Here is a 108,642-nt window from a genome sequence, read left to right on the forward strand (position 1 = left end):
GCTTACCTCATTTCTACTACAGTACCATTGCCCTGTAATTGAGAAGCTCAGGGCTATATTCCCATGTCATGGTCACAGAGGGTGGTCCTCAGTTTGCGTCATAGGAGTTGCACACTGTGCCAAAGTTTGACTTCAAACACATGATTTGCAGCCCCCGCTATCCTCAAGGAAATTCAGAAGCGAAAGCTGTGGGAACAGTCAACTCTCTCCTGAGGAAGGGAAACGATCTATTCAAGGCCCTCATGGCTTTTGGCGCAAGGCGCTTCTCATGCACCGCTCCTAATTGGTCAAAACATTGGAATACCTCTGCGTGTCAGTCAAGATAACTACAAGCTTTCAGGTAGAAAGATTAGCAATTGAAGGAGAAGCATTCATTCTGTTTCAACAAAAAACACCACACACAGCAGAGACAGGAGCTCTAACCAGGACACAGAGTTTTCCCAGCCCAGACACCATGGTCCTACAACATGGTCTCCAGATGTCTTAGGAGAAATCGATCCTATATCAGGGTCATTCCAGAGACTCCTACTGTGACTCCATCAGGGCGGATGATCAGAAAACCAGTGCAAATGGACATGTCTTTTTTCAAAAGCAGGTGTTGATTACTGATGTTGTTAAAATAAATGTGGGTAAATCACTTGAAGGGGGAGATGTGGGGATATTGGTAAGAACTAAAAGGCGGAACTAATGTGCCTGTGTTAGACGTTGACAAGGGACATTACAGGTGAGAAATGCCATTGAGCTGGATGTATGATTAAAACAGAATGAAAAGATACTCTCCTCTCCAGAGGCGATTTAATTTTCAGAGCTTTGAAGGTACTGAGCACCTAGAGTTTCTGGCTAACTTTTTCAAAACATTTTTAGTTTTAGTTTTTTACTATTATTACTCTGTGCCCAGTTTTTTACTCATTTATTTCTAACACAAACATACACATACAGTAGAAGAAACTTGGAATTTAATAGACAATGAATCATTCCATTTAACAATTTATACTTCCACACTACACTTTACGGATTAAGCTGTGTCGTCTGACTTTAAGGGTTGCAAACCTGTCAATATCTTATTGGTGTTGCACTTCGTCTAGCACACATTTTTCAATCGCTATCACAGCCAGGCGCTGGACTTTCTTTTGACCAACGGCCCTTCCAAGCCAATTATGGAGCCAGCCTAATGAACTGAAAGACCTTTAGCAGTTGCTCATTGGAATTGTTAAGCAAATCTGAATAACTGCTTTCAGATTTGGAAACACTGTAATATCCAGCAGGGTGTACACTGACAATGTTTCTTCAATGGCAGCGGACTACCTCCTACTCTTCTGAAGGTTTTTTTGCAACTTCTACTTCTGCTGACTCAAATTAATTACCATAATGCAATAATGCTGCCAATGTTGACAATGAAGGCACAGACAAAAAAAATATCAGAAGTAGAACTGCATACATGAATCCCATTAAGCAAGTCCTGATTCACACCAGAAAACCGACTCTCTGTTCTCAAACACAAACATTTTTATTCCCAACCAGAGAGGAATTCAGTATTATAATCAAATAATAATATAAAGATAATAATTGTTATCAATTCAGAACTTTTTAGAAATAGTAAATGGTTTCTAGATTCCGCACATCAAAATGTGTTGATAATGTGGTCAACTCATGAGGAGAAAACACATAATTATCAGAATGCAACTTAAATGTTTTTGACTTTAGCCACCGTTCATATTTTGCTCCTCCATGAGTGTGCGTGCAACAGACTCTCACCTAAACATGGTGCTTTTTTTTTTAAAAAGAAAAAAAACCCTCCTAGTCCATATTGTTGTTGTGAGTATGACCACAGACCACAGATAGCTTACACACACACAACAATTAAGCAAGGCTGATCAATGTTGCATTCCATTCAATGCAAATAAAATACGACCTAATACATGTTGTTGATAACAAAGTCCTTATATTGGGTGGTAGTGTCGTTCAACATAAGCACTGTATAAAATACTCCAAGCGTAATTCACCGAAGGTATGCCACAAATGACAAGAGAAAGAGGAGCCCCCTGATCGTGGGTTGAGGAGCTGTGCTAGGAAACAAATGGACGTCACCATTTAAGGCAGTGGAGTATTTCCAAGCTGAATTGTTTACATTTTTGTTTTGTTTAAATTTTTCATTTTTAATCTTACGTTTTAAATCTTATTTTAGCACATGTTGCTCTTTATTAGGGAAAAATACTTTTTAAAATGACATTATTTTGAGTCCTAGTCATACAGACAAAGTATAGAACTTTGTTACTGTCATGATGACTGATTACATTCACCTGTGCCCGCTCGTTTGGCACCAGCTGCGGCTGGCTTCCCGATTGGTCCCCTGTCCTTCCTAAGCTCCGTCCTTTCACTCGTCTGTTGTCAGTCCGTCAGCGAACCTGTTTTCACAAGGCAAGCACTTTTGGAAAGGCAAGCAGCTTTTTCACCCGTTTTCAACCCGTCCGTTCCTGATTTACTTGTTTGTCCCCGGCTACGACCCGTTTTTTTGTCCCCGACCACGTTCTGATCTCCCTTCCCGGCTTCAACATTCGGAACATGTTCCGATTCCGTGAGCAGCTTGCTTCCCGCGTGCATCAAGCACCAGATCGCAGGCGCTGCCTTTCTTCTATATCTCCATAAACTTGTGATTAACGTTGCGCATCTGGGTCCTACTTCCGTTCTGGTCGTGACAGTTACATAGCCTATGAATTATTTTAAAATAATTTTATCGCAATTTGTTTCTTAATTAGTAGCAATTTGGTATTAGCCACAGCCAGACGACCCCCCACCCCCCAGTCAATCAGTAGAAGGTTTTTCTTCCAAAATGACATGACATATCGAACTGACACAATTTCCTTTTTACACATTGATCTGACAAGACACAAGACAATTGTCTTTTGCTCTTGCGAACTGAGATGCTCCATTTTCAGTTGTGGTCTAGTCCAGCTTATTCAAATTAAATCAAATCATTCTCTTTTCCTCTTCAACTCTCAAACTTTTATTTATATTTTTGTACTCTGTTTATCAAAACCTTGGGGAGTTGTTTACAGCCCCACTACCTACCTCTCCTCTGGCTGTGTCAAAACCATCGAGTCTGCTCAATTCAGAGTTGTTTAATATACCACCAGGCGTACTTTCATACAGTATGTTCCTCTAACTCAGAGATTTCAAACCCTGGGTCCGGATCTAGACTTTCTGTTCTGAAACGGGCTGGAGCAGTAAAAGAATGGCAACTCCACAGGTATAGCTTTGTTTTTCAATATCATGCTTCATCATTCAGCCTACATTAGTAACCTACCCTGCATATTATAATCACGGATGACATGGGATATTTTACAAACACAACACTAAAGCTGGAACTTAGGACTGGAACTTTTTACCCAGTGAAATAAAAGAAGAGTCGAACGTGGTCCTTTTTAAACATAAACTTCAAGTATTTTTAATCAGAGGTCAGATATGTGACACCCTGTAGCTTCTGCAATTGGGCTGTTTTATAATATTGTGTATTTTATGTATGCTTTTTTTCTGTAAAAGCATTTCTGGGGACAGACATTGAGAATTAGCCTTGGCTAAAATGTTATAGTATGTGACATGAGTTTATGGAGCATACTTGTCCCTTTTCAAATTAACGAAACTTGAAACCTGATTGTCGGCGGAGCACATTTTCTCTGGTACCCACAGACGGTCTAGAAATGTGTCTGTTTTTTTTCACTCATTGGAAATTACCAGGAAAAGAACAGTGTTTAGCTTCAGTCAATCTTTGGCCCTTCTATTGGAGCTCATTGGGGCGTATTTTATCCAACAACGACACACTCTAAAACATAATTCAATCGTTTCTCCTACAAACTGATTCTGTCCTCATGGGCAAAGCCTAAAGAGGGTGTGTAAAAATATCCCAAATTTTCAGGATTATCATGATGGTTATATATTAATACTTTAATCCCAGATAATTAAAAACAGCTTAATTGTTCACATTGTGTATAGCAACAATAAACAAATCCAGAGCAGTTCTAAGCATTGATACTTTCTCTTTCTAAATGGCGATAGTTGAGAGGCACGAAAATGGTCTCTTTATGTGTCAATAAATTAAAGCGAATCAATAAAACCATGCTCCAAGAAAATCTCGCGAGACATGCAAAGGTTGGTGAAGTCTCCCCAAGAGACACAAGATGGCAGCATTATCATTGAGTAATTATTCCACACCTCTCTTAGCAAAATATTGAAAATGTTTGACATTTTTTTTACATAGGAACTCAACGTGTTTGTTATTTTACCCATGGCATGTAGCATGTAAAGTGGACACAGATAAAATCGAGGCTTTGCAATTTTATGTACTTCTGAAATCTGGTTGGATATGTCACATTTTGTCCGTTGAGACTTATTCAAACATGCATAGTTGGGATCGTGGGAATTCGAGAAGCTAATTATTAATGTGTCATTTGATAATAAATACATTTTGTTAAAAGGGCACTCCTGGTGCTTATCGAATTGACCAAATGTTGCCCCCCAATGTCTGCAGAAAGATACACTTCTTATTCCACCATTCATTCCTCGCCGGACAACCGACGCTTTGAACTCAGCGCTCACGAGCGGCCACAACGCCGGGAGCTTTTGAAGATCTCGACAAAGACTACAAAGAGTTCAGCTAAGTCAAATGATTCAGCAAAGCTGAAATTTGGTCTGTTAAATATTAGATCGCTTGCTCCAAAAGCTTTACTTGTTGATAACATTATTCGTGATTATAAACTTAACTGTATGGGTCTTTGTGAAACGTGGTTACGCCCGGATGAGCACTTAGCGCTAAATTATGCCTCTCCCCCAGACTACGAGAGTAGTCATATAGCACGCACACTGAAAAGGGGTGGTGGTGTTGCGCTAATCTCTGAAAAATCGCTCAAATTTAATACACGTACCTCTAATAATTACAAAACGTTTGAGGCTCTTGTGATGCGGTCCCCTCAATTGTCAATTGATGTAATAACTATCTATCGTGCACCTGGGCCATACACAACTTTCTTAGACGAATTTGCTGAACTTTTGTCTGAACTAGTAACCTATGCAGACAAAATTATAATTATGGGAGACTTTAACATTCATATGAACTCCCCACACAGTTCACTTACTATTGCGTTTAGTTCTCTAATTGATGCATTTGGTTTTACTCAACTGGTTGACTTGCCAACCCATAAAAATGGGAACACGCTAGACTTGATTCTGACTCGAGGAGTTTTAACCTCAAACATTATGGTGCTTCCGTGTACTACTGTTATCTCTGATCATTATTTAGTGACATTTGAGGTGCTAACTAAATGTAGAGTTAATAAAGCTGAGGGATCTAGCGGACGCAATATAAGCACTGGCACAGTTTCGGAGCTCTTTGAACTCCTTCCTGGAGCAGTTGCGTCCTTTCCTAAATACAATGGCTCGATTGACTCACTCATGAATGAGTTCAATACCACCCTGACTAGTGTGCTGGATTCAATAGCGCCCATAAAACTAAAATCACGTCCTAAAAGACGCACACCTTGGTTTACTGATGAAACTAGAACCCTTAAAAAAGAATGCAGGAAATGGGAGAGAAAATGGCGCGCTACCAAGCTTGAGGTTTTCCATCAAACCTGGTGTGACAGCTTGTTAAAGTATAAAGCGGCCCTTGCCTCTGCAAAATCGGCCTACCTTTCGAAGGTGATTGCGTCTCAAAAGAACAACCCCAAAGCCCTTTTTGACACTGTAGCATCGCTTACAAGGCAACAGCCTATCGCAGACAGTTCGACACACTCTGCTCAGGACTTAATGGTCTTCTTCACTAAGAAGATTCAATGCATACAGGAAGAAATTGCAAAAGATATTGTTAGTACCACACGTATTAAAGGACTGAAATTTACAGATGCACGACAGGGTGGCTGCCCTGGGAAAATGGCCGGTTTTAGTGAACTGTCACTTGATGATCTCAAACAAGTGGTGAATGCGGCCAAACCGACAACTTGCCAGTTCGACCCGCTCCCAGGTTCACTTATTAAAAGTCTTTTTAGCGTCCTTGGGCCTTCAGTTCTAAATATTATAAATACATCACTCTCCTCAGGTGTAGTTCCAGCAGCTTTTAAGTCCGCCGTTATTAAACCCACACTGAAACGACCCAACCTTGATCCAGAAATATTAAGTAATTACAGACCTGTGTCAAACCTACCTTTCCTCTCTAAAGTACTCGAAAGAGTAGTGGCACAGCAGCTGAATGCTTTCATATCGGAGAATAACCTTTTTGAATCCATGCAATCAGGATTCAGGGCTAACCACTCTACTGAGACAGCTCTGATCAAGGTAACAAATGATCTCCTAATGTCAATGGATTCTGGCGCTTCATCACTTTTGCTGCTGCTGGATCTTAGTGCTGCTTTTGACACAGTGCGCCACAATATCCTACTAGAACGGTTGGAAAAATGGATTGGTCTCTCAGGAGCTGTCCTCTCGTGGTTCAAATCCTACCTCTCAGATAGGACACACTGTGTTAAATATGGTGAAACGACATCTGAGCCCTTTAATGTTACCTGCGGTGTTCCGCAGGGTTCAGTGCTCGGCCCCCTACTTTTCAACATTTACATGCTTCCGTTAGGTGATATTATTCGCAAGTACAATATCAGCTTCCATTGCTATGCAGACGACACTCAACTATATCTTCCGTTGGAGGAATCTTCCACACTAAACTGTGGAAATTTGGAGGCCTGTCTCACTGAGATAAAAGAGTGGATGTCACTCAACTTCTTGCGTCTTAACTCTGAAAAGACTGAAATGTTAGTCATTGGTCCTTCTAAATGCCGGGACTTATTCTCAAAAACTGCTGTGAACATTGACAAATGTCACATCACACAGAGTGACTCAGTTAAAAATTTAGGTGTCATATTTGACCCTGAACTATCCTTTGAGATGCATGTAAAACAAATTACTAGAACTGCCTTCTTCCATCTTCGCAACATTGCTAAAATCCGTTCAATACTGTCTCAGTCTGATGCGGAAACAATAATTCATGCATTTGTTACCTCCCGTCTCGATTACTGCAATGCACTACTCTCCGATCTCCCGAAGTCCAGAATCAAGTCTCTTCAGCTAGTACAAAATGCCGCAGCGAGGCTCTTAACCAGGACAAAAAAGTACGATCACATAACACCGATTTTGGCTAACCTGCATTGGCTCCCAGTTAGCCAAAGATGTGACTTCAAAGTTCTCTTAGTATTGTACAAAATCATACATGGACTTGCTCCCTCTTATCTTTCAGATCTGATCTGCCACTATGTCCCGGGCCGAAGCCTACGATCTGAGAGTGCTGGTCTTCTGATGATCCCGAGAGCAAAGAAGTCTTCTGCTGGTTCGAGAGCGTTCTCCATCCGGGCACCGGTGCTGTGGAATGCTCTTCCCCCTGAGATTCGATCTGCAACCTCAGTGGAAATGTTTAAATCTAAACTTAAAACTCACTTCTACTCCATTGCATACGAATAACCTACTCCTCTTGTCGGTTGAAAATAGTTTGTGTAATATAGTGTAACAATCTGTGAAGCCCTTTGAGACTCTTCGTGATTTAGGGCTATACAAATAAAAATGACTTGACTTGACTTGACTTATACTATCCACTAAAACAGTGTTTTTCAACCTCGCCACACAAGTGTGCTGTGAGACCCTTTCTAGCCTTTTCCAATTTTATCTTGAACGCCATTGCATACCTGTCAAGCTGTACGTTTTTGCCGTACCAAGTACGTTTATTATGCATTTTAAGACGTGTGCAACGTACGACAAAATCTGTACGGAAAAACGCAAATTTGTCAATTATGGGTACCATCCGGTATACAGTACTATGACGTAACGGCAAATCAATGAAGTCAGACGAGTTCGCCGCGGAAGCCTCTATCTCGGGTTTTTTTCCGTTGCAGACGAAGCGAGCGGTTTTATGTAGTGAAAGGAAGTCCGTCTCTTTTTAGAGAACCGGCTTTTTTGACTCAACTCATTAAAGAGAGCCGGCTCTCAAACGGATCACTTGCTTTGATGCATTATATTACGAATTATTATGTTGTATAAAGAAGTTAAGGAAAGAATGAAGTATAAAAGGAGAAAATGAAAAAAGAATAATTTAATGCGGAAAATGAATTCATAATTTGAATAATAAAATGTATTATTCCACTTAATATTTGCATGTATTTTTTCCCTCTACAGTGAACGTCCAAGCTACTTCATTTTTGAACTTTTTTTATAATAAACCTCATTCATGTCGAGCAACTCAGGATCTCACAACAAAATGTTAATTAACCATATATATGATATAACGAAACACATGTACAATATAACATGTTAAACTACATAAATAAACACGTTTGAAAAAAAAAATATGGTGTAAGATTATTTTGTATTTTGTAAGGGAAAATACGACAGTTTGTAAGGGCATGGAGCCGTGGCGGTTGACAGGTATGCCATCGTTAAGTATTTTTGCTTTCTTCTTGCCATCAGCCGAATAACATACACCCATGTCTTTAACAATAACAATATGAATAGAATGGGGTTCAAAATCCAACATTTGCTGGCGCTTTGCTAACTAATATTTTCTGCTCGTATAATCAAAGTAGACACTTGATGCCTGGTCTCGGACCAAGGAGGAGACAAACCTCGTGCTTCTGAACAAACAGAACAACTTTCTGACAATGAGAGCTCATTAACTGCAGCATTCACACTCAATCCATGCGACGCAGGGAATGTGCACGAAAACCAGTGTGTGTTAGTGTCAGTGTGCTCCATGCAGAATAGAAGCGGTGAGATGTGAGGTCTATAATGATCTCCACAGCCGGAGCTTACACACCAGTCAACTAATGGATGTCACTTGTCAGTGAGAAAATCAGAGGCTTTTTGTCCGCGTGGCAGGCCAGTTTTTTGTTGTAATTAAGAGGCCCTACGGTCAGGTCACAAATTATTCTGCCATAATGACCTGATGGTTCTGAATACGGAAATTATAATATCAAGCTTTCCTTTATCCACACCAGGACTCCATTATGCGAATGTTGTGGCAATCTGATCACCATTCTAGTATTGTAATGGTTTTCTTCATGAAAACAAGCGGCGCTTTTTAAAGAATGCATATGTTTAGACCTAGGGGCGGCAACCTATGACACTCGTGCCAGCAGTGGCACGCGAGGGGTTAACCAGTGGCACGCGAGCGCACGGCAAAATAATGATTTTTTTTAAAAGCGCATTTACCTGAAATGTAGACATTTTCAGTTGTGCGCCGTGTTGTTTAGAGGCTTTACGGTCGTGTCCCTCCTCCTCTGCTCCGTTTGTGAGCGTGTGTCTGCGCGGCGCCGAGAAGAGGAGGCGATCCATGTTTTAACCCAGCCAATGAAACACAGGCCCGCAATAAACAAATGACTCATGACGGCTTCTCTAGCGAAAAAATGTTGTTCTTTTCAGCCAGTGATGGCAAATGACCGTGGTGTTTGTGCATTATGCCTGGAGGGCGTTGTATCTCGCACATCAAGGGTTAAACATCAATATGTAACAAATCATGAACATGAATTCAAGGACGAGTCTGACAAGGCGAAGACATTAAAATGCTCTGTGTCCAGGGACGGCAAACAAACACAGACCCTGAAAACCATTGTCACTGCTAAAACGCCATTGCTCACTGCATTGCAAAGCACGGAAAATCTTTTACTTAATGCGAATATATTAAAAAAGCGTTCTTTTCGAGCTCGGAGGTTTTGTTTGGTGACTTGCCTAACAAATAGACAATCAAAAACAAGAATAAAACACATCCCCATGTCAGCCAGAAGTGTTGAACGTCAAGAGGAGGGGCTGGCAGAATGCGTGTGTGTTTCAATTTGATATTTTCTATTATACGATTTAATTGGTGAATAGTATGGTAGCGGTCCATATCACTTGTTTTTTGATTATAGTTGACTGTTGATGAAGAATGGTTGATTCTTGTGGTCAAAAGTTGAAGTCATGGATGTCTACAGGCCTTTCCATGTGTTGCTCACAGTCATTTTTTAGTTTATTGATGAACAAGAACAGTGCTAGATAAATAGGTCAGTTATACAATTTCAATGTCTATCTATGTTGTATATTTGGACTAGTGTAAGACGACAGCTCATTTGGATATAAAAAAAAAGGTTGTGCGAGTCATTATTCTTGGTGTGGCACACTGATTTACAAGGAAATTTGAAAGTGGCACTCCTCACCGAAAAGGTTGCTGACCCCTGGCTTAGACCATTGAACTGCTGTACGCCAATGCTACACTGTTGGCATTGGTACCAATGGTGTGTGGTTTTAAACAACAGTCAATGTAAGAAATGGCTACATTCGCTTTCCAAATGTATTCAACAGCTTTTTGGAGAGGATCACGACGGAAGCCAAGGAGCAACATGAAAGTACAGTCAACATTGGATGACATTACATCACTGACAGACTCTCACAGCTAATCTGGAAAATAAAATCCAGGCCATGGAGATGCGATACAACTGGAAACTGCAGCATATCTTAGCTCATTTGACAAACAAAACAGTGCGCAACACCATCAGAGGGTACATTGGACCCTAGGAAGGTCCAATGTTCGGCTGTTTGGCGCACTTACTTTTACTCAAGTAATTATTGGGATGACTACTTTTTACTTCTAAAGTAACAGTTCTTTTACTTGAATAACACACTTCAGTGTCGAAATGCGCAAATCGGCGCAGAAGTATGCACTCCGGCGCTGCACACTTGATTTGAAGGACAGGATCCGAAAGAAACCCAAAGCTGCACTTCGGGGCTGTGCGTACTTCAACCAAAACGCATACTTGCAGCTACGGGTTTACTTCGGATCCTGTCCCTCAAATCAAGTTATTCGGTCGGGCTGGTTCGGGCTTTTATGTCCGCTGACTGGGTTGGGTCAGGTTGGATTTTTTTCAGGCCCCGATCTTACTGTACCTTCATGCATTTTTTTGGCTTATATGTGTCTTGCGTTGATGAGAGAGGTCTGTCTGGCAACCTGCGAATAAGCCCTGTTCGGTGAAGGGCTGCAGAGATAGTTGACTTTGTGAAACCTTCACCACACTGCATCTGTGGAGCTCAGCCGCAGGGATATTTGGTTTCTTCTTTACCTCTCTCACCAAGGTCCTTTTCTCATAATAGCTGACTTTGGCTGGACTGCCAGGTCTAGGCAAGGTTTTGGCTGTCCCAACTTCTTCCATTTGAGGATTTTGAAGGCCACTGTGATCTGTGGCACCTTGAATGCTGTATAAGGCATTTTGTAACCTTGGCTGAAACCATGTTTTGCCGTAATTGTGTATCAGAGCTTCTTACCTTGCATTTAACATTTTATCTGGCATTCACTTTGAGTCGTAAAGTCTTAGATTGGTGTGTACCTTTCCTTATCAATTCCAATAAGTTGAATTTAACATAGCTGGACCCTAAATAATAAGCAGAACCATTGCAAGGAGGATCAGAAAGAAAGAGGAAGCATGTGAGTTAAAGATGGATGGGGCTGCAAAGGGTATGAATACGTAATACCATGTTTTTAATAAATTAGCCAGATGTCTCAATGACTGATTCTGTTGCGTGGATGGCAACAGATGAATGAACTACAATTTTGTAGCTCAGATATCTAATAAAAGGCAACTCAACACCCAACAAAACTTCTCAGGAGTAAATTAAGTAGGGTGTGTATATCACATGCGCCCCCATGGTATACTAATAAGGTAGCAAAATTTTACCCTTTTTTGGCAATTTTAAGGTGTGACCATTTCACAAATTGCTGTTCAATGCAAATGAGATCCCAGTTTCTATAGAGTTAGGCTAACAACCAATCATGGCGAAGCTTCAGTAACCAGGTCGTCACAACTAGTTTCACAATGACGAAGCCCATAAATAGTATATTTATCAGAATATTGTTTTGGGACTAGTTGAGGTTCATTAAACCTGTTGGCTTCCTCTACAAATTAAAGTGAACTCAAAGGATTTCTTTTGTGCTATATGTGCCTTCACTTGTCTAAAAAGCATTTTGTGTTTGTAGAAACATACATCATGAAAATGTACAGGTGTTTTATCCATCTCTATGAATTGCCATTTTGAGAATGCTGCTAATCGAAAGTATAAATGTCTGCTTCAGTTACATCCTTATCAATGTTTAGAAATAATCCGCACATATTTTTTTCCCAAATTGAGACTTTGTTAAAATACTGAAAATTTTGAATAAATCATTTGGAAACCTAAACTCCATAGAGAAAAGACACACTTGTTCATTTGCGTTCAACCTAGATTCATTATTCATCTCTAGGAATTGAATAACTTGTCTCTGCCAGCCTGTGATTGAACTTGCGAAAATGTGCACAATGCCGCTGCACCCAAGTGAGCAGCAATGTGTTGAAAAGTACAAAGACAGTAGAACCGACTGAGGAGGTAACGATTGCATTTGGGTTTTCTGGAAATATGAGAGATAATGAGGAAAACTTTGTCTGAATGTGAAGTTTTATGCTTTAATATGAATGTAAGAAGGATTCATTTGTCCTACTTTAGCAAAACCTGTAAATAGAAAATGAGACCAAGGCAGGGGCATCAGGTTGGCACGGATTGAGGGGAGGTGTCTCCACCAGGATCCAGCAATAGGACTGCACGATTAATCGAAATCTAATCAATATCGCGATGCGACGTAGTGCGATTGTGTATTCGCAAGACACTGCAGTTTGAACGTGGTGTGGGCAGACAACAACCGTAACAAGGCTCCCCAGAAGAGGGTGCTGTTTTCTTAAGGTTAAAGTAGGTCATCATGATTAACCTTCTTGAGATTTCATTTCAAGGACTATTTTTGTAATTTTTTATACAGCTTTCATGGAAATGTAAACAACACCGATATCTCATTTTTCTAGCATTGGGACCAATCTAAGAAACGCCGTAATATATCAAGTTAAATAACATATCACTCTAGGGGATTTTTTAATGTTTTTAAACAACACAGTGGCAGGTTATTTTAACCTGAGGACAACAGTATAGTTAAGTACTCACAAAAAAACAAAACCAGAATAGAAAATAAACTTTCGCAACGAAATTGCAATACTGGTCTGAAAAAACACAATTAGTTTTTTTCCCCCCAAAATCATGCAGCCCTATAGAGCAATCATCTTCTTTTCCCTACCAATATTATGTGATCACTTAGGAAATGCGCTATGCCCCCACTATAGCCAACACCAAACCTACGCTCTTAGTCAAGGGTGTAAATATTAGAACTCCTACTCAACATTCATGAGTGTACTTGACACTGAGGATGTCACACAACACGTCAGCAGATATTTTCAAAACCTCAAGCCACAATAAGGCGCAGCGCATTATAAGGCGCACCCTATAAGGCACATGGATTTAAAATAATAGTGAAGGCTAGGGTTACACGATAGTTTGGTAATTGTGCATTGATTCATCAGTTGGAATATATCACTGATCACAATTGCATAAGATTGGGTTCAACGAGAATCAAATCGAGATTGGGCGATAGAATGCGCTGCATATTATCCAGAAGACCACTAAGCATACAGACGAAACATGAAAAGGCATTCTGTCTTATCTCATCATCACATAATTTCTAATGTTATTTTTGGGCCGGGCTGCTAGAATATTGATAGACATTGAACCGTTCCAGCCGACCCCCAAAAGTCAATACAAAGCGCAATGAATTGGATGCCAATTGGGGCATTGTGGGAATTAATTCAGTCGTTCTGAACTGAATGAAGAGTACAGCATTGTGGGAAGTTTTTCTGTTATCTGAAATATATAAATAAACACATTGCTGCACTTATTCAAAACATTTTTCTCTACAATGCTTAGTTTGAGCTAAGAAAAAGTAAAACTACATTCTTTCTACTTTAACATATCTGGTCAAATATTGTGATGATGAGATAAGACCTGGTGTCTTTAAATGTGTTGTCTGTATTAGGCATGGGTGATACTGATTTTTGGTAGCGATTCGATCCAAGTTAATACAGGTTAGTATTGATTGATATCTATCTTATATTATATTGTTTCTTATATTGATTCTTTTTTAACAGAAATATCATGATCATCTGACAATTATATCCTTCTTTGCTTGAGCTAGTTAGTTTACATTTTTTATAAACACAAATATTTTAGGCACTTCTATGTGTCATCTTTTATTTGAAAACTACATTGCAAACTTTAAAAGTATTCAAATAAATCAATTGTTCTTCATTATAACTGTTTTAGAACAACATAGTCAAACCCAAAAAAGTAGCAGTGTCATGAAAATACAAATAATGTCAACAAGTCTAACTAAAGTACCTTCTATTGAACAATATTTTCAAAATAACTCAGTGGTGCAAATTCAGTATCATTTGTCTCTCATTGACTCTGTTGCCTAGTGGCAAGGGGTTTGTTCTGGAACAGCAACATGTTTATGTTTTGGGTTGCACCTCAATGCTCATTGCAGGGTGAGCTTTTTCCAGGTATTTATGTCAATCTGTAGTGTTGCCAGAGCAGCAGACCACTTTACCACACAAATGAAACATGGAATTCTCTTTTTCTGTAGTTGGGAAAAGAAAAAACACACTGTGCTGCGCTTCCTATATGTCTCTGTCATTTTTAGCCCCTGGTAGAGGTGGTTGCATAGATTTTTCTGTCTTCTGCCTTGCAGGCAGGATCCAGCAATAGGCCAGGTTGGGAAAGGTGCTAAACGTGTGCCTTTCAAACACACACTCAGGCTTGAACTTAGAGTAGCCAAAGACGCTGATTGATGCTGAGTTAGAGAGAAAAGTGCTGCACTATCTACATAGGATGGTCTAAGAAAATTAAGAAGTATCGATCCCAGGATAAATATATCGATACGATCAAGTACTTAGTATCGATAGTATTGATATCTGAATCAATCTATTCACCTCTAGTCTGTATCCCTAATGGTCTATTTTAGGGGTCAGGAATCTATGGTTTGCGAGCCAGACATGGCTCATTTTATGAGTAGATATGGCTCGCAGATAAAATCATCCTCACCCCCAATTTTGTTTAGAGGGTTAAAATTCTAATCTAAAAAAATCTATGTTCCTGTTCACTTTATGATGAAAACTAGGGCTGCACGTTTAAGAAAAAAAAAACCCTAATTGCGATTTTTCAGACCTAAATTACAATCTCGATTTTAAAAGAAAAGTGAATTTTCTGTGCTAGTTTTTTTCCCGGGAGAACATAAACATAGTGACATGCAAACATAATTTGATATGATGTACTAAGAGATTGAGAGTATACAACTGTAAGAAAATATCAACTATAGATGTACAAATAAAAACAGGATTGCAGTTGAATGAATGTTCTTTATTGTTGTTTATTGTTGTTGTATACAAAAGGTCAACGAAATTGGAGGGCTATTCCTTTCAGTGCAAGAAAACGATCAATAGGCTGGGCAAAAGTCTTTGTGATGATTAAAATACTAAAGTAAAAAATGTAGCAGTTTTCCACGAGTAGTAGTTCCGAGTCCAATTTAAGTGATGAAATCATTTTTAATGTAAAGAGCTAGAAAAGCTACAGGATGTCGCGTTCGTTTTTGTGGCCAGTTGTGCGCCCGGCTGTTTGACTGAGCGCTTACACAAGCCTATCAAAGTTGAGCACACACGTCTTGCAAACTTTGCCCCGCCTTTATTAACTGGTGTCTTTAAAACCTGCTTCTGATTGGTCCGCGCTGTAAAACCACGAAACGTGACAATTCTTGTTGGCTAAACACTTCATCACTCAAATAACAAACTGGAACTACGAATTCTTGAAAAAAAAAACGCAGTGATTTGCGGTTACACTATTGCACTTCATTACATCACTATATTGATTCGATTTTGCTTAATCGTGCAGCACTAATGAAAACCCACAGAAGAAAAAGTAAACTCCCAGAAACACCAGCCAAGCACGCAGAGCAATTTGATTGGGTGAGCTCTAGGGGTGGGCGGAGCTATGAGCAGAGCACACTTCCATACCTGTCAACCTCCACGGCTCCATGCCCGTAGAAACTGTCGTATTTTCCCGTACAAAATACAAAATAATCGTACACCATATTTTTTAGGAATGATGCATTGTGGGACATCCCCAGGCGGCAAACGCATGCGCACATTAGCATCAAACCGTTCGCTTCGTTTGCAACGAAAAAAACAATACCGAGATATAGGCTTCTGCGGCAAACTCCTTTGACTTGATTGATTTGCCGTTTCGTGATAGTTGGTGTATACCGGATGGTACCCATCATTGACAAATTTGCGTTTTCCCATACAGATTTCCTTGTACGTCGTACTCGAAAAACTGTACAGGTTGACAGGTATGCACTTCTCCCTGCCCAGCACCGTCGGCACCAAAGGTAAATATGTCAGTATTCCCGTTTGCAGCATTTGTGACATTTGTACAAAATAACTCTTGCTTGCACCTGGTTTTGAAACCATTATTTGAAAAGAAATTGCAGGAGGAAAAAGGGTTTAAAGTGGTTTATTTGTTGATATGGGACACAGGCTATCTCATTATTCTTCTTACATAAAATTTTTTTAAATCATCCAACCCCACACAGTGAAACAAAATGCTGTGAAAATTTGGATTTTGTCTGGAGAGTGGGATTGGCCGTTGTGCTGAAAAATATTTTAAAAGACATGAAATGGCTGGCTCAAAAAATAAAATAAATATATTTTTCTATATGGCTGTTTGGGTAAAAAACGTTTCCTTAGCCCTTATCTAAAATGCAGTTTTCCATCCCGCTGCCATCCGGGTTTGATTCCCGTTGTATTCTCTGTTTTGCAATTTTGAACAACTATCCATGTCCCTAGTGGCCTTGTGGTAATGATTCAGTGCTCTAACCATTGCTCCCGTTTCGATCCCCACAACTGTTCAATAATTGCACTAATATGTGTCCAATTTTGTCCGCACACCGGTTTATAAGGCGCACATTCAAATTTCTCGCCAATTTGGGGTTTTTGGGTGTGCCCTACCATCTGGAGAATATTGGATATTTTAGGGGGGATATATCTTCTTTCAGGGGTTTTGTCTTTATTTAATTTAAAGTTTGAGAATAACAGAGAAAATAAAGAACAAAATCGATATAGAGAATCATTTTGAATATTTTTCCTTAGTGCAGTAACTGTGTGTTATGTCTGGAGAGGTGGGTGCGGTGAGTGTAAATGAGTGTTTTTTTAAGAGAGAAAGAGAGAGCGCAGCAAGAGAGTGAGAGAGAGAGGGGGGAGAGAGAGAGAGAGAGAGAGAGAGAGAGAGAGAGAGAGAGAGAGAGAGAGAGAGAGCAGCAAGTGAGATAGAGCGCATTCAGAATCAGAGAGGAGCAAGGATGAGAGACGGAGCTAAAAAGAGCTGTCAAGCTGCTTGGAGGCAGTATTGAAACCACTGGTATTTTTTACCTCTTCTTCCCCGGAATACGTTCTCACCACATCTTTGATGCACATGGAAAACTCAAAGACAAAGGACCACAGATGGTGTTTCTACATGCTTACAAACCCTTGAATAAGTTTCACAATTTGGACTCATGCCTAGCATACTGGGATTATTTTAAAGCCCTACCTTTGAAATTTGGACGAACATAGCAGTTGGATAAATACTGTATTGTATTTGTAAGAGGTCTTTATGAATCATACATGTATTGATTTTAACAGTGCACCACTTTTGCTGCGGTGTATGCACCTGAACACACCGCAACTTACACCAGGAGAGTTTGGACATTTGTGACCTGGCTGGTACCAAGACCGAGGTGCCGGAAGATGCGTGGACTAGCAACAGTGGTTTTTGTACTCCACTTTGGAGCCACTTTCTGTGGGGCATGGAAAGCATCTCAGCCTCGACTGCAGTTCACGCACTCCGGTAAGAAAAAACAAATGTAATTGAATTATCCTTATTGTCATTGACATTATCGTTGTGAAACATTGTATGCAATGAGATTAGACATGGCCCTCCTGGGTGAACATGTATGAAATAGTTACAAGAGAAATATAAGATAAAAGATTGCCAGCATAAATAAGCAAACAATGTTGTGCTTAGTGACTGGTCTAAGTTTTAAAGTCAGTGTTGGGCACGTAACTTTAAAAAAATAATTAGTAATAGCTACTCACTACTTCTACCAAAAATAGCCGAGTCAGTGACTGAATTACTGTATAGTAAAAGTAAATAGTTACAAGGTAAAGTAACTTTTTCCGTTCCTTCAAAAAGAAGTTGTATGTCAAAGAATTTGACATTTTCTGAGCACAAATAAAAGACCGCGGTTACATCTACGACCAGGGGGAAAATAAACAAAAAAGACAAAAATGGGAAAAAGAAACAAAAGAAAAATTACAATAACTAAAGGAAAATAGGAGATAAAAGAAGAAAAAAGAATGAACTTTACATTTTTATATAAACACGTTGACACTGAAAAACACAGGAAATATAACTAAAATATTTATAAATCTACAAAGAAAGATAAAATACAAATAATTGTAACCTTTTCAATGCCGAACGAATATACAGTATATTCAATGACACAGAATCTCCATAAAGTGCATATTGACCAATCATAAGAAAAAAAGGTTTCTCTGAGGGAACCAGCTGATGATTAGTGGGGAACCGGCTCCTTTCGTTCACATCCAAGAGGCAGCTCATCAAGAGTTTTTTTTTATAACAACACGAGTCAGGGTGCTCTAATTTTTTGCAAATCCGTCCTCATTCGCTATTTCTTTCGGAACGGTAGTAAATACTATATCCCTAAGCACCATCTAACTATATTGACCCTTTGCACGTGATGCCACGTGGCCGTCCCCAGCAGAATTGAAACTCTTTGTGGTTAAGGGCTATACAAATAAAAATGACTTGACTTGACTTGAATTAAATCTATGCTGGATGGCAGAAACACCCTAGCGGCCAGCACTTGAACTAGGATTTGAATTGTAACAAATAACAATAACAAAGGCAGAAAAATAGAACCATCACTCTTTGCGATGGTGATTTACTGCTGTGCAGTGGGCAAGGTTGTAAGCCTGATTTGGAATTGTTTCTCTGTTGATGAAGACAGAAAAAGGCGATGTTTATGTGCAAATAGAGGAGAGGGACTTGTGTGGTGCAGAGGTGCGACCCTGGCAGCCCTGAAGTTTTCCAGGGTTTGCAGCAAACATTTTTTTTTTGCAAGCAATTTTATGTTGAGTAGGTACAAGTCACGTCAAAGATACTCAAAATTAGCTAGTGCTAACTAGCAAGTTTAGTGTCTTACAGTTTCCATTTGTGAATATGTCAGGAGAAAGACTGTATAGATCGCTAGCTATCTTTGTTAATGCTATCCTCCGTTTGTCTAAATTGCGGCCATTGTGCTTTTTTTTCAAGTTGAGCCACTTCATCTGTCAGCTGCGCAATATTCGTTTGACCAGTCATAGCCATAGTATAGCTTTTTTAGTTGTTGTCATCGACTGTTTACTGCCTTTGTCCACTGTTTACAACAGGCAACTGCCGTCCGTTATGGTGTCGTCACGTGGTTGGATCACGTGTGTGCAAAGGGTCAATATGGTAGTCGCTATTTTGAATGGTGACATGATCCGAAAAGTCAACAAAGCGCCGCTGAGCGTCAGGTGTGCGGGTGTTCTGCAACCCAAGTAACTCACTGCTTAAGACTGTCAGTAATGGAAACGGCGTTAAAGGTAAAAGATTGAGTGCCTGTGTTACCTAACGGCAGGAAAAAATAATTTGATCACACAGTTACTGAGAAAAATATTGCCATTACATACTGGCATTATTCCCAACAATGATGATAGTGCAATGAAAGAAGGGTGCATTGTAACAGTAGCGCAATAAAAGTAGTGCAATAACATTTATCAGCGACAAAAACAATTTAGCACCAACCAAAATAATTTCCAAATGAGTCCCAAATAAATATTCTCACAGTTTTGCGCACTTGTTTAGGGTGGTGATGTCCCTGGGGAAAGGACTGTCTCTGAGCCAGTTAATCCTTGTTTCGCCTGCAAGAGGGAAACAGGAAGTGGTGGCTTTGGTGACAAGAAACACTTTTTGATCTGTTCCGGTTTCACCTGTTAATCAGTCCATCACTCGACACCCACAAAATCCGACAATATGTGGTGTGATTGACGTAGTAGTTCAGCAAGTCAAATTTTTTTCACCGAGGGCCACATCAGCGTAATGGCTTTCCTCAAAGGGTCTGATGTAACTATAAATGTCGCTAAACATAATTGGTATGTAAAATAATTGTAACTACTTCATGTAAAATAACCTATTTAGTGATTCAAGTCACAAACCTTTCAGTTGTATTGAAAAAAATGTCACTACAAACATATAATCTTATGAATTAGATACAGCAATAACTCTACATTCGACCTGCTTGAGCTACGATAAATTCAAAACCATTTTTGCCCGCTACACAAGAGAAATTCCAAGGCCTGAGAATCTCCAGACGTCAACACTAGAGACCGGGCTTTAAGTAATTTTATAATCATCATATTCCAGAAATTTTATTTTCAATTATGATTTGAATGTTTTTATAATGATCAGGAAGATGTGTTTTATACTTATTCAGGGTTAACTTTTGGGAGGCTGGGAATAAATTATTTGGTTTCGAGTCATTTCGTATCTGGAAATTATTTATAACAAAATACTCCACAAGCTCTTTTACTTATGAACACATATTAAACCGAGAATTTGTTGACGCACAGGAAAAAAAGTGGAGAGGCTGGTAAACATCAGAATGGACTATGCAAATCAGTGTTGGGGCACGGTAAGTAATAGTATGATAATGGGATAAACTCTAATGCAATTTTGTATGTCATCTGTACCCCTAGTAGTTATGTATTAGCCCTCTCACCGCCACTATTCAGGTTTGAGTCCCATTGCATACAATGTTTTGCAAGTTTGGTCAGCGGCACACATTTAAGTATTGCAATAATATGTACCCATACACATGGAAGCTCTTACTGTAGTCTCGGCTTCATGCACCTAATAGTACGGTGCACATTATGTATCAGAAATATATGATAAAAGACTTTTTTGGGGGGTGCGCCCTATAATCCAGTATTCTTATTTGTGCAGAGAATACGGGACTTCTTTGTCCTGTGCCTATTCTTTATAGGAAGAGTTTAGATTTCCCAGTTTTTTGCCACAGTTTGTATCATCCCCATGTGCCAGCATGTGTCACAATGCACAACCACTTTGAATCATCATGCGGGTGTTCCACATGAGCAAGGTCTGCACGAGTGGAATGAATAGCTCAATTGTCATGGAGTCTTCACTGGAATATGTGCGCAGCCCCTGCCCACAGTCCTCTGAACTCGAGGGATCAGAGAATTTTTGGGTTGGGCCTCGCTGAAGATAAGATCCGAGGATGACATTTATGACACTGCAGTGAATCAATCTTCACGGGGAGGCTTTACCCCCCCAAATGCTTTAAAGGTGGGTTGTATTGTTTCAGGTGTCTTTAGATAATTAAAAGTAGAATATATTGTTCTATTAAATGTGTGTTAACAGCGCCCAACTGAGTTCAAAGAGCCTTTATATTTTTCCCACCGTGTGTCACGGTTTCCATGGCGCCCAATTGGCGCCAGCTGCAGCTTGTTGACAGATTGGCTTCCCTTCTATTTAAGCTCAGTGCTCTCACTCACCCTTTGTCAGCCCGTCAACGAACTTCTGCACCCGCTAGACGTGGGTTCTGACTCTGTCCGGTTTCCCGTTTGTGTATCCTGTCCGGTTTTAATCCCGTCTGTTTAGTCCTGTTTTGATTTCAGTCTCCAGTCTCCAACTGGTATCGTGCCCGTCATTCTCGTCCTGGCTGATATCTGTCACCAGTCTCCTATATCTGTTAGCAATCCTTTCAATCCTGTTCTGTCCGGTATCGGCTCATGTAACTTGTATCGATCTCGTTGGTCTCTTGCTTTCTGGTTTTCCACGACAGACTTCTGTCTTTCTTCTTTCACCCAGCGATCGCCGAATCACTGGCGTTTTGTGTTTACGTGCATAACTGCCCCATTTCCCGTAAAATAAAAGCTTGTGTGAGAAACGTCACGCAATTGGGTTCTTCTCCTGTTCTGGTTCTTGACACCGTGCCTGATTTCATCTTACTTTTAACAAAGCTGTTCGGGACACGCACATTTGGTTGAAGGTAGAGGGGCATAAGGGAGGGGGAGAAGTTGGAGAGTGATTTTATGCCCATCATCAGTTTTTTGTTAGTCTAACTTGAAAATGGTAAAAAAACAAAAGGGCTGTTACAAATACAGTCCAAACACCCACCTAAAACTAATAAAAAAAGAAAAAAAGAAGAGTTTATTCGTGCACGTCTAAAAAAGTGCCATACTAGCACGTGCCACGCAAGAACCTTAAGATGCTTCAATGATGACACAAGCCAGAAGATGGCGTTAGCGATTTGAAAAGTTCTGTGCAGCACTTTTAACATTTTTGAATCCTCCACATGAAAGATTTGGCATCGTTTGCATACATTTTTGTTTTTTTGGGGTTTGTGGTAGAATTTTCAATATTGATAAGCCCTTTCAGGTCCTTACACTATCACAAAGATCACAAATGCTTCGTGTAAGTCAGGAAAAATTCAAATTTCAATGGTTTTACAACGATGTTTTTGGATATGTAAAAACCAATTTTTCCCAGTTGCGAGGTTCTGCTCTTTTTTTGCACTAGGCAAACTCTGTGACTCAGCTTTAATTATGACCTAAAATGTCCTAATGTTAGAAATGAAATTAGTTTAAAAAACACAAGAAAACCGTTCACTAAGAGCAAATTTTTTGATCTGCAAGGGGCTATGCATTCATTTTCTAAACAGTAGGAACAGAAAAATGTTGTCATTTAAATATGATAACGTTTTTTTTCCATGTTTTGGGAAAAAAAACAGTTTATTTAAGTAGTGTTATCTTATTAGTCTCATTCTACAGCAAGTTTTATATTAGTTGGCCGTTTAAGTTCCACTCCTCGTTCCAACTAAGCGATCATCTAAAAGCTTTAAGGACACATAGGGATGGCAGAATGGCTTTCATTTACTCCGTAAAATGAGGCATTCGGTGTACTTATAAAAAAGAGGGAACTCATAACCCAAGTTACAATCCTTTGACAATCTGAAGTTTTATTTTAACACGCCCAAGGTCCACCGCCGTCCGTCCTCTGCAAACATACTCCTAACTTGTTGCATCCCACTGCACCCATACATTTTTGACACTGCACAGTTACTTATCAGTGACAGCTTTAAAACAGGGGGATGCATGGTTTTTTTTTGAAGACGGAGAGGAGGGGGCTTCTGTACAGATTATTCTATTCTATTCACAACAATATTTGATGCCTCTGAGCAGGTATCAATCCAGTTTGTCTCGTCCTGTCCGGTATCTTGCTCCAGTACCTGGTATTGACTCTGTCTCTCCTGCTCTGTAGGGTATATTGCTCGTGTATCCAGTATCCTGTATCGATCCTGTCTTTCCCGTCCTGTCTGGTATCTTGCTCCAGTATCCGGTATCGATCCCGTTTGTCCCGTCCTGTCTGGTATCTTGCTCCGGTATCGATCTCGTCTGTCCAGTCCTGTCCGGTATCTTGCTCTAGTATCCGGTATCAATCCCGTCTGTCTTGTCCTGTCCGTTTTCCTGCTCGTGTAACCAGTATCCGGTATCGATCCCGTCCATCCCGTCCTGTCTGGTATTCTGCCTGTGTACCTGGTATCGATCCCGTCTGTCCCGCCCTGTCCGGTATCTGCTCGTGTATCCTGTATCTGGTATCGATCCCGTCTGTCCGGTCCGGTTTCGATCTCTTCTGCACAGCGATCGCCGAATCGCTGGCGTTTGTGTTCCCGCGCATGACTGCCCCTTTCCCGTAAAATAAGATTGTGTGAAAACATTACGCGTCTGGGTCCACCGTGTGTCCGGGTTCTGACACATGTGACTCTAAAAGTAACTGTCTAGTTACAAATTATCATCTCATCTCATCATCATAATATATATATATATATATATATATATATATATATATATATATATATATATATATATATATATATATATATATATATATATATATATATATATATATTAGGGTGGAGCTTATGTGAGCAATTTTTTTTTTCATGCATTCTTTTATCTTACCCCGCGAAAATGTTCCACCTCCCCCAAAAACTACTCAGCAGAAGTTTCATTAATGTAAGTTGCTAATTAACAGGTAGCTCAATCACTGTATACATTTGAATTAGCGCCCATTCAAGCCGGTTACACACACAAAATAATGAAGACTTAGGTAGAGAATACAAACAAGAAGAAAAACTCAGTCCTTTATAAGAGTCTCTTTATGGCTGTCAGGAATAGTTTTTCAGTGTTTTTCAGCAATTTGCAGCAGATGCTGCAGATCAGTTTCATCTTTTGTGATATGACCACAATATTCCTGAATCAGCGCCACACCTCGTTCTGCAAGATTATTAACCACACTGAAAGCTTGTTTGAAGTCATCCCGTGATTCCCATTCCTGTGGTTCAACATCAAGATAGCCAACAGAAAGGTCTATGATTTTGAAGAAAGTGCTAGATCTAGAGGACACAAAGTTTTCTAGACATTCGCTAGTAACTGTCTAAATCTACAAATATCCTCTTTTGAAAATCCTGTTCAGCGGTTTCATCTATGTTGTCCTTATTTTTCATTGCAGCCACCATGAGTTGTTTCGTTGATGTACTGACTTGATTGTCAAACAAAGCGAGTGTAACCATTTCTGGTGTTGGAATTGGAAAATTTCTGAAGAGCAGCCTTAGATATAGCAGCATTTATGTTTAAATATTCCACCTAAGCCCCGCGACCCTAATGAGGATAAGCGGTACGGATGATGAGATGAGATGAGATGAGATGAGATGAGATGAGATGAGATTCCACCTAAGACTTTAAAAGCTGCAGATCAGTGCGAGGGGTACTTGCAGCAAGAGGTGCCATGATCCAGGCCTTCACGTAGATCATTACTGTGACACACACGCCTAGGAGTGCTAGTTTTTCCCTTCTAGTCAAACGGAACTGGGATGGAAACATCCATATTTCTAAAGAATAAATCTGATATGTCATGACTTGTTCCTGGTTTATCATCTTCCGAACTACTACTGCTTCATGATTAGTGAACTGACTCAGTCGCAATTCTTTGCTCAGCTTGAGGTTCTAGGCGTTGTTTAAGTCTTTTTCTTTCTCTGCTAATTTTTTGTCAACACTTGTCATTGACCCCTTTCTTCTCTTTGCTATTTGAGCCAACAAAAACTCTTTGTCTTCTGGAATTGTCATAATGTTGAGAGCATTAGCACGAGCAATGTCAAATAGGTCATCAAGTTCTTCTTCGAACTCACTTTACTTGGCTTTTTGTGTTGCTGTTTGTTGTCCTTTGTTCTTTTTTAGCAAACACCATGCTTGAAAATGTTTTTAAAGTTTAGTTTGATAATTTTGTGGATCTCAAATTGGAATTGTTTGAATATACTGAATATTTACCTGATGCTGATCTTTGAATGTCAATCGCTTCTTGGAGGACAAAGAAGGTCTGCCTGCCTTCCTTGTCTTCAAAAGTAGGTCAACGGAAATTATGCTAGCTGAATTAGAGTGATCTTGCTGAGCAATGACTTGTGGTTAATAATTGCTTGAGATATAAACTTACACTAATGTGGCTTATCCCAGCCTCTCTAGAACTCCCAATTAGGAAAACTGATAGAAAACAGCAAACTTCTCAGCAATTGAGCTACCTCTAAAATGTATTTTATTTAGACCAAACTGCACGGCGATTGTTCTTTTGTGTAATGGAACACAATTAGGAGGTAAGACAGTGATTTTTTGCAACTTTGAAAATAAGCTCCACCCTAATATACTGTATATCTCATCTCATCTCATTAGCCGTACCGCTTATCCTCATTAGGGTCGCGCGGGGCCTGGAGCCCATCCCAGCCATCTCCGGGCAGTGGGCAGGGGACACCCTGAACTGGTTGCCAGCCAATCGCAGGGCACACAGGGACAGACAACTCATTCGCTCATTCACACCTAAGGACAATTTGGACCGGCCAATTCACCTGTTTTTGGAATGTGGGAGGAAACCGGAGTGCCCGGAGGAAACCCACGCAAGCACGGGGAGAACATACAAACTCCGCACAGGAAGTCTGGAGCTGGATTTGAACCCACGACAGGTTCCCATGACATGAACTGTGCCGCACAGGCGCTAACCACTGCTCAGCCGTGCTGCCCCCAAATATATATATACATATATATATATATATATAAACATTTTTAATTATGGTCATGTGGTAATAACAATTGAGTTACAAAATTGTATTAGAACGTGTTAAAGTACTCGTTACTGATAAAAGTAATGGTATTGCAGGAATGTGTCCTTTTGTAACACGTTACTCTCAAACCGGCAAGAAAATGAAATGAAAAGAAGTCAATTGAGAAATTTGGGGTCAAAATCAAGCTTTAAAAATGGTTCAGGATGTTGATATGTGTACAGAGTCCCAGAACACCTACCGGTAGTTGCTTTTCTATGAATAAGTTTGCATGGATTCGATTTAATGTTTCCACATACGTGTGTGTGTGTGTGTTTGTGTGAGAGAGAGAGAAGTGTATTTTAATCTATGGATGATAATGTGTTTATTTTTGCCAAGATTAGAAAGAGAAAGTCCATGTTGTATTGTGATTTACTTTGGCACAGTGGTCTGTGTGGACGTGGGCGAGGACGTGTGCTGTGTCTCTCTGTGGGAGTTCCATGCTGTGGTTATTTCCCTTTTCACCACTTTCATTTAACAGATGGAACACATTTTCTGGTATTGTGTTTTTTCTGTAATACAACCTGTTATGTTATAGGTTTTTTTCTTTTATGTAATTTGCGATATACATTTGAATTAGGCTTTCAATTTTTTGTTAAAGTAATAAATCAATCGAATCAATTATTAATCACATCAACCAATCTCTGGATACAGTATATTTTATGCAATAGCAAAGTACTTATATAATGCATTATTGCCACATGTAGGCAGAAACATAAAAGTTTTTGCAGGGCTATTGATCTCTTTAACATTTCATTTCGGACCCAATAATGGCGTTCACTCAACCAGAAAAAGTGTTGTCTTTGCTTGAAGCATTGACTATTGTTCAATGTGCAATTTACAGTAAATTAGGAAAGGAGCCACCAAAGAGGAAGTCAATAGTGAGATAGAATGGTAAATTCATAACAAGTGGGGGCTTATGCCCAGCTAAAAAATGGGACACCCCACAACTTCAGAATATGTCATTGAACAAGAATGAACTGTCTTCCAGCGGTGTCCCTGAAAATCATCCAGAAGAGCCAATAGGGAACGTCGGTGTCCTACAAATACTGCTTGCAGTGTTTTAAGAAAACGACTGTACATGATGCCCTACAAACTAGTTAGCACACTGATGAATCAGCTCGTCCCGACTTCTGTGCTGCAACGTAACAGAAGATGGAACATTACCATCTTGATGACCGGCTTGTTTTTAGTGATGAGGTGACTTTCCACCTACTCTAAATGGCATAGTTGACAAGCATAACAATCTGCAAATCCACATAAACGGCTTGAGCATCAGCAAGATTCCCCAAAGGTGACTGTGTTTTGTGATATGTCGAAGAAGGTGTTTACAGACCATTCTTCCTTGAAAGAGCAACAGCTAATGGTGCGTTGCAATGCTGGAAAACTGGTTAATGGATAAATTGAGTGAAAATAAGTCTGGTGACTTCATTTTCCAACAGGACGGAATGCCATCACATTGTAGCTTCAGTGTTTCTGAACACAACACTGACAGACAGATAGATTGGATGGTCTGTGTAGAGTAATCACAATCTCATCTTTGAACATTCTATGTAAAAAAAATAATAATGACAAGCTTCATGAATTTACCGTATGTGTTCTTAGGTCCGTAATGGTTTCTGAGATAGTCAATGTCAAAATGAACCAGAGACTTTTGGAACACCCTGTATATATGGAGCCCCCTTTAATCATGGAGCTTCCTGTTTGTCAAGTCAAGTCGTGTTTATTTATGTAGCCCTTTGCTGACATAAATGTATTTTTCCCCAAAATAGTAACTTTGTTGCTGCCATGGCTGACCAGTTAGTTACATCATAGCAATGTGTCATCCCTCTTTAGTCATCAAACTTACTGAGACTGAACTACAGCCCTAACCTCTCTTTGTTAATATGAATGCTGCATCGGCAAAATTCCGCACAATTGAGGAGAGACAATCAAATGATTATTCACTTCTGTGCACATGTTCTCACAAGTATGCTAGTTAGAAAGGAGACTTATTTAATCTAATTTGCTTCTTCATTGTTTTTGTAGTCTTTTGTTACTCATGGAAAGAATGTTGTTAAGAAATGGAACGAACGATGCAATTCAGTTTAGTTGTTAGAAACTGTAGCTTCATTGTGGTGCCGAAAAGATGATGCAACTTGAGGGAAACCGGCAACAAACATTTGTATTTAATTGTTATTTATATTTTGGTATAGTAATGCGGTGTCAGGCCCATCTTAAGCAAAGATCAATATGTACATTTTTAGCACTAAGAACCCATCAGTTTTAGGCTATATTTTGTCTTTAGCCATATTGTTTTTGTGGCAGAACGTTAATTTCATGGATATCTTCTACAAATGTGTAGATTGTCTGCCAAAAATACATCTTTCTCAAGACTAGAACTTAACCGCGGTGGGAATACATTTGAAAAGACTAACAAAAAATTGTCGTCTTCCATCAAAGCTGTTATTATAACACAAGATGTAAATTAGCTATCACAGCAAAGCAAGCACTGCAATTAGCATTAAATTACACACTTATAGATTGCATCTTATTAGGTTTTAAAGTGTCATTTTAGGTCATTTTAGATTTTAAGACAATCAATCTCAAAGGTACAGCAAGACTTAAAATGCTATATACTCCTCATACGCACATCATAAACACATTGCGCCACAAACAACGCTTGTTTTCCATGCCTCTTCACAAAAACCAGAAGCCTTCTAAATGCACAGCCACACAACATTCTCATTGGAGACTCCAAGCGAAATATGATGACACTGTGAACACTCCTATGATAATTCAGGCAGGCAGATGAGCATGATTACTTAATTTGTATGCATTTTGCAAGGGAGTTGCAAATTAATCTCTGCCTTTGGGGAAACGAGTGCAAGAAGTTCACGTTTCACCTGAATTCTTCTGAGATGCCGCTTATTCTAATCCCAATGTCCTTCCCTGAACAAATGCAAGTATTCCAGTTTAATTGTTAAAAGTTATTGCCTGCATTCATATTTGAGGGGTCTTTGTGTTCAAGAATTAAAAAATAATAAAACGGTGATTCAATATATCATTAGATGTATATAATTTACTTTATACATACAAAGTAGACATAATGAAGAGGTTTCCTTGCTTTGGAAAACCTGCAATGAAAGAATACCAAAACAGCTGTTTCCATGCATCCTTTACACCCTTGCAAATTTGGCTGTTTGGATTAAGTAGAAGGACATCAAGAAGCTTCCTTATCCCTGAAACAAAAGCTAACAGACATCCAACCCAGCTGTTGTCTGTGCACTTACATCGGCCTCAACGGACAGACTTAAAGTCAGCAAGCGCATCAAATTTTAATTTGTTTTAACGAATATTAGTCATCGTTATTACAAGTGAAGTATTTCTCATGGAAACCAAAAATTATTTATTAATCTATTATAATGATATTCTTATTTTACTCGGCATATATTGGTGACTGGGCAGCACGGCGGCGCAGTGGTTAGCGCTTGTGCGGCACAGTTCATGTCATGGGAACCTGTTGTGGGTTCAAATCCAGCTCCAGACTTCCTGTGCGGAGTTTGTATGTTCTCCCCGTGCTTGCGTGGGTTTCCTCCGGGCACTCCGGTTTCCTCCCACGTTCCAAAAACATGCATTTCAGGTGAATTGGCCGGTCCAAATTGTCCCTAGGTGTGAATGAGCGAATGAGTTGTCTGTCCCTGTGTGCCCTGCGATTGGCTGGCAACCAGTTCAGGGTGTCCCCTGCCCACTGCCCGGAGATGGCTGGGATGGGCTCCAGCCCCCCCGCGACCCTGATGAGGATAAGCGGTACGGCTGATGAGATGAGATGAGATGAGGAATTGGTGACTGATATAATTTTCTAAACTTTGCACAATACAGTTAATATAATAGTATAAATGCATCTATAACGATTTTAGGATTTGTAGTAATTTAATTATTCATAAAGTTGTGTTTCTATGTTGGCCAATACTTTGCAGCATCTGTGCTTTAAATTCCCATGGCTTAGATATACATTCTTTCTACGTTATTTATTTGAAAGTCCAAAATTGCAACACAACTGTTGCTTGATTCCTAATGTTCAAGTGTCCATTCAAGTCAAACACATCGTCTAACACATACAAACACATTTTTTTGGGGGATGTCCCATTCTTATTCAGCTGAACAAGAAAACTTAACTTAAAGATTTCATTCGAGACTTGGGAGGGCTCTATTTAGGGCTTTGGGTGTACCCCATTTGTCTTATGGTGTTATAGTCAGTTGTACAAAAGTATTCAGGAACAGAACATGTTGATTTTTTTTCATTTCCATCAGAAAATGATCGGTATAACCAAACCTTAACACATACAACAAGAGTGATTTGAACTGGAGAGACTTTCAGTGTCAGGAGTTAATCTATAGTTTAGCCTAAAGGACACAATTAAGAAAGAAATAAGCCTCGCAATGATTCCAATTCCCTTAACTATCAATTTGGTACAATTTCCCACTGTTCTACTATTTCTAATCTGGAGTTGGATCTCCTGTCTCCTCTGTTAAACCATTGCTTTCTAATTGACTTGTAGCCCCTCGGGCCCCCGCTAATTTAAACAATAGAGAGTTTCCTATTTTGTTGAGGTTTACATTTGAATAGACACAATCTTTAGCGCCTCTTAAGCAATTAATGAATGATATATTTTTTAGATTCACTCCATCAAAAGTTCCTATCACTTTAGCTGTCCGATGGAATGAAATGCACATTGCAAATTTACTAATCTCGAGCAAGTAACAGACTGAAAAGGATCACGAGTGACAAAAAACAACTTCATATTCCTGTCTCATTCATTCTATTCGGGGTAAACAGTATGTATGAAAAACAAAAATGTGTCTATATGTCCATTGTCTTTCAACACAATACATACAACACCAAGGCAGATGAAAATATGCAAATACAAATAATCATTTGGTCCTGCCAAGGATCAAATCTTTATTTCAATCGAGGGGACGCCCCTTTTCTGAAGAAATGCTAATCACCTTAGTCTTCCTAGGTTGAATAGCACTCTTTGCCAGCCAAATAGCATCTGATTTCTGTTCCCGTAGACCAACACAAACATTTCCTAGGATCAAGTCAATCCGACATTCCTATTGCTATTCAAACATGAAGCGACCACAAGAATATTTAATGATGAGGAGATTTTCCAAGTGACACAAAAGGTTGGAAGTAGGCCTTCCCTTTCCTGTTTAAAAAGATTGTCTTATCAGGAAGTCTTTGTACACATGGATTCTCTTTGAATATCTTTCGGTCCAGCTTTGTAAGCAACAATTAATCATAAACTTGAAAACTACTCATGATGAAAATTTCGGGTGATCTGAAGCTTTATTGGACAGTTTTTCATTGGTCTTGCACTGTGTGTCCTAAGTGTGCTTTAAAACTGAGCCAAGAAGTAGATCATTATTACTCTGATTACTTGTTTTTTTTCTAAATAGCCTGTAAGTCATACAGTACCCAACTCAAGGCAAAGCACTTCATACTCCAAGCAAAATGAAAGAAAGTAGCTTGTTGTAAATGGAAGAAACCTAAACATAATGGAACACAACTTAGAAACACTGTCATGTTGAAACAAAGGAGAAAAATGGATGCACCAGATCAAGACCTGCACTGCAAAAAAATCTGGTTAGAAAATAAATGAAACATTTTTCTAATTTCTAAAGGTGGGGTCTATTGGGCCACCAGGGAGTGGCCAGGAATGGCCTATCTGCTTTTATCCTACTTTTATCAGAGCTGGGTGGGGTTCGGTTTGAGGAATGGGAGCTGGGTGCAATGATGGAGAGTGACATGCTCATTGCAGCAGGTTTTTTTTCATTTCTATTTTTCGGTTAGCATGAAAATGGTGAAAGAAAAGGTCTGTTTCAAGTACAGTGCAAATGCCAACCCAACCCCAAAAATAGATGAAAAAAGAAGGGTTTATCCAAGCGTGTCTAAGAAATGCACATACTTGCATGTGCATTATAAATCTCCATTCAAACACAATTTAATATGTCGGAAATAGCTTCAATTTCTGCAGGCTGTTAAGCACATGCAATATTAAGGTATAAATACCACTTTTAACATATATATATATATATATATATATATATATATATATATATATATATATATATATATATATATATATATATATATATATATATATATATATATATATATATATATATATATATATATATATATATATATATATATATATATATATTTTTTTTTTAATAATCCAAAGATACAGTTTTACAATTTTCAAAAAAGATACGCTTTGTCAAATATTCAGTCATTTACAGCATTAAAACATATTTTATACGCATGCATTAACATTCAACCATTAACCTTCAAGTTTTACTATTATAAAAAAACAATATTTCACATTATAATTTGTCAAAACGTTTTTTTCTGTTGTGTCAATAGCAATTAGCCTTGACTTTAATAGTTGGGCGTCAACCATTTCCGCTTTTATTCATAAGGGAACTAATGAGTGTTCCCCAAATATACCAGTAAAGTAGACCTCAATTTATCAAGTTTGTGCCTTTCACTTGGAGACAGACTGCAGTTTTATAATTATTATGATGATGATGATGATTAATCATAGGAGCTCAGTTCGATGTTTAGGCTGTGTACAGGCGTCTGGTCTGTTGGTGACAGAGTGCAGACATGAGGTCTGTGTGTTTGGTCGGCCCTTGACTTTAGCGTGTGCTCCAGTGTGAATGTTATGAGATCATGTGGGACATTAGGCAACAAGTCTTTAATTACAGTACCAGCTAGAAGTACTATATTTCTTTCTTAATCTTATTTAAAGTCTAAGTATAACCGTGTGATTTTCGTATGGCTAAATGTTCTTCCATTTGCTTCTTAGTAATGTAATATATTTTTTTTTCATACTTAGAACAGTGCCTCGTAACCCTGTTGGTGCTACCGAACCCCACCAGTTTCATATGTGCATTCACTGAACCCTACTTAAATTATGATTTTTTTTTGAGAATTCAAGTCATATAGATTTTCTAGTGGTGCACAAAATGAACCGTGCTGATCAAAACTAACACAGTGCATGAAAACTCCCAGTAACTTACAGAACTGCAATTCAGTGTGACCTCAGCTTTTGCTTTTGAGAGACCAGTTCAGATATGGGTAGCTTCACCTTGGCAATTGCTACTCTCATGTCATTTACGCATAAGTCTTTTCTCTTTTTTTCTTTTTATGCCCAGCGTCCTTGAAAAGGATTGCTTGATATGTTGTTAGAAACGGTATGAAGAAACTTAGGGCTTTTTTGGTAGTAACTGGATTATTTTTTATTTGTTGACACTGAAACACTAGGACCGTTGTTCTCCTGAAGAGTTGCTGTTGAACCTGGTCCTGCTGAAGTTCAATGGTTTTTGTTAAGGTATTCATCATTGCTGCCTCAACATTAAACGTGAATGGCTGTCGCACGGATGCTGTATATCAGTCTTGTACAAGGATGTATACGTCAAAAGACTTTGCAAGCTTATCTAAGTGTGTTGCAAATCTTTCAGTTCCATGAGTACAGAAATGTCACCAATTCCATACACATCTTCAATCTCACTACACAGTTTGCAAAAAGGGGAAAGTTTGTGAAGTTATATTCTACAAATTACTTCAACCACTTTTTTTTTAACTTGACATAGTTGGTAAGTAATGAAATAGAAAGAAAGTAATCACACAACGTACTTCAATGACCTTCACACATTGAATCACCCCTGAGTGTGCTAAGTTCTGTGCAGCACTAATCGGGCCAGCAATGTCACGTGACCATCTTCAGCCAGTAATGGCTAGTAGCGGCCATTGCCATTGCGTATTGACATGATGACTCTGTGTGTCTTGACCTCAGAAGCGAAGGCTTCGCCGAACCCCTAAGATCGATTTACTGTACTCCTCGGGTTCAATCGAACCCAAGTTAAAAACCATACACTTAGGATGAGGTTGTACTTCAAACTTGATCATGTGTGCAATTAGAAAAACTTTGGATGCATTGTTTGAAGAGAGAAATTCTGTAACACACCTTGATTAATCTAATTCTTATTTAAGGCAGCAATAACTATAACTGATTGAGAGTTTCAAACACTGTGCTGACCTTGACTTAGATAAAACAAGTACCACCACCTCTACTTCACGACCAAATTTGATGAAAACTTTCTTGAATAGGGTTTTTCACATAGGTTATAATGGTTTATATTAAACAGTGGTAAAGGTCTGTAGATTTTGTTCCCAGGCTTATTTTGCAAGGCTCCTGTTGTAATTGCGCTAGTAATTGACAAAGTGATAACCCCATTTCCACAGGAAACATGTCCCGGTTTCCTAACCCCCGCTACTAGTACCCCTCCAGCATTTGCCCAGCCAACAAATTCCACCGCCTGGGAATACGGCACCAGACACTGGTGTTCTCTTGGGTCCGGTAAATAGAGCAGCAGGCGGATGAAGACACATACACACACAAACAAAACAGTGTGACTGAATTTTTCAGATAAGAAATAGTGGCGGGTCTGCCCACTGCCCAGATGTGCAACCCCATGAACATCAGTAAACACATTTTGAGACACACTCTGATGAGAAGAGTCTGGATAAACATGACATCAGCATTGACCTTGAATCCCTTGGATGACTTGATGAACGGTAACATAGAGCAGGCCCTTACTTAGGTTATAGTCCTTGACCTCTGACGAGCATTGCGAGAGACAAACGCCAAGCTTGTGAAAGTTCCCTTTTAAAGGGATATGATGTGTTAATTGTGCAACAGCAAATACAGTGATACCTCTACATATGAGCTTAATTCATTCTTCTGCGGCTTCATGATTGGCACTCGCTGCTTCCTGATTGTACTCTTTGACTTGGTCATTCACACAAAGACCCCGTTTGTGTTTTTCTATTATTTCTTGCCTTGTTTTAATAGGCATCATTCTCCTTTTTTCTCAGATGCTTTACCAGTACCCTTCCCTAAACTTTTGGCTAAGGCTCCAAAAAGTCCCAAAAAGGAGAGGCTATAAAATGCAATAAAATATATGCGATCAAAATGGAGTTGCCGCAGAATACAGTTGGTATAACCATCGGCGCAGAATCATGTGACTGATGGTGGAAGGCACAAGTGCAAACTGAACCGAGCTCGGTCACGAGCGGTGAGCGGTCTCTAGTGGTAGAATCTGGGACTGCTTGTGAACTGGATTTTCCTTTGTAAAGCAAGCAACATTTTTGTTGACAAAAAATTGTGTTTTGATATTCTGGTGTGTAAAGATTTTTATATAAATAGATACAGCCTTGTGTGTCCTTACTGTGTATCTAGTCCAGACCAATGTTCCCTCTAATTTCCCACGGGTCTGAGCGTTCACACAAAGTCGGTGAGCAACGCTTGAAACAACAGTGAGCCACCATAATCCCAAGTGTGGCAAGAATATTAATTATCAAACATGTCCAAAACTTGACATCAAGTTACATTTTGGAGTTTCCGGCAATGCAAAATTATTTTTCCCTTTTGAATGAATTGACTCATGTACTATTGCAGAGATTGTACGGCCTACAAACGTCGTTTGTTCTTACAATTCTTTCACAAGATATCCATTTTTTTTTATTTCCTGATATATTTTGTCGCATAATATTAACATTTTTGGGGGCTTATTTAGTCGGTTGTAAGATACAGAACTGTACTTAATCACATTTTTTAGTGGAAATACAATGTTGTCAATTCACTTGATATACAGTAATTGGAAATTATTTGAATGCAACACAAAACTTTGTATTCTTTTTTCGGTGTTTTTTTTCTACTTTTTTTTTTAATTCCTTTAAAAAAATCTCATTGTGTTTATTTTTTCCGAGCTGTTACTTTTTTTCTTTTTGTTCTCTATTTACTTTTTTCCTACATTTCTTTCTTTTCTTTTTTTCTGGCTTTTTCTAAATTTTTCCTTCTTTTTTCTCAGCTTTTCACTACTTTTTCATTTTGGTATTTTTTTCTTTTTTGTTCTATTCCCCCTTCCTTTAAGTCAATTTGTGCATAATTTTACTTAATATTTGGTCATGTTGGGATTAAAGAAGCAAAAACAACCTGAAGAGCCGTTTAAGACCCGAAAGAGCCGGTTCCTTTTTAGTGAGCCGAGCCGAAGAAGCCGGTTCTCGACATACTCTAGTAACTTTACTCAACTTCGTTCGACTTCAAAATACCCCATTTAGGACACAACGTCAGGGGAACCCGTGTATTTTTACCTTCATGCACTGTAACTTTGACTTAAGTTGCTTTTAATAAGTAATTTTGAGCCCTCATTTTTGTGCGCTGGCTAGATTTTCTTGTGCGCCGAGAATGCGCGAGCAGTGCGCAATTGCACACGTGCGCAGCTTAGAGGGAACATTGGTCCAGACTATTATTCAAATCCCGATTTGTGTGCATGTGTGTTCGTATGTGTCATATAGGCACTGAAACGGCAGAACCAATTTTTGTGAAAATTTACCCATGAATAATTTAGGCCTTTGGGAGTGTCTTTAGCTAGGTTTCGTGTCAACGAACCCCCAATAAACCCCCAAAAAATCAACAAATATCTGCTTTTGTGTACAAGCGGCTTTGGAGCTGCATACGATCATACTGCTTTTTGGCACACCCTAGTAGCTACCTTGCCTTTTTTCCACAAACAACCTCACTTACTGTAAATAGAATGCCCGTCAACGCCAAGCCCGTCAACACCTGGCCATCATTCTTGTTTACACTAAGAAACAGGAAAGGACAAATATGGGTGGTTTAGTAGTATCAACACATGAATTCATGTCTGTGAATATAAAAATTCCTGATGCAGAGTTAGAAAATAAAGCAATTTAGGAAATAATTATACACATGTGGACAACCTCAGAATTATTTCCATAATAGCTTTTTAGGCATATTGTGTACAGTAAAATCAATACATCTGTAAAGTACTGTAACTGTATGTCAGCTAAATTCTGTAGGTTGTAATTAAGTTAAATTCTGTGATGATGATTCACTTGAAAAGTTACCTTTAAACGTTTAACCCCATAACAAATCAAAACAAACAACAGCACTACTAGTCGACTGAGCAAATAAGAAATTGTCTCACTTCTTCTTGACCCGCCATCAAATCGGCTCCCATGCATTGAAAAGATGCCAGCATGGAAACAGTAATGTTGACATTTGCCAAATGCTTCGTAGATTCCTGGCCACGTTTTTCCACCTCATCATAGCAGTTGCCATGACAGCCTTTTGGAAATGGCTATGGCTGTCTCCATTAAACTGTCACAATTGACTTAGAAAACGCAGTTTCTACTGGGAAATGTGTATCAGAGAAACATACAGTCTCTTTGATCAATTTAGTGATTATTTGTATTCCAAATAAACAGATTCCAGATATTTGGACAAACTACACGGTGTTCCAAAACGGTAGACTCCATTCTTAATGCCGATATTTTAAAAACTATTTGACGGATGTTAATAAAACTAAATGCACTTTATGTTGAATGTCATACATTTTATTGGTTACATTTGCAGAAAACGGTATACATATTTGTTGGTTCTCTGACAGATTTCCATGTTCAATATGAGCGCCACCTGTGACTCACTTTTGCACACGTCAAGTCAGTATTCGAGGTTGTGCTGAATTCGCTGTAGCATGTCTTCCAGCTGTAATTCTCTGTTTCAGTTATTCAATGTTAGCTGGAAGAGAAGGTGTAAAACTAGTCCTTTCACATAACCCAAGAAGGAAAGAAATCACACAGAGAAAGGTCGGGTAACAGCTGACTGATCCAGCTTTATGGCAGAGCCTTGTTGAGGTAGGCTCGTACAGTGAACTTCCAGTGAGGAGAGCCCATCCTGCTGAAAAAATGAAACTTTTTTCATTTTGTATGAGTTGATCAAACAGTTTTGAAGTATTTGAAGATAAACATATCTGATGGTGCTTTTGTTGCAAAATTTGTGACTGAGCCTGAGCATAATTTAACACGCATAATGCCTTTTCTTATGAAGTGAAAAGCATTTCTTCAAATGAAAAGATATAAATGCCATATATTACACACAAAAACTTGTCTGCACAAGCTGTTAAAATTTGAGGTTATTCCAGGGAAAATGGTCAAAATCATTGACCTGCAAATTGGGGTAACATTTTGGAACAGCAGTAGTTACAGAAAACAGTTGCAGTTTGTTTGTGGTCCTTGGCCGCAAACACAGCGTTTGCGGCCATTGTTAATGTCAAATCTGTTTGTTATGGACGGTAGTTTGCAGTGTAAATGCAGAGCACATTAAAAACCCACTCGGTTTTATGGTTACATCATTCTCCTTAGTTAGACAGACTGAAACAATAGACGCTGATTCCAATGGCAAACGTCTTGAGCAGCTTGGTGATTAATTATTGAATCTTAGCCACATGGAATGAAATGAAATGATCTGCATTTAAATAGCGCTTTTCAAGTCAAGATTTCCCACAGCGCTTTACATTGTGCTTCACATTTCCCAATAGCAGCCGTGCAGCCATGTAAGGCGCTAACCTGCTTATTGGGGGTATTAGGGGTTCAGTGTCTTACCCAAGGACACTTCGACATGTAACACGGAGGAGCCGGGATTCGAACTGCGATCTCTTGATCCCAAGACGAGCGCTCTACCTCCTCCCCACATGTGTGAGCTAGTTCTACAGCTCAAAGTGTGAAGTGTTAATTGAAACCATTGTTACATGTTCTTGCAGAATTCCGAAGAGTGACAATTGTTCTTATTTCCCAACATCTGTTTTGTAACAAAAAGGCGATAAACAAGAACCAAGATTGTCATTTGAGGCCACATGGCTCAAGTGCAAACGTGTTTGTTGCACTGATGTAATAGTAATAAAACAAAGAGCCACAATCAGATTTAAGGGAGGGCAACATGTCTTTTGCAAGACAAAAAAATGAAGCATTGGGAAGCAAACAAGACCCCTTGACCAAGAAATATTTTTCTTCAGTTACTGGTCAGGTCATCATTTTCCAAAATAAAAGCAGATGTTTGCAGCTTATCGTAAAAACGAAAATCTATTTTTTAAGCACCAGGAATAATCTGTCTGTTTTCATTAAAGACTATATGAATCAGAAAAAGTACCAAGCAGTTGGAATCATAACTTTTGAACAATTGTAAGTTTATAATTGGAACCTATTGATGACTTGTTGGTTGGAACTCTTGTCAACTAATCACTTAATTTTGGCACCTCTGTTGTTTCTGATGTATGCAGTGTGAGGCATGTTACTAAAAAAATTAATGTTACTAGTTCCTTTATTCAAAAAGTAATTTTGCTACTCTTCGGATTACAGACACACAAAATTAGCTAATTACTCTAAAAGTAACTGTGCGGTTACGAATGTTTGTACAAACTTGCATTGAGGCTGACCACTTAAAACTGCCTAATAATAGCCGCATAAAAAAGAAATGGAAGAAATGGTGGAATCAGTGTAACACTCATATTTATTGTCTTGTGTGATTTAGAGAGCTTGCAAACAAACATTTAGCAGAGACATTCCATATTTATTTTGTCAATGGACTTCAAACCACTCAAAGTTTTCCTCCTCCCTTGCTTCGTACTCTCCAAGATGTGTCGCAGATCGAATCTCAGTGGGCAGAGCATTCCACAACACCGGGGCCTGAATGAAGAACGCTCTTGAACCTTCAGATTTCTTCTTGGCTCTTGGAAATAGTTATAGACCTGTATTACACAATTTCGATGTTGTTTGGTTCAGGGAACCACAAATACACAAATGGGTATGTGCTACGAGCACACGTTTAATATCAAAGTTCAGCAGTCCACAGTGAAGAGCAAAGTCAAGTCATTCTTATTTATATAGTCCTTAATCAGAAAAAGTCTCAAAGGGCTGCACAGACATTTACAGACAACAGACTACACCAACTCCCGATCTAAAATCTACACGGGGGAAAGGACAAACTCAAAACCTTTGCATGGGGAAAATTAATAATACTAAAGAAGGGACTGCACATAATGTAATCCCCCTGCATGTTGTCAGGGATTCAACATACAAAAGGAAGACATTGTCAACATAACACATAGGTCATTCTTAAGATATTGACCAAAAGTGCGTTTTAAGCTTAGATTTCAACACTGAGCTTGCAGATCGAATCTCAAAGGGCAGAGCATTCCGGATCACAGGGGCCCAAATGGAGAACGCTCTCAAACCTGCGGATCTTTTCTTGGCTCTTGGTATCATACTAGACCAGCATTTACTATGCGAAAGCTCTGAGCAGGAACATAGGGGGAAATTAAATCTGAAATATATGATTGGGCCAGTCCATGCATAATTTTGTATAATACTAACAGAACCTTAAAATCACATCTTAAGTTTACAGTGCGCCAATAGTTAACATTTCAGTCTATTCAGAGTTGAAGCGCAAGAAGATTACTGACATCCCTGTTTTTATCTCAGTGAGGCAGGTCAACAAATTTAGTGGGGAAGATTCCTCCATTGGAAAATACAATTTAGTGTCATCTCCATAGCAATGGAAACAGATATTATACTTGTGAATAATATCACTTAATGGAAGCACATAAGTGCTGAAAAGAAGGAGGCCAAGTACTGAGCCCTGTGGCACATTACAGGTAACATTAAAGGGCTCAGTGGTCGTTTTGCCATATCAACACAATGAAAGGGAGAAAACCATGGCCAAAAATCGTCTCAATACGTTTTTTTGTCCTTTGTGAATCACAATGCATAGGTTGGAGTCAAAACAAAGAAATGGAAGGAATGTTTTCCAAGCAATGTTTTGCTAATAATTGCTGTTGATAATCTCAGGTCCTGTATGTCATCTACGCTGGCATGCATGTTCTGCCTAAGGCGAGCATTGACGAAAGACGTGCTATCGCTTCTTGATATGATGTCTATGATGTTGTTTTTCTTTTTACAAAACTTTATTGAAACAAGGAATAACGAATCATTGTTTGCTAATAAAAATCATATAATTAATTCGATTATTTATTTACAGTATATGATCAAAAACTTTCTACTATGCGTATTCTATCAAAGTTAAATATCTAATTTCAATGTCAAATTATCCTTATATTTTATTTTTTTCGAATTATTTTTTAACTGGGATTACACATGGGCACTCACAGTATGGTCATGGAAGCTTGAAATTATATGAAGCAGTTAGTCATGCGTTTGACACTGTGCATGTCTGGCTTTTGTGGGCTTGCATGTCTTATTAGGCAGCGGCCTTTAGGATTATGTCTCGGTGCGTCTGTTCTTTTATATCCCAACTTTGATTCGGAGTGACAGGGGTCAGAGGGCAATTGGCTCAGATCAGAGGCCATGACCCTCATTGACCACGCTGTCAACTTGAAGCTGATAAGAATGGCTGCATTCATCGGGCTTGCTCGTGTTTAGCTCTGCCACACTGTGATTACCAAGTTTGTTTTCTTTGTGGACATATTTGTTATTGTTAAAGATTCTGACACCTGCCAGTAAGGCCTATCCGTTCGGAGTTTGGTTGTTTTTTTCTACTGATGAGCTCAATATTCCTGCAGCTGTTGTGGGAAATGTCCTTAAATCCATGCTTGGAGTGTGTGCATTTTGTTTTAAGGGTTGAAGGGCTAAAAAGCCAAAAGACACCCTTCGACCCACCACTTACATCCTCCTACAAATTATGTCGGTATGGCTACTGTTGCCACGGCAACTTCCCCAGGAGTAAGGGTGGGGTTCAATGCAGCTGGTGGTTTCACAAGTGAGTCAGAAGCGTTGTGACTGTGTTCATGTGTTTACAGGCTAGAGAAAAGAATGCATTCGTTTTCAATAAGTCATTCATGGTGGTAAGATCAAGTTGGAAAGTATTTGACTGGCGTAAATTGTTGACAAAATTTGTGTATTTACGTTGAAGAGTGCCAGATGGTTGGGATGCAGTCAGACAGATTTGACCTGCATGAGATGCAAATATTTAAATGCAGTCACTAACTGCTATTACACCGATTTAATTCTTTGGAACCTGAAGGGTGTGTTTTCGTACCTATATATTTGAATCACGTAATACATTTGCATTTCAGCATGGCTATGGTTAAACACGAGTAATTTGATCAAAGTCTATGTACTCACATTTCAATACATGAATTGCAAAAATTTGTTATAAATTTGTAAGTTTCACATAAAATATTCACTGATCGAGTGGTTTTATATTTCAACGTCTCAATGCAGTTAATCTCAGGCAAAATTGAACTGGTTATCCAAATCAGGTATTTCCTAATTTGTTATAATTTCTAAAGATAACATTAAGGTAACCGTAAGCTATGCAAATGAAGTTATGCTAAAGGTACGACCGGACAGACTGAAACCACAGGCTGAAAACATTCTAGCAGCCAAGCTGATGAATAGGCAGGTTTCAGGAAGAGAAGGAGCACCAAAGAGAACTTTTAACACCAGAGAAACCTCTATCACGTCTTTTTTAAGAAGGCACTGCACATAGTATGGCAAGCGGTTTTGTCGACCACCATGCATAAGTACAACATGAGTCCGAAAATAGTTCAGAACATTGACCAATGCCATAAGTGCGGGACTAATCAATGGTACTATTGTCGCGTGGTTTCAAACCCCCAACTCTATTTAACATCTTCCTGGAGAGGATCATGACTAAAGCCATGGACCAGTGTGAAGTTACAGCCATAATTGGGGGACATAACATAACTAACCTCTGTTTTGCTAATAATATTGCCGACTTGCAGGAGAACAGTAAATCAGAGATGTGTTCAATTGCCAGAACAAAGCATCAACCCTGTATCAGATGGAAATCAGCACAGAAAAAAACAAGAGTAATGACCAACAACCCCCAAGTCATCATTGTCACCATCAACTACCAGTGGCAGGAACTGTCAGCAAATTAAAATATCTTGTGGATGGCATATTAGAAAAGCGGTCAGAACCAGAGGTCATGGCCAGGATAGCTATAATGACTGCAGCACTTCAAGGACTTAAACCCCTCTGGAGAGACAAGAACATTGCAGTGAAATCAAGGATCAGACTCATGAAGGCGCTGGTTACTTCCATCCTCCTCTATGCTTGCGAGACATGGAGTATCACAGCAGAACTGGAAAAGTAAATCCAGGACAAGGAGATGCGATGCTACAAAAAACTTCTAGTCATCAGGCACCTGGCCCATGTGACATAACTAATCAGTGTGCAACACCATCAGAGGGCACATTGGACCTGGCGGATAACTGTTGTCAACTGTGCGCAGGATAAAACTGCAGTGGTATGCTCAAGTCACAAGAACATCATGCCTGGCCAAGATCATTCTCCAATGCACAGTCCAAAGGGGGCGAAATATCAAGGAATAACGTGTTGCCAACTTTGCCACAACCCAAACTCAGGCCATGAACTGTCAGCAGTGGAAATAGCTGTTCAGTGTTCCATCCTCAGTGGTGCCTCGACGACCCTGGTGGTCAAGGGATTCGTGAATTGTGAACTGTGGTAGAGAGAAAGCATTGTTTCAAAACAACAAATACATTCTTCACATTATTCAATCACCTCCCTCTTACCCCGTTGGAAACAAGGGCTTTCAGCTTTAGTGACAAATACATGTTGCGAAGCTTCAGCATTTAATGCACCCAAAACAGCAGTAAAAGTTATCAGGCCGCGTAACCAGCACTATATATGGCCAAGCTCCAGCTGTGCTACTGTCACCCTTGCCTTTTACTGAGCCTTTATGAAAATAAACGAGTCAGGACATAAATGCAAAAACCTTCTCTTGACCAAAATGTCTACCGGTACACCCTACTAGTCACACAATGCATTCTTTGCTCACTTGATTTCAATGATCTGTTTTTATCTGTTCTGTCTCTCGTGGTATTTCAGGGGTTTCAGGTTCCGATAAGCTGAGCTCTTATATTGAACCAAGCAAGGTCATGCTGCTCTTGTCTTTTGGCATACACGCTGTAATTATAGATGATATTTGCATGTGGAACATGTCCCACGTTCCCTGGGAAAGGACCGACTTTCATAAGTAATACAGCTTGAATAGGAAATGGGAAGCTGTGCTCTGGCTTTTTTAATATTATTATAACTGGGGAAAAAAACAAAAAAAAATGTTAAACCCCATCCAACTTCCAGAAATCCAACCATAAGGATGTCCCAATTTATTCTGCTGTTACAAGTGTAAGTAGCAGTTGAACTACTGCCATTACTGCCACTGTTTATTGATAAAACAAGAGTGAAAATATTTAAAAATAAGACTTCACAGATGTGTGTAACTTTGCAAATTGGCAAGTATTTTATGTATATTAAATATATTTCCCCCATTTAAAGAGAAAAAAAATCATAATCTCATTATTTTTCGAAACTGAAAAAAAGTATTATATACATTTTTTTTGACAATTTGAAATACTGGATAATTTCATTTATTTATTTAATAATCATATATCATTTTATCTAAACTGGCCGTTTTTTTCCTGATGTTATTTATTGCTTTATCTCAAAATCTGTATTACTTCCCATCTATTATTTCCCCTCAGCATATTACAATTGAAAAGATAATTTTAAAAAATCATTTTGAGCACCACACTACCATTGAAAATCTAATAAATGAATAAATAGGCTAGGAAAAAAAAAGCTAGTGTCACGAGTTGGAGTGGAAGGGGTGACCGGACCAGAACGGAGGCAGGAGGCAGGAAGGGAGAACTCAATTGCGTGACGATCCAAAACTTTTATTTACCAAAATAAAAGTTGTCCATAACTCAGGGACAAGACAGAACAAACAGGTTTTAACAAAACGTGCAAACACAGGCTTCTTCCAACTCAACAAAACAGGACAAGGCATAACAGAACGGACAATGTGTATATAATGAGCCAGCACCCGCAAAGCCCACAATCCAGCCATTAATAGCAGACACGCGATTAGTTGAACTGCTTCAGCTGGTGCCCAGGGGGCGGGGCAGACCGGTCGCCAAGGCGACCATGACAGCTAGATTTTGGGCTCAATAAGACTAGCACCAAACAGCACAGATATATTTTGGAGTATATAAGGTTGTTTTGGCTTAGATATCCTATTTCACGGATCCGCTAAGTAATACCATTTGTTTCTAGTGCCAAGTCAGCGGTCTCCAGACATTTTCAAGCTGAGAGCTCCATTTTGTTACTAATTAGTACAAAGGGCACCCTGTTTTGTATGCATTTCTAAAATAACAACGTATCATGTTATAATTAAATTGAATTGAATTGTCTTTGTCATCGATATCAACGTTTTGAAAACATTGTATGCAACGATATTAGACATGGCTTTCCGGAGTAAATATGTAATAAAGTCTTAAAAGAGATGTCGGGATAAATAGGAAAAAATATTTACAATGTAGTGCTTAAAGACAGGCCCGAGTTATAATAATAGTGCAATGTTTATGGATGAAAGGAATAGTGCATTTAGCATAACATTTGGCAGCAACAAAACTCCCTAAAATAAGTCTCAAGGTATATATTTTCACAGTTTCGTGCAATAGAATTTGTCTGCAAAAAAAAACAAAAAATAGATTCATGTCAATCCCCCCCAAAAAGTAATTTTACTCGAAAATCACTGAGCTATTTTCAGAACAGATCCGGGGGTACCTCAACTGTCCTTAAGAGACACCCTTGTGCCCGCTGTCACCACATTCGAGACCCCTGCCCGCGATCATTTCTATCAAAAGTAATGATTTCTTAAATAAATGCTTACCAAATTCTCTCTCCGGCCTCTAAATGCCAGTGTGAGTTTGTATAGCGTGGTGAGTTGGTTCAGGTGTAAAACTGGATTCACTCAATTGTTAAAATAAGCATTTGACACATTCAATGCCAAACATGAAAATCCGTTTCCCCATTGATTGTGAATAAATGTATTGTTTTTAGAAAAGATCCTCTGTCATCTCCTGATTTTAATTTGTAGGCTAGCTTACTAATGTAGGCTGAGTGGTAAAACTTAGTACTAAAAAACAAAGCTAAGGATTTGGAATTGTAATTCTTTTACTGATCATGCTAGCCTCAGATCACAAAATCTGGATCCGGACCGGGAGGCGAAATGAGTTTGACATCCCTGGTTTACCTGGAACTAAATATTTGGAAGGGTTGAGGCATGTGTGTTTGTTAGAGAAAGTGTTTGTGCCATTTTTACTTATCTACTTAATTACTTTTTCCACCTCACTGCGTAATGTCACAACATTAATATGCAAATAATGTATGTATTTAAACGCCTCTCTCCTGTCTTTTTCATTTTGTCTGTTTTTAATGCTCACTTTGTGCTTTTGTCACAATTCATCATTCCATTACACCATTATTTTGATGTCAGCTTTTATCTTTTCCCCTTGTCCTTTCCAATCCACCCATTTTTGAATCGCCTTGTCTACTCTTATTACTCTCAGCTACCCTTTATTATGGCCACACAGGTTGTATTTGTCCATGCGATCTACCCACCGCTTCAATCTGCTCCTGCATCAACTGTGCTATATGGCTGAAAATCACCTCCTGCGGTCTCTCATTCATATTCAACCACCTCTATGCCATCCATCACTGTTTCATCACCTTGTCATGTTTTGACATTCTTCTTTGTCATCTTAGAATGGCTTTACAACTGTTCCTCTATTTTAACCTGTCACTTTTTACTGTTCATTTTGTTTTAAATCTCACCTGATGCCTTGCCTCCTTCAGTATTGGGTGCCTTTTTTGTAAAATGTTATTAGATGTAATGACTAGTTACTTCATTTAAAAAGCAATTACATTACTCCCCAGAGAAGTGAAACCCAAAAGTCAAGGGTTACTCTGTAGGTAACTATTTAGTTACAAGTTAACATATATACTACTCTCATAGAAGCCAATTCCCTAAAGCTGCTTTCAAAAAGCCACAGTATTAAATGAATAGAAGCCATCGTAAGTGTTTTCAGTAGTACGATGCTTACCCTTCTTAAATGTTACTGGCAAAATATGGGCAAATAATTACATGATCAAAGGAGGAACGGTTAGCAACCAATTGTGATTCTAATTGTTGTAAATCATGACCTTCTTTTAATTTGTAGCAGAGTAATGCATGGTGCGTTCCAGGAACGTGTTCCTTTAAAACACTGGCCTCCCACTCCTATACCCCCCTAACCCACTTGAGATGTAGGTGACAGGAGATTTTCCTTACATTTATGAGCAAAATGACTTAAAATGATACACCTTTTTAATGATTTAATTGAACCATTTCACCAAATGATCATTTCCCAAGCCAAGTTCCATCAAGGTCCTAAAGAAAATAGCGGGACCCCCACAGGCTCTTATTATTTCTTTGGGAAATGACACAATTTCAGCGCAGCTTGGAGGAGTAAACAAACCCACATGGTCTCGCAGCTTGTAGCGGTTTAATTGGACTGTGTTGTGGTAGTTTGCCATTCCGCCATATTGGACACTAGGGTTATTTGGCAAGGACCTAGACAAAAACAATTGAAAACTCACAAGTTTTGTATACAGAAAAGGTAACAGTTGTGTGTAGAAAGAGTACAGATGGTATGGGATTTTCAATTTTCTTTTAAAACAGTTTGCAATGGATGACTCCTTTACAGCCCAAGAATTTCTTGTTGCAGGTATCACGAATTTTAGCCAAATGATTACAACATTAATTTAAACAAGATAAACAATTAAGATGAATAACAATGACAATTTTATTTTTATGTTCACATGTTCAATTTAGTTTCAAAAGCACTGGTCTTATGATAAGATATCTGTGAATGTGGTAATGTTTGGATTATAGAGCATTATTTTTTATTAATGCAAATGAGGTCGGTCAGACCTTTGTATTATCACAGGTAATTTTCTGGTTTTTATCTTGCAGAATCTGGTGTATTTTGGGATCAATATTGATTTTTATATGCCAGTGGTATCCCTTTTTAGTGTTCAACTCCAAACAAATTTGTGTTTTGCATGAAGAAAGACATTTTATTAGTTTGTCCCACTTGTGGTGGTGAGGAAGCAAAGTGCAGAAACACAGATTAGAACAGTAAGTGGTGGTCTTTTATACGGGCCATGTTCGGTACTCAGGAAGTCATTGGCAAGGCAACCATCGGTCAGTAAACCGAAGCAGTGGAGGCAACATCAATAGTATGTCAGGCGGTACTAGTAACTCAGAGTGAGATGAGAGTGCTTGGACGTGACATGGAGAACAATGAACTCGCACAAAGCCAAGTGGACAGACTCCTGAACAGAGACGAGGGAGAGTCATTATAGGAGGGAAATCAGGACATGAACCCATAACTGCGAGAAGTGAAATTGAACACAGAAGTGAATGACAAAATAAGGTGAGAGAGAGAGAGAGAGAGAGAGAGAGAGAGAGAGAGAGAGAGAGAGAGAGAGAGAGAGAGAGAGAGAGAGAGAGAGAGAGAGAGAGAGAGAGAGAGAGAGAGAGAGAGAGAGAGAGAGAGAGAGAGTGAACCTATAGACGCACTGTGCAGAAACGTGAAAAGGTTTTTCTTTTCAAATGCTTCAAATGAGATTGAGAGATATACTTGTCTATCCAAAGACAACAACACTACTTCAAATGATTCAAAGAGGGGAACTTTTTGGAGTACAAAAAGCATCGTATCATCTTTGTTTTCTACCTCCATATTAAACCAATCAATCTCTATCACTTATGCAACTTTTTCAATTTTATTCCTCTCAAGATTCCACATTCCTTTTATCTGCTGTGAAATGCAATATTGCATTACATAGAAATGTAATAAGTAACACACTTGAGTTAAACAGAATTGAATTTTCATGCTTGGTGCAAATTTACAAGAACATTCGCTTGACTTAACTTGGTAAAACATGTTCTATGCATAATTCAAAGTTCTGAGCTTTTGCACTGGCAGTAAAAACACGTGTGCATTTATGTGGAGTTTGCAATGTATGCAGAGGCAAATCGGTCTGGTTACAAAACCTGTTAAATCTGAATTTCATCATGTGATTTATAATTAAATAAATATTCAAAAATAAGACATGGAAGCCCTTGTCTCATCACTGCAAATTCTTACTTAACATAGTATTGGGGAAATGTTAGGATTTAAAAAAAATAAAAATGTGTGAAGAAATGGTGGTTAGTGGGAAATAATAAAAAAGTAGTGTAACAGTAGTTGGTGGCATCTTGTCCATTGGGTTTACCACATGTGGTCTTTCCTCAATAGAGTTAATCAGGAATGGCCGACTGCTGACACTGCCCCTGGAGGGAGGAAACCTGCACTCCCTTCTACCTGATGAAAATGGGCTGCATCTCTTCGTGGCCATGAAAGATAACCTGCTGTCGACTAGCATGGATGACATTACACAGAACCCCCGCAAGGTTAGTGCACACTAAGCAAAGTGTAACGATGACAATGGGACTACCTAAAATCATAGCGAACCTGAACCATGGGCAAGAGCATCTTCCTCTTTCAAAAAGGTTTCAATCTGTCTAAATTGATGTGGGTTTAATCAAGATGCAGACAGAAATACCCTATAATGCTGGGGTGGGGAACCTTTTGGACTCAAAGAGTCCTTAAAGAAAAATATATTTTTTTGTTGCTCAAGAGCTATATCTTTCAACAAAGCCAATTTACTGTCTCTCCAGACAAAAGCTAATTCTTCTTTATCTCATTTGATTGTTATTTTTGTCGTAAATAATGGTTTCAAAACAATGTGCGAGCAAAGTTCTGTCGTAAAAATGTTTCGAAATACAAAAAAGATACCCATCTATTTACTTTTCATTAGGTTTTAGTCTTCGGTATCAAGAGGTAAGTATTCAACATAAATTCTGTTTTATAGATGGGGGTTTGTATGGGTGCTTGAAATCCATAAAAGGTTTAAAAAAATACTTGAATTTTGGGTAAAGTGCTTGTAAATGCTTGAAATTGTTGCCATTTTTCTCTACAGCCTGACACGAAAGACGACGCATTAAATAAGGAAAAATCAATGAAGTCTGCTTAAAAATTACGCCGACATGCCATCTACGGCGCCTTTTCTTTTCTTCTTCCCTCATGACAGCAGCTGGCATGAGTTTGTAAGGTGTTGTCATGCAAAGTGTCATTGCCCCTCTACGGATTACGCCCAAGAGGACAGGTGAAGAGATTGAAAATGCCGGGTACTGGAAACATTGGAAAATTGGCTCTGAAAGTGCTTCAAAAGTACTCAAATTAGGCCATGAAAAAGGCGTACGTACCCTGATGGATGAAAATCTTGGACATCTTTGAAATTTACAAACATTCATATTCAATTGTCAAACGCATTGCTTATCATTCATAATTTTTTCATAACTTGCCCAAACTACGCTCAAAAGAATATCCAGGAAATGGTAAAAGCCATATGTTCCCAAACCCTGCAATAATGAGTTTCATTGGTTGTCCGTGCTTAAGCCAACTTTCTAAATCATTGTTAAAAATTGCAATATTGAATCAAACATATTACATCACTGATACTAACATCTTTAATAACTTGTTACAAGCACATCACTGGGATTCAGCAGGTGTTTTTGGGTGGATTATTTCAGTCACACATGGATGCACAATAGTGAGTGGAAAGGAATCCGGTAGTATAAATCTACAATACCTACAAGTGGAAATCCCTCTGTATGTTTGTGTGGACACACTTTCCACAAGGAACTTCTTCATTATCTTCCACAATTTATAATTTGATAATATACTATGTCATACTATTTCATATTTTGTTTATTTTTGGCTATGTTCAATATTTTTTCCCCTCAAGACAACTAATTGGTGACATGGAAACACAATATATATGAAAACATATATGATTTCTACTCTGAGATTTTTGTTTAAGAGGAATACAATTCGAAATTACTTTTATGTTTACATTTGTTTTTGCACTAGGAGATTCCTCCAGATATCAGTACAAAGAATCAATGAGAAAAAAGTATTAGAGTATTACAAAGTATTACACTCATTCCGAAGTAAGACTAAAGTAAAAAAAAATTATTAACCTTTACTGTCACAGCCTCATTTAGTTGGAAATCAATAAAATGATGGCATAGGTTTTTTGGGGGGGAATTGGGGGGTCATAACTGATAGATTGCACCCAAGAGCATTTAATCTTTGTCCTAGTACAAATGTGTTTGATGGGGTCTGGTGAAGTTCTTGCACAGTAAAGTAACTCAAATAACTACAAAATTACCCAACAGTCCTTCCCCAAATGGTGCCATATGAAAACAATTTCCAACATGTTTTTGTTTATCAAATAACTAACTGCTGGATAGAGATAAGAAAAAACTCAATTAATAATCTGACACTTCTTTATGGTAATACCAGATTGAGACCAATAGGCATTAGAGTCAGAATTAATTTTGAGAAATGGTGGCAATTTGATAAAATTGGACTATACAACATACCACATTTATCATATATTACAGCAAAATAACGTTCTTATTTGATTCAACATGTTTGATGAAAAATCCCAGGTTCCATTAATCTTGGTTTTCTAACCATGTTTTATTTAAATTTGAGTTAAATTGACGGTCATATACTCTAATTTCAGTTGATGAACCTATTATTAGGATTTTAGAATCGACCCTAAGTCTGTTTTCTTGTCAGAATTTAAAGTCACATAACAATAAACTTCAAATTTCAATGGTAATTCAAATGAATGACAAGAAGGTAATTTAAATTAGGAAAGTAACCAATCCGATGTTCTGTAATTCAGAGAATCTGAAATCAACGGCTTTATTCAAGTTCAAAGGAATAATACATCTATGATAATCAGATCCTTAATCGGATATCTTGTTACTCGGATCACCAAGCTGTCCAAGTGATCGAGGAGTTTTCCCTGGATGGAAAAAAACCTGGCCCTTAAAAGAAAGACTAACAAAAGACATATATTCAGTCTTTTTTTTTTTTTTTTTAAATGAAATGAAATGATCTGCTTTTGTATAGCGCTTTTCAAGTCAAGACTTCCCAAAGTGCTTTAAGGTGTGCTTCACATTTCCCAATAGCACCCATGTAAGGCACTAACCTGCTTATTGGGGGTATTAGGGGTTCAGTGTCTTACCCAAGGACACTTCGACATGTAACACAGCCAGGATTCGAACCGCAATCTCTTGATCCCAAGACGAGCGCTCTACCTCCTGAGCCACACAAAGGAGAGTTTGGGTTTTCCAATTACAAGTAATATCTTGCAAACGACTGATATCATAATCGCAGGTCCTGTCTGCTGTATACGCTGGCATGCATGTTCTGCCTGCAGCGAGTAATGACGAAGACTGGCTATTGGCACTTGCTATGATGATATTTTGTATTTAATACTTAACTCTCTATTTATACGGGTTAAACAATACATATAGTGATATATTTGTGCTCTAAAATGCGGAAAGACATGATGAACCGTCATTCAGAACGTCAGGATGCTTTTAGGGTATAAGAGCAAGGACAGATAGAGAGCTGTACCTTCAATGGCCTACAAAATCAATACTTCGATCAGTGAGACACGCATGCAGGCAGAGGGCAAACAGGTATAAAGAACAACAGCCTGGAATGACATGAGCAGCCACCGACCCACCCACCCTGCCAGGCAGGCAGCCAACCCTAAGATAGATAGTCACATCCAAGACATAACTCAACCCTGGGCTGGCTACAAAGTCATGCTCCATTTTTATTGTGTTTATAAGATGTTCTAACTTGTCCACAGTATTTTTTCATCCCTCCCTTTGTGCAATACCAACCCCACTGTGTTGCCACATTCATATCATTGCAGTTTGTTTTCCCTGCATAAACAACCTTTTAATCTTTCCCCATCTCAATGTAATAATCAGCAACATTGCTTGGAAACTCACTCCCTCCCCCACAAGATCTGAAGTTCATCATACATTTTCATGTTTGAGTGTTACCTTCTCTCAATCTGTAGGTGACTTATTAGTATGTATTACAGTAAATGGTGCACAGCTTTTGTTTTATAACATAGAAAACAAAAGGGGTTTTGAATACTCTTAACATAGTGTACAAAAAACAGAACATAAACCAAATAGATTGTATCTAATGCTTTTTGTTTATTCAATAACAGTGTTTGTCGGTATACATAGTGTGCAGAGGAAGCTGTAACACACTGTAAGTCCTAAGTTTGTGATTTAATGTGAACATTCCAAAAATAGTATGCAGTCAGAAGGTCGACAGTTTTTTTTCTTTTTCTGAAAACTTGTTAAACTCTTGTGTAAGGCACAGACTAAACATAAAGTCTGGCCCTGGAAAATATTGGTCAATGTCAATTTGAGGTTTTGGGAGACAAACTAGGTGAATATGTTTTAAACCTAGATTAAAACAATTACTCTGAGGTTGCAGATCAAATCTCAGAGGGCAGAGTATTCCACAGCACCGGGGCCCGAATGGAGAACACTCTCAAACCCGCGGCCTTCTTTGCTCTTGGGATGGCTAGTAGACAAGTGTTCCACTGTAGAGTGAACAAATACACAAACGGCTTGGTGACATGCTTTGACTATTTATTACCACTGATGTCAGATGGGGGGTTGGGGGAGGGGGGGGGCGTTTAGCTTATGTTAACAAAAGCTTTAATGCTTTGTGGGGCAACAAGGTCTGGAGGAACCCAGACTATGTAGGTGACTCTATTGTACCTCATATCTATATAGTTTGGCACATGCATTAGCAAAAAGTGGCCTTGATTCAAGAGAGATGTATATAGCCCTTGACACGGCAGACAGATAAACTGATTCGCAGAAATGGAAAATCCTGGTCCGATAAATCCAATTTTATTTTTAGTTGCTGGTGCTTCTCCCCAACTGGCACCAAACAAACTAAATAACCTAGAATTTTATGCTCAGATGTTGTCGGGGGAGATCACAGTTATATGAAGTAAGCACTCTGAAGTGGTCTACTTAGACTGAATAAGTCATTTTATAATTCAGTTGTGGTTAACAATGCATTCAATTAATTGATTCAAAGAGTCACATGTCTATGAATACAATGAAATGACTTCCACCCAACCTGTCAGAAGGCATTTGTCTTTTAGCAAGTCAATCGTATTTACCCAAAATCCGTTACACGACGTTTACCAATAACTAGACCTGCTTGAAAGTAGGTATAAAGCCACTGTGCTTTTTTTGTAAAAGCCATAGGATGTCTTTTGTACATTTGATTGAACCATATTACAAGACAATCACATTGACTTTTTTATCGCCTCAAAAACAGGATTCACTTTTTACCCACCCTAGCGTAGGTCTTTTGTCTGCAAATGTGGAGTTACATTTCTACTAAATGGTACTTTAGGATGGTGACAATTGTTTGGCGGTGGTCCATGCTGGTTCCTGCCAGTGTGTGGTATGTGGTGATAACGCTGATTGTGGTTTCTAATCTAATCAGCTCTCCATCAGGCGGGGCAACAACTACATGAGGGAGCTATTACTTGACATGGAGGATTGTTTCCTGACAGCAACCCCACTTGTCATCTGTAGCAATGATTGAGTATCAGTTGCAAAAGTATATGACATTATCCTCAAATAACATTCAAACAAATCGATGAATAGGTGCAGCCTATTCTCAACTGTTTTTAATGTTGTGGGGCAAAAAATGGAATGATTGAGTTTTTTGATCATTACTAATAAAAGAGCCAATGTTTCCCATCGACTTTCACATAGTGTTCACTCAGGGCGAAGCCTTGATCTAAAAAAAAAAAGAGATATGTTGATTAAAACTTGAAATAAGTTCCAGAGAGAAATAAAATTAATTACTGGCTGGGAGTTGCGGTTGGACCCAAAGGCTTACGTAGTAGGAATTTTGCCAGAAGAATTACTATCTGGTCAACAGAAATATATACTAAAGGTAATGCTTCTGGCAGCAAAGAAAATGATCACAGTGTCCTGGCTGAAACCACAACCTCCTGACATAAAACAATGGAGAGACAAATTAAAGCAAATGTACATTATGGAAAAAATCACTGCAAGACTTCAACTGAAACTTGACCAATTCGAGAAAAGATGGAGGCCTATCACACAAATTTTACTTGATGTCTAAACACCTCCCCCTATTTATTATGTATTTTTTTTTTTGGTGTATATTTTTATTTATTTATCTTTTATATATATATATTTCTTTTTGTATGGATGTATTGTATGAACATTTATTCTTCTTTTCTATTAATAGTATTTTTTCTTCTCTGTTGTTCCTTCTGTTATTTATGAGTGTGTCAAGTGTATATATTTTGTGTTGATGTAAGATGGTGGAATCAAACCTCCGTCAAAATTGGTGTGAGAAATAAAAAGTAAAAAAAAAAAAAAAAAAAAAAATTGAAATAAGTAATAGCAAATTCTGCATGATTGTGATTGCCAAATTAGTGTCATCAGTTAATCCATAGACCAATGAATTAGCAGTGAGGCTTGTTGCTGCAGTAACAACCCTCTATTGTCTCCTCCTGACCTCTTTCTTTAAGATTAGTGTTCCACTCATGCTGAGTGTCCTCCTCACAAAGCATCTGCCAAGCCTGTGATAGGGAAATGTAAAGTGAACAGTGAAAGCATTTGTCAATTCACACTATCTCTTACACTCTTTTCAGTTGCACTGGCCCGCCAGTCCCAACCGAGTCCAAGAATGTTTAATGGCTGGAAAGGATCCGGAGGTGAATCCACATTGCCACTCTCACTTACACACGATAAACACACCCTCAGCGTGAATAAATCTGTAATACCTATGCTGTATTAGTTGTACGCACTTTACCACAACTCTGTTTCAACAATCACTTGAGATATCTTTAATCTTCTACCTGCTGTACGGTAGACTTGTTTTCTCTTAACTGTGATCCAAACCGTCAAGAGTTTTCAATTTATTCAGGCAAGAAAAACAACTCTTGAAGTGCTCACATAACAATAGGGGATTAAAAGCAGGTGATGCATTGCCTTGTTTCAACCCTGTTGGAGTGAGTTGAAACCAGAATTTGCATCGCAATCTGACAGAAAAAGATGTGCTATTTGCGGAGAAGGGCTTATTTTCTTGACAATAAACCAGATCAACGATGTTTGAAAAGATTTCCATTTGTGTCACTTTCCCTATCCAGACGGAATGTGCAAACTTTCTACGAGTCCTGCAGCCCTTCAATTCAACTCACCTGTATGTGTGTGGCACAGGGGCCTTCAACCCAAGGTGTGCTTTTATAGCTACCAGCATCTTCCAACAGGTATGACTGCAAAACACACTCGGATTTTATCCTGGCTGGAGCTGATTTCCCAGTCTGATCTTTATTTCCTTCTTTCAATGTTATAATTAGAATACAAACTAGATTTCCATTTACTAAATAAATAAGAACACATTGTTGACCCACACGGTTCGTATGTGTGCTTGAAATCCTTGACAATGCTTGAAATTTAGTGCTGTGTTTTCAAGGTTTCAAAATTGCTTGAATTTTGGGTGAAGTGCTTGTAAATGCGACATTATATTGCTGTTTCTCAACAAGCCTGCTTAGAAATGGCGCCGACACTGGTCTCTGGTCGCTTCACTTTGCCGTTGCATTAATTCCTACTTGTGGTTAACTGCAGCTGGCATTATTTTGTGGCATTGACGTAAGTAGCGTTATCACCCCTTACAGGTCGTTTCCAAAAGGACAGGTGCATGCTACACCTAAACCGGGATTATGTATAAATTATGGACATTTATTATGGGCCATGCAAAAAAGACAAAGTAGCGTTTCCAGTGGTATATTCCAATGGGAAGAATTAATTTCCTGCAACTGAAAATGCAAGGTACATGTTATTTTCCAAGTTGGTCCAGAGTATAAAAAAATGCATAATTAAAAAGGAAAAAACATATATAAGTTGCACCTGGAGTATAAATTGCATTTTTGGGGTAAATGTATGTGATAAAATCCAAGACCTAAAACATACATGTCATATTGAAAGGCAATTAAAAAAAAAAGAAATAGAGAAGAACAAGCTGAATAAGCGTATGGTATAATAACGTCACATGACTAACATGCCTGGTAATGTCAGTAGCGACATAACATATTATTCCCTGCTCAATTACCGTTTTCGGTAATTGATTCATATTTCACTGTTTCCAGATTGTAATCTGAAAAGTATGATCTTCTTTTTGGTGCCATTTTGTTCAGCTCTTCCTAGTTGTTTCTATAAATTACTGGTGTTGTGCTCCCTAACAAACGTCACTCACGCAAACGTCTCTAAAACGACTTCTTGTCTACTTTTTGGGGAATATATTCCAACAGTTAAACACAGAGCATTTGCACCTTGTATTGAATCACTTTTGAGTAGGTTGATCATTATCATTAAGCCTGCATTAGCAACCTACTCTTCATATGGATGCCAAGCGATCTTTTCTAAACACACCCATTTGTTCACAAACAATAGGGAAAGAAGATTTATGTGTTTGGCGTTGAATGTGATAACTGCAGATTACATTTAAACCTATTTACTATGATATACAACATGTAATACTGACCTTTAGCGGCTAGAGAGAGCCTTTTGTTTGCATTTATTTGAAAAATCATAACTTTTAAAGAAATGACCTCTACCAGGCATGTCCAAATTCCAGCTTGCCTGTTACAGCCCGTGATCAAATTTTTACTGGCCCACAGCCTTTGACATTAAATTGATAATCTGTGGCCCGCCAGTAATGTTAACTGAGGTGTCCAAATTGTACAAAAAAACAAACAAAAACATTTCGCCGGATGATGGCAGAAGCCCTTTGGCCACTTTGCCCATGGCTTTCTGTGAGAATTTTAGTCCACCCCAAAAAAGGAAAGTTGATCGCTTCCAGGTCAAATGGAAATTGGAGTATATTTTTGCCGAAATCCGAAACAACTGCACCTGCCTAATTTGGCAAGAGCCTGTTGCTGATTTCAAATAATATAGTGTAAAGAGGGACTGTCAAACGAAACATGTTGACGACAAAAAGTTGACTTTAAAGGAACGCTGTGCAAGAGTGTAGCAACTGATAGCTGTTTTAACGGCACAGCAGCACTTTTTCACGAGACCCCACGAGTCAAATGAAGATGCCACAAAGGTGATTACAAAGTTGCACCACTGATCACACCGGTGATTGCCAAGCACATCAATTTTTTCACGGAAACGGTTAAACCTTAAGACTGTTCAAAGAATGCCAGGCTGAATAGTCAGACCATGCACATCTTCAGCTTACCAAATAGGGTCCGCTTTCTGAGAAGTTTGGACACCCCTGACCTAGACACTCGCTTGTTCTTTTGACATATTCAGAAATTTATGGCAAGTCAAATTAAACCATCCTCAGGCCGGATGTTTGACATGCCTGCTTTAAACTGTGTCTCTGGATGTATGTGTGTGTCTCATGCATGGCCCCTATTGCACACGTCTATCAGACAGTGTGAGTGTGGTGTCTGCCTGTATGAATTGAGCACATTTCAACCAGTCTTAACTTTCTGAGAATTCAGAAATAATTGTTTATTTTTTTGGAACGTGAAAGCCACTCTTTGTGTATAATCAAGTGTTTGAAAAAACTCAAATTGATATGATACAATTGAGTGATTTGAATAATAAGGAGAAATACATAAAACCATCATATAAAGTGCATTTTTGTAAATACTTGTGGGTCGAGAATTTTTTATACATTTACATAATATGAGTCTCACTTAAAGGGAGCTGATTACGCTATCTTGCTGCTACTGTGCCCTCAAAAACCTTGTGAAAAGCTGTTGTGTTTCGGTCGGTTTGAGTACTTGAAGTTTCCTTTCTTCTTGTGATTTGTAGCATTTATTTTCAGTGGCACAGTGGCTCCCTGGCACTTTTTTATAATTGTTTTATAATGGAAAATTATATTGTTTTTGTAGGAGGACAGACATGGATTAAACATGCCTAACATTTTCCAATTAATAGAAATATATAAAGAATATATTTATGTTTTTCTGGTCAAATAGCTATTTTAACATTTTGGTCTGTCAACACCTGCAATTCACAATACAGCAACATCTAGTGGTCAAATATTATGCACTGTCCCTTTAGGACATGTCTATTTTTACCTGAAATTACAAATTTTGATATTTATCTTAGTGTGCTACAGTGTGTATTTTAAAGTATAATGATTTTATTGAGTTAAATTGATAAATATATTGTTTTATAAAAAATGAGTTCCTTGTTGAATGTACACAATTACTTTAGCAATATGAAATTAGTTACGTTATGCAATTGTAACATTTATGAGCGTTAGCGGTTCTAAATAAATTGATGGACGAACAGAAAATAAGTAGAATAGAATAGAACAGAATTCTCCTTATTGTCATCAATGTCAACGTGGCAAAATATTGTATGCAAGGAGATGAGACTAGGCAATCCATTGTAAGCATGAAATAAAGACTTTAAAGAGAAAAATAGCAGACTGTCAGAATAAACAGGCAAACATATTTACAACATAGTGCTTAGAGTGTAACACAAGTTAGAATAATAGTGAAAAATGAAAAATAGTGCATTAAAACAATAGTGCAATAAATAGCAGTGCAATGATATTAGCGGCACAAAACATTCCCAAATAAGACACAAGATGTGTATTTTCACAGTTTTGCACGCTTGGGTGGTGATGGCCCTGGGGAAAAAACGATATCCAAGCTTGTTTGTCCTTGTGTTAATAAACAAACACAGTAAAAAGGGTTTTTGTGGCTCTGGTCATGTCTAGTATTATTGTCACAGCTATGTGAATTGGATTATGCATTCTAAATACACTGCTGAGTACATGCCTCTTGTGAAGTTGTGTGGTCAGGCTTTGTGTGCATGTGTCAGGAACCGACTAATCCAATGAAAGGTTCATGCAAGATCAGAGCATGTGCTCGGATGAACTGGTGGCGCTGGCTGGTTTAAGACTAAACTTCACACATTTTCCAATCCTTCTACTTAACCTACTAACCCCCGATTTTACCATTTAATATTATGCTTAAAACAACTTTGTGTGTGTCAGCCAGTGTTGGGCACGTTATTGAAAAAAAAAAATTAGTTCCCGTTACTACTTTGTTTAAAAAGTAACTTCGTTGCTTCATGGATTGCTGACACCCAAAAAGTAGCCAACTAGTTACAAATTATATGCTCGCTTTTAAATCTTACTACCTAAAACTAAAGTTATAAATGTAACTGTGGCTCTATGAGTCCTGTACTACTGCCAGGGGTGGTTATTCAAGCATTGAATGTTACGTTCCCGCATGTGCAGTTCGAGAAATGCATACAGAATTAGTTATTCATACCACTTGCGATCGTTAGGAATGTCTAGAAATTACGGTCACACTCTCAGGTAAGCCACTTTCATAATCTTTGCGCGAGGACACAAGGATTCTGAGTGGCAAGACGCCCTGGCGGTCATACCGGACTCATAGAACCGTAGTTACATTTGTAACTTTTGTTTTGGTTCGTCCCTACCGACTACCGACCGCCATGGGCGGTACTTCAAGCACTGAATGGCTGATGCCAGGTATTCCCGAGGAACCCCTGAAACAGATGAGCCAGTCGTCGGGGTACGGCAGAACCTTCAGCGCCATCGACTGCAGGGGCTCGAGGGGTGCCTTCACAAATTGTGTGAACACTCGCTAGGCAAGGGAGAACCCCAAAGGGAGCATCCGAAACTGCCAGTGTGCAAACCGGAGAAAATGATGATGCCGAGGAGCAATGTGGAAGTAGGCACCCTGGAGGTCCACAAAGGAGATCCACTCTACCTGGGCAACCGTACGCAAAGGCTCTGAAGTTGTCAACATACCAAACGGCATTACCGTTAGGTTGAGCCACCTCAGATCCAGGACCGGTCGGATACCACTGGTCTTTTTCGGAACAAGGAAGTAGCTCAAGTAGAAGCCAGGGGGATGCATCAACGGATCCACTGGCTCGATGGCACCCTTGGCCAGGATGCTGGACATCTCCCGATCTAAGGCCATTTGGCCGGTCGGCGACGGAAGGCACCCTCCCAAGATGGGGGGCCAGCGTTGGAACTGCAGGCTGTACCCGTGGGTCAAGATGGAGACCACACACGGGTCCTGAGCACCGGCAGCCCAGCGACTGTCTGACAGCCGGCCCCAAGCTCTCAATCCCTGGACCTCCGGGCTCCGGGGACCTTAGAGGGGCGGGAAGAAGGGGCCATAAGACAGGGAGGTGCGGGCAGGCCCCCGAAAGGGCGCGTGATGCAACTGCGGTGGCTCCACATATGGCATCTGGGCCAAACCATTACCGGCCACATCCTACATTGCTACCAAAGCACAACCATCAGCCAAATGGTGCGGTAAGGCCTTAGTATCCCTCCAGCAGGAGTGATCCTAACACAAAAAAATCCTCGCACGCGGGAACAACAGAAGCAGAGTCGTACCGCCCGTGCTGAAAAAAAAGGCGCTCTCAGGGTCTGAAGTAGCCTGCAGAGGCACAGTCACATGTAGCTGCTCCAAGGCACTGCAAAGCATGGCCCTGACAGAGTCCTCACCCATCTTGCTGGACGAGTTTGGAGCGGATGACAGGGAGGCTGGATGGAAAAGGTGAGGGCACGAGTGACAATTGCCCTTAGGAAAAAAGAGATGTCGATGCCGCCAAGAAGATCTAATCGACTTTCGGCAGAACCACTAGCCTGGAAGCCTGGGAGTCACCTGGCGTCAATACAGGGGCAGCAGGAGAGGAACAGTCCTGTATGAGTGACCTCACCTCCTCCAGCTGAGCCTGCAAGCAGCCAACCTCTGTCATTCATCCACAACCCGCACCTTAGGGAGGCGTTGGCAGCGGAGGCTGCACATGCATGGCGCTTAGAGTGTCACGCACTAGAGGCCCTCACTGCGCGCACGAGGCCCCCAGTATCGGAGGATGCCAGGCATATAAACATGCCTACTTGTTTTGGTGTATTGTATACTTGTGATTAAAATAAGGGATTAGTAACTGGTTAGCCTGTGTACAAAACAACTTTCATTTGTAGCACACATTTAAAACAAAAATGACTGGTGTCTTTCTTTTTCTCTCCAGTCGGGACACCAGATGCTCTCCTACAGTCAAACTGAATGCGGGAAAGGAAAATGTCCATACGACCCATTTCAGACAACGGCATCAGCGATCGTCGGTATGTTAGCTTCACAACTTTAATTTTTGAAGATACATTGGAAAACTTTAGTGATGAGAGGTGGTGTTTTTGTTGTGTTTTGTAGATAGTGAACTTTATGCTGGCATTACTTCAGACTTCATGAGCAGGGACTCAGCCTTCTTCCGTAGTCTTGGCAAACGGCATGTTATCCGGACCGAGCAGTATGATTCCACCTGGCTGCATGGTAAGAGGAAAAAACAAAGTTTCTCAAGCAGGATCACTTTGTTTAAAAACAAACTCATCTCTTTCTCTAGGAAGACAGGAAATATTGTAGATGTTTTTCCCCAACTTGAGCACACCTGGTTCAAATGATCAGGTCATCTGCATGCTCTAAAGAAGTCTGAAAATATTTGTAATCATTTGTAGCGTGTGAATTGACGTAGGGAATCTAAAACATGCAGGATGGGGGCCATATGGGATCGTAAAATTGTTGACACCTGACTAATAATAAAAGGCATCAGTTGAAGTATACTCAATGCAATACCAGAAAAAGCTTTAATTTCTTTGCCTAATTTTTAATGCAATCACAATTATTAAGATTTCTAATTGTTTGAATGAATCACAATTATATCCTTTATTACCTGTTGTTTTGTCGTGCACACTGAACTCTAGGTGAATCCCAAACTTTTTTTAAGCCAAGGCACATTTTTAGGTTAAAATCATCTCGAGGCACACCGTCCGTCAAAACTAATTATAATAGAAAAATCCCAGCACCAATTTCAATTTTTGAAAAGATTAAATTATCACATTGCTTCAATTAATCGTTTTTCTTATTGTTGGTGGTCACCTTGGTTCAGAAGGTAATACAGCTCATTGATTATGGTGAATAATTTGGCCGTGATTCATGATTTTACTGTATTTTTAGAGTGTATTAGAAGTTTTACTTTATTTTCATCCGGTTTTATAAACATTTTGTCACACAACAGTTGTATCCATCCATATGTAGTGTAAGTCTATGCATCCGGAAAGCTACATAAAAGATCAACCTTAATGAACAAAGATGATCTGCCATTGGAAAAAAATAACATTTTACTACATTATTTTTCAATTTTTGTAGTGCAGTGTTTAGCACATTCGCCCAACACGCGAAAGGTCCCCGATTAGAGACTGAGTGGAAACATACGTTGGCCTGGAGAGGGATGGGCGCCACTTGTTTGGCATTTGTTTGATATTTGCACAAAAATCAAACTCGAACTGTATTAATTTTATTTCATTTACATTTTCAAGGAACTGTTGTTTTATCTGTAAAAATGCAGGCTGCGTTTCTTTGTACTCATTTTGTTCCCTGGATAAGAGGCACAATATGCACGTTCCATTTGGTTTTAGGTTTTTAAATCTTCAAAATGTAAATGTAGTCACATAGTTCATCATTCTCTGCATGCACTGCATCTGACTTAGTTATTTTGATAGTATTAATATGAAAACATACAGCATGTTTTGCATTCATTATAAAAGCTTACGGAATCCTTTTATTTTTTGCGGCTCCGATCTTTTTTTTTCTGTCCACTATGACCCTGTCAACATTTTGCGTTGCTGACCCTTGGCTTAGCATAATCAAAACCTCTAGGATAAGCGTTCCAATATGGGCTTGTTTTAGTCTCCACTATCATATCGTGCAATGGCAAAACATTTTCTTGGATCAGTTATTTAGTGTTTGATTTTGTTTGTGTTCAATATCCAAACATTGACCTGCATCTCGGAAGCTGGTCCCTTGTCATTTTTATCCAGACAATGTAGAGTAGACAGTGACAATGTATTGAGCTTTTGGCATGCTTCTAAATTAGTGTAGTTCAATGGTATTTTATATATATATATATATATATATATATATATATATATATATATATATATATATATATATATATATATATATATATATATATATATATATACATATATATATATTTAAAAAAATCTAGTGATTGCTGTTTAGTGTTTTGCTTTGCTGTTGTCTGTTCAAGATTATTTATTTCTTTGTGTAAAATTAAATGTAAAATCAGCAAGGAGTTGTACAACAGATTGTTATTTTCTTTTTTTTTTTCCTCTCTGTCTTGTGTTTGCCAGATGCACATTTCGTGCGGGTCGCCCCGCTGTCTGAAACAGATAATCCAGAAGATGATAAGGTCTACATGTTCTTCACCGAACGCGCTCAGGAGGCCGAAGGGGCCGCCGGGAAAGTACTTTACTCCAGAGTGGCCCGGGTGTGCAAGGTATGGTAGGAAGATGTTTGTATAACAAAACTACGTACTTGTTTACATGCTTCTATTCACCTCAGACTGCTTGTTTATTTGAAAGCGTTTGCCTGCACATGTCAGATACGTGCTTAGAGACGCATGTGTCTGAGTTTATGGAGGTGTGTGTTTTTTAGGAGAAAGTCTTGTTTGGACGTTCCTACCTCATCATAGATCATCACACAAACCGAGGCTGTTTATGTGTGCCACTATCTCTGTGTCTTATTTTAGTCTCAAAGTGTTTGATTTTTGTAGTCGTGAACGCACGGTGTGCATGAGGATGTGTGTTGTTTTCTTGAAAAAAAATAAAAATGTAATCTTCAATTTAAAAGGCACTGTCACAGAACTTTAACTGTAATATTATAATGGCACAAAACGGTAAAAATATTTATCTTGTGAATTATTTGGGATTGTTTGCTGCTGAATTTCATTGCACTACTTTTTATAGAAATATTGTTACAATGCAATACTATTTTATGCTCGACCATATGAATAACTTAGGCCAGTCTCTAAGCACTGCTTTGTACATGTTTTTGCCTATTTATCCTGGCGGTCTTTTATATTTTTTGTCTTTATAGTCTATATTACATATTTACCCTGGAGTGCCATGTCTAATCTTGTTGCGTACACAATGTAATATTATGACAATAAAAACAATTCAATCATAAAAAATAAGATTTAACTGTGATGAGAGAGTAAAAATATGCATGTGGCTGTCAATTCAAACTCAGTCATTACATTATTTGTAATATTTACAAGCGCTGCAAAAAGACAAATGTTTTTTCGCTAGGAGTGAATTTGGCTAGTTTTATATTTTTTCCCTGTTGTTTAAAAGGTAAATCACAAGATACAGTTGAAGATCATTTTGCTTATTTTCAATTATATATTTTTTTGTTTAAAACAAATATTTAATTGATACTAACATAAACACCATTTCCTAAAACGAACAAAACCACTCAAAAATGTTCTAAATAAATGATTTGCAGTGAGGACGAATATTTGTAATCTCTTACTTGAACTCAATCTCTTGCCAATGTTCTAATGATTTTATCAGCATGTTTCATTGTATTTGAACAAAAAAACACTTCGTGTTTCCTCTTAATAGTTTCTTTCTGTGAAAGTGTCCCAAAAATGTGAGAGTGTCCCAAATAAAGACACAAAAAGAAAAAAAACAAGTTAGAGGGTACTTACTGAATACAGTCTTTTAACTCCCAGGAAACACAAAAATACATTAAGATAGCTTCTCATTCTCGCAAAGACTTTTTCAGGATTTTTGGGGGTCAAATTCTATATCTTACGACTTTCCTTAGTTGAGCTGCCTGTGCTGGCTTGTATAACTTCAGTTGACAATTTTGATTAGCCTTTTTCAGCAAATTAATTTTTCACGTGAGTGTGATTTGTATGTGTGTGCAGAATGATATTGGAGGCCAGAGAAGTTTGGTCAACAAATGGAGTACCTTCCAAAAGGCTCGTTTAGTGTGCTCTGTTCCAGGACCAGATGGCCTGCAGACACACTTTAACCAATTGCGTGAGTACAAAGATAAATAAAACCTCATCATTGCATTGATTTTAAACAACGTCGGACTCTTAAGGTTCGTTTAATGATGACTTTGTAGACCTAACTTTGTATGTGTTTGTTTTTGGGAGTTCTAAACACAAGAAATTTGGTCTGCAAGTTTTTAAAAATTCAGTTGTTGAGCAGTCCCATCGGTTATCAGTAAAGATAGCTCGAGAGCCCTCACCATTTTTATTCCAGCTTACAGCTCGTCACGTTTGTGCATGCAAAATACTGCAGGCAAAAAAAATAAATAATAAAGAACTGTGCTGTAAATATTTGTTGTGTGTATGTTCATTAAAAGTTACAGTAACTTTAAATGTAAGAATACAGTGGGTACGTATGTATGATCAACAGTTTCTCCATCTCATACTTGTCAACCTCTGCCAATTTTTATCTGTATCTTCATTATCAAGCAACAATTAACCTTACAAAGGTAACACGGAACATATTTACTCATAGCAAGACAAATGATGTAGAATACCGTGCCAATATTAGCAGTCTATGATGATGTCGTTATCACAGAGACAATTTAGATAAGGGTCAAAATGGGCAAGACGAGGTCAGTCTTTTGTTCATTTTTCTATAGTTTGTATAAACATATTTAATTACTCTTTGAATGTGTTTTTAGTGATTGTGAAGATGTGTCTTGGATCAAATCTTTGTCCACACATTGAAGAAGCCCCCACTTCCTAGTGTTGCTCCCGGTATGTAACGATTGAGAGTGTGTAAGAGGCCCCCAAGTGGTGGAAGCAGCGTGGTGAGAGAAGCAAAGATATGGATACGAACAGACAGTTAGCTTTTTTTTTCTAAAAAAGATGACAGAGTCCTTCCATCATCATTAGGGCAGAAAGGCATGACATTTCCTTGATTGCCATGGTGACCGAAATTATGTGATCACGTCAACGAAAACTTTGGGTGCTTAATAGTACTTGCAAACTTCATGCATCTTTCATGCATGAGTTCAATATTATTGCAATAAAATGTTATTTTTCAAGCAAAGTGCCAGTATGCTTAATGTTGAAAAGCAATGTTCAGATATTGGAGGTATCACAATTGCAAAAAAGCACTGAAGTGAAAGTTCTGCTTGAAATACATCCTTTCACAGAAAGCTGTTTCTCCGAAACTAGTGTTCAATGTTTAACAGTCGTTTACTAAAAAATAGTAAAAGCTAGAAACAGACTAATGAAAGATGGGATTTGAAGTTTTTTTATATGTCCTACGCTTTTAAGGGCTACAGAACAACATTTTCTCGAGGCCTTTTAAAAATAAGCCAAAATGTCAAAAAAAACGTCTGGCATTAAATGAGTTTGTAATAAGAGGTACCGCTGTATTTGAGTGTGAGAATGGAAGAGCAACAGGGGTTTAAGAAATTTAAGAGGGAACACATACGTGTTACTGACTAGCTATGCTATTGCAGCAGTGATCAAAAACAGCCATGTCTGTAACCCTGAGTCCATCAATGTGCCCCCGCCATGGTCACCATGGCAACTTTCCTCAACGGTTAGTTCTAGTCATTATTATCGGTGTCCCATTCAGGGTTTGTGTATGTTTTAAAGCTTCTCAGTTGGTGTGGGCTTTTTTTTAAATATTTGGGATCGCACCCTCAGTCTTTGGTTCGAGCAGAAGTGTAAATGTTTTGATCAGTGTATGGAATGTGAAAGGACTCACTATTTCCGTAGCTCTTTTAAAACGGAAAGGTTAAATAGTGGATATAAAAAGGAGGGTTTGGGGAAAAAAGGTAGCAAATGGATAGTTGGAAAAGATGGCTTAAAAGCATAAATGTAGGTTTTAGTCAGGAAAATAAGGATATTTATTTTTTAAAAAAAATCTAATCTCTGATTATGTCTCACAGTTTTCTTAGAATTTCTAGAATGAATTTAGATGTATTTTAAATAAGAGGAATTCAGATTACAAACACTACTATTCAAAAGTTTGGGGGTCACCCAGATCAAATGAGTTTGTGTTAATTTGCCCATTGCTCTTCCTTTTGTTGGGTAGTCTCAGATATTGGCTTTTTCTTTGACTCTCTGGCTTGAAGGCCAGCATCCCTGAGTCACTTCTTCAATATAGACGTTGATGCTGGTGTTCTGCAGGTTATAGTTAACAAAGCCGTGTGATGCGAAAACCTGTAACGCATCTATTTTTCAGACTAAACACTCTCATGTACTTGTTCTCTTGCTTTGTTGTGCAACTAGGACTCCCACTTTTCTTTTCACTCTGGTTAGATTCTCTTTGCGCTGTTCTCTGAAGGCAGTAGTACAAACCATTATATTATATCTTCAGATTCTTGGCGATTTTGCCCATGGAATAACCTTCGTTTCATAGAACAAGAATAGACTGTTGATTTTAACGTGGAAGTTTTCTTTCCGGCCATTCTGACATTTTGATCATACTGATGAATATGATGCTCCAGATACTCGAAACCGTGCTTTTCTTTAAGAAATAAGGACATTTCTAAGCGACCCTAAACATTGGAACAGTTGTGTATTTTCTTTGTTTGTGTTACTTTACTTATTTGGGGTTGCTTTTGCCACTAAATCTCATTGTACTTCTTGTCATTTCACTATTGTTACGAACCACTATTCTTTTTGTTTTACGAATATTGCACTATTATTACAACTTGGGCCAGTCTCTAAGCACTAAATTGTAAATACTTTTTCTGCCTTTTATCCTGATTAGTTTTTTATCTGGATTATTGCATTCATTGTTTTACAACCTTGAGATCAATGACAATAAAGACAATTCAATTACACACGTGAATTATTTGGTTCACACGTATTGTCAAAAACATGCTTAAAAGGCCATTTTGGCGACAAGATGAAATGTACCACTTTTACATAGACATGCAGATAGAAAAGCAAGGCATTTAGAGAATATGGAAACAGGACAGTTCCTTATCTGGACTCTTTTGTCAACAGAGGACGCACAAAGTAAACTTCAAGACCCATGTTTGTTGAAAACTAAACATGCCCACACGCATGCACGTGCGGTATCCTGTGTACATTAAGACTTTGGATAAATCATGCACAATGGCTGTGTCTTACACAAACACGTACGTGCTCACACTTAGGTTTCAACAAATGTTAAAAGTAACACTCATTGCTCTCCAATGTTCGCAAACTCTATCTCTCTGGTATCCAGCAGAATAAATGTTCCATTTACAACCATTAAGCCTAGGTTTTCCCCAGGTATGTAATAAGGTAACAACAATAACTTAAACCAGTAAAATGGGAACCTGGGTGTGCAGGTGCAAAGAATAAAGAAAACACAAGATAATGGTGTAACAAAAAGGTAAGGTGTAACAATAGGATAACAGAACTTAGGGCCCGGTCACACAGCCGTTTGCGGCTGAATCACGGCCAGAAATTTTTCTGCCTGTGAGGCGGACGCTATTGGACACTTTGAGGTCGCCATACAGACGAGATACAGCAGTGCTCAACACGCGGTCGAAATTTCACGCGCGGTTGATAGCGCAAAAAGTTTTGCGCTGCTCAATACTTTAGAGCGCGGGTACACAGCCTTTCACGGGTGTATCGATGCTGAATCAAGGCCAGAAATTTCTGGCCGTGAAGCAGACGCTGTTGGGCGCTGTTAGACGCTTTGAGACCGCCATATAGACGAGATACAGCAGTGCTTTACTCGCGGTCGGAAATTCACACGCGGTTGGCCGCGCGAAAAAGTTTTGAGCTGTTCAAAACTTTGAGCACGTGTTAACCGCGGGCGGCACACGAGGTAATGACGCGGAAATGACGCGGAACGACGTGCTCTGGCCGCGGCCAGTGCGTGGTTACACATGGGTAGGACGGGAAATTTCAGCGGGTAATCGTGGGTGGAGCATGGTAATAGCATGTTCTGCGCCTGTATCGCGGTGTTATTACGTGAAATTAGCGTGTTACGCGTGTGACGGTCAAACGCCTTTCTCCGCGATTTGCCAAGCACACGTCAGTTGTGCCAAGGGGTGTACATGGATCCCCGTCACCGTAGTGACCTCGTCTTAATCCATTTTTATTTCTTGAAATTTCTTTTCATTTCATAACAAGATAATAAAATAAAAATGAAAAACTATTACAATAATAACATATTGGCTTCTTCGGTGCCATAGCTTGAAATCTTGATCTTCACGGGACTGTGTCTTGAGCGGTTATGATTTCTACAGCCCGGTGTTATGCCGAGAAATACATCCCTGCCGAGATTTGCATCCCCTCGCTACTACAACCACTTTTACCTCGTTTTATCTCACTTTTATATCACTTTTAGGGAATGTAATGGCGAACATATAACCAAAATCACTTCGTCTTGCATTTGTTGGGAATGTAATACAACTTAAACCATTCCGTCTTTGTTTTTGTTGTGAACGTAATCGAACGGTAATGCACACCGTATATAAAATCCTCCCCCCCTCGCATGAACGCGCATTCTGCTGCGCTTCCAACAAAAGCGATCGTATTCTATATAAAACGCTTATTAAAACAATAAAGCGAGCTAATTATAACAATTGGGAGATCCTAGTCTATATAACGCGTTTATTTAAACAATAAAGTGCGATCGTATTCTACAAAATGCGTTTGCTAACGCGGATGAAAAAGTCACCAACGTCAATGCACGCTTCCAAGAAAAACGATCGCAGCAGAATGCGCGTTCACGCGAAGGGCGGGGGGCGGGGGTGGGGGGTTGCGTAGGAGTCGGATTTGGGCACAACACCGGCTCGGGAGCCGGTGTTGTGCCCAAGTCAGACCTATCAAATGGGCCTACATTTCAAATACTTCTCTAACCTGGTGTGTATAACAAAATAAATCCTACGTGTTGTATGTATCAAGGCCTCTGTCTAACTTTCCACAGGACCTGGCCCTACCAAAATAGCAATTTATAGGAGTACACATATGAGGGATTAAAAAGAAAATCAAACAAAAGAGAGTCAACAGCAAAAATAGGGTGCTTTGAAACTAAACTAATTGGGCAACAGATAAAAGGTGGTTAGGCATGATGGACAGAACCAGCAAATGGAGCAAACATTCCACCAATGGCGTGGCAGCAGCAATACAAGAAACTGATAAGTTGATACCTGGAGAACAAGCATTAAAACATACATTGCCACCCCAATGCTATAAATGCCTTAACACCATTTAAGCAGACTCAGTTTTGCACATCTGATAAAATTGAATTAAAAGTATTTGCGGTGACACAAACTGGCGTACACTCTTGAAAAATCATCAACAAGCACATACATGTGTGAGGGTTTGGGGATGCAGCTATCAGGTTAAGGATGATGTCAGCACTGTGTTTATGCCACGCTTAACAGCATATAAATACGAGAAAACGCAGAGACTTGATGGATCTGCGGGTCCCTCACTGTGGGGAACAGTAGTTTTAACACCTGGCTATGTGTGTGTTTGTGGGAATTTGTGGGGTGGTCACATGACACTAACACCACCTTTATAAGAAGCATTCCCATAACCCTTCGCTTGAGGGGTCAAGGCTGTTTCTATGTATGTAGGCCACAGGTTCTGACTGGATTTTAACCTCAAAGTATGTCTTAAGCCATTGTTTAAGCCCATGTGCAGAACTTTAGCGCTGTTTATAGTTCCACACGTAACTTCGGTCATCTATGTTTCTGAATCTCAACAGGCGATGTATAGGTTTTTGTGTTGAGCTCATGTAATGCAGGGTTGTTTACACGATCTTAACTGCTGCTTGAAATTGTTAGATTTATGTTGCATATCTCAATTTAATCTAATCCAACAAAATGTATGGCATTTGAACTGTGCATTTCCAAAAGGTTTGCCTTGGTAAAACAGAACATTGTTTGCTAAGCAATGTTAAATGAGAATTTCAAATGAGTTTTTCACAAAAATATGTTTGCGAATGATTTATTCATACAACGATAAAACAAAATGATAAAATCCAATAGGAATCATCTTCTATTTGCCAGAACAGATAATGATTGATTCAAAATCTAATTCAATTGATTAAAAAATGAATAAAGTTTAGTAGGCGGCAGGGGTTCAGGAGGTAGAGCGCTCGTCTTGGGATCAAGAGAACGCAGTTCGAATCCCGGCTCCTCCGTGTTACATGTCGAAGTGTCCTTGGGTAAGACACTGAACCCCTAATACCTCCGATAGGCAGGTTAGCGCCTTACATGGCTGCAAGGCCGCTATCAGGAAATGCGGAGCACATTGTAAAGCGCTTTGGGAAGTCATTGACTTGAAAAGAGCTATATAAATGCAGATCATTTCATTTAATAAATACATTTATGATTAACAATGCCTAAATGCACATGTGTCAAACTCATAGCCCGTAGGCCAAATGTGGCCCGCCACATCATCATTTTTTGTGGCCCGCTGAGAGGAGCCTGAGAGAAAAATGAGCTGCAGCGCATCACACAATGAATTGCTGTTTCAAATATGTCCTCTAGATGTTGCCAAAGTCAGGCGCCACTCGCAAAGCTTCCACTCTAACTACATTTGGTGACTAGAATTAATCAACCAGGGATCATTGAAGAAACCCATCCCAATGTCATTTTACTTAAAATAAAATTCACGGATGGGCTGTTTAAGACATTACAAAAAATAGTTAAAAAACACACCTGAGTGTCTTTGCAGGAGTCGGTTGTCTGTAGGGTGCACTCCCTATTGGTGTGTGAGTGTGTGCGTGAATGGGTAAGTGTGAAGCACATTGTAAAGTGCTTTGGGAGGTCTTCGATGACCTGAAATTAAACAGGACAAAAATAAACGTGAACAATACCGGACTGAAGATATCCACAGGAAAACAGGAACAAGTCAGAATCCACGTCTTGTGGGGCAGAAGTTCGTTTGACGGGCTGACAAAAAGCAAGAGAGCGCTGAGCTTTGTATAGAAAGAAAGCCAATCTCTAAACGAGCCGCAGCTGGCACCACACGGGCAGGGCCAAATTGGGTACCATGGCAACCGTGACACACACGGGTGCGGTCAGTTGGGCGCCATGGCAACCATGACATAACTTGACTTGACTTAAGGAAGCTTTAACTTCTTTCTATGAGAGATATGAAATCTAATTGCGAAGTTCGCATATTCAGGTAAATATTTTCCTAAAGAAATAAAAAAGCAAAAATCATTAGTTGGATCATTTAAATTAGTGTTTAGATGCTATTTTTCTTACATCCTAGTCTGCATGAGTTTCTCAAGTTAAATAAACTCTAGTGGAAATTAATTCAATCATTGTTTTTCTCTTATTTAAACAAATGCACAGTTGGTAAACGCTACAAGATAATAAATCTTAAAGAAGAAAAAAAATATTGAGGAAAAATAACCCTCAATGTTCATATTTTAATCTAGACTTACACCCCCCCAGCTAAGGCACATTTTTTATGCCGTTAACTTACTATTCTACCATGTGACCCCCAAGTTAAAGTGAGTTTGACACCTTAATGCATCCTTAAAAGGTACGGTGGCCTTTAACTTTAATTGCCCCACATTGGAAAATATTGCTATACGTCACTGCAGATTCCCAGTTGTGAGCACTCACTTAGTTCCCCGAGTGTGCTTCAAGTGTATATGAAACACGTGAAACTGTGAGTCAAATGTCTACTGAACCATAAACACAGACAGTTGAGTGTATTTACCGTTTCATGTCTTAGAGACGACAGACATTCTCACTGCCTTTTTTTAATGGAATACCTTCTGGTGTGTGATCCCAAGCAAAGGTTGCCGGATATTGCTTTGGAACTGTCATGCCAATAATTAAAAAAGAAAACATAATAGGTTTTGTGTCACAGCACCACCAACAAAATCAATAAAGGTCTGCTTAAAGCCCTCTGGCGGCCAAATTATGTCCTGCAGCACCTGACCACTGACCACTCCAAGCAGTCGAATGCAATCTTATCCATCAGCCTGGCAAGCAGGGCCTTTTCGCTTAAATGTACAATAAAAATGTTTAAATTTTCCGTAATATGGATCACAATTTATTTTAAGTAGGGGCCATGCACAAAATTGACATAGCAACATTATTTTGTTCCATAGGCAGATATTTATTTCCCATTTGATTTATTATTCACATTATGTTGTATTTTTAAAAGTTCTTTTTTTAATGATTCTTAAATGGAAACAAAATCATAACCGTGGAGATAAGCAGAAGTCACTCTCTACCCCTCCCTTTCCCCCCATTCCTTCTACCTAATGATTTCCGACCTAAACTGCTTCGCTAAAAGTAAGATAAAAGCAGATAGACGCGGGGAAAAAAAGCATAATGGCTTTTTGAACTCATTTGGGCATTGTTAACACACAATAAATACAGAAAATATTCTACTCTAAACTTTGAAGGACCTCAAACAACGCATCCCACCTTTGTTTTGAAATATAGTCAAAATAAAAAATAGTAATTTGCATTAATAAACTGTTCTTCTATCTACTGAATTTTTTTAGCTAAATAGCTAAAATACAACTTATATTTCATCTTACATTACTTTAAAATATGGTCAATGGTTTAAGGAGGTATTGGAGAAAGAAGCCTTGGGATCAGAATTTACAGACCCAATGTACAGAACACCAACATTGCCACATTATTCTTGTCATGTGTTGATTTCCTCACCAACAAAAAACCTTTCATATGAGGTGGCATGAAAAGATGCTTTGTTATAACAAGAAAGATTGATCATGTTTGAGGCCTACATACAGCCTTAGCTATCCATCATAGCTGGTGTGAATTGTTAGGAGAAGTTTTGAAAAATTAACACTGTAGATAAGGGGGTGCAAAGTGGCAGCTTGCCAGAAGGGGAGAAAAAATTAAGAACTTCAAAGGTGGTGGGAAGGGGATATATTAAAGCCGGACTTGAGGGAGAGTGTGGAGGTTATAGCGTATAGTGTTGACCAGAAAAGAGGAGAGAGGAGAGTAAGAGTTGAGCTAAAACCCGAAGCGTGCTCAGAGTTGATGGCGGGATGAAGAAGGTAAAGGGGAGAGAGAAGTTAAGCAAGGGAGTCGAGCCTGTTATCATCACCACACAGAGCTGATTATGGAACTGGTGAGAGGTACCATCAAACTTAAAGGGCAAAGGGTGATAAGGATTTGGTTGGAGGGAGGTAGCTGAACCGGGCAAAGATTTGTGGTCTTTTCTCCTCAAGATTCAACAGAATGATAAAATAAAAAGCAAAAACAGGGGATGGTCCCAACCTGAGTAGATATTTTCCCAATATAAACAACAGAGATATGTGAAATGAAGTACATTGAGGGTGAGGGTTGATGCCAAGGCAAGGTAGAGAGGGGTAAGATCAGGCCTAAAAAATTCAGCCTGACCCGACCCAGCCTCGCAGGTATTAAAGCCCGACTCGGCTCATACTATTGGAAGTCTGTTTTTTTGTAACTAGATCCAAGTTAAACAACACTGTACAATCATTTACATATTTTGTTTTTCTGTGTCTGCAGAGGTTTAATTAACCGACAATTTTCCATCATTGACAGATTTTCTCAAGAATTGATGGGAACATTTTATGGCAGTCTGTCATTTTGACGGGTTGATAAGTGGGCCATTAACCACAGCAGCAGTAAATCCTTAAGAGTCTAGTTTGGTACATTAAGAGAGATAGGGAGGAAGAACAATAATGCCAGGTGGATAGTAGTAATTTAAAAAAGGGCAGCGAGAGAAAAGCCCGACCCAAACATCACAATTGGGATTTGTGGCCCTAATTCTATCTCAGGTTGGGTTAGAGCTTAAGGTCTTACATTTAAAGCAAGGTGGGGATTGAGGTAAATTGTCATTGGCAGAGAATACATTTATCTTAATCAAAGAAAACAACATTGAGATTTTTAGGGCCCGATGAAAACTTTACAAGGTGATGTCGTACTACATAAATGATTTCGCGAATCACAAATAATAAATTGTTTGAGCGTTTTTTTTTTTTAATTTCTCATCAGCCGCAAGTTACATTTTTTTGCTGGTTGTCCATCGCATGCTCCAGATATAATTATGTATGTACTTTAGACAATTAAATAGGTAAACTCTGAATACCGTATTTTCCGCACTATAAGGCGCACCTTAAAGTCTTAATTTTTTTCAAAAGCTGACCAGCTATCTTTTAGTTTTAGTTTTTTTTCACCCATTAAGCTTTCTAGCTAATTATCAGGCTACTTTTTTAGCTATTTAGCAAGCCTTCCAGCTAAGTTGCTATTTTAGAAATTCGTTATAACCTGGTGCCCTTTGCGCTAATTAGTAAAAAAATTTAAAAAGTACCGTATTTTCCGCACTATAAGGCGCACCTAAAAGCCTTTATTTTTTTCAAAAGCTGACCATGCGCCTTATAATACAGTGCGTCTTATTTATGGATCAACATTAAATCACAAGGTCTCGCAACTAACGCAACAGCCGCCGACTCGATTTTCCCCCGAACGTGGAGTAGTCTGCGGTGTATGCTGGGATTTATATACCGGCGTTTCATTGGCTAACCAATGTGTCAATCATCATTTGAATCGATCACTATTGGCTGAAGTTATTCGGAGCCTCGGATTGGCTAGAGCGCCAAAACAAACCCTGCAATTGGCCGAAAAAGATGTATCAATCATCCGTTGAATCGATCGCTATTGGCTGAAGTTATTCAGAGCCTCGGATTGGCTAGAGGGCCAAAACAAACCCTGCAATTGGCCGAAAAAGATGTGTCAATCATCCGTTAAATCGATCGCTATTGGCTGAAGTTATTCGGAGCCTCGGATTATTGCGGCTTTATATTTTCCCGGTATCTTGTTTTAGAACGATCTTGATGTTGCTGTGATGAGTTGAGTGAATTAAACTCAATTCCAAGTGCTTATTGTCATATGCACAGTAAAGTTGCGAGCGAAAAAGAAAATAGAAACTAAGAAATGTTTGGCATTTCTTGAATACCAAGACTTTAACCTTCCGAATGATATTTGAAATGATGCATTTGAGTGACATCGTACGGACACCGCATCCGCACGTGTCTACGACACGTATTTGCTTCTTTTCAAGCTTTGGGAATGTTAAGGGGGGTAATCAGTTTGACTGATTTATCTGACTGTTTTGTCGACGTTCCCATTGTAGCGCCTTACAATCCGGTGCGCCTTATCTATGGAAGATATAGGACCAGAAACTATTTTTTTGGGGGTGCGCCCTATAACCCGGTGCACCCTATAGTGCGGAAAACACGGTATATTTTTGGCCTTTTCAACTTTCATATTCAGCATAAAAGGGTCCTCGAGATTACATAGCTCTATATTGTCTGGCCTATCCGTAAGTACTTCGTTTCAGAAAGGAGGAACAAAGCGCAAAATTTGTACTCTGTACCAGGGGTCTCAAACTCAAGACCAGGGAGCCAATTGTAGCCTTTAGGGTGTTAGTTTGAGGCCCCCTACCTTGAAAGTTAAAGAGAGAGTGTTAATTATTTGACCACAAGATTTTGCAATATTCTGTTGTGCAACCGAAAACGAGGGCTAAAAATCACAAGAATATAAATTACGGAGACTCAAAGTGACCATAGTGGTGTTATGCCAAAACCATGTCACACATCAGTACAACCTGTGTTGTTTATTTTGTTTTGTTTTTTTAACTCTATAATGCGTTTATGGTCTGGTGCCGTCTATCGCAAGGCCACTTTAGTCCATAATATATGGCAAGTCCTCACGGTACATATTGGTGCAAAATTTTAAATGCTCTCTTTAGCCCCTTACTTTTGACCCATTTTTTTTATTTTCATATTTTGGAATATGAAAACATGCATACCTCTCATTGAGGATTACTTAAATAATTGAACTTCACTGCAAATAATGACACTGAAATCCATAAAAAAGTAATCTACTGTGCACACCAACCTTTTTTTTAACTTGAAGTTTTTTAATGATTATATATAATATTCCTGACATTAATTCACAGTTAAAGTACCAACCCTATTGCCTTTTTTTGATTTGTTCTTTGACTGCGTTTTCTTGCAAAATTCCTCAATATTTAAGATGAGTAATATTATATCTGCCAATGGGTTAGTAACTCGACGTGTGCGTTTGCCAAAACAGTTCTCAAAACCTTATTATTTCAGTTTTTAATGGAAAGGTTTTACTTCTGCAAATAGTTGTTTAAAGTATGAACAAAAAACAACCCAGAGTCCTTGTAAATCTAAAAAACTATTGAAAGACATCAAGCTAAGGCAGTAGACATTAAAATTTCTGTTTGACAAAAAAGACGACGTAGTCTAAGAAAGAAGGCCAACAGCCTGAAGGGCAAAAGAAGCAGACGAGACAGAATTGAGGCTGTTATTGGTACAATTAGACGATGAGAGGGCACACAAGCGGTGTGTCCACAAAGGTGACAAAGGAAAGGAGGTATGCAGCCTTTCATGGTGACTGCATGGCAGGGAGGCAGAATAGGGGTCCTTGCCGCAGGGGTTTGGCCAAGACAATTAAGAGGAAGGGGAGGAGGAAGCCTGATCTGCAGGTCTGGAGGCTAGACAACAATATCTTCGCCGAGGGGGTACTGGCTTTTTGTTTGAGAATGAAGACACAAGGGCAATCCCTTAGGAGAAAATAGGCCAGACAGATGGACAGGAAAGATAGAATGATTGAGACACCGGTAAGGAGGGAGGTTTGGAGGACACGGGTGGGATGTGGGTTTGTAGTGAGAATATAAAACAAAGAAAATGAAAGCAGCCTTGAGGGGTCCTGAAACGCCCAGGTGGGTTCAAGCTAAATGAGATGAGCGCTGAAAATCTGGTAAGAAGGTATAGAGCAGTCATGTCAAACATACAGCCCCGCGTGCCTGATCTAGCCAGTAGGTTGATTTAATTCGGCCCGCGATAAATTTCCGAGTATGTAAAAAAAAAAGAAGCAAGTCCCTAGGTTATTTCTATCATATTTAATTATTTATTTTAAATACATGGAAACTAAATGCATTTTCCGACTGCTAGAGGGCAGTGTTGAATGCGCATGTTGACTATGCTCCTGTGCAATTATGGGAAAGGAGACGAGTTTGCAACCTTGTCAGTGTTGTTTTTTTGGGCTTTAAATGATGTAATAAATTATTAAGAATAGTGTATTACATTTTTTTTAGGGTAAAAATATTTTTAGCTTAACATGTACAATTTTTAGTCACTTGGTTGACAGGTATGTTACAACCTTGGTTCAAATGAGGGTAGAGCGTCTTTTTCAAATCCACTATTACATGGTTTTCCTGGTTAAAAATCTTACACCAACTATAGGTTTTTATATAAATGTAACTTACAATTTCATCACAAATATACATATGTGTACATATGTACAAATATACATTGAGTGAATCTGCAATAACGGAACCATCAACTATTAAGGGAAGAATGGGGGTTTAAAATTGGGATTTTCTAAGTTACATCTGCTAAATTAAATAATAAATCATCAAAGAGTAGTCTGGTTGGGCAGCTTTTATTTAATTTCAATTTAAGGTCATCACTCATACACTTTTTGTTAGGCTGAACTGTAAATGAATGTATTTGTATTTGTTTGTAGCGCTATTTACTTATAGAGGAATAAAAAACAAATAAAGACTTTTTTCAAAGCTGGATGTCTGTGTTAGTTTTATCCACTATGGCTCCACATACAGGACGGCATGGCGGCTGAGTGCCTAGTCCATCCGCAGCCCAGTTCTGAGGTCATGGAATCAAATCAAGCTACAGAGTTCGCATGTTCTCCCCGTGCTTGTGCGGGTTACCTCCGGGCACTCCGGTTTCCTCCTACATTCCATAAACATGCATGTCAGGTGAATTGGCCAGTTCAAATTGTCCTTAGGTGGGAATGAGCGAATGAGTTGTCCATTTCTGTGTGTCCTGCGACTGGCTGACAACCAGTTCAGGGTGTCCCCTGCCCTCTGCCTGAAGATGGCTGGAATGGGCTCATCCCGCGCGACCCTACAGAGGTTAAGCGGTGCAGATAATGGATGGATGGGCCTCTCATACATACTGTGCCATTGAACGTTACTTCCCTAAAAGCGAAACAACAACTATAACTTCTATGTTACACATTCAGCATGCTTTCATGATAGCACGCCATGCTTACCTAACTTCTTGCTTTCTGAAATTTTAGAGGCAAATATCCTTTTATGTATAAAGGTATGCATGTGTGCTTTGAGAAAAAAAAAGATTTGTTTGGGGGATGTACCGTTGCAAGGAGGCCACCTGATGAAAAAAAAGAATGTCAGGAATGTGAGACAGTTTGCTCTTTGTCGTTTGACGAAGAGGCAAAGTAGGAGATGAGGAAAAGGGAGGATGCTGGATTTAAAAAAAATATTTTTGGTCAAATGTTTTGAGTAATATATAACAGAATAGAATAAAAGTCAAGTTAAGTCCTTGTATAGCCCTTAGATACAAGAATAATAGAATAAAAGAGTATTTATTGTCATTTATAAACATTGAAAACATGTAGTGAAGGCTTTTAAGAGAAAGATAGGATAAAATACTGTCAGAGTAAATGGGCAAAAATATTTACGATTTAGTCCTTAAAGCCCCAGTGTGTAATATTTGACTTCTAGATGGCCATGTACTGTCTGATGCGAACAAAAAAAACAGTGCACAGCATAGCAGCAAGTTGCCAGACAAACATGGCGGCGACCTAAGTTAAGAGATTCACTAAGCTAAACAAATGTTTATTTGAATATAAATTAACATTGGTATGACAATTCAATAAGTTAATATGTATATATATATATATATATATATATATATATATATATATATATATATATATATTTATATATATATATATATATATATATATATATATATATATATATATATATATATATATATATATATATATATATATATATATATATATATATATATATATATATGCCAAGTTATAATAATAGTGCAATGAAAAGTGGTGCAATAACATTATCATCAACAAAAATTCCCAAATAAGGTCGCAAGATAGATATTTTCACAGTTTTTTTTGCGTTTGTTTAGGTTGGTAAAGGCCCTGGGGGGGAAGGTTGACACATTTTCCTGTAGCAATTAGTTTTAATACCAAGGTAACATTGGAAACTTGGTTTTCCCCCAATTACACTTAATCATTTTGTTGCAAGAATTCCTGGTCCACCCTTCAACAGCCATAGCCTGTCACCCCCAGCAGTAAGGTTTCACTCAAATAAAAATATTCTAAAAAAAAATAAATCTAAATTGTTAAATGGTATGAATGCATCAGTGGGGAATGCATAGCTTAATTGAACAGAAAGGTTGATCAATATCGTACAGGTGCTGGTAGGAACCCGTTGTTGTTTTTGAGAACGGACTGATAGAGCAAGCAGTAATATCAGGAGAATAACATGTCAATACACTAATCTACCGTGTTCAAAGTAAAGACCTTAGAGTGAAGTGTGCTAGTGTGTGTGAGTGAGAGAGCGGGTGTTGATTCTCTGTCTCGCATTTGGCTCTCCCGCTGTGCTTGGTTATAATTGGCCATGAACTATTCCCTAGTAACTCGTCATCACCATAGTGCAGAAAGATGGAAACATCAGAAAGCCAAAACTATCATTTGCAGAATTTTCATAATTTGGTGACTACTGAGCTTGAACACATTCCACTGGCTTTTATACATGCTGTGTAGATTTCAATATGTACAGTAAATGATATATATCACTACTAAACGGTTTGCGCACTACAATAAATATGTGGCTGAAAATCTTGATATATTTCAGTCTAATTGTTCTTATCTTACCGTATAGAATTGCTTACCTATGTTTCTAGCAGAACAAAACAAAAAGCATCCATGGAAATTATTTCATTAAACACGGGCAAACTAACACCTAATACTTACAAAACCATCTGCCATTTGCCACATTGAACATCTGGCATCATATTGCTGTAGAATTTTTATATTGAGACAGTAGAAAAATGCAATCAGATTTTCAGCACCTGCAGAAACACAGACCAATTTGTTGCCACCCTCAACCTTCATTTTCTGCATTGTTTTACTGTCTTGATTGAAATGTAAAAATACAAGCTGAAATTAAACAGAAAGACAGTATGCGGTGGAGTATTCGAGCCAATCACCACATTATTTTAAAAGTCAATGTTGGGAGAAAATGTGTTGTACTTATTTTGAATTTTACCACGCCAATGTAGTGGTACACAAACTTAATTTGATAATTTGATCTCAGTAACAGTTACCTTGTGCTTTGAATTATCAGTGCTACATTTGTCTTTTAAAACTATATGTATAAAGAGCCGATATAATTATTTTGTATTTGAAATCACTTTGTCACCACTTTAGAGGTAAGATCAGGCCTAGAAAATCCAGCCCGACTTGATTCAGGCCCGCATGTATTAAAGCCCAACCCAACCCAAACCCGACCAATTAACTTGAGGCAAACCTGAATTATCATATTTTACTTGTGAAGACTCGGTCGGAGGAGAGTTAATTTATGAAAACAAAGTGTAAGGTAACAGAATGGTATAAGTATTTACATCTTTTATATTTCTGTGTCTGAAGAGGTAACATTAATCGATAATTTTCCATCATTGACAGATTTTTTTTAAGATTTGGCAGGGATATTTTAAGGACAGGTTGAGAATTGGGCCATAAACCAAAGTAGCAGTACTTCCTTAGGAATCCTCGGACGGCCCGAGAGAGAGAGAGAGAGAGAGAGAGAGAGAGAGAGAGAGAGAGAGAGAGAGAGAGAGAGAGAGAGAGAGAGAGAGAGAGAGAGAGACAGAAGAACAATGACGGCTCATTTTTTGTATAAGTTTAGTATCCACACATCATTTTTGTATAAATTCTAATAAGTGTACAACTTTTCATGGTGCCAGGTCGACAGAAGGTTTGGATGCTTGGAGTTGTCGGGACGTGCAGTGCCCAATTTGGTTGCCAGAGGCTGTTAGGGACCACACAATAGCAGATGTTTATAGATTTTCTTGGTTTTAATTGGGGATGCGTTGACACAAAACCTAACTAAAGGCACTCACGAAGGCTCAAAGTATACTGTGGTATAGAATCGTATAATTTCACGAGAATCGGTTTAGTCGTTTTGCAGCCAATAAGTCTCACACACACGCACACACACACACACACACACACACACACACACACACACACACACACACACACACACACACACACACACACACACACACACACACACACACACACACACACGCACACATACATTTATAAAGTATTTCTGGATTAGATTAAATAGATTTAGATTTGATTGAGACAGATTTTTCTTTTAAATTTTCCTTTTTCAAGTCAGTGAGAGAGAAGCCCGACCCAAACGTAATGATTGACATATTCGGGTCGTGCTCGGATTTGGGCTCTGGTTTAAGATCTTACCTGTGCACCAGTTTAGTTTCAGAATATTTCTCCTGACATGGCTTTTGGTCTTTCTGTCGCCACAGAGGACGTGTTCATCCTCCACGGCAAAGACAAGAAGAACCCGCTCATCTATGGCCTGTTTACAACATCAAGGTACTATTCTTTGTTTATCGTGTTGCCCACCTTACGAGAAACGCCAGCATGACGGTGAGAGCAGGTCAGCAGGAAAATCATGCTGTGAGGCAGATCTGCAATGATAGGAAAAAACATTGAATCAACTGATACTTTGATATTTTGCTTGAGGATATCGAAACACACGTGTGCGGCACAGTTCTAAGGTCTTGGGAACCTCCTGTGTGGCTTCAAATCCAGCTACCGACTTCCTGTGCGGAGTTTGTATGAGTTTGTATGTTCTCCCCGTGCTTGCGTGGGTTTCCTTCGGGCACTCCAGTTTCCTCCCACATTCCAAAGACATGCATTTCATGTGAATTGGCCGGTCCAAATTGTCCCTAGGTGTGAATGAGCGAGCGAGTTGTCTGTCCCTGTGTGCCCTGCGATTGGCTGGCAACCAGTTCAGGGTGTCTCCTGCCCACTGCCTGAAGAGAGCTGGGATGGGCTCCAGCACCCCCGCGACCCTACTGAGGATAAGCGGTGCAGCTAATAAGATGAGATGAGATATCGAAACAATCACATTGAAGATGACTCGGGGAACGGTCACGATCCCTTTTGTTTATAGAGACTATGCTTTTTAAGATTTTCGCAGATTTCTACACAGGGAACACGAGATGAGCCGTCACCATTTCCGGACTGGTCACATTTTATTATGTGTGGCACATTGATGATGTAATACCTCACACTGGCTGCAAGACTAGCTTCTGACTCTTGAATTTAGCACAGTCATGTTCTGCAATGTGCTCTCACAACAGCATTGTTGTTTATCCCGCTGCAACAGTAGCGTTTTTGTTTGGTGTATAGTCACACACTACATCTCATGGCAAGGCACAATCTTGCACATTGGACTTTTGAATTCATGCTTCATCAAATTTAAAGCTGAGTCTTTCATAAAATATACAAAAGTGATGCTTATGTATTTAGGTACGTTAACAGAAAATACAGTGGTACCTCTTTATATGAGCACCTCTAAACGGGAGAATTTTGGGAAGTAAGTTTAATTTGCAACAAAAATCTTGTGTGCGATACGAAAATCCAGGTCACGAGCATTCCCAGGGGCTACCACTAGAGACGGCTCATCGCTCGTGACGACTTGAAAAATTGTGCCATAAAGAAATTTGTGTTAACGTTGATAAACATATACAGTAACTTTAATTTTAAGTGTACAGTAAGTGTTTACGTATTATCAACAGTCTCTCGATCCTTTACTGGTCAAAGTCCCGGTATTAATAGTTACAATTCGTCTTATTAAGTGATGATAAACCTCACAAACACAATGCAGTCCCTATTTACTCATAGTAAAACAGACTATGTAGAATACCGCGACAATTACAGAAATCTAGATTGATGTCGTCTGCTACCAGTGACATGGATGATCCGGGTTGAAGCCAAAATGGGAAAAACAAGATCTGTCTTTTTTTCTATTTTTTTTCCCTTATAAAACTAGTTATATGGCGTACACAATTTGGGGGAAACATATACGTTGGCAGGTATGCGATCTCAGTCACCCCTTGCAAGAGCACCCCCAAACTCTCCCAGCCCTCCATTTTAAGTTCTTATTATAAACTCACATTTTATTTAGTTAATATCATCCTATTTATATTCTTACTGTATTTTGTATGGGCAGCACAGTGGCACAGTGCTTAGCACGTGTGCGGCACAGTTCTGAGGTCATAGGATCGAACCTCCTGTGTGGAGTTTTGAAGTTCTCCCTGTGCTTGCGTGGGTTTCCACCCACATTCCAAAAACATGCATGTCAGGTTAATTGGCCCGTCCAAATTGTCCCTAGGTGTGAATGAACGGGGAGTTGTCTGTCCCTGTGTGCCCTGCGACTGGCTGGCAACCAGTTCAGGGTGTCCCCTGCCCACTGCCTGAAGATAGCTAAGATGGGCTCCAGCACCCCCGCGACCCTACGGAGGATAAGCGGTGCAGATAATGGATGGATAGATGGATGTATTTTGTATCTTTAATGACGATTTGAATGTGTTTTTAGTCATCAGGAAGATGTGTTTTATAACTATTTCAGATTCAGATTCAGATTCAGATTTACTTTATTGTCATTCGTGTACGTTACTATGATCCTTTATGGAAGTTGGGAACAGACCAATTAGTTTTTAATTTTTCAGGTAAATAAACTTGTTACACGAGCAATTAAGGCTACGATCCTGGAATGAATTAAGCTTAAAGTTAAATTGGACTAATCTAGTAGAATTTTACTTGTAAAGTCTAAAATTACCTGATATTTGATGAGTTACTATTTAAATATTTAGTGTTTGGAAACTACATTAAAAAATCTGATTATTTTATCTCTCTCTCGCTCTCTCTCTCTCTCTTGTGCGGTGATGTTCATATCAGGGGGCAATATATAAACTGTAGGATGAAAAAGGATGAAAATAAATGTTTATTGTTTTACCTTAACTTTTACATGAAGTATATTTATTGCTCCTTTTGAATAAACGCATCAATAAATAGGTAGTCCTTCATTATGAAAAAAAGTCCATGCAATTACAGAACAATCACTGGATGGCTTGACTTCTTGTTAGCTTGCTAATATGATAGTAATTCTATTGTTTGGGGCTGATGTGTACACTATATTAAAATCCTTGGTCTCCCTATCGCCCTCTGCCATGGGGCAAGTGAATTGCGCGTCCTGCTCTTCATTAGCAGACGCCCAGCACAGTAATACGTCACATACCAAATGTATTGAAAATCTTTATAATGTGATAGTTTGTGATTTTGAAAAGAAAGTCCAAAAAAGTTGAATTTTTAATATATTTCTATTTTTATACTTCCATAATGACAGATGAGGCAGTGCTCCCACTGCCTCCCCTGACTGCACATCAAAATTTAGGATTAAGATGAAATATAATGTATTCATATTACAATGTGAAAATTTTCCAAAACAAAATCCGAAAACTATTTAAATTTCATTTTTTCATGATGACAGGTGAGGAACAGCCTCACCTGCCTCACCTGACAGCACATCACTGGATTACCAGCATGTCTTTGTTTATACCAATGTAAACACAAGTCCTCATAACAAATGGATTACTACCCACATACACTAATTTGTAATTTCAGTCCATTTATTAGTATGCATAACATATGTTACATTTTGTATATGATGATTTTGTTTTCCTTGTCTTTGTTGTTGCCGCAAAAACTTTTAACTCATTCAATGCCAGAACTTTCTCTCAAATGGGAAGAGCCAGTACCAGACAATCTGCCATTATGATTCAGTTTGGAAGGCTTACAGAAAATGTAGTTCTTAGCCATATAGGGATAGGTCTTACCAAAAGAAACCTATGCATAAACTATGTTTGAACTTTGCAAGTACATTTCAGCGCCTGACTTTTCCGGTGAAGTGATCACATGATTTTTGTCACCATGGCGACGTGTTCTCTCGGGCGTTCATGAAATGTCTTTCCTCTCGGACTAGGAGATGACGATGGGGCTTCTTAATCTTTTTTTCAAGGAAAAAGCTCTCTTGAAGGCATAGACAGAGCGTCTATCCCTTGCAAGTCTCACCACACTGCTTCAGTATGCCTACTCGCTCCGTGGGACCGCCTAAACACACTCATTGATTGAAAAAAGGAAGTGGGGGCTTCCTCAATGTGTGGACAAAGATCTGATCAAAGTCAATACTGCCATCAATTGGCGAACCACTCCCAGAGGCTTGATACTTACTGATTAGCAGCACAAAACCCTTTATTATGGTTATTTTTTAAAATAAAACAATATTATTACTTTTTTACGTTTTGGCACTTCAGGACAATGCTTATGAAAGTTTATTTATACGTTATGGCACTTGAATGTAATTCCCCTTTGATCTTTTTTTGTGTTCATCGTCAGCAATATCCTAAATGGCTCGGCTGTGTGTGTCTACCGAATGGAGGACGTCATTCGGGTTTTTAAAGGAAACTTTCTGCACAAAGAGGGGCCGCAGTATAAGTGGGCAGAGTTCACTGGCAAAGTGCCCTACCCGCGTCCTGGAACTGTGAGTTCATGATCAAATCTCAGTTTCCCTCATGAAGCCGTTATTTACAAAATGTCCATTCTCATTATTCATTACTACCGCTTGTTAATGATTCAGTGTTGACCCGTGTTGTGTGTGTGACTGAAAAACGTAATTTGTTTTTAGTTACTTCATTTAAAAAGCAATTGCACCTAAGAGTAGCGTATTACTCTGAAAGTAACACTCTAGTTACAAACTAACATATAATCTCATATTGAAGCCAACTACTCAAAAATAGCCACATAATAAAAGAAAGAGAAGAAATCATGTACACTATCCTGTGGAAGTGATGAAGCCTTAATAGTTTTTGTCTTGTGCAATCTTGAGAGCTTGAGATACAAATCAATTTTGTTTTCAAACTACTCAAATATTTCCTTTTCAACTTCTTGGTAAGGTCCGAGATGTCAAAACCTTTGATCATTTATTTCATTATTCGTTTATAACTTCAAAAATTCACAGGCTCAAGTATTTGTTTGAAAAATAAAAGTATTTTGCTTTAAAAAGCTTAATTTTATTTTTTAATAATGACTTCTGTACTGTTAAGTTATTCCTTCAAAAATAATTTTGCCATTTTATTGCACAACTGGGAAAGGTTTACTTCACTTTACATGATACTTTGCTGCCACCTTGTGAGCAGTATGGAAAACTGCCTTTACTTTCTTTGTCCTACAAAAACCACATATTTTTCCATTATCAAACATTTTTGAAAAAGAGCCAGGGAGCCACAACGGAGCACCAAAGAACTGCATAAGGCTCCAGAGCAAGTTAAGCGGGTCTAGACGCTCAACTTTGTTGGCGACAGAAAGCATCTTCCTCTGTTTAGCCAATCAAAATGCAGAACACAATGCATAAGTAAACTGCGATACGGTACAGCAAGGGATTACTGTATTTAATGGTTCCTCATTCCAATACATATTACATTCATTGTGATTTTCTAAATAAACTATTCACTTGTTCATTTCAATTATACAAACAAAATGTACATTGATCACGCATGATAACTTTCACCTTGCACAATATCCATATAATTATTAAGGCTCCACAGTTAAAAAACAAACAAAAAAACAGATTATAGCTTGTCACATGTGCACTTTATACAAGTCACAACTACTTTAACGAATAAATGCACAATGACAAAATAATTTCTTCTTTGTTTGAGCTTCCTGTATATTTCAGTATATAGAGTTGAGTTCATAAAAATGACTACCTTTTTTCCCTCACAGTGTCCCAGCAGCACATATGGAAGCTACAGCTCCACCAGGGAATATCCTGATGATGTGATCTTCTTCAGCAGGACACACCCCCTACTCCAAGTTAGTGAGAATAAGCAATCTGTATAGTGATTGTCTGAATGATGTTAAACATATTGTGTTAAGTCAAAACATCTTTGAGAGACATAATGGGCTTAAGTTCCACTTAAATGTATGCACTTGCTTAGGAAAATGTTTTGCCCCTGGGAGAGCGCCCCCTGCTTGTTCGAGTGGGCGTCCACTACAAGTTTAGCAAACTACTGGTGGACAGAGTAGAAGCAATGGATGGCACCTATGATGTCCTTTTCATTGGCACGGGTATGTTCTTTGTTGTCTCTTTCCTCCCAAACAACTATAGCTCAAAATGTTATACTTTTTATGCAGACTCTGGTCTGGTGCTAAAGGCTATTCATCTGCCCAGAGAACACGGTCCTGGTCAGGAGGTAACCTTGGAGCAGCTGGAGGTCTTCCAGGTAGAATGCAGAAGCCATTTTATCACGTGAATTGTTACAGAGACAATTGAAAAAGAGAAATAACCTGTGTTTAAGTTTCTTTGGAGCAATCATCATAGTTTTGTGTTCTCTTCATAGTACAAATCACCAGTGACTGCGATGGCACTCTCCAATAAGAAGGTAACAAATGAGACAAAAAACGATATATTGAGTGCATGCCTGCAAACCTTACCGCTTTAGACATCTGCTTTTTCTTGACTTGAAACTAGTATTTTAGTCTCACAGTTGATGTATCCTTTAACCGCCTGGGTCGTAGGGGGACCATTTTCTGTGGTGTGTCTTGGGCAAGTACAGCCTGACAGCTCCCATCCCTTTCCCCTGGGTAGGGGTTTGCTCTCCTACGTGGAAAAGGTAGTGCTGGTTTTTAGGCTACCAGTAGCAGGATGTGCCTCCTGATCTGTCTCAGATACACAACCTCCATTATCTGGTCACCTGTGTTTTTTGGTGTAAACTGTCATGCTGCTCTGCAGAGATGAGCCATACTTTGGCATTGACAGGCAGCGGCGGGTGACAATACTGAACTGAGAAACCTACATTATTCATGTGCAAATCTTTTTCAACGTCAACTTCTCAAAAGGCAATCATGCCAACAAAACGCTCCGGACCAACAAAAATACCGGCGGCCGGTGCAATTAGGGAGAGGATGATGCTTTCTATCAAAATAAATTAATTGGACTTATCAATCTGCTAAACTTGCTCTGGAGCCGCATGCAACTATTTGGCGTTCTGTAGTGCCTCCCTCATTATCAATGAAATATTGATAATGGAAAAATATATGGTTTCAACAGAAAGGCAAACGGAACACATTCTGCCAAGAAAATAGATAGAAACAGTATGTTTCCTTCATTTTAAGGCTTATATAAGGCATTTAACTTTTTGCGGCTATATATATATATATATATATATATATATTAGGGTGGCGGGGGGGCTGGAGCCCATCCCAGCCATCTCCGGGCAGTGGGCAGGGGACACCCTGAACTGGTTGCCAATCGCAGATATATATATATATATATATATATATATATATATCATATCTTCTTTTTCGTTCATTACGACTATTCCGAAAATGTAATCCAGTTTTCCAAAACAATGATGGCGACAAAATATCAAGTGCAGCGGATCTTCTCCTTAATACAGGTGTGCAATGAGGCGGAACGATTTTGACATGTTCATTGGCTATTGCGGACCAAAAACCAAAAAGACAGAAAACATCTGTTTATTGGATCAAGTAAGCAATAAATCAAACAATAAGGTCCATCCTATCTTTTAAAATATCTAGAGCAGAGGAACTTTTTTGACCCAAGGAGAAATAATAGCAAAATACATGGTTTTTTTTTTTTTTTTTTTGGGCTGCCATACTATTTGATTTAAGACAAATTCCAGCAAAACTGCCAAACCGACTCTCTAATTGAATTTTTCAGTGCATTCTATTTAACAGTGTGAGGTTAACTGATTTGATACGATACAATACTATTGCGATTGGCTGGCAACCAGTTCAGGGTGTCCCTTGCCCACTGCCCGATGATTGCTGGGATGGGCTCCAGCACCCCCGCGACCCTACTGAGGATAAGCGATGCAGCTAATGAGATGAGATGAGATGAGATGAGATACAATACTAATAATAACAGACCCTGTGTCCCATTAATTGATTATCTGCACGCTAGTCTTTATTTTAAAGCGAGACTTAGTTTTTGTGCGTGAATAAACCGCTCCAATGATCACGTTAGATTTTTGTTTTTGGTTTGCCAATCCTCGTTTTAAACAAGCACTTTTTTTCATATTCTGGAAAGAGATTGTAAGTCATGCGTAAATAGAGTCATCTACGGCAAGTATGTTAGTGTACCAATAAGACAGGAATAGTATAACAGACGAATCTGACTTGCACATCTTGAAAGACAGTTGCTATGGTTACCCTATCAGCCCATTCAGTACACTGGTTTTGAACAGCTTTAGTTCCCTGCTTTTATTTTCTTCCTCTTTTTTGCAGCAATGGTTGTTTGTGGGCTCCAGGGAAGGGGTCTCCCAGCTGGGCCTCTACCAATGTGAGCTATACGGTGAAGCCTGTGCCGAATGTTGCCTAGCTAGAGACCCGTACTGCACTTGGGACGGACACGCCTGCAGCCCCTACATGCCCACTGCTCGCAGGTTTGTTGGAATTTACACCAAAATAAATTTTTCATTCATATCGGTATGTCGTAGAAGCAAATGAGAAACACATGAGTGTGAAATGGGTAAAAAAGCTATGCACTTTTGAAACCTGGTTTAGATTACTTTGAATTCAAATCTTTCTGGTGAACATTTTCTGTTACCACATAACCTTTTACAACCAGCCAGTCTCATCACTTCGGCCCCTGTTTTAACTGTCCTTGCTCTTCGCCAAGGTCCAATCAAATAATGTAAGAAAAAAATTGCTAAGCATATTGAGTCCTTCTATAAGTTGGGCCCCCTTCGACTCCCCTTACCCGTGGTAGTGTGACTCAGGCTGTGTGTTCCAATCAACTCGGTTCTTCAGAAAAGCAGAAAGATGCTCTGAACACGAGAGTACTTTTTTCCTCTACCACCATCAAAAGGTACAATAGCATTTTAAGCTAATATTTAAATTGTATACAGTAAGGGACTCAAACTCAGTGAAGGCCTGCATAATGACTGGTCTCGTTGTCCAAAAGTAACATACAACTGTAACTTAATGTAACTGAAAGTAATTGTAAATACTCCTTAGCCCACCTGATTAAGTGCTTGTCTTACATGCTTGGTGTTGTGGAGTTCGATCTCCAGTCAAGTTATATATTAAACAGAAAATGTATCTTTTTTTTCATCCATCTCCAGACCCTTCCTACGCAAGGCTTCTTGATACCTAATGCACTAATAACTAGAAATTCAACTAGTAGTTCAACTAATCAACCATGTTGAATTTGTATTTTTATGAAACACTTTAAATACATGTTTTTTATTGATTAGACATGTATTAAAGTACCATACTATCAACGACATCACTAGCAGATTAGTCAGCGCATACTTCATGTATGAGTTTAAACTTGAGATGTAGTTCATTTTTGTAAGGGTCATTGTTTGCCCAATCTACAAAAATGTAATCACACTTCTTAAAATCGATCCCTTAATCTCAGTCTAGGAACCCACTGTTGAACATGGCTTCCGTATAGCTTGAAAAAACTGGAAACTGATCACAGGATCTTCCGAGTCATTAGAAACACATGGAACGGAGAAAGTTAGTAAGGAAGATATAACATCTTTGAGATATTTTGGTTGTTACTAGGCTACCTTTGTAAGCTCATAAATGTAAGAATGAGTCAGTTTGGACAAAACCTCTCCACAGAAGTTGTGTTGAGCACACACCACTCTGTGGTTTTACACCGAATAATATGTCTGATGTCATGAAATCGACCTTTGCTAAGCTATCTGATGCTGGATTTGTCATGTTTTGTGAAGTATCCATGAGAACCTGTTGAAAATTAAGTTGAAGGAGAGAAGGAGTCTTGTTAATGGTTTGTTTATATTTTGCAGGAGGAATGCTCGACACCTGGGCAAGGACGAGAATCCATTAACTCAATGTGTCAGACAAGGAGGTACACTTCTATCTTATGTACATTGTATAACACGAAAAAATGTGTAGAATTTGAAAGCTCAGGCCAAGGAAAGCAAATTTGATACAATTACAAAAGCTGTATTTGGCTCTAGGGCTTTCTGCAAGTGATTGATAGGGAACTGTATCTGGAAGGGGTTGGGTCAACTTACAGCATGTTCACCAGATGGGGCCAGTCTTTAGCCAGCGACATTTCTTCATCTAATTCACTGCTCACCATTTTTCTGTTGGCAGCTAATTCAGCATTATTTAGATATTAATTATTCAGATACAGTCTTGTTTTGCTATTTTCTGTTCAATTCTTGTAGCTCCACACTGGAAGTTTTCCAGTTTAATACATTTAAAAACTTTAATCGATTAATATGAGAAAATTATGTATTTCAAAAGAAAAGAAAAATAATTCAGGTAATCCGGGACTACAGAGGACAACTGATTAAAGGCAGCATATGCACATTTAAAGGTAGGGTGCGTAGTTTAAGGTGTCCTTAAAAAGTTTACATTTATTTTTTTCCCTATAAAGTATGGGTGAACAATGCCCAACTTAGTTCAAAGAGCCTTTACTGGATTAAAATTTTTACTGGCGTATCTGCTTTTATCTTACTTTTATGAATGGTGTTCCTGTCACAAAGTGCATAACGCTGAATGGTTGAAGTCAAGGGATTGGGGGCAGGGACATAGTGATAACACACACGTGACTGTGGTTTTATAAATCGTAGGATGAAAGTAAAAAAAAGGACCAATTCAAATACAGTCCATATGCAAACTCAAACCTCACAAAGACGAAAAAGGAAGAGATTATTCAAGCGCATCTAGAACTTCACACACTTGCACGCATAACAAATGGAGCGGCTTTAATGATTTCAGCCAGAAGATGGCGTCAGCAAGTAGTATATTTATACTTATAAGTTACCAACACCACCTTTAGGAAGACATTCAATTTTAATTTCATACAAGCCGTACCAAATTTGAAGCTGCCGGCAAAATGAACTAAATCTCGTCCATTTCTTCAAAAGAAAAATCAGCAGGGGAATTTTTAGTCGAGGCAAGGGATGGGAGAGCTTAACATCAGTCTTATGGTATAGCAAGTGTACAGGCTGCTATGCTAATTTGTGCAGGCTTCTGAATTTTGGTCAGTACAGTTTTATGGATGTTTTTGTTGCGCTCATGTGTATATGTTGATGCCAATTCAATTCATTATAACCGCTGTGCTAGTTAATTGAGATTGATAGCTGTGGACCGAGTCCGAAAAAAGTGTTCTAAACAAGGTACGAATTGTTACTTTTCTCTACTAGCCATTTCTCTGCTGATTCTGCCAACATCACAATGTTAATCTCTAGGGGCAGTAGAAATCTCATTCATCCACCCATGTGCGTAATTTATTAGATAATAAGGTATTTGGCTACCAAATCAAGTCATAGTTTCTCCAACTGTTTACCTGTGCTAGATTGAATTTCTTCATTTTGACATTCAGAGCACATGGCAGAAATCACATCACGTCATCACCCGCAGTGTAGCCTGCTGATGCTTTATTTTAGTCAAACAGTCAAACTCCCCTCGTCCTCACCAGTTCCCAGCCAGCTGCTTAGCGCAGGCTGAGCCGAACCATTAGGGACGCATCACCCAACAGGGCAGGGAATGAGCCTGGCCTTAAGAAAAGAACATTTTACCTGGAGGTTTTATTCTTTTTCTCATTGTTATATATTTTGTGGGCGGTCCCAAATGTAAAACTTAGGTACTTACTGAATGCCACTGAAATAAAAGTAAGATAAATACAAAAAAAAAAACAGATTTGAATAAATAGGGACAAAAGCTAGCCACTTTTGTTTCTCGTTTTCTATTTTGTCTGAATATTCATTTTGGGAATGACAAATTTGTTGTCAGTATGCGATCATATTTTTATTATTAAATCCAAACAACCTTACTATTCCCATTATTAAAAAATAACTTCTCAATTACCTCACTTCAATTGTTTACCATGCTTTTATCTCTCCGCCAGCCGGGCTGCAGGTGGAAGCCGAGCAGAGGTTGATGATGGTTGCAGAGGGAAACAGTACCTACTTAGAATGTCTTCCTCGATCCAGGCATGCTGCTGTCACATGGTACAAGCAAGCTGGAGAGAACAGCCCTGAACTAAACCAGGTATACACGTTCAGTTTAACTTCAAAAAGAAGGTGAAATGATTCGACTTGACATTTCACACACCCTTCCCTATTTCTCATAAGGATGTTTCTGGTGTAGCGTAATTGCTTTACACAATATGTGTTTGATTTAAAATCTAGTTTGGTGGTTGCCGATTTGGCCAGCAGGTCGTGCTCACAGTTTCCCACTTGTAGTGATTCGACAGAGCCTCATATTGTGTCTCGCATTTATCATGAAGGAAGCAATACTCAAAACATATTTTAATTTTAGCATTAGATTATCGATTTTTCAGTTAATTGATATGGATAGTGGTTGTTCAGTCCAGAAGGAAAATAGTAGACACACAAATAAATGATAGATGTGTTTGATACTAACAAAATACATTAATTTACATAACATTGTTGCCACCAGCCCTTGTAGCCATAGAAAATGGGAAAAGGGAAAGAAATTTGGTAGCAACCATGACTTGGTTTTGCCATGTTTCCTGGCTGGGGAGATGAGGCAGTGAGTTTCAGCCAGGTGCATGTCTCTCTCTCCGTCTCTCTCTCTCGCTCTCTCAGTCTCTCTCTTTCTCTCCCTGTCACTGTCTCTCTCTGTCACTCTTTCTCTCTCCCTCTCTCAGTCTGCAAGGTTTCTATTCAAGGGAACCCCACCAAAAAGACTAATTTAAAATAGGTACTGGGTTTAATTCTATTCTTTCTCTCTCTCTCTTTCTCCTTCTCTCTCAGTCAGTAAGTCGGCAAATCCGCTGTATTGAAGGCCGACAAAAAAGACCCCGACACTCCTTTGTAGATTTTAACTTTGCTCAGGTGGTTCTGGTCCTCATTTACCACCAAAAAATGAGCGATCTCTGTATTAGCTAATTTTTTATTTTTTTTGGTGTTAAACTCGATGACATTAGCAAAGTTTGGTAAGATCTTTCCATAAAAGCGAAAAACGTTCCGGCGTCAACTCAACTTTTCGCACAATCAAATGTCCCTTGTAGGTGATGCCAGGCGAGCAGGTGGTGGTGATCGAGCGAGGCGTCCTCATCCGTCGGGCCGAGCTTTCTCACAGCGGTCTTTACCATTGTCAAGTGGAGGAGCACGGTTACCGCTGGACCGCCGTCTCCGTCCACTTGTCGGTCTGGGGCTCCTCGACCGAGCGCTCGTCCTGGTCCGACTCCCGGCACGAGTCCTGGTACGGTGATGCCATGACGCCGGTTCACCCGAGGAGCTTGGGCCTGCACTGCCTTGCTCTCGGCTACCGGCCGCCTCGGAACCGCCGCCGTCACGGCGACACGGCAGCGCCAGCCCTTAAGGAGAACATGAGGGCGGAGAAGCACAAGCATGGAGGAGGGGGAAGAGGAGGAGGTGGAGGAAGGGCTGCAGGGAGAAAAAGCAGGAGCAAACCGCAACAAAGAGCTCCGAGGAGCGCTTAAATGTGTCGCTGGGCAAACACAAATATTGACACATTCTTGCTCAAGGTGGGCTGGATCTCAGGACTGAGACCTGTGGAAGTAGAGGAATAGATTACCAGTAGCAGTAACTTATTCATTAGTGTACTTCAGTCGTGTCCACTTGAGAAAACAAATCACTGCGTTGAAGTAACAGTTAGTAATTTCCATCTTTTATTATTAAAGTGGAATGCAACCTGATGGATCTCCTGCTATTTACTGTATTTTCCACACCATTAGGTGAACCAGATTATAAGGCACACCCCTTAAAAAATAGCGGTTCGTCATATATATTTCATACAAAAGGCACACTGGACTGTACGGCACATTAAATTGATACGACAGTAAGATCTCCAGTCACTTACAGTATATAATAGTGCTACAATTGCAAAACGTTGTTTGCAACACGTATTAAACTTGAATCATGGCAGTGAAGGTGGCAATGCTTTAACACTATACCACCAGCAGTAAAAATTGCATAAAAAAGAGCATTTTAACTTCTCATTATCACACTATTTTTATGATGCTAGAAACACTCATTTGCATAGTGTATTTTGTACTGCATTCTGGATAGACTGTTTAACTTATCAGAATGCGCATTGCAAATAAGTGTTTCTGGCACTGTGAGTAAAAATAGTGTAATAATGACATGAGTTCTAATGCCTTTTCTTCTGAAACACTGGTATCAACCCTCTCGATACCATGACCATGATAAATCCCATTTGTATACAAGGTTTTGCTATTTAGGTCAACGATAACTACGAATATAAGAATTATTGCTCAAATTGAGACGTGTACCGTAAAACCTTGTTTAGTAACACACACCTATAAACACACCATATTCTGCAGTACATAAGGCACAATTTTCAAAATTCTGGCCAATTTGGGGTTTCAGCTTTATAATCCGGAAAATACTGTAATCTGGTCTGGAGTCCCATTAGTCAAAACTGGCATTTAAATTTGTCTTGTATGAAAAGAATCTGTGCTAAAAAGCCAAAATCCAACTGTTTATATACATATATTTTGGAAATGGTCTTCAGTGAAGTTAGTAAGTTAGTAAGTTTTCCTATACTGGGTTAACCACCAATCACTGTTACCTGGCCCTCTTAATATGAACCATAATTGTTTTTAGTGATGTTTTGCTCAACTTGATTCTTCAAAATAGCTGCCCACAGAACTGACTAAAATTTCGTGGTCTTTGCTTCCAGTAGGGCCCCACGCAACACATAGTTAGGAAATGTTTGATCCACGGCTAATTATAATAGTAATAAATGATGAATCTAAGAAATTGTATTCCGGGGAAAAACAAGTCTGCCATATTTGGATGTACATACCTAAATATTTTGCAAATTTTAATTTGGTGACACATATTCAAAGTGGACTACCCCATAATGGAGATTTGTTGGGCAGTCTATAAACTACAAAATAGGTCATCAGATAGAATACTTTTAGAGGCAAAACAGTATTAGAGAGCATATACGTGTCCACGTTTACACTTTGGCTAGATAGGAGTTTTGTTTGCGTATTGAAAAAAAACCGTAAGGATAAATTATTGTTTCGTTTCCGAGGTCAAAATTTGAAATGAGTTATTTATGTCAGCAGTAATTGTTTTTGAAAGCTTCACCGTATTTTGTGCACTACAAAGGCGCACCGGATGATTCCCTCCCAAAAAAGTCTTTAGTGATAGTTTTCATATATCAGGCGCACTGGACTCTAAGGCACATGGAATGAAATCTACAGTAAAAGATCAAATGACATGAACAATTGAAATAATTGATTTCATAGAACATAAATCAACATTAGGTGCTCTGGTTTCACCACAAAAATAATTTCATCAACAAACAACATGTTAGTTACAAGGGGACAATCAAATCAAAGTTTCTCAAAGGAAGTATAATTTAGTAATAACTATGCATCTCCAAATGTATCCAGGATGTGTACTGTATAAGGTGCACTGGATCATGAGGTGCACTTTAAATTTTCCGGACAATTTGTGATTTTTAGGTGCACTTTTTAATTATCTGGCTTGTAGGTAAACTTTTGGCAAAATTTAAAGCGCTTTACACTCATTGTGGTTGAACCCTTATATCTTGGGTTCACATACGGATCAACAGTACATCCACCTAAACAGACCCTCAGAAGGAAATGACTTCATATAGCCATAGGATACTCACATATAGATGACGTGACAATGTTTTTTTTTTTTTATTAAATCCAGTTATGGCTTAAAGGGACAGTTTGTAATATTTATTTCCTCCCATTGGTACAAAAAAACGTATTCAGTAAAAAAAAAACAACAACAACAACAGTGATTAATAGGCAAAAATACATGAATGAACTACCATGCATCAATCATTTATCTGCACCACTTACCCTCAGTAGGGTCGCGGGGGTGCTGGAGCCCATCCCAGCTATCTTCGGGAAGTGGGCAGGGGACACCCTGAACTGGTTGCCAGCCAGTTGCAGGGCACACAGGGACAGACAACTCACTCACGCATTCACACATGCAAACTCCATACAAGAAGGTTTGATCCCATGACCTCAGACCTGTGCCACACAAGCGCTAACCACTGCGCTGCCGTGCTGCCCTGAACTATCATACCAATGTGATTTTTTTAATAAATATTCAGAATATTTTAGAAATGTGAATTTCTTTTACATAGCAGAATCCATACATAGTAGTCAGCGCCATGTTTGACTGGCATCTTGCAGCTACACTGTGCTCATTTGGCAATGGTTTTCATTCACTTTAGACAATACAGTGCCATTTAGTGGTCAAACATCACACAAATGTACCTTTAAAATGCTCCATACAAAATGTCTGAGTATTCATAGAAAAGCATATTGTACACACATGTTTTTTTTATCACTAAACAGTTGGGCATTGTTCAATTCAATGTCAAAGACATTTTAGATCCATTTAGATATGGTGCCCAAAATATGGCTAGAATCCGATGCGAGGGTAAATTGTTCACAGTTATGAAATTAATTGCAAATGAAACCAAACCATGAAGAGTTGATTTTTTTCGTTATTGCAGATTCAGAAGATCAATATTGTTTTAATATTTCACATAGGAAGTCCTGCTAACTATTCATTCACTAAAGATCCAAAGGCAGAAAAAAAGCAGAAAAACGCATTTGTTTTTCAAATCTCATTAGATACCAAGCTGCATCAAGTTGTTGATAAGGTAGATCGCATATGCCTATACAATTTTATTTATAAAATAAAATCTTAGTTTGGAAATAATCGCTAGGAAAACGTTGCGATTAGGGCAATTCTTTGAAAGATTTCCCCCAGTTAGAATAAGCTAATCATCTTTTCTTGCCTCCAATTATCCTGATTACTACATCTCATTGTGGTTACAAGGTGCTTACATTCTAAATTTTAAAGCAAATAAAAATAACAGGATGTCAAAAGTCATCATTGCATGATGTGCAGAGTCATTTTTAGCTTAAGTCACTTTATAAAAGTTAATGCTCACTGGTGTACTTTTTCTATTTCTCCATCATCCCCTAGACCAAACCTGGGCACTCCGGTCCTGGAGGGCCATACGTCCTGCCAGATTTTGAAGTTTGCTCTCCTTTAACCCAGGTGATACAAATTATAACCTCGTTAGCAAGCTAGCAAGTGCTCGTTAACGATACTGGTGATTGGAATCACCTGTATTGGATCAGAGAAACCTCAAAAATCATGCAGAACATACGGCCCTCCAGGACCGGAGAGCCCAGGTCTGCGAACATGGCTCGTAGGCTAGATCTGCCCCGTTGGATGATTTAATAAGGCCTGCCATAAATGTCTGAGTGTTGGGAAAAAAAAACGCTAGGTCATATGTATTAAAAGTTATACTTTTTTTTAACTTATATGTTTTACCCGTATATCATATTGTGTATGCCGTATAATATTTTCATAATGGAAAATTAAAAAAAAACGTTTTTGTGTTCGACCGACCTCGTCTTGCTATTTCGACTTCAATCCAGATCGTCTCGGTTACTGGTAGCAGACGACAATGTCATCGTACATTGCTTATATTCTTGCGGTATTTCACATAGTGTGTCTTGCTGTGAAAAAATAGGTGCCATAACAAAAGGAATTGCAACCATTAATACAGGAAGAAAATGGCTGACACGAAACGTGATAATGCCAAAAAGGAAACTCTTTTTGTCCACATTGTTTGTGAATCGATGTATTGTGTATAGAAAAGATCCCTTATCATTCACGATTAAAATATGTAGGGTAGGTTACTAATGTAGGATGAATGAAAAAGCATAATAACAAAAAGCTACGCTAAAACTTTGGTGCCTACATCATTTTACTGATCCTGCCCGGTTCATAAAAGAAAGTCTAAATGACTGGTGTAAGTAAAGGAATGGAAAACCAGTAGCAGGAACTCATTTGTCAGCGTACTTCACTTGCATTACTTTAGAAACCATTCCCAACCATTGAACAGGTTTAGTTACACTTAGAGCCTAATCATTTCCCATCGTTGCTATTTAGATCTTGTATGGAGCCCATTAGTACAAAACTGTCTCATCTCATCTCATCTCATTAGCTGCACTGCTTATCCTCAGTAGGGTCGCGGGGGTGCTGGAGCCCATCCCAGCAATCATTGGGCAGGGGACACCCTGAACTGGTTGCCAGCCAATCGCAGGGCACACAGAGACATACTGGACTGTCTCAGAAAATTAGAATATTGTGATAAAGTTCTTTATTTTCTGTAATGCAATTAAAAAAAACAAAAATGTCATACATTCTGGATTCATTACACATCAACTAAACTATTTCAAGCCTTTTATTATTTTAATATTGCTGAATTTGGCTTACAGCTTAAGAAAACTCAAAAATCCTATCTCAAAATATTAGAATATCATGAAAAAGTATACAAGTAGGCTATTCAACTAATCACCTGAATCATCTAATTAACTCGAAACACCTTGCGAGGGTTTCCTGAGCCTTAAAAACACTAAGCTTGGTTCAGTAAACTAAATCACTGCTGATCTGACTGCTGTCCAGAGGACCATCATTGATACCATCCATCAGGAGGGTAAGACACAAAAAGAAATTTCTCAAAGAGCAGGCTGTTCACAGAGTGCAGTTTCAAAGCATATCCACAAAAAGTCTGTTGGAAGGGAAAAATGTGGCCGGAAACGCTGCACAACCAAGAGAGATGACCGCAGCCTTAACAAAATTGTGAAGAAGAGCCGCTTCCAGAATATGAGGGAGCTTCAAAGACAGTGGGCTGAAGCTGGAGTCCAGGTATCAAAAGCCACAGTTCACAGACGTGTCCGGGAAATGGGCTACAATAGCCGTATTCCCATGGTCAAGCCACTTCTGAACTCAAGACAACGGAAGAAGCGTCTGACTTGGGCTATGGAGGAGAAGCACTGGACAGTTGCAGAGTGGTCCAAAGTCCTCTTTTCAGACGAAAGCAAGTTTTGCATTTCATTTGGAAGTAAAGGCGCCAGAGTCTGGAGAAAGGCTGGAGAAGAGCAAAATCCAAGTTGCTTGAAATCCAGTGTGAAGTTCCAAAAGTCAGCAATGGTTTGGGGAGCCATGTCAGCTGCTGGTGTTGGTCCACTGTGTTTCATCAAGTCCAGAGTAAATGCAACTGTGTACCAAGAGATTTTAGAGCACTACATGCTTCCATCTGCTGAAAAGCTCTATGGAGATGAGGATTTCATTTTCCAGCATGATCTGGCACCTGCCCACAGTGCCAAAACCACCAGTAACTGGTGCACTGACCATGGCATCACTGTCCTTGATTGGCCTGCTTATTCACCTGACCTGAACCCCATCGAGAATTTGTGGGGTATAGTTAAGAAGAAGATGAAAGACACCAGACCTACAAATGCAAATGAGCTGAAGGCCGCTATCGAAGCATCCTGGGCATCAATAACACCTCAGCAATGCCACAGGCTGATTGCCTCCATGCCACGCCGGATTGATGCAGTAATCCGTGCAAAAGGATTCCCAACCAAGTACTGAGTGCATCAATGGACATTTTCAAATGTTTGATTTAGTTTTGCTGTTATAAAATTATTTTTTACTTGGTCTGAGGAAGTATTCTAATATTTTGAGATAGGATTTTTGAGTTTTTTTCAGCTGTAAGCCAAAATCAGCAATATTCAAATAATAAAAGGCTTGAAATAGTTCAGTTGATGTGTAATGAATCCAGAATGTATGACATTTTTGTTTTTTTAATTGCATTACAGAAAATAAAGAACTTTATCACAATATTCTAATTTTCTGAGACAGTCCAGTACATCTCACTCGATCATTTACACCTGGAGACAATTTGGACCGGAGAATCAACTTGACATGCATATTTTTGGAAAGTAGGAGGAAACCGGAGTGCCCGGAGGAAACCCACGCAAGCACGGGGAGTACATACAAACTCCGCACAGGAAGTCCGGTAGTTGGATTTGAACCCACATAGGAGGTTCCCAAGACCTTAGAACTGTGCCGCACACGCGCTAACCACTGCGCTGCCGTGCTGCCCTACAAAGCTGTCATTACCGCAAATTCCAGACTACAGAGCGCTCCTGATTAAAAGCAGCATACTCAGATTTAAGAAACAACAGTCAACTTGTTTTTATAAAAGGCATGCCGGATTTTAAGATGCAGGCTTAAACAGAGATGGAAAGGAACTAATTGACGTCCATTTTTTACAATTTCAAATCAAAGTAACACATTGTGTTGTGATGAAGACACTCGTTTGCAGACTGTCTCAGCAGCTCTCCATATTGATCGTCTAGCGCATCAGTCAATCTTATCAATCAAGTTTGGCATAAACATATACATAAATGCTGAACTAGCCCACATGAGAACAGAAAGTCCGGATCCGGTCCAAGAGCCAAACTCAGATTGACATCCCCGCCTCAGACTTTTCTCGACTTTTTACAATTACGATTGCTCGTCTGTGCTGACAGAAATCGTGGATTAAATGTCCCAAATGAGCAAGTGAATTTCTAATCCTTAAAAATGTAAAATGGATTCTCATTTGTTAGATTTGGACATTTTACTCTCAATGTCTGTAGTTTTACTTGTTTTGTGGTTGTTGTATTTGTTGTTTCAAAGGGACATTGTGAATTATTTAGCGCCTCCTATTGATTCCATTTAGTATGAACTATCATGTCATGTGCATTTTTAAAAATACTCATAGGTCGAGAAATTAGCATGTTTTCGACATTGGATGATCATCACTCAGAAGGAGCTGACGTGATTGGGCACCATCTTGTTGCCAAGGATTCCCTCAAAAATGTCATTGTATTCTTTTCTTTCTTTTGCACGTAAATGTAACTATTCCTTTCTCCGGAAAAATAACCCTGAAGAAATAAAAAAAGTAATGACTGTTCCACTGTAAGATACTTTTTTTCTTCTTTTAAGTATTATTTTTGTAAAAATGGTCTCTTTCATTTTTCATATTTACCTCTTTGGTTTCTTTTATTTTATTTTTCACATTTTTTTGTTTTCTTCTATTTTCTTTCCCTTTTTCTTTAACTTTTATTTTACCATATTTTTCTCTCTACCCCATTTTTTTCTTTTCTTCCCTTCCTTTTTTATTTGACTTTTTTCAATTTACTTTTACTGTCAAAGGCTAGGCAACACAGTGAGGGATAATAATGTGTTTTGGTCATTTTGAGTCTCCGTGGTATGTATTCTTTGTGCTTTTTAGCACTAGTTTTCGTTGCGCAACACTATACAGAGACATCTGGTGGTCAAATATTACACACCGTAACTTTACCTTTTTGCAGGGGTTATAGACAGCAACGTGTTGTGCAAGTTCTTGCAACTCTGCAAAATCTGAGAGTTAATTAATTTACTGGGAAAAGAGTTTGCCATTTTAGCACGGACATGGAAATGAACAGCGCCCCTTAAAAAAAAACTTTAGCTGATTTCAATTCAGCGAGGATGAATGAGAAGAGAACCTACGAGGGGACTGTCTCTGGACTCTGTACAGAACACGCATGCTTTTGTTGTTTTTTGGTAACACATATTGAAAATGTCTCGGCCGACGAGGAGAAAGTCACCGAAGATTCAATGTACATTTTGTAATATAAAACAAGTCTTGTGATCGAACTCTGTGAACAAAAATGACATCATGAAAACGGGCAGTTTGCTCAATTTGAAAATTGTTTGACCAACAGAATTGCTTCAGATGTTTGTTTGTCTTTTTGTCTCTATGTATTTATTTTTCTCACAAGACGTGTGCTCACTTTTAGAAATTGCTTCCAGCCATTCATTAACTGGAAATGTTTCAACACACAAGAACTGTGTGTTTCTGTATAAAAGACTGGTAAAATCCAGTTCTAGGGCCTTTCCCAGAACACTGAGTTGATTAATAAACCACACTGTTTAAAAAAGCCTGTTAATGGAGTTGTGTGTTTTGAAAAAATGTCAACGTTCCGTACAAGATGAATGAATTATTTTGTCTCGCTCTCAAGCGAAGGTGACGTGTTGAGGAACCACTTTTCGGTACGTAAGCCCAAACTAGCGCCATTGGCTTCGTTAAGTGCCAACACACGGTGTCTATTACAGTGTCTACAAAGGCATTTTTACATATTGCCATATTTCAGGCTTCATACTTAAAATTGTTTCTAAGGATTGGCAAGTGAGACAAAATCATGAAAACAAACAATATGTTGTGCTAAAAGATAAATGTAAAGGTAGACGTTCCAAAGATATTGGCATCCTTTAAGTTAAAACTTAGTGCAACCTGCCTTTTTCCCTTTGCTGGTATCACGGCCACATGATTTTTGGGGTATGTCTCTATTGGTTTTGCACATCTTGAAACCAATATTTGTCATTTCTCCCTTACAAAATACCTCCTTATAATTTGAGGGCGCCAAAAAAGTTTTTTACTGAATGCAGAATTATTACAAACAACATTGGGATGAAAGTAGCGATATTGTAATGTTTGACTGTCAAATTTAACAATTTTAAGGGAACAGAAAGTGCTGCAGAAGTACAGAAAAACACATTTGAAAATAAGTAAATAAAATTAATAAAGTAACAAAAAATAATATTTATGACACGCTTTACTCTACACAAGATTTAACCCAAAAGTATAACATTTGTTGACAAAATTTTGAAAAGTGGGTCTACATTGTTGATATATTTTTGTGGATTAAAAAAAAAACGTCGCTACTCATGAAATACAATTTAGCACTCTTTATTTTTTGTTGAGTAAAATGTCAGAACCTGAACAGACGGAGGACCCAGATGCGCAAAGTTTTCACACAAGCTTTATTCCAAGGGAATGGGGCAGTCATGTGGGTGAACAAACGCCAGTAATTCGGCGATCGCTGGGCGGAAGAAGTGAGACTGAGAAGTCAGGCGCAGGAAAACAGGAAGCCAGACGCAGGACAGGACAGACGGGATCGATACCAAATTTCAAACAGGATCGATACCGAACAGGACGGGACAGACAAGATCGATATTGGATACAGCAGCAAGATACTGGACAGGACGGGACAGACGGGATCGATACCGGACAGGGCATGACAGACGGAAGCGATAGTGGATACACAAGCAAGATACTGGACAGGACGGGATCGATGTCGGAGACTGGAGAAAGATACCGGACAAGGCATGACAGACGGAATCGATACCGGACAGAACGAGACAGACGGGATCAGTACTGGAGAAAGACACCGGACAGGACGAGACAAACGGGATCGATACCGGACAGGACAAGTCAGACGGGATCGATATCGGAGACTGGAAACTGGAGCAAGATACTGGACAGGACGAGACAAGCGGAATCGATACCGGATACTGGATACACGAGCAGTATAGCAGACAGAGTCCAAATACAAGTCTTGCAAGTGCAGAGGTTCGTTGACGGACTGACAAGGAGTGAATGAGAGCACTGAGTTTAAATAGGAGGGAAGCCAATAAGGCTACAAGCAACAGCTGGCGCCAAACGAGCAGGCGCAAGAGAGGGCAATGGCCAATCGTGACAGATAAGTCCAAATGTTATGTGATCTTTGGATCAGTTGAAACAAGTATCTTACGTATTTGCAAGTGTATAACATATATCTGTGTGTATTTTTGTTCATTGTCAAGTTAGTTGACAAACAATTGGATTTTTTTATAAGATATTATCTTTTTTGTGCACTACATTTCTATCCGTCCAAAACTTCAACATTTGAATTAAGAGAAAGAAACGTCTTTAAGAAATCCAAATCATCAATTAATCAAAGAAATAATCGACCCATTCATCGGTTATGAAAATAAACGTTAGTTGCAACCCTACTTGCGTGGCCTTTTGAAGATTTCCAAAAAGACCTCCCAGTTGCCACCAAATAAGCTTTTATTTCCGCATGGGGGATAACCGATTCGGTGGACCTATCTGAGTGTTGTAATTGTGTTTGGTTAATTGTTGCAGCCTTTGAGGCTTGTCAGGACTGGAAAGGGAGCAACTGGGATCAAGTGGTTGACAAGGAGCCAACGAGTGAAAGGAGGCGTCATTTGGGCGACATCGCGCCTCGGCACGTTCTCCTTACACGTGGTGACATCTTGTTTTTCTTCGTGTTCCTGTACAGCGGTTTTTGACTCGCTTCGATGATGTCATGTGTCATTTTGGTTAAAGTGCCCATAGAGCATAAGCCGTCAGTGTGGTGTGTCATAACTTATTGCAGGAGTGACAATAATGGCACTGTTCTCAGCTTGGATTTATAATGTCAGAGGGAATTTTCTGCTATTTATTTACTCCATGTCATCCAATTCACTGTCAAGACGGATGATTTTCCATTTCTCTGGCTTTTTAATGTGACATGTGCATGTTAAACACTCCAATTAAATGTCAAATTGATGAGTGATGAAAGTGACATTTTATGGAAATTTGGGGTTTTTAAACAGCCTGTCATTCAACATATTGCAGCATGCATCTTCTTCTTGATCAGCGTTTTTGGGTTTGGTCCATTCATCATGTAAATTGTTTTGTTTTTAGTAGATTTGTCAAGAACTAGTGCAAACACGTGTATTTTGTTAGAACAATTTCCTCCTCAGGAGAGCTTATAATGGATTGGTTGGATTTTTTTAAAGTCCCTTAAATTCAAAAGGAGCAGCGCATAGTGTTCGTTTATAAGGAAAGACAACAAATACGGGAGTGCAAAATCCTACCCACGGCTTGGAGAGGGATGGGCGCCGCCAAGCTGTACTTGCCCAAGACACACCACATGAATTGGTCCCCTACAATTCAGGTGGTTAAGGGGTGAACATTGAATGTGGTTTGGTGGTTTTGTATTGCTGGGGATTGGAACACTTGTACCCCAAAACCACACAGTAAGTTGGTTAAAGATTTATGATAATTGTCGTATCTGTCTCAAATTGGCCCATCCATAGTATATCCCACCCAATGAGGGGAAACAGGTGAGGCTGGGCAATATATATAATAATTCTATTTATTAAGTGTTAAAGTTCTTCCTCATTTAACATCACAATTTTTTTGGGGATATTATTTTTCAAAATTTGCAAATGTTCACATTATGAATATTATTTATACAATTAGTACTGTCTGCAGATTTAGAGCAGGGGCACACAATTCTCCTGCCTAATGGCAGAGGGCAATGGTGAGACCGGTGATTCTGTTTTGGCGCTCACCTCCACCCCAAACAAAAAAATTAATGATAGTATTAGCAAGCTAACAGTAAGTCATTCTCGTTGCATGTTTTTTGTTGTTGCTACGTAATGGTATATCTATTGCAGCCTAGTCATCCAAGAAGGGGGGTTACAACTTGTGTGATCCCTTCTCAAGGTTTCTTATTTTCTTTATGCTGAGGTTTTTGAGTTTTTCCTTGCCCACGTGCGGCTATCAGATCAGGGGATCATGTATGTGTGGCCTGTGCAGTCCTTTGAGACATTTTGTGATCAAGGGCTAGACTTTATATAGTTTGCTTTTACGTCAAAGCCTATATTGCAAAAATAGCTTCAGTGTTGGTACAATAAGCATTAACATTAATGGTGTGGTTATACATGGATTATTTGGTACTGGTGAAGTGTCTGCTACATGTAACATATGTGCCTTGGTGTTCAGTTGGAGAAGTTATGCTTTTTCCTATCTGATACACTTTTGAAGGAATTTTCTTCATTATTATAAAACTATCAATTCCCCTGTTCACCATTCTAATAAAAACATCTCACTATTTGCATGATAAAATATCGCTTATCAGCCAGTGTGCCGTGAGACATTTAGTAGCCTGACGCATGAAATTGCCCATTTTTATCGTTGCAAAAAAACATCGTTGTTT

The 108,642-nt window shown here is 38.9% G+C and overlaps 1 protein-coding gene across 1 annotated transcript; it reads left to right on the top strand.

Moving 5' to 3' along the window:
* Window positions 1-17,318: 17,318 nt before the first annotated feature.
* Window positions 17,319-99,914, top strand: sema3h (sema domain, immunoglobulin domain (Ig), short basic domain, secreted, (semaphorin) 3H). Its single transcript, XM_088331902.1, has 18 exons — window positions 17,319-17,841; window positions 49,364-49,518; window positions 55,719-55,781; window positions 56,217-56,336; window positions 62,116-62,209; window positions 62,295-62,414; window positions 64,295-64,440; window positions 65,875-65,989; window positions 83,351-83,420; window positions 87,291-87,435; window positions 88,677-88,766; window positions 88,892-89,021; window positions 89,088-89,176; window positions 89,294-89,335; window positions 91,203-91,360; window positions 92,738-92,799; window positions 94,813-94,955; window positions 95,941-99,914. Exons 1-18 carry the CDS (start codon window positions 17,742-17,744, stop codon window positions 96,373-96,375), a joined length of 2,277 nt encoding a protein of 758 aa, XP_088188028.1. The 5' UTR covers window positions 17,319-17,741; the 3' UTR covers window positions 96,376-99,914.
* Window positions 99,915-108,642: the final 8,728 nt, after the last annotated feature.

The sequence above is a fragment of the Urocampus carinirostris genome, chromosome 3 (genome assembly GCF_059441175.1).
Source record: "Urocampus carinirostris isolate Australia breed hairy pipefish chromosome 3, RoL_Ucar_1.0, whole genome shotgun sequence".
In the NCBI taxonomy this organism is placed as follows: Eukaryota; Metazoa; Chordata; class Actinopteri; order Syngnathiformes; family Syngnathidae; genus Urocampus; species Urocampus carinirostris.

Excerpts from the sequence above, each read along its gene's own strand:
- sema3h (XM_088331902.1), top strand. The coding sequence starts at position 17,742 with ATGCGTGGACTAGCAACAGTGGTTTTTGTACTCCACTTTGGAGCCACT. Across the intron at positions 87,436-88,676 it reads CCTACCCGCGTCCTGGAACT|TGTCCCAGCAGCACATATGG; the intron begins GTGAGTTCATGA and ends TTTCCCTCACAG. Across the intron at positions 88,767-88,891 it reads GGACACACCCCCTACTCCAA|GAAAATGTTTTGCCCCTGGG; the intron begins GTTAGTGAGAAT and ends GCACTTGCTTAG.